Genomic DNA, 129,105 nt, shown 5'->3' with positions numbered 1-129,105 from the left:
ATCCTGTCCGCCAGGTCAGAGAAGGGATGTTCCCTTTGGTCAGATGCCATAGAACCAAACACAGACAAAAAGCCCAGCTGGGTCTAAGGCAGGGGATCCTCTTTCCCTTGCCACCCAGTCAATGCTGTGGATCTGAACGTTGGTCAGGGAGCTTGGGTTGGTTTGTCCCCATCAGGGGCCTGTGGACAGGTGCTTTGGGGGATCGTGAGCAGAAACCTTCATAGTTAGTTTTCACTCTGGCTAAGCTGAGTCTGACGTGTGTGTGTTCTGGAACATTCTTCCAGCTTCTGGTGGTCAGATGGTCCAGAGCCATGGATGTCACGAGGCAAAAATGTAGATGAGCCCCAGTGAGCAGGTTCTGCAGATACTTCTGAGCTCAGAGAGGCCACATGGGGGTCTTGCTCTGTCGGGCACACAGGGCCCAGAAACCCATATGTGGCTTCTGAGACCATCTGGGGGACTTGGGACAGGAAGTCAGCAGAGCCAGAAGTGTGTCTCTACCATGGAATTTTCTGCCATCCTCACAGGGCCAGGCGGATGCCCAAGGGCACCCTGACAGGCTCTTTGTTTATTTGTTGTCCACAGACACCTGCAAAGCCTCCCCTGGGGGATCCCACCCAGCAGGGTCCCCGGCTCTCACGTGATGGGGGGTTGGCCCTGAAAACTCTCTTTGTGTCTCTTCGTTATCTAGACTTGGCATCTGAGGGCAGAGTGGAGCCAAGTACATAGCAACCGGGTCATTCAAGTCAAGGGGAGAATATTCTGAGTTGATGGAGCAGGTGGGTGGTTTTAGAGAATTTCCAGCTTGACTTCTGCTACACTTCGCGCCTGGCGCCCTCTGGTGGTGGTAGTGGTTCGTTTCAGCTCATTCAGAGTACGGATTCGGAGTTTGGAGGCATCTGTTTGGGATTTCTGTTTGGGGTTTGAATCTCTTATGCCCTCGCTAGACATCGAGATTCAGAGGTTCTTGTTGTGACTGTGGAAGCCCCTGTTGAAGACTCTTGGACCATAAATAAATAAAGAGGCCATTCATCCTGGGAGTGTAGGCAGACACACATCTGGAAGGTGCTTTGCGTAAAGCTGGGGTGTCCCTGAGCCCATCAATCAATCGTCCAGTTTGCAGAAGAGGGTTATGTGGGGGCCAGCTGGGGCAGGGAGACGGTTTTCTCTCTGAAGGTCTTGAGATTTCCCTGCTAAGTCTGTGTCCTTGGGTTTTCTTCTTTTCTTTTCTTTTCTTTTCTTTTCTTTTCTTTTCTTTCTTTCTTTCTTTCTTTCTTTCTTTCTTTCTTTCTTTCTTTCTTTCTTTCTTTCTTTCTTCTTTCTTTCTTTTTTTTTTTGAGAAAAGAGGAAAAATCAGAAGACTTTTGATCTTTTCATGTAAAAAGGCCAGCTCAAAGTCTAAGGCAGTCCAGGTGGCAGGGGTCTTGGACCACTATGGAAGGGGGGACCTGGGAGTGAGTGGAGCATCCCACAGAGTGGAGCATCCCACAGAGTGGAACAGTAAGGTGGGAGTTTGGGAGGCAAGGGTAGGGTGACCCATCATGGGTGCGGCCTGGTCCCCTAAGTGACTTTGAATCCTCCTGTGCAGGGCAACTGCTCTCTTGGTGTTACAGCTGGTTTTCCACAAAGTGTTTTCATCCCTGTCTCCTCCCATCTTCTCAGTGAGGACAGCAGGGCCGGTCTCTGCCCCCATTTCCCAGATGGGAACACCAAGGCCCAGCATTTCGGGCACTCTTGGTCAAGCTTTCTCAGCTACCAAGGGGTCAGTCAGACCCACAAGTCAGATCCCCTGCCTCTCAGCCCAGAGCCCTCTGAAATCCCCTGCACACTATGGTTTACACCACCCAGGGCTGTCGTTAAAATTAAAACCCCCAGTCAAGCGGCCTGGGAGGGTTTCTTAGCAAAAGAACAATGTGTGGGAGGAAGGGAAGAGGGGAGAGGATGTCATTTGTTCTCAGCTAGCTGGTTGCCAGAGGAAACCATGTAGCTGCCCCCTTTTTGATGAACGCGATCGCTCTGGGGAACAGCGGGGTGTGCAAGCTGAGTCTAGCTGGCTGAAATGAGGGTGAACAGAAAAACCTGTAAATATATCAGAGTCGGGACACACTACAGAGAGAACCTGCAGTTTTCTCTTTGCCACCTGCCCGCGGCCTTTCTGCTGCCAGACATTTGTCCCAAGGGTGAATCGGAGATGTGGTGCTAGCTGACCCAACACCAAACCAACGCAATGGTGCTGCTTGTGGCGGGAGTTGGCTCCTGAGCCTGGAGTGAGGGAGGGTCTGGTCCCAAGCCCAGGACTCCCCCTGCGGGGGTAGGACCCAGGAAGCCCTTGGAAGTTCTCATGGAGGTGCTGGCAGACACTCTGGGCTCACCTTCCACCCACACTTAATGGAGGGGAGTATGTCCTTTATCCTAAGTAATGTTTGGCTTCTTTTTTGTGGCCTTTTTTTTGATAGCAGAGGTGACCCGACACGAGGGTGCTCCTGTGTACTGTATATGACCACTTTTGCATTATATCAGATTTTTAAAGGATTATTATTTTCCATGAAATGTACAATATCTGTTTAAGACCACCGCCGTTAGCATCTACTCAATGTCTAGTGCCTCCGTGTCCACCTGTTAGTGGGTCTTCCTTCTAGATGCAAATGAGACAAAGGAGAAAGGGGGAGCTGCTAACTCTTGCCAAACATCCTGCTGAATACAAGTCCCCGAAGCTGCCTTAATTCTCAGGCGGCGGCCCCGCCCATGGGGTCAGCGGCCTCTGGGGCCTCTGGGCGTAGGACCAGTGATGCGGCCCTGTGATGGAGACCGGGGCATTCTTACCAAAGAAGTCATTTCTTAGCAGAGAAGCCCGCTGAGCTCGTTTCATGTGTTTATTTCCTTTGAAAGCCGTGGGATGGAGAAGAACAGAGAGAGGTGTGGTGCAGTAGACCCAGCACAGCGTTCAGAGCTGCTCGGGTCTGGATCTGCAGCTGCCCAGCCGGGCTCCTGGGGAGGGGAGAGCTTTGTCTCTCGGGGCTTCAGGGCTCTTTGTCTGCACAAGCAAGGGTTGGATCAGATAATCAAAGGTCCCAACCGGCTAAAAAAATTTCTTGTCTCCATGACAATGTTCTTGTGCTAAATTTACAGGGAAGGAAGCACATCGTTTATTGTAGGACTTTCCAGAATGATCTGGTGACCAACAATCTGTTGAGTAGAGAAATGCCAGATTTCTGACCTCCAAAATTTAGATTTTTCTGGACATTTCAGTAGTTCTTCCTTCTCCGATATGTTTTCAACTGATGCCAGAAACACTTGGTATTAAAAAAAAAATCCAACCCTTTTGTTTTGAGGATTTTGAGGGTGACATGTCATGCCCTTGTGAGTCCCAGGATCCATAGCTGTGCGGGTGTCAGCATAGTTACCGCTGCAATGTCAGAAGCCACCAAGACACTGGTGAATGTGAAGTTGCTTTTAGGGTACCTGCCCTCATCCCTCTGTTTCTCCACTTCTGTGTAAATAAGGATTGTTCCAGGGGTGCCCTCTCTGTGTCACAGACTGTTCCAATGTCATGCAGGTTTCTATGTCTGGTGTGGATTTATTTTAAAAGCTGTTCTCTTCGTGGAAAAATAAGTGTACAGAATAATAAAAGATATTTCCTGTGCCATGTATCTGGTAGTGGGTTCTTTCTGTCATGGAGGTAAAATGCTATGAATTATGTAAGGCCAAGAGGTGTGTCTGTGATCGGCCTCCAGCTAGTAAAGAAGAGCTTCTGGTCATAGTGGTCCACCTCTCACCCAAATAACTCTTTGTATAACCCATGGAACAGGAGGCTGGAGGGGTTAAACCTATAATCCCAGCTCCCAGAGTCACATATATTTTTATTTTTATTTAACTATTTTTTGAAATGCAAGCTACTAAAATAGCTACATTGGTTTTATTTCCGAAGATGTGTTTTTATTTAAATAGAAAATGGATACCAAGTAACACCAAGTTAGGTATCCAGCTTTGCTTTTGCATTTCTAGGACTGAATTTCAAGGGGATCAGAACCTTCAATTGAATTACATTCAGTGCACAATCTTTTATATCACGTGTGCATTTTTCTAGGGAGAGAAGGATACATTAATGCATAGGTCCTTGTTGCTAAGTACTATTGTTACTTTTAATAATCATTGTTATTAGTTTCTATTTTTGATTATTATTATTGACAAAAAAGCAACCCAATCTAGGTCTCCAAATATGTAAAGGCTGTCAGGAAATGGGTGGTGAACCCCTGGGCTGAATTGAAACCCTTAATAGGAAGTCCAAGAAGAGAGCTTAGAAGATTAGACCAGAACAGAGAATGGGCTGGAAGTGGTAGGCTTCCCATCACTGGAGATTTGCAAGCAGATGGCAGACAGTGTGTCTTGGGTAGGTTAAGGAGAGGACTCGGTGTCCCACAGGGGTGGGGGAGAAGTTGCACAACCTCTAACGTCCCTTCCATGGAGCTGCTTTTTGGAGCGTCACGAGCCCAGCCTCGTGCAGCAGCACTGGGACAGGCAAACACACGCCCGCCCGCCGAGGAGCTTGGGTGGGGAGTGATTTGGCCTGTCCGGTTGCAGTTGGGGAGACATCCCGGGGAGGGTATTAGGATTCTGATCATTTTGTTTTAACTCCAGAATCAGGGTTAGCGTTTATTATAATGAATCAAACAAAAAGCAGCCACGTTTCTAGCCTTCCCTTTGTGCGTGCTGACATTTAGTGAGTAAGTGGCCCTGCGGGGGTAGTGGAGGGAGGTTGGGCCAGAAGCAGAAAGGGCAGCTCTGCTGGGGACGATGGGGCACCTGGCAACCCTGGCTGCCACCCTGTGCCCTAGGCTGACAAGTGTGGCAGGGGAAGCCTCACAGGTGAGCTTCGCTTTTGGCAACCAGTAGGCTTTTCAGTTTTTCCCCAATTTAATCACACCCCTGTCCTACTTCCAGAGAGACAGTTCCATTTCTGTCCCCTTCCAAAGGCACCGATGTGTGTGAGGCACTCCCTTTGGGCCTCAAGTTGTTCATCTGTACAATGGGTTGGGAGTTATTAAAACTATTTATGAATGGACTTCAAAAAATTTCGGAACCTTTTGGAATTAAATGCAAATTTTGTCTGATGGGTTTGTGTCTACTCCTCCGGGAGAGAGAATGCATACGTTCATCAGATTCTCAGATGGTTCCGACTCACGAAGATATTTATCTATTACCGTTGGGGGCCTCTCTCTCCCCTGGTGAGATGCAGTATCTTTCTCTGTCTCCAGCCCCAGCCAAACCAGGATGACAGCAGAGCTTATTTCTAAAGTCAGTCACCTCATTCATGTTGAGTTTTCATTTATTCATCCCACATCTAACATGTCCTTTGTCTTCCCAATAGTGACCCCGTGAGGTAGGTGGTGACAAGCACAATGTGCCCACTGAGCAGATGGGGAAATTAAGGGCTTGGGGCTGACAGGTGACCCACTCAGGGACACACAGCCACTGAAGGACAAGTGCTTGCTCTCCGCATTGTGGGATGTCCTCTGGAAATGAGGTGGGGAGATAAGTCCTGGCAGGTTCCCTGAGCTGTGGGAAAGGACAGTGGGGCCATGATGACTTGGATTTCAAGGGAGGATGTGTTGCAAGAGGAGACTGGGCAGTTGATTTTGTCACATAGCCTCCAGCGGAGTAGTTAAGGTGGTGTGGATGGGTCACTGTTGTTAGGAGTCAGGCTATGGAAAAGTTTCAGAGCCCCCTTGGGATCAGCTACTCTGATGTTATGACTGAGTCACATTAGCAAAGTCAACATGAAACGCTGGTTTCCCCATCAATAGAATGAAAGAGTTGGATTAGGGATATTCTAATTAGGTGAGAATATCGATTTTGATGCTATAGTCTCCAGGAGCTGTCACAGTGCTGATGGACTAATTCACACTAAGATGTGAATGACTACTTTTCTAGGCAGACACTAATAGACAGAGGTGTTTGTTGCTGCCTTTCATTCATCTTACAGATTCCATGCAGCGGTCAGCATTTTCTGTAAAGGCCTCTGACAACTATTCACCTCTGCTATTATAGCATGAAAGTAGCTTTATTTATGAAACAGGCCAGTGGCTGGATTTGGCCTGTGGTTTGTGGTTTGCTCCAATCTGGTGGGGCTTGGGGTCAGACTAGCCCTGGGTTTGAATCCCCCTCTTACCACCTCCTGCCATGGAATCCTGGACACAGTTAAATACCTAAGGCTTCCTAGTCTCTGAAGGCAGAATAAGCCTGCATGAGAGTCATCAAGAGGGTCAGATGAGACATTGTGCCCTTACAAGCAACCTCCCTGAAGCCGCGGTGGCTGCCTCCAAACCCTGGTTGCATCACTCTGTAGTGTGAAAACTTGAGCAAGTTTCTCTAGCTTCCCTCTGCTTCAGTTTATCATTTCTGCATGAGAGTGACAGTGGTGACACCCGATGGGGCCGTGGGGAGGGCTGAATGTTAATATTGTGTCCAGAATGGTGCCTCTCTGCAGTTCGTTGTTTTGTGTCTGGTGCACGTCAGCCCCGTGATGAAAGTCCACCTCCTCCTTGTCCCCATCTCTGCCCATTTCAAAGGCAGAGCAGCCATTGCTGTGTTTTTCTGCAGCCAAAACAGTGTCTCTGTTCCTCTGTCCCCTCCTTCAGATGGTGCCACTGAGGTTTGAATTGGGATCTGGGGCACCAAGTGCCCCTGGACCCCAGTGCCTGTGACCACCCGGGCAGAAAGTTCAAGCTTCAGGAAATACCAGGGCCCACAAGCCTTGCCAGGCAGCAGCCAACCTTCTGTAGGACCTGCCTGCCCTACAAGCCTCTGCTGTCAGCCCCCATTAGGCCGCTGGCATGGGAGGGGCTCCCCCAATTGGGCATCAACTCAGCCAGGCCTCGACCTCAGCTCCAACCCAGGAGAGGAACAGAGAAGCGTGGTGACCAGAGACTCCTGGAAGAGCTGGTGGCTAAGTGGCCTCTGTCCTGCTTATCAGCTCCCGGCTCTGCTGGCCTCAGGCCTGGGAGGGGCTGAGCTGGGCCAGACCAGCGGGGCACAAAGGTAAGGGTTTGGGCTGCAGGAAATCAAGGAAGACCATCTCCGTCCCCAGAGAAGACCCAAGCAAAGTCCATTGCCTGGACGTACCCAGAAGCCACAAAGGGATTGTTTCTGCAGCAGAGAATGTCTTCATATGAGGGACCACCCCCATCCCCCCCCCGCCGCCCGTAGCTTCAGGCTCCAGTCCAGAGGACTAACTAAGGAATGGAAGACTCAGAGTCAGAAGAGCAGGGGCCTGAAGCAAGCCCAGCCCCTGACCTCAGTAAGTCTGGTGCAGACTTGAAGGCCATGGTCAGCCCAACATCTACCTGCTGACCACCTGAGCATATTCCCAGGTCCCTGCTAAATTTCCGTTCTTGCATCACAGCCCCCCAGCCTCCCCCTGGTAAAGGCCATTGCACCCTGACCCCCATCTCCAGCCACACATGGTGATAATACCCTACGGATGGAGAAGAGTGAGGAGGTGGGGTTATTCCCGCCCGAGGCACTCCCACTTCACAGGTAAGGAGGGAGAAGGCAACTCTGACATTTCACATGAGCCACAGAGTCAGATCAGGGAGCATCAGAGCCAAGATCAGAATTGTTAGCAAGCCTGTTTCACGTATGGAGCCCCCACCAGAGGCTCGGAATTGGAAGGGAAACGTGGCACGAGGAGTCCCTGCCTTTGCTAAAGAGAGAATGGGGCCCTTCCAGGCTCCCAGCCAAGGATTCCCCAGGGGGACCGAGCTCTTAGGAGCAGACGTTTAATTGGCCGACGCATTGGCTTATCCGGTGCCAGTTACGGTTCCAAGTGCTTTGCAAATTTCATCTCCTCTCGTTCTCCTGATGAGACCATGAGGTGGTAAATATTATCCCCCATTTACAAATGGGAGAAACTGAGACACAAAGCGTTGAAATTACTCACCAGTTGGTGAGGCTGGGGTCGGAACCCAGGGAGTCTGTGTTCTTAGCCACTCTGATATGCCATCGTCCCTGGTCCCTGGCCATACGTAACACGGTCCAGCTGGTAGGGGTATGGGTGCCCAACTAGTTCCAGCAGGCTCTTCATTACAATCTGTAGTCTGTGCGCACATATATAACTTATATACACGTTACATCTGTATATATACACACAAACGTACTCAAATATGTATGCATTTAAATGTATGCAGATTTAAGTGCCTACAGTGTGCAGGGAGCAAATGGCTTGCACTAGGTCACTGCCACAAGAGTTTATCTTGAACAGAGGTTTCCCGTCTCCCAGAAAAGATACCTATGCTGGCTTTCTCCAAACACACCCCAACCCCACGCTGTCTGGTTCTTTATGCCAGATACAGGTTCCACTCGGGCTCCCTATCCACATCCTCTGTAGGTTAGGATGACAAGTGTAACAGGAATCTAATGATGGTCCCTTAACAGATGAGGTTTCCTCATTCTCTTGTCACAAGTAGGCAGTGGTCAGGGAGAGGGGTGTTCCTCCGCGAGAAGAGGAGAAGTGTCTTTGGTCTCAGGGAAGAACTTTAGTGAGGGTCTCTGCCTGGACATGCCCAGAAGCCTGGGATGGCTCTGGGGACACTTGAGAAAGTCATTAAGGATTTGGACTACTTCTCGCTTTCTGTCCTTCCATCCATAGCACGTGGTTCTCATGCTCATGGAGGAAAAAATCAAAAGGCCAATCCACATGCAGACCTCTTGCCCGCCTCTCAGGCAGGAAGGGGGACAGAGAAAGGCAGAGGCCAGCTGGGCCTGCGGCTCTTGACTCTGGGGAAGAGCAGGTCTCCTGGGCCCCTGCCCAGATGCCTGCCTCCGTGTCACCGGCCTGACCCACGTATCATGGCAACTTGTAGCGGACAGGGTGTCTGGAATTTGTAGCTGGGCACAGTGCTGCCCCGGACAAAATCGGGGTTCTCTCGGGAGGAGGACAAAGAGGATATGGGGAGAACACTGGTCACTGCCTCCTGCCCCGTGGCTTCTTCTGCCTGGATCCCATCGTCTGCTGAGAACGGCGGGGACCCTTGTGGGGGAGGCGCAGCCCGGCCTGAGCAGCCACAGATGAGGCTCCTCGTCCTGTGGGCCGAGATCACTCTTTGCAGGGGGTGGGGGGGCGGTACTCGAGGCTCAGGTCTTGCAGGGCGAGGACAGCCAGACCTGGAGCTGGCGTCCGGAGGCCCCTGGAAGCTGGCTGAGCGGCCGGTAACGTAGACTGTGGGCGCTGTGGGCGCTGTGGCCGCCAGGTGGCACAACGTGCACTCCTGCTGCAGCGCGGGGGAGGGGGAGCCGGGAGGACTGGGGTCTTTGTTTTCTGCACCCTCCTCAGAGCCTGTGTGAACCCTCCACACTTCCCTGAACTAGAGTGAAAAGTAATTCTGATCTGGATGAAAAGATCCATTTGGTTTGTTTTGTTATATCTTGGGTGGATTTATTTACTCTTTCATCCAGCCATCTGTCCATCCAGCCATTGATGAGAACCATACCTGGTCCTAGTATGTACCAGAAAGGATCTGGAGTGGACAAAGAAGGAACAGCCCTGTCACTGAGAAACTGGGTCTGATGGAGGACGCAGATGGTATGCTTATAAGGAAACATATATAGAGCACCTACTGCATGCTTATTTGGTGTTTCCCCCAGTGCCTTCAAGGCACATCCAGACTCTTCCCTCATTTCATCCCCACTCTCTGCTCCAGTCACCCTATACTAGCTGCAGATGTGTCCCCAAAGACACCCCATGCCCCTGGGCCTCATCCCTGGGCCTTTCCCCATCTCTCTGAAACTGGCTGACTCTTGGCTGTCCTTCCTGATGTCACCCCTAAAAAGTAGCCTTTCCTAACCTGTCCTCTCACTGAGCTTAACCACAGTTTGTTGAAATGATCTTTCAGGGGAGTGGCAACCTTAGGGACAGAAGGCAGCAACCATGTCTATCTATCTCTCCAGAGTCTAGATGAGTTTCTGGCACACGGTTGGCCCTCGGTAGATGGCTGGGTTTACAGACATGAGTGAGACGCGGTCATCTCAAAACATGGCAGAGAAATCATGCACAGATCCCCACCCTGGAAGATCAGGGAGGGGTGCCCACCACAGGTGATACTTGAGCTGAGTCAGGAGGAAAATTCTAGGTCACAAGAAGAGCAACAGTGGCAGCACAGATGCATGACGGACCACAGGGAGTACGAGGATCTGAAGGATCTGAAAAAATTCACAGTGGAAATTTCCAAGTGCAAGAGCTGTAAGGAAAAGCAAAATCCAGATGATGAGGGCCCTCCCAAGCTCGGGTAGGGACATGGAACTTTTTTCAGAGGACGATGAGGAGCCATTAAAAAGTTTTAGATCGGCAGAGTGATATGATCATACTTGGATGTCACATAGTGTATCTGGAAGTGATTGCTGTGTAACAAACTACCCCGAAACTCAAAACGACAGCCATGTACTTGGCTGAGGGGCCTGTAGACCACCGGGGAGTTCTGCAGCTGTGGCCGGTCCCAGCTGACCTTGACCGGGCTCACCCAGGTGCCTGCAGCTGCGGGTCAGCGGGAGGCCGGCTGGTCTCGGACAGCCCCTCCTGGGATGGATCCCCACCGTTTGGTGTCTCGTTCCCAGCAGCTGGCCTGGGCTTGTTCACGTGGCCGTCACGGGGGTTCAGGAGGGTACATGCACACGTGCAGGGCCTCCCGAGGCACAGCATCGCTTCTGCCATATTTTATTGCCAAAGCAAGCGAAGAGGCCAGCCCAGACTCTTAATGAGTGGAGCTGCAAGATCAGAGGGCCGCGGCTACGTCCGTAGCAAGGTGCCAACAAGGGTGGCCATCCAGATGGCTCCCTGGCCCCCTAGCATGGGGAGTAAGGGGAGGGAGACTAGTTCACCAGCCCAGGTGACAGGCAAAGGACAGGTCCTGCAGGGAAGTGCTACGTGGGTGAAGTCTCCTGAGTGCTCCTGAGGTGCCCGGAACTGGGGGAGTTCTGTGGAACTCGTGGGCCGAGGGATAGTCAATCTCAGTTTGAGGAAGGATTACGACTTGGGGAGCTGCTCCCCAAGCCGCCCTGCACGGTTAGGACTCCGAGGCTGCAGGAGACCCGGAATGCCGCCCCTGGAAGCGCCGCAGCGTCAGCTCAGGCATGGCCGCCACTCGGGGACATTCTGGGGACATTCTGGGCATCTGCCGGGGGACAGGGTCCTGAAGCAGGGGGATGATGCGGGAGTGATGCGGGCCCTGCAGGCAGAGGGCAGCCGGGGCATCAGTGGGGCAGCGAGCCCGCGCCAGAGGCCGGGACCAGCCCAGGACAGGATTTGCCAACTGTCGCCTTCAGGAGGGAAGGGTTTCTTGGCGGGCTCAGTTCCAGAGCCAGACTGCTAAGGTTTACACCCCAGCTCTGTCGCCAGAGCGGGCTTCACACGTGTGAGACCTGGAGCTCCCGGCTCACGGTCGCTTTAATGCTCTGCAGTCGCCGTCTGGAAATTCTTTAAAAAAAAAAAAAACTTTATTTATTTATTCATGAGAGGGAGGCAAAGACACAGGCAGAGGGAGAAGCAGGCTCCATGCAGGAAGCCCGGCGTGGGACTTGATCCCAGGTCTCCAGGATCACGCCCTGGGTTGAAGGCAGCGCTAAACCGCTGAGCCACCGGGGCTGCCCGCCATCTGGAAATTCTTAATAATGTTTTCAAATAAAGGTAATTTTTATTTTGCGCAGCGAATTATGTACATAGTCCTGTTGGCCACTTATGCATTGAGTTTTCTTGAGCCTCGTGTTCACTTTTCATGGGATTGATAGCAAGGATTCACCTCCCAGGGTTGCTGTGCAGATTATTTGGGTATGAAAAGTACTTTATGATGAAGACACATAATAAATATTCAATAACTTTTAGCTGCTGTTATTATAGGAATCAAAGGTATAATCTACGGATGACGGAAGGCCGATGCCCACTCTGACCTTGGGAAGTTCTATCTGACCACCATCTATCACTCTGCCCACCTAGTCTCCTCCCGTGGGAAGGCCTACATTTTTTGCAATCTCCAGGAGCCTAGCAACACTCCTTTACTCTCTTGCTTATGCATTCAAGCCTCCGTCCATGCACATATTCAGCACACACACTGTGTAGTGCCCAGGAGTCCCAGAGACCTCTAGAAAGGGTCCCCACCTTCAGGGACTCATGGAGCAGCTCAGTGGTTCTCAATGCTGGCTGCACATCAGCTAAACATAGGGAGCTTTAAAAAAAAAAAATCCTGATGCCCAGGCCCTTCCCTTGACCAAAGGAATGATAATCAGGACAGGGCCTGGGCAATAGCATTATCAAAAAGCTGCTCAGGGGATGCCTGGATGGCTCAGTGGTTGAGCGTCTGCCTTTGGCTCGGGTCGTGATCCCAGGGTCCTGGGATCGAGTCCCACATTGAGCTTCTCATGGGGAGCCTGCTTCTTCCTCTGCCTGTGTCTCTGCCTCTCTCTCTCTCTCTCTCTCTGTGTCTCTCATGAATAAATAAAATATTTAAAAAAATAAAAATAAAAAATACTGCTTAGGTAATTCTAATGGGCAGCCAGCCCAGATGGGCTAATGAGAAATCCTGAAGTGGTCTAGGCTACAGACGGGGCCCAGCCAAGTTGCTAGAAGAGACAGCCTTAGGGAGGGGTCCGGGAGGATGCTGCGTATGTTGAAGAAAAATTAAGGGCCCATGGGAGTGTCAGTAAGGGCCACTTAACAGTGCCAGAGGGTCACCATGGCACCTCCCCTCTTTGACACTGCAAGGGTGTACATAGACTGTGCCACCTCCATCTCTTCAGGTAGCTCCACATGGAGGAGAGGGACACTGCACTCTGGCCACCCCACGTTCTGTTGTTGGAAGATATTGAGGGCCCAGAGACATGGAGCAGCTGCAGAGCAACCCCTGGCAGGTCTCAGGGTGGAGCCAGACCCCATCAGAGGCACCCTCCAGACAATGGCACCCACCCTATTCATCCTTCTTTCTCTGAGCCCAAGACACACACTGACTTGATCCAAAAGAACATTTATTCCCCAAATTGAAGCCACAATTCCCTCTCCCAGACCTCTTCCCTCCTCCACCAGACCATCCCAACCTCCACAGTAAGATCCCTCTTTGGCTCATAGACACCCTCTGTAGAATAGCCCTGTCTGGCTCCCCAGGCCCCGAGGCCAGGCAGCCGCCCATTCACAGCTCGACGTGCTCTGTGGGACTCAGCTTTTCTGCTGCCCGCTTGGCCAGGAGCTCAGTCCAGAAAGCCATTTCCTTGCTTTTCAGCTTCTGGGCTGGCTGAGTGGGGATTCCAATCTGCAGGTACCCTTCCTTCTGGTCGTAGGCGGGCCAAGAGGGCAGCCCTTCCCCATTGGGGTTCCTGGGAACAGAATCAAGTGAGGATTACCCAAAGCTACTGTGGCGTCCCAACAACACACCGAGATTTGCAGGACCCCTTGGTTTCATTTCCACCAGGAGGCTCGTCCACCTCCAGAGGCCAGGAGCTCACCAAATCCTAGGCAGCCTGTCTGCTGTCAGAGAACTCTCATTGTCAGGTCACAGGGCCAACACGCCCAGCCCTCCCCACCCCTGTTCCATCTTTGCCACCAGGCTCACCCGCTCCGAGCGAAGTTGGCCCATAGTTTCATCATCATCTTGCTGAGTCTTATCTCCTCTTCTGAGGCACCCCCTGTCAGGAGGGAGAAAAAAGCCTTTGCAACTCAAAGCATAGTTTATGGTCAGCTGCACTGGACAGCTTGTTGGAAATTCAGACTCTGAGCCCTTACTACAGATGGACTGCATCAAAAACCCACATTTCAGGAAGATCTAGGTAAGCTGTGTGCACTTCAAGCCTGGGAGTTACTGAGGGAAGACTCAGGAGAGGGCCACAGTCAGTCCCTAAGCTGGCCACCTTTGTCATCTGTGCCTGCACATCCCACACTCCCTTCACCTACTGAGGTCCCAGCACCACCCCCAGTGTCCACCACAGCAACCCCACCTCAGGATTACCCCCTTCTGGGCCTTTCCTCAATCTCCTTAACCTACCCACATTTTCACAGAATCTGAAAACTGGCCAACGTGCAACGGCCCTACGGAGTCAGTCACCCGAGCGGTTAATGCCAAGGCACTGGTATGTCGCAAACAGCCCTGAGGCGGGTCACACACTAGTCATCTGTAACTGCTGCTAGTTAAGACACTGGAGACAGTTGTTAAAGGTCTTCTTTAAAAGTATTCTATTATTAAATATATTGAGTTTAGAAACATGAGTTTTAGGTTAGGTGGATGGCTGGATAGACAGACACACACATGCAATTCAGCCCTGATTCAAAGTCAACACCAATTCTAACCTTCCTCTTGCTCACATTCAGATACGCTCTTGTGAGTGGGGGCGGTGGCATTCCAGCCCTTGAACAGGGCACTGTGGGTGACCTGCCATGTGTCTTATCCATATCCGGGCCTGAATTCTTAGAGACAGGACGAATGGGGGCACATGGCTCTACCTTCTCTATCATGCATGTCTGAGCCAGAGAAAGATTGGAAATCTTTGTAGTTCAGCTCTACTCTGGTGTAGCTGGGTAAGATCTAGAGAGAAAGGGGAACTTGCCCGAGCCCACCAAACAGAGACCTGGACCTGGACCTTCTAACTCCAAGTGTGTAGTCACCAAATGGCCATCACCTTTTAAAAATGGGGCCCCGAAGACTGAGAAGAGCTCATCCCCGTGGTCCCCAACCACGGTCTGGGGTTTCATGTCCGATGAGAAGCTTGGATGATACTGGAACTCATACATGTAGGTGGGGGCTCCGGCATCTGGGAAGACAGTTCACACATAGTTCATTTCACAAGACGCACACCTGGATGGCACCAGGTCTGTCCTCTCAGCACCCGGGGACAGGAAGCCACACCCGGGTCCTGGGTATGCAACAACAGCAACATTAATAGTGGCTGCCCCCTGTCAGAGCCGACTGTGCACTGGTGTGACCCTGCAGGAAACCCCTGGCTACCAGCATAGCAGAGAAATAGAGCTCTGGGAAAGGTCCGTGATTGGCTCCAAGATGCACAATTGGTGAAGGTGAAAATGGCTTTGAGCCAGGTATTGAGTGAATTAATGAATGAAGGTAGAATGAATGAAATATTGAAATCAGTGGGGGTGAGGAGTGTAAATCCATTCAAAATGATTATCACTGGGGCACCTGGGTGGCCAGTGGCTTCGGATCAGGGTGTGATCCTGGGGTTCTGGGATCGAATCCCGCATCGGCCTCCCTGCGGGGAGCCTGCTTCTCCCTCTGCTGTGTCTCTGCCTCTCTCTTTGCGTCTCTCATGAATAAATAAATAAAATCTTTTTAAAAAATGGCTATCATTGTAGGGGCATTGGGTCAATACACACAGACACTGTTGCCTACCGATGTGTTCACACACAACAGCTATATACACACTGTTTACTCTGCTGCATTTCACTGGAAACAGGCTGGGTTTGATTCTGCAGCCCCAATGGGAACCTTCTGTTCTGCTCAGTTTGGACAGTTTCCGTGTTTTTCTCATCCAATTTCTAGGCAAGAGTGAAGTAAACCTGAGTTGCTGGTCTGACAGCTCTGATATTTAAATACAGACATAGGGAAAGGGGCACAATCGGGCTCTTGTATCTGGGGAAACCTCAGAAACCTTGTATCTGGTAAAACTCAGCATTTTCTATTTCTCCATTGCCTCGTGTCTTGCTTCCTGTTGGGCCCTGGGTGGTGGCAGCAGAAAGAAGGGTTCTCTGAGGGAGGATAAAGGTGGCTTTCTCTTGCTCCCCAGCCCCCGCTCTCAGAACCCCCTCTCCAAGCCCCCAAAAGGTGGCAGTTTTCCTACAGATGGCTTCATCCAGAGCTGTCCACCCGCTCCTTCGAGGCTAAGTTGGGGGCCACCAGCCCCGGGAGCTCAGCGCTTTACATGGACCCTAAAATCCACAGGGGAGTGAGTCTGATGGGGGAAAAGTCAGGCCCCCAGTCAGGCTGAAGGAGAAATTGTACTGCTTTCTACCCCCCTTGAGTACAGTAACAAACTTAGAGTGCAGAAAAAAAAGGGTGAACAAAAAGATCACTTAGGGACGTCAGGGTGGCTCAGCGGTTGAACGTCTGCCTTTGGCCCAGGGCGTGATCCTGGGGTCCTGGGATCGAGTCCCACATTGGGCCCCCTGAAGGGAGCCTGCTTCTCTGTCTGCCTATGTCTCTCTGCCTCTCTCTGTGTCTCTCATGAATAAATAAATAAAATCTTTAAAAAATCACTTATGATCCCACCACTCTAGGGCACCTCTGTTAATATATTAGCATATATCCCTTCTATGCATAGAACAATGGGATTATGTTATATATATATATGTCATTTTGAAATATACTACAGTCATTTCTCCATATCATTAAATATCTGTCCAAAAATGACTGAACAATATATGGCATCCCCTCATGAGGATGCAGAATAATTTATTGAATCACCTCCCTCACCCCTGTCAATGCGCCCTTGATTTAGTAAGAGATGTCTGGAAGAAGCAACATTTCTGTGGGTCTGCAAGCCACCTGTTAACAGCTGCCTCAAGGCCAAGCAGAACCCTCTGAGAGAAGGGGCTGTAACTTAGCCTCCATGACTCAGAAGTTTTAGGTAGGAGCTCCTCAATCGCAGAGGGAAAACTTTTCATGAAGGAGAGAACTTTGGGCAGCATGCCACACAAAAGATTTTCCTTTTTTTTACTGTTTACCTAAAACCATAGAGGTATATCAAATTCCTACAAGCACAACACAAGTTTCCAAAGGAACGTAGGGCACAGATTAGGATAACAGGAATATGGTAGAAGCAGAGAGGACAGAGTTAATAAACGAAGCATGCCATTGAAAACATGGGGATGGTCTTTTTTCTTTTTTTCAAGAAAAAGCTTATGAAATAAGTAGCATTATCTTCATTTTAAAATCTGAGCTTCCAAGTGAGAGAATTAAGAAATCCCACTCATACACTAGAAAGCAATTTCACAACATGTGTCAAGGATTTTGAAATGCTCTTACGGCTCCCCCTGGGAATTTCACCTCTAATAACGAATCCTAAGAAAATTTTTAGAGACCTGGTTAAAAATTTATGCACATAAGGCTGAGCATCATGTTTTTTCTCGCATTAAAATACGAGCAACGAGACTAAATATCCAATAGGACAGGAATACTAAATTTTGATGCATCATTCTGTGAAATAGTGGATGTTTTTTGAAGACTTTTCATTGATACAGGACAAAGGCTTACAAAATAGTGTTTTATGAACAAACACATGATTTAAAATTAATTTCTAAGTTATATATAAGACATGGAAAGATTATTCAAAGAAGTATGTCAAAAACTTATAGCAGATGTTTATAGGTGAAGAATTCAGAGTAGTATCTGATTTTTTCTTCACATGTTTCCATATAATATTCCAGGGTAGGATATTAATTTTATATTCAGAAAAATCCTTTCTTATCAAAAAGAGAGTGAGACAAATATAAAACGAAAGAATAACATTGATGAAATCTGTGTAGTCCTGGCAAAAGATTCGGATACCAGATGAAACAACACAAGTCCAGCATGGCTGGGACCAGCAAGTGACATAGAATAAGATACCATAAATCAGACAGGTATCCAGAGGCAAGAGACCAAGTTTATGAAAGAGCAGATTTGACCCCAGGTGGCTGGCCCCTGGCTGAAGTGTTTCATCAGGACCTTGGGAGGAGGAAGCAGCACCAGTACCTCACTCTACTGATGCTTGGGGACAGAGTAGGTCAGCTCTAGCTGCTTTTTGTCATGCATAGAAAGTCCTGAAAACCCTTCCAAGGGTTTTAGAGAGAGAGGGGTCTGTACCAAGAACCATTTCCTGGCTTGCAGACTAGGTGAAGGAAGGGTCCCATTAGGACCTCAAAAAGATACCCAGAAAAGGATGCATCCTTATCCTCTAGATGAGCTAATCCATCCCTGACCTCACTCCACATACACAGCCTTGGATCAATGTGGGACGGTCCTGTGGTAGACCCACCACATACCAGGATGCCAGAAGCCAGCTGTAGACATGGATACTCTTGAGAACACCTGCCACCACACCTCCCACTGCTCAAGTTTTTTGTCTTTTTGGTTTTGGACAAGCCTAATTCTATGCTTGGTTTCAGTCTACCCCCAGCTCCACTAGTTAACAAACAAGCTTGCCCCTGGCTCTGATCTTGGAAACCTTCCAAGACATGTCTTCTAAGACTTGCCCACTGGCCCCACAGACCACAGGAACCTCGGGGAGGAGCCCCAGTGGTGGATGCTCTGGGTCCTTCCCTCATCACATATCCAGCATCTGGGCACGCCAGCCTGACTTCTACCTCTGCTGTTCGTAGCTCCCTGCCTGAGGTCTTTGGCCACTAACTGGCCATTCTGCCCATGTGTGCAGCAAGTCAGAGCTTAACAGCCCTTGGGAACAGGCTTCAACCCATGACTCCTGGGAGTGGGAGGCTAAATACCCCAGTTCCCTTGCCCCTCACATGGAATAATCCCGAGACATGACTGGAGATGTGACAGCTGCAGGTGTCCACAGAGGATACCAGCTTCCTAGGCAGCTCTGGTTGGCTCCCTTCTCCTCTCTGTGCCACTTCTCCATTTCTCTACTGGTGTGTTCCGGGGTCATCTCCCAAACGAGCTGCTTGCATTCAAATGCTCTTCTCAGAGTTGGCTTCTGGTAGACCCAAAGTAAGACAGAGTGCCCACCCCAGACCATATGGATCTGGCCCTGGAGGCCTGACCTTTTGTGGTTTCCACATATGTGTCTATGCTGAGAAGTGGGCAGGACAGACAGGAGAAGCTGGTGAGGTCGGTGTCCCTCTCCTGTCCAACCTCTGAGACTCACCTCTGTGGTGACGGGCTACAGTCACGGATGGGACACCAAACACCACATCTCCTAACATGTCCAAGAACAGGGCTTTCTTTTTGACAGGGTCATCTGTTCCTCCTAAATACTTCTCACTAGCCAGTGGAGTCAGTTCCTCAGGGATGTTCTGAAATGGAGCAGAAGTAAAAGTGACCCTCGCCCCCTGCCCCCGTGAATGATGCTGCTTCTAAAGCCAAAGAATGGCTTGCACGAATGAGGGAATCTCTTCAGCCCTATGCCACCACCCACACCCTGGGTGGTGAGGTGGAAAAGACAGAAAAATTGGACCAGAGCCCTCCATCCTTGGGCTTCGCTCTGCCAATTAATTGCTCAGTTGTTTGGGGCAAGTCTCTGGCCTTCTTTGGGTCTCAGGTAGTTGCTGTGGTTCCCTAGACTCTTACAGCAATGGGGTAGGACTTCCACAAGAGTGACGAGGCCGTCTTCTGGTCCAGCTTGTCTTCAGAGAGTGGGTAACCCATCATCTGTTAGGACAACAGTGACACAATTGTCAATCATCAAGAAGTAGCAGAAAGAAGCAAACTTACCAACCAATCAGACCAATGCAGGCTAACAGTCACTTTGTTATGACTTTGACGGCATGAGTCCTCGACAAATTGGGTAAAATCAATGAAATAAATGGGATTATTACATCCAGAAACTCAAGCAGTGCAAAAAGAATAAAGTCAATGTGAAGAGAAGCTGTCCCAGGCCTTTGCACTGTGTGTGTGTGTGTGTGTGTGTGTGTGTGTGTGTGTGTGTCTATCTCTAGGCAAGAATCCCCACCCTGGACATGGAGACATACAGGAAAGGTTTAAGCCTGGCTAGTGTTGAAGCAGAGAGCTCTGGGGCAAAGAACACAGACCTTACAAATACCCCCACCTGACTGTCTTATATGACCAAGGAAGTCCCAGATCCCATATGGCTTTGGTCCATCAATGACCTCTGAAATACTGTGAAGTGAGAATGGCAAGACTCTGCACATAATGCTCCATCCAAACCTCCACATTACAGGACTTGACCAAACTCTAGCTTGGTTGCCAGCAGCTTAAGGTTTTGTCCCTAGGATGGATGGAGAAGATGTCCCAGAGTCCCTTAAAATGCTTGCCTGAGAAAGCTCCTGGCCACCAGGGGAATTTACTGCTGATTCTGGCCAAAACCTGGTAATAGGTTGATAGGTCCCCAGCCCCATCTTAGAGCAGTTACTTTAGAAAGCTTGCAATTACAAATCCTTCGCTGCCCTTTGAGATGTAAATCTACCAGCCAAAACTGTTTCCTCCAGGACTTGAGAGCCCCCTTTTGAAATGCAGTCATTCAGCCGGTAAGTCCCCTCTCTCTCCTAGTCTCTGTGGGCGTGGAGAGCCCTGACTGGTGGGCACCTTGCTGCAACCTGCACCACTGTCTCCTGTCTTAGAGACAAAAATTTGTTTCTAGATAAATGCCATTTAACAAACCGAAGTGGCCTAGCCACGTGGACAAGCTCCCCACCCCGTCACACCCCGTACTGCCTTCCCCTCAGCACTGTCCAGGCCTTTGACTAGGGCTCCAGTCTTTGTTGTAGGGATTTGAGTTCAGTTCACACTGGTGTCTTCTCCCTGATGCAGAAGTAGAAGTGAATAAGACCCTGAAAGCAGAGATGGGGGTGACGTGATAGGTGAGGGAGGAGAGCCTAAGGGGCCCCCACATTCTCACCATTGGAAGAAGCCAGCCAAACTCCTGCTTGTTGATTCCGATGATGTAGGGAACAGAGTTGAATTTCTTTTCAGCCAGAATCTCTTGGGGCATCTTTGGCAGCAGCACTCCATCAACCACCGTAGGCAGGAAAGGATAGCTCTGGGGAGGAGGGCGTCAGGTGTCTGTCTGCGCTTCCCCTCCCGAGGCCAAACCCACATCTCCCTCCCAACCTGTCTGAGCAGGAAGCCAGCAGCCCAGACTTACATGGCCATGGCTGGTGGCAATAGAACCCAGGCTCCTTAACAAAGGGCCCAAGTGCATGTGACCCAGAGGGCAGAACGTGGACTCCAGAACTGGCAGTGGTAAGATGATGGGGACAAAACTCATTCAAATTGAAATATACATACATAGGGGCTCCTGGGGGGCTCAGCGGGTTAAGCATCTGACTCTTAATTTCGGTTTAGGTCATGATCTCAGGGTCATGACATCAAGCCCCGAGTTGGGCTCCACACTAGGCACGGAATCTGCTTAAGATGCTCTCTCTCTCTCTCCCTCTGCCCCTCCCCACCAACCCCCTCTCGCTCATGCTCTTTCTCTCTCTCCAAAAAGAAAAACGAAATATATGTATACATATGTACATATTTTCACATATTTATATGCATATATACATTAAATTTATTAAATATAAATAGATTAAATTTACAGATATATAAAACATATATGTGTATATATTTTAGTATTGAAATTTATAAACATATACATTTTATGTAAGTTTAATAGAAATACATAAAATATATAAAATATGTGTATACCTATTTTTTTAAGATTTTATTTATTTATTCATAAGAGACACAGAGAGAGAGAGAGAGGCAGAGACACAGGCAGAGGGAGAAGCAGGTTCCCTGTGGAAAACCCAATGCAAGACTCAATCCTTGGGCTCCACACTCAGTATGGAGTCTGCTTGTCCTTCTTCCTCTGCTCCTCCCCCCACATCCCCGTGCTCTCTCCCTCTCTTTCTATCTCTAAAATAAATAAACAAATAAAATCTTTGAACCTAAGCTGCTACAGATAAACAGTGCTTCAAGGAGGTAGTGAGCTCCCCATCACTCAAGGTGCTTACGCAGAGACCTGACTTCCTATTAGAGACGAAAGGCAGGACTAAAAGCATCAAGGATGGGCTCACATTGCACTGAAAAACACCTTCATTTTAGGTGCTACCTTTGCTGAAAATTACTCACATGGGCCTGGATTCGATGGCACCAGACTCTCATGACAGCACTCAGGAAGCTGGTTATAGTTAGATTGCGTACTTGGCTACGATAGCTATTAAGAGCATCAGTTTGGGAGCTAGACTGTCTGGACTTGAATCCTGGCTCTGCCACCTACTAGCTGGTCATTCAGGACAATTTCACCTGTTTGAGCTTTAGCTTTGTCATCTGTAAGATGAGTTGTTATGGGGATTAAGTGCCAGGACTCACAGGACGCTCAGCACACCACCCGGCACCCAGAGGTAGCTCAGTACCCCTTAGATGTTACTCATTGGCAGTGCTATGCAGCCCTCCCATAGGCACCAGCTCCATGAGCCATGTTTCCAGTTCCACACACCATGTGCCTTATTCCCCGCCACCAGATAAGGACAGGTGGAATGGGACGAATCCCAGGCTTTGAGACCTGTGGCTCCGGACACTTGCTCTGCAAGGGCCACTGAATGACAGGCCATTCCTGGCAGCCACAGGAGAAGCTCTGCCAAGCGATTGTGACTCAGCAGAACAGGGGTGCAAAGCCACAGCCAGTGTGGGCCTGGCCTAGGAGGGTTAGGCGGTGCAGCACATGCTCTGCACAATGCCTGGCACATAGCACCACACCGATATGTTCTGGAGGAATAATCCTGTAGGAGGGAGGGCATTTGTTATGTAAGGAAGGTCAGTCTTTTAAGGAGGTGATATGCCCTGACCTGTGTTTCCAAGGGTCAGCCCGGCAGGGCAGCATCGTGGGGCAAGGGTGCAGAGGAAAAGTAGAGGTGGAAGACGGTTGGAGTCCAGGAGAGAGGCAGCGGGGGCCCCGATCCGATCAGGCTGACCGGCACCATCGCTGCCTTCCACGGTGCTTGCGAGGGGCTGCCCCGTGTGGACCTTGGGCGCCGCCAGGCTGAAGTCCAAACCCCAGGGGCATGCTCACCCCCCTTTGTCTCTTCTGCCCCACATTCTGTCCATTAGCAAATCCTGTCAGCCACAACTTTAAAATTATCTGGATTCTGGCCCCGTTTTTCCACCCCCTCTGCGATGGGCCTCCCAGCCCGGCTCCTGGTTCCGGCCCAGCCCGGGCTTCAGCTCCCGCGGCAACCACAAAGCCCTTTGGTAAACTCACAGTCAACGCACTCCCCTGCTCAAAACCCTCTCAAGACCCCATCTCCACCACCCCTAGTTCGTTTCCCAGAGTTAGGAGTCTCTCATGTTCTGGTAGAAAGGGAGGAGGGCGGGGGGTGGGGGTGCCTGGGTGACGGGCACCGAGGGGGGCACTTGACGGGATGAGCACTGGGGGTTATGCTCTATGTTGGCAAATTGAACACCAATAAAAAATAAATTTATATAAAAAAAAAGACTTCCCATCTCACTTGAAATCAAAATCCGAGTCCTTGAAAGGAAGCACCCTCAGCTCTCTTTCCTCTTTGGCTGTTCTCCCCCGGCTTCCTCCCCGCCCGCCACCCCGGCCTCCTGGCCCAGGACCCTGGGAGCTGCTGGGCCCTCTGCCGGGAACACTCTTCCTCCGGGGTTCCTGACAGTTGCCTCCCGCCCCACTGCCAGAACTCGGCCCCAGGGTCCCCTAGCTGGGGCCATCCCCTGCCCCCCGCGTGCCCACCCGAACCACCGCAGTTCCTCACCTTCCCATCCTCCGTAGGGGGACCGTCGCCCAACACGGCAAACCTTGTTACTGAGCCCTCCTTTCACTCCGAGGGGCAGGGGATTAGATTGGTTTTGCCTGTTTTACTGCTATTTCCCCAGCTCCTGGATCTGGGCCCCCCCACAGGGAATTCTAATAAAATCTCGCTGAATGAATCTCAGGGAATCCTGACAACACGTCCTAAGGGAGGTGCCCGTGGGCCCAGGAGAGCCGGGAGCTCAGGACTGGCAGCCGCGGCGAGATAACGGCTCAGAACCTGTGGAGGTGCTGGAAGGCAGGAGGGGAGGAAGAAGGTGGTGGGGAGGCTCCCGGAGTTCCGGGGGTGGCGGGGAAGGCGGTGTTCTCAGGTCTGAGGTTCTCGGTCCCTTCTGGAGGGCCCTGCCAACAGCGTGGCTGGCACAGCTAATCGGCTCTGCAGGCTCCTGGGAAAGACCTAGCTCCTCAAGGAAGACCCCTGAAGAAACTCGTCGCCCAGCTACCTCTACCACCCCAGAGTGGAAGTTTCTAGCCCAGTCCTTTCCCGAGGGGCATTTTTGGGAGTGGGAAATGTAAACAAGGAGTAGGGGGCAGGCTGGGCCCAGGGGACACAGAGTTGATAACTGGGAGCACTGGACCGGGAGTCAGGGGAATCTGCTCCAGTCCAGCATCTGGTCCACCTGCTGTGTTATCCAGGCAAGTCGCTGGCCCTCTCTGGGCCTTGGCAATGTAGACACAAGGAGTCACCATGAGCCACGGGGGAGGATTCTTTTCATTCATATTTAACTGGAGCATAAATCATACATCAAGACTTAAAACCTGTAATCAAGAAACCAAAAAGCCTTACCTCTCTGGGGTCTCCAAATAAATCAAGAGTGAAAAATTTCTGTGAAGACAAAGACAGAGGGTGTGCATGAGAAGGCTTCCAGGGACAAAAGCCGATCTTTGTGAACAGTGCGCCAAAGGTGTCATGTTCTCCCTCCCGGTGCCAGCCTGGCTGGGCAGAGAGGAAGTGGGCAGGATACTGGCTCCCCCGGGTAGAGGTACAGGTGTAGGTGTGGGTTGGGGGAGGGGACTGCTGGAGAGGCCATCTGTCTGCTGTTCCTGCCTGCCCTGCCCTCCACCCATTTCCCCCTCATGTTCCCCTGGCAACACTACCCCAGTCATCCTTTGGGGCGCCTCCCTCTTCGCCACTCTTGCCCCACAAATCCAGGCATCTATAAATGACCGGGGGTGCCCCATCTCCCTGATCACAGAAATTAGTTCAGGTATGGGCACGTACCCATGTCAGTCCAACAGACTTTACCCCAAAACTTTTGCTGGAATTATTGTGAATGGTGTCTAAACAGATACAGTATAAGTCTAGATGCTATCGCTGTCTTTAGCCTCCCCAGGGAACAAACTTGCCTGACAGTGAAGCCAATACTGAGAGAGAATAAAAAAAAAAGCTGAAGGATAGAGCAGATATATTCTTAATAATGTCATATGTGCATCTGGATCCAGCCATGCCTGAAGCCATGTACTCCTGAACTATAGTTTTCAGTTAGTTACCTGAAGATTTTGTTATAACACTATTCTTTTTCCACTCAAGGTACTTTGAGATGAATTTCCTCATCCTGCATCAGAAAGTCCTGACTTACACAAGCTTACTTATTGGTCACTCAGTGCTGTATGCTGGCAGACCTATTAGCTACAGGGTAACATTACAATCAGTGTAATCTCAGCAAATATGCAATGAAGAGAAGCACAGAGTGAGGTGAATTTCAGTGAGCTTGTCAGCTCACTATTCCCTCTTGGGGGAAGGGTGTGAATGTGACCTCGGGAATACCCCTCTCTCCTGGGGAGACTCCTGGACCCCTGGGCCAGGCCTCTGGCACTAGACTCTACTGTCTGATCTGATTCCAATGTAGCCTTGCAGCTTGCATCTTGGTTTCTCAGGCTCAAATAAGGTGATCAGTGCATCCAAAGAATGCCTTACCAGTCAGAGGTGTGTGTGTGTGTGTGTGTGTGTGTGTGTGTGTGTGTGTCTGTGTGCCTATGTGTTTGTGTGTGTTTTGGGAGAGTGGATAATCATGGAAACACTCTACAGGATCTCAGAAAAATCTCACAAGGATATCATGGGCTCTTATGTTCTCTGGGGTTTTTTTTCTAACTTGCCAACTCTCCCTTATAAGCTGGGTCCTCTGAAGCCAATGGAGAATTGCTAAAATAAGCCTGCTTCTTCCCAGGAATCAGAGACGGTTGTGTTTTTATTCTTTGAATAAAGAATATTCCCCCACAGTGGGAATAGTTCCTATTGTGCCTTCCTTTAAAAAAAGATTTATTTATTTATTCATGAGAGACACAGAGAGAGAGAGGCAGAGACACAGGCAGAGGGAGAAACAGGTTCCTCACAGGGAGCCCAATGTAAGACTCAATCCCGGGACCCCAGGATCATGACCTGAGCCAAAGGCAGATGCTCAATTGCTGAGCCACCCAGGTGTCCCATCTTATTGTGCCTTCCTGCTGTATTCTCTGCATGTCCTCATGATGACACACTGTCATAGCCATCCATCCAGTCCTCAAATGTCACCTCCTCTGTGAAGCATCCTTGCTGACTATTATGAGCATTTCCTCCCTCTATACTTCCATCACCCTTAACCCATGAAGTATATGAATGTCTTTCTCCTTGGATAGCTCCTTGTCAGCAGAGACTATATCTGATTAATGTCTGCATCACCCACCCAGTTATCACCATTCACCTAAAATGGATGGATGGAGGGATGGACAGATGGATAGATAGGCAGATGGATGGAGGAATGGCTAGATGATGGATGGAGCTAGTCAATAAACAGAATGTAAATGAACTGGATGGATTGGTAGATAAATGAATAATAACTAGCAGACTAGGTGATGGATGGGTCATTGATTCTGGATGGTTGAATGATGGAGTGAAGCTGTATGGTGGTTGGATGAGACATAGATGATTGAAATGAATGAAAGTTATGGATGGATTGATATTAAATGGATGAAAGAATATTGATGAATTGGATAGACTGGTAGATGAATAGATGGATATTAAGATGATGAATAGATTGATGGATGAATGGTGGTTGGATGGAAGGATAGATGGATGGGTGGGTGGATGTATGGTTATCCATACACAAAAGCACAATTGAGGCAGAGTCTCAAAAAAGTTAGAAAACTGAGCCTCCCCTGGGTTATAATTGAGGTAGTTTCTAAATTAAGCAAGATACATTGTGACAACCTTTCTTAAACTCTTTGTTCTTAATATCCCATCCTCAAAATTCAGAACAGTAGTTACCTCTGGGAATATGTGATACTTAATTTCTTAAAAATACATTTAGAAACAAGAATGGAAAAATAGTAAGTTTTGATTGAGGTGAGAGATTATTTTACCATTTGTTCATTATATTGTTTTTCGACTTTGCAAGTGTTTGAGATACTTCGTAATAACAAAGAAAAAAAGAAATTCCCATTCAGATCCAGAAGCTGATACTGTTCCCTGGTGGCCAGACACTGTCCCAGGTAGTTTTTGCAGGGCAGAGGCAAGGGGAAAGTTGAAATACTGAAGACAATCTGGGTGGGGGGCTTGTGTGTCATTCGAATGAATACACCTACCAACTTCAGTGAAACCTCCAAGAGCTCATCTTCCGTCTTCTGGCGCAGGCAATGAACAAGGACAGCCGACGTGGTGCTTTTACACCCAGCAAAGACAGCAATTTGCTGCAGAGATCACAAGCAACGGCAGATCTCAAGAGCCATGTCCCTTCCCTCAATCAATAAAAAGGTGTTCTTCCCCAACCTTCATTTCCAAAGGCTGCGGGGGAGGGGGGGAGCGGAAAATACTCTAGACCAGCAGGTGACAGTTCTGAGTCCCACTCATGCCAATTAAACAAGCTCTGTCTCTGTTACCTTATGTCTGTTAAAATGGGCAGAAGGATCTCAGAACGGAGCGTCTAAAGGGAGGAACACAGAGTGGGGCTTAAGGGCGTGGAATCCAGAATCACACTGCCCGGATTCAAATTTCTTTTCAGGAAGCCGTTCATGATAACCTCACCCTGCACGGTAGATGAGGGGCTCCTTTTGGATTGCATTATGACACCAGATACCTCTGCTTACTGCTCTTGTCAGTTGAAATTTTATCATCTGTGTGATTACACAATCACTAATCTGTCTTCTCTGATAGAATGCGAACTTCATGAGGCTGCCTGATGTCTGACTGTATCAAAATTATGTGATGAATAAATGAATGAGTTCCCCAGGAACCCACCCCAACCCCGAGGCACTTAAGGAAGAGCCACTCCAGGCTCACGTGCTGCAAATGGGTTCATCAGAACTCAGATCCTGAGAGAGACAAGACCCAGTGGCGGTCCACTGCCTACTGTGCGGCCTGGCACCCGCCCTGGCACACTTTGGGAAGAGTGCTCAGCGGACAGCGTGCTGCGCTGGCAGCCCAGAGTCCTGTGTTTGAGTTCCCAGCTCTGCCCTGATCACTCAGTGACCTTGGCAAGCTGCTTCCACTGTCTGCCCAGGTTGCTCAGTGGTAAAACTGGGAGGCTGGCTGAGGTGTCTCCTTGCCCTTCCACACAACTGTTCTGACGTCTGTGATTCCTAGAGGATGCCAGGCAGATCCCTTGGCCAGAAAGGCATCTGAAGATTCCAGGAGAGCAGGGCAAAGGGTGTGGAGGTGGTCCAGCATGAGACCTACCTGAGCTGTGTCCTTCATGTCTTTCTTAACCAAGGCAGCAGTGAGGGCCACACCACTCTCAGAGATGGCCCGATGGAAGAGGTTCTTGGCCAGAGGAGATAGCACCTGGCAGGAGAGTGGATCGGAAGAGAGTTTATGCTCATGAGGAGGGGATCTTCAAGAGCTACTTCATCCTTAGCTCTGCGCCACCCGTTCCCCTGAAGACTCTGGCATTCAGCGAACACGACAGGTCTTCGCCTGGCCTGGCCTGTTCCCAGGCTGACACTGGGGCTCAGCTTCTCCCAGAGAATCTGAGCTGGGAGCCAGCAGGACAGTGAGGGAAGGACAGGAATTGTGCAGCATGCGCTGATTCTAACATCAGAAGCATTGAAAGACAGTGTGGTAACTCCTAGCAACACTCTGAAGACACAGCTCTGATTCCCCATTTCCATTATTTGGGATTTATTCTAAGAAGAGAGATCATGGAGGCACACAATGATTTCCAAGAATGCTCATAACGTTTATAAGATAATTGGAAATAACTCAAGGTTCCAATATTATGAGATTGAGAGAATAAACGATTTTTCATTTTTACTGTGGAAGGCTATTCAAATCTATACCATGGAATCCCATGGAACATCTAACAAAATGATATTAATGGAACAGTACTTAATGTTTAGGGAAATGTTTCTGTTATAGAATATGCATGTGAAGGAAGGTTTTTGTTTAAAAATCTTAAGAGGGGGACACCTGGGTGGCGCAGTGGTTGAGCAACTGCCTTTAGCTCAGGGTGTGATCCCAGGTCCGGGGATCAAGTCCTGCATCGGCCTCCCCACAAGGAGCCTGCTTCTCCCTCTGCCTGTGTCTCTGCCTCTCTTTCTGTGTCTCTCATGAATAAATAAATTCTTTTTTTAAAAAAAATCTTAAGATAGGTAGGCAGATGATAGATCAGTAGATGGCTAGATATGTGAAAAAGAACTAGAAAGATAAGTCCCAAGATGTCTGTGGTGAGCTTCCCTGGGTAATGCTTTTTTTTTTTTTTTTTTCTTCTTTGGACTCATCTATACTTTTCCTTTTCCTCCACTTAATAAAATATAAAAACATTTCCCTCTGAATATTCAATAAGGAAACTGATACATATGTCAAAAAATACAGTCATAGCTGACCCTCTGCTCAACAGTGAGGGAGCTGGAGGGTATTTAGGGCTCCTAACACTTTCTCATCTGGTTCCCATCCCTACTTCCCTCAGTAGCCCCCCCACATCCCCACTCCCCCAACACCAGGACCCCAGGAGCTCCAGGTGCCTACACCGCTGTGCCATCCTCCCTGATCCCCCCAGCTTGGCTCCACCTCTCAGTCCCAGAGGTGGCTGTCCTCGTGGGAGGCCCCGACCTGTTGTTGGTGCTCCCACCCCCTGACATGCAGACCTGGCTTCTGGCTGAACAGTGGCACTTTGTCTAACTCTTGCTCAGAATCTATACCCACCTCTACTTGCCAGGAGAAGTGAAGTGAGTCCCAATGTTAACATGAGTAGGAAGGTGAGAGAGAGAGAGAGGGAGAGACTGCTCTACCACGTAAGAGGAGGAGTATCATTGCTGTAGCTGTGGCCAGAGATTCTTAAGGCCCAGGATGCTAGCCTGGGCTCTGAGCCTCCTGGGGGCCAAGGAGAGTTTCACCATGAGCCCTCCACCAACTGATCCTGTGCAGAGTAAGGGTAGCCCTGAATCCAGGCCTTGTATGTAAAGGTGCTAATTGATCAAAAGGCTCCCAGGGGTCCCAGGAGCAGCTATATCAGGGCTGGGAACACTTACAAGAACGGACACGCTTTCACCTCCCGCCGACTCTCCGAAGATGGTCACAGAACCTGGATTCCCTCCAAAGTTGGCAATGTTCTCCTGAACCCAGCGAAGTGCAGCCAACTGGTCCAAGTGACCCCAGTTTCCGCGGCCATGTTCATCCCCTGTGCTGTAAGAATGGGGGCAGTGGTGCGAACACAGATTTCATGGCATAGGTGAAGCTGAGGGCTCTCAGTGAGCCTTCTAGAAAAAGGCCAGCCTTCCACAAGAGTCTTCTTCTGTCTTCCATTCCTGTAGCACTGTTCTGTTGTAGGGTTCTAGATTTACTCACCTATTTACTGAACATCTGTTTTGTGCAAAACACTGTTCTAAGGACTAGGGGTACATCTGAGAACAAAATAGGCAAAATCTCTGACTATACAAAGCCCACACTACAGATCACAAACAAACAGATAAATAACATCAGGTAGTGAAAGTACTTCCAGGAAAAATAAAATGGGGTAAGGGAAAAGACAGAGGTGGAGCAGTGGGGTCCTATTTCAGATCACATGACCAAGAAAGGTCTCTTTGAGGGAAGCGTGGCACTTGAAAAGAATGAATGAATGAATGAATGAATGAATGAATGAATGAATTCATTGAATGAATGGGCACATGAGCCTTACAAAATATCCAAAGAAGGAAATTCCAGGCTGAAGGAACAGGCAGTACAATGCCCTGGGGTCTGGTGGATAGAAGTGTAGGACATGCAGCTAAAAGACTCTGTGGGCCTTGGTAAGAGCTTTGATGGCATCGTCAATAATGTGGGAAGCCATTTCAGGGCAATGACAAAATTCCATTTATGTCTTAAATGATCACTCTGGCTATTGTGTGGATCAGACATAGCATCAAAGTAGCAGGTTATAAAAGTAGGTGGTTATTACAACCCTCTAGGAGAGAGACACAGAGGGCTTTGATTAGGGGGCATAAGGGAGGAGGTGAGAGTGGTTGGATTCTGAATATATTTTAAAGGTCGAACCAAGAGGATCCGCTGATCCTGACTGGATGTGAGGAGTGAGAAAAAAAGAAGTCAAGGCTGACCACGAGCTTTCTATCTCACGCAGGTAGAAGTGGGGTGTGGTGTTGCCAGCAGCCAAGAGGAGGTGCTGTAGGCAAAGTAGGAAAGTGTCAGGGAAGGAACAGTGGGAGTCAAGGGTCAAGTTGTCCCCGTGGAGTGAGGTACCCTTCTGAGGTGGCAACAGATGCAAGGTGGTAGTTAGCGAGGTACATCTGGGTTTCAAAGGAGACACAGGGGCTGATAAGGGAGCTCCTAGTGTGGCTCTTGAAGTCACCCAGGGAACCAGTGGAGACGGGCAGAGAGATGTACACAGAGGCTGGAGGACCATGTGTGAGGAATCACATGTGGATGTCCCCAAGGTTGGCCCAAACGCTGTTGGGTCACCAGTGACCTCGGCCAGAATACAGCAGGATGTTTGGAGCTGAACCCTGACCAGGGTGGGCAGGGGGTAGATGGGGAGGAGGAGTGGCAGGAAGAGCTAACGTAGCAGTGTTATTGTAATGGGGAGCAGAGACAGCCCACAAGTGGGAGAGAAGAGGGGTCTCAATGAAGGTGATATACCCTGGGGATATGACTCACCTGAGATAATCCTCCCCTGGGTAAGAAGCCCACCCCTCCCCCAGCCCACCCAGCACCCAATCTCAGGGTCGGAGGTGCAGTGGCCAGTGAATTCAGGAGAGGCTCACGGTACCTGTGTCCGGTGGGAACACTGGTTCCTGCCCCAAGGACACTCGCTGGGGAAGCCTCTTTGCCTTCACCCATGGGTGTGCCAAATTCCCAAAAGGAAATGGGATGAGTGGGCCTGACATGCCTCCCAGGAGGGTTGTCTGCTGGGGTCAGGTGCTCTGCCAATCTTCAGCTCCAGGCACCTGTTCCTTTACCCACAAGGATGCACTGAGCTTGTGCCTCAAGGATGCTCCTTCCTTCCTTTCCTGCCAGGTAAGACACGTAAGCCTCTAAGGGCTGTACTGCAGCTAACTGCTTCTACAGAGGTGTGTGATGTGCTGGGACAGCCCAAGGGGGAAAAAAGAGGAGTATCTCAGAGGGGTGACATCTGGGTGGGGCCTTGCAGAATGAATAGAAGCTTGTCATCTAAAACAGGCATTCCAGTTGGAGGGAACAGCACCTATGAAAAACTCAGAAGTAAGTGGCCCAGTGTGGCTAGGGGACGAGAAGGTAAGTAGAGCCCAATTGCAAAGGGACTTGGGACCAATATATCCCAATTTACTAGGGACCCTGGCAAAGATCTCTCTGAGGGCTGACATGGCTAGAGCTGAACACCTAGTACCCTTGCTTTGGGGGCCAGTGTGCAGTGAGGGCTGTCCAGAATCTTACCTGAAGAATCCCCAGATGCCCAGGCGGTACTGAATTGTCACCACCACCACGTTTTCGTGGGCAGAGAGGGCCAGCCCATCATAGGTTGATGCCCCGCCCACCACCAGACCCCCTCCGTGGATCCACACCATCACCTGGACAAGAAGGAAGCAACCGAGCCCGTTAGAGGAAGCAGCACCAGGCAGGACCTCAGGAGGTTGTCTGGTTTCGTTGCCCACCTCTTGACAGTGAATCAAGGAGGTCATTACCGGAAGTGCACCAGTCCCCAGCAAAGTTGGAGCAGGCAACTGTTCTCCCCAGTACCCCCAAGTGGGGCGCAGGCCACTACCCCACCCAGTACATCCTGGCTACCCCTGTGTCCCCAGCCCTGGTGCCACCAGGCTCTTCACACCGCAGAGCATCGTCATGGGAACAGTCATGGTGTGTCATCTTGTTCCCAACACTGTCATAGCTCTCATGCCCGGACCCCTCCCTTGGGCTTACTCTGCCCGCCAGAGCCCTGTACTTCAGCTTCATCTTAGTTATGTCTTGTGTGGTGAATTAAACTGCTCTCAGGCCCCCAACGGGATCTGTTTTGAGTATGCCTTCCATCTGCCTCCTCTGCATCCCCAAATCCCACCCATCCAAAGCCCAGCCTAAAATCCACCTCCTCCAGTAAGTCTTCAATCATTTGACTAATGTGATCTGAGGACCTACTCTATGTCGGGGACAGTGGTAAGAATTGAGGGTGAGGGTAGATAGAGCTATTCATCATGCTTGGCTCTGGCATTGTAAGAGCTCAAAGAGCCAGGAAAGAGTTTGTAACACAAACTATGTGCCAAGTACATTCCATGAGGGAGGGACTAATACTGTACCCTTAACAGATAAGAAAACTGAGGCACTTAACCTGCCTGAGGTCACATAGCTAATAAATAGCAGAAGCAGACTTGGACCCACATGGTCTGGCCCTGGAGCCCACCTGTTGAGCCACCCAGCACGCTGCAGCCGTTGGCCATGGTGCAGTGGGCCTGCTGCTAGGATAGGAGTAAGATCCTCCCTTTGACTCTAACTAATGCTTCAGGAGTGCTTGCCCTGCGCACTTGCCAGCAGAGACAAAGCCTGATATGCATCACTGAATACTCCTAGGTGATTAGCCTGTTCTAAGGAAGCAGGGCCAGGTCCCATCTCATTGAGCCAAGCATGTGCAGTGCTAACTTCTGCTCACAAGTTCACAGGTGCCCTTCCCCACAGGTGTGCTTCTGGAAGCTGGCTGGGTGCTAACAACCCCACACCTCTCCACCCCAAGGATCACCTCCTTTTCCAGATCTCCTCCAAGCCCCAGCCTGGGTCTGGAGTTGCCCCCATCTCTGGGCCTCCTTTATTCTAGAAATGCTGACTCACTGTGTCATCAGCCGTGCCAAAGGCCATTAAGGAAGGAATACAATAAAATCCCAGATATTTGGCCAGAGGCAAAAGGATGCATTGCCTGGATCGCCCGGGTTCTTCGCCCAACACCTCTCAGGGACCCTGGAACTTTCTTAGAGAAGTGTCTTAATGTGCTGAGGAAAGGGCTCCCACAGGCTCACTTCCTAGTCTGTGTCCAAGAGCACTGGTGTGAATTCAGAAGGCCTATGCTCTGGTCCTGCCCATCCCACCGTTTGATCTCAACACCCCCGTCCCTGCCTTTCTGGGCCTCAGGCCTTCTACCTGTACAGGAAAGATTGGCTTATCTCTGAGAGTAATCATTCTGGTCCTTCTATCAGCAAAAAAAAAAAAAAAACAATTTGGAAAAGCTACAGTACGCATGGCAGAAGTATAGCTACTTCCCTCCAGAGCCCCTACGTCTGCCACTAGGGGAAACTGAGGTACGGAAAGCTTGCATTTCTTGTGGTCACGAGGTCTGGCTGTGGTGGGTTAGGAAGCCCTGGGGTCCCCAGAACAGCTCCCACCCAAGCTGCCTTCCCCCTCTTACAGTCGACACCAGAAGACTGGAACCTTCTGCTTACCGGCAGCCTGCTGTTCTTTGTCAAGTCAGCGGGAGTGTAAATATTGAGGTAAAGGCAGTCTTCAGAAAACTTGAGAGGAATGTTGTCCTTTCTGTTGGTAAAGAGTTCTGAGAGCACCTGACTTCCCACTGCGTCCTGGGAGCACCTGGGCAGGGGAGGGCAAGGAAGTTCTGAGCTGCACTCAGAGCTGAGCAAGATGTCTCCTGGCAGGTTGAGGCTACTAAATAGAGTTTTTCCTACCAGGCTGGAGACGCTGGGATGGTGAGGAGGCTTCCCGGGTGGGGGGTGGGGGTGGAGGCCCCTGAGGCTCACTCAAGTATCCTGGGACTGTGTGTAGTAAGAAGGCTTAGTACCTGGCCCCTTCCTAGAGTCTTTGAGATAACCTGGGTCAAGGACAGGAGGCTGTCCCCACACCGACCACCTGGGAGTGGACCATTTCCTATACACCCAGATGCATCCCAGCTGGGTTCCAGGTAAACAGGTCTTCCACCAGGTAAGCATGTTCTAGTCCATGGCAGCCTTTTGTAATCCCTGAGAAGTCACTCAAATGGCAGACCTTTAGGACCCACAGCAGGTCAGGGATGAAATACATATGGGGCAATCTCAGGAGAACTGTGTTCTAGTCCTGCCTCACTTGCAAATCGTCTGGCTGACCTTGGGCGAATTTGTTGCCTGCTTTGGCTTCAGCCTGCCAGGTCTATGTGAGGGAAGTGATTTCCAGAAGGATCTTGAAGTCCTGAGTACTGACATGCTAAAAATCTATCCATCCCAGGCAAGCACTATTCGTTTCCTTGATAAGGGATCTTAAAGATCCAGCACAGATTAAAACTGGTAAGATTTATGACCCTCCCAGCATGTCAGGTGCTGTAAGTGCTGTAAGTGCTCTTTATATACTAACTCACTTAATCCTCCCATGGCAAGCCCCCTAACACAGAGTCTATTATTTTCCCCATTTTACAGTTGAGGACACTGAGGCACAGAGAGTTTAGAGGACATACCCAAGGTCACACAGTCAGAAAGATCTGTACTATGTAGTACATGATATTTCTAAGGACATTCTAAAGAACATTTCCAGATCTCAAGGTACCAGAATGTGGATATCACTGGCCCCATTGTGTTCAATGAGGCCACTGAATCACTCTGCTGCCAAGTGGCAAAATCAGAGCCCCCAAAAATGACTTCTTAATTTTCATCCTAAGGGACCTTTCCCCTGATCACCAGAGCAAGGAGCCAAACATTCATAAAAAAAGAAAATCAAATGTCAAAAAAGGGAAAAAGAGTTCAAGGTCACTAGTGTTCAAATAAATGCAGAACAAATAGGAAAGTTATATATAATTATAATGAAAATAATAATTACTATTGTTTTGCCTATCCAATAGCCAAAAGGCATTTTTTTTCAAATAACCCCAAGCATTGCCAAAGGTCTGGCAAGTGGAGGTTTTCATATATCAATGGAAGGAGTGTTGCTGGAACGTTTCTGGAAGGAAATGTAAACAGAAGGTGCATACTCTTTTACTCAGAAATGTCATTTCTTCAAACTTATCCGAAAATATTCATGAGTGTGCATGAAGATTTAGCTGCGGGATATTCATTAGAGTGCTACTTATACTATCAAAAACATCAAGAACAATTTAATGATCCCAAACAAGAGACCAAGATTATGATCCAAGACCCACTGTAATTCAGCTATTACAAGTTCAGCTACAGTATTTAATGACATAGAAGGATGTTCCTAATATATTTGTAAATGAGCAAAATAGGCATCCAAACTATCTGTATCATGTGATGCAATATTGTGATTTACAATAAATGTATATCTTGCTTCCAACCCATTTTGGGCACAGGCTCCCTAAAACCCTTAGTGTTTCCTTTGTGAAGGAAACAATAAAGATATCTTTATTATGTTAATAAGGGGACTTCTGATCACTGTTAAGACTAGGGGCTGGTTGCCAGATGAACTACCCAGTGATTAGAGGGTTGGACTTGGCAGTTCTTTCTCCCTGACCTCTGGGGAGCAGGGGTGGGGCTGGAGGTTGAATGGTGGCCAATGGCCACTGGTTTCATCAGTCATGGCTACATAACAAAGCCTCCTTAAAAAAACACACAGGACAGAGTTCAAAGAGCTTCCAAGTTGGTGAACCAAATAAAGCTTCCACAGCCACTACACTGGACCCCCAACTCTAGAAGGACAGTAGCTTCTTTATTCAGGACCTCCCTGCCATGGATCTCTTCATCTGGCTATTGATTCATATCCCCTGATAACCTTTGTAATGAACTGGTAATGTAGTGAATTAACCAGTTTCCTGAATTCTGTGACCACTCTTGCCAACTGATGGAACCCAAGGAGGGAGTCATAGGAGCTTATGATTTATAGCCAAGGTCACAAGATGGCAACTTGGACTCGTGATTGATATCAAAAGCAGAGAACAGTCTTGTGGGTGAGTCCTTGACCTGTGGGATCTGACACTATCTCCAGGCAGAACAGTGTAAGAATTAGTTGAATTATAGGAGAAGCAGCTGGTGTTGAATAATTATTTCTTGGTGTGTGGGGAAAAACCCACACATTGGAATTGAGTGCAGAATCTTACGGATTCTATTTTTAAGGGAGAAAATATGCCACAGATAAAAGACTGGAAGAACAGAACCTAAAATATGATTAGCGGTTCTCTCTCTGGGTGGAGGAATTGTATGTGATTTTCATTTTCTTACTTTTACTGACCTGTACTTCCTTTTCTGTAATAGGTAGGTATTACAATGGCAATCAGGAAATAAAAAGAGCAAATATTATTTTTTAAAACAAAAGAAAGGAAGGGAGGGAGGGAGGAAGAAGAGAAGAAAGGAAGGCAGCAAAGAGCAGGACCTGGGAAATTTCCAGAATGCCCTTGCTGAGGTGAATAAGGTCGGAATGGATACATGGAGGCATCTGAGGTGCCAGGGGAGGCATCTGTGGGCATCTTTGCCTAGTCTGGTCATGGTAATTGGGACACACCAACCTTTGCTCTGCTCCATGATTAGGTACTTAGACACACTTGGGAGTTGAGAACTTTACGGATCAACTCCCCAAAGCATTCTCCACCCACACACGCCTACTCCACCCCTGTTCCCCAGCTTTGGCAAAGTTCTAGGCAGGAGAATAAACAGAATCATTAATCTGATCTTCCTCACTTGCTTGATTTCTTTTTTGTCCCCAAGGCACATATTGCATAATTTATTCATTGATTTGTGGGTTTTTTTGTTGGTCATCTATCCTCCCCCACCCCCGCTGGAATGCAAGCTCCATGAAGGTAGGGATACTTTTCTGCTCAATCATGGATCCTAGGAAACCTAGAATGTGCTCAATAAGGAGGACATTTTGTTGAATAACAAGCTCTAGACTGCTGTGAGTTCTGGAAGGTTTTTCAAGATTTACAACAGCTTGGGGATTTCAGAACAAAGCCACTCAGCACTTTGCCTTGGCTCCTTCCTGCCTCACGTTGAGGCCCACTGAAAGATGCCAACTTACATAGGAGGGTATGAGGTGGTATTCTTCACGAAGTTCCATGGCTCTGCAGCCTGTGGTGGAGCAAACCTCAGTGGTCCAAGAGGAGGCTTGGCAAAAGGGACTCCCAGGAAGACGGCCACAGGCTGTGCAAATCCTTCTAAGCTGACATACTTGCCCAGGACTTTGCCTTGCACAGTGTCCACCACAGGTGGCAAGGACGGGTACCCTGTGGGACATCCAGAGTTAAGAGGACACATCAGCCGCAAGAGGTCTGACCTGGTCTCCAAGTGGTTCTTCTTGCTTTAAGCTTGTGACCTTGAATTAGTCACCTAAACCCTTGAGGCCTCAGTTTATTCCATGTAAAGAGATGAGGTTAACTGTCATTCCTTACTTGGCATGATCTAGGGGAGCAAATTGGAATTGGAGGTAGAACTGCATCAGGTAAAAAAGAAATGCAAGAAGAAGAGCTGCTGAGAGGAATAAACCATTTGGTTGCCACTCCTAGGAGCCTCTGGAAACAATTATCCATTGGGACCTGGGCACTGAGGTGCATGTTGGCTGAAAGCATGAACAGAAGGCAGTCTCTTCTCTCAGGATCTCTGACCCTTGTATGGAGTATGATTCACAAACATACACGACCCTACATGGGGGAAGGAAAGGGCCAGCAACCTGAGAGAGGTACCAGGAAAGTCCCACAGGGATCAGAAGAGGCAGGGATGCCTTCAAATTGGTGGCATCTCCCACTGGCAGTGGGAGAGGTTGTACCAAACAGCAGGAGATAGAAGAGGGGATGATAAACAAATAATCCAATCAAGAAATGGGCAGAAGACATGAATAGGCATTTCTCCAAAGAAGACTTACAAATGACCAACAGACACAAGAAAAAATGCTCCACATCACTTGCCATCAGGGAAATACAAATCAAAACCACAGTGAGATACCACTTTACACCGGTGAGAATGGCTAAAATTAACAAGACAGGAAACATCAAATGTTGGCAAGGATGTGGAGAAAGGGGAACCCTCATACACTGTTGGTGGGAATGGGAAAACAGTGTGGAAGTTCCTCAAGAAGTTAAAAATAGAGCTACCCTATAACCCAGCAATTGCACTACTGGGTATTTACCCCAAAGATATATATGTATGAAACAACAGGACACCTGCACCCCAATGTTCATAGCAGCAATGTCCACAAAAGCCAAACTGTGGAAGGAGCCTCGATGTCCATCAACAGATGATGGATGAAGAAGATGTGGTCTATGTATACAATGGAACATTCCTCAGCCATCAGAAAGGACAAATACCTACCATTTACATCGATGTGGATGGAACTGGAGGGCATTATACTGAGTGAAATAAGTCAGTCAGAGAAGGACAATCATCATATGGTTTCACTCATATGTGGAATATGAGAAATAGTACAGAGAACCATAACGGAAGGAGGGAATCTGAATAGGAAGAAATTAGAGAGGAAGACAAACCATGAGAGATTCTTAACTCTGGGAAACATGCTGAGGTCTGCTGGAGGGGAGGTGGGGGGATGGGGTAACTGGGTGATGGGCATCAAGGAGGGCATGTGATGTGATGAGCACTGGGGGTTATAGGCAACTGATGAATTATTGAACAGTACATCTGAAACTAATGAAGCACTATATGTTGGCTAATTGAATTTAAATTAACAAAAGAAAAAGTAAAAAAAAAAAAAAGAGAGAGAGAGAGAGAGAGGGATAAAGGTGCAAAGCAGAGCAGAGGCTAGGCTCTGAGGGCAAAATGCAAGGCTGGCCCAAGGAAGAACACAGGGCCCATTCAAGCCAGAGGGAGTCCATGGGGATGTGAGAAAGGATCAGGCCTGGGAGGCCTCAGTACCAGGCTAAGGTTTGGGGCTTTAGTGGGTAAATGAGCAGCAATGAACAGTTCTGGAATATGAGAGAGTGACACCCATCATCTGGCAGGGGATTCTCCTGGTGGCTATGAGCAGGGTTGTCCAAAGGGGAGAGAGACCTGGGGTCAGATTCCTACCTCTTCCATCCTTGTGGGGCAGGCAACTCTTCCCCACTGAGCTGCCCCTGTCTCCCTGCCACTCCCACCCCAGTCCTGGTTCCACCTGTTGTGATCTGCCTCAACTTGCATGTGCAAGTGGCCACTCAGACTCTTGATCTTGGCCCCTCAACAGCCTCCATGTGTAAGTTCCCTCATCTGGAATGATTTATAGCATGGTATCCTTCTAGTCACTCCCTTTTAGACACAGACTAAAGGTCACCCTCTCCCTCAAAGAGTGTGGGCAGAGCATGAAAGGGTAATCCAGATTAGGTTTTACAGAAGAATATCCATTGGTAACCTGCAAGAGAGACAAAGTGGACAGAAGCCCAACGGGCAACGCTGAGGAAGTGGGTGGATGGAAGTAAGAGGTATAACAGTTATGGCAAGAGGAGCAGTTAGCAAACATGTTGTGTTACATAAGTACACATTAAGATTTACAGTATATTGCATAAGTATACTTGTAAGATTTATAGGCTGAGCACCTTCTAAGTGCCAGATGTACATTCTGGTTCAATTAAATTCACCTTCACAACATGCCCATTTGATAAGAAGGCAGGAAATGGAGATATAACCCATATGGGCTTTCTAAAGCTGGAAATGGGATGGCCTTGCCGGGAGGTAAGCAGCAGTAAGGAAACAAGCCACTCCTAATTCGGTTCTTGCTCTGTCCTTGAGTTCAGTACCAGGTTTCTGATAGTGTTACTATTAGAATGTAGGTCAAGTGCAGATGGGGCTTGGGTCCCCACGGTTCTGATGCTCATAGCCCTGGCTCTCCATTCATGTGCCACAGACAGATTCCAGAGCATGATTTTCCAGCAGACCTTAGGCAAAGACATTTCCCTCTCTGAGTCTGTTCCCCTGCCTATAAACTGGCATAGAAGCATTCTGAGGTCCTTACACTCTTGTAGTAATTATGTGTCTTAGTTTGTGGATGCTGATGCTTGACATCTAGAGCCTTGCTGACAGCCCCTCTCAGAGTTAGCCAACCCTAGTGAAAGAAATCAACCTCCTTTCCAGCAAGCAGAGCCGGTACCCCAATCACCTTCTTTAAAAATCTTCCTCGGATACCCCAAGCCACTACCATCCTGCCCTCATCGCTCCAAGGCCAGGTACCTGGCAACGATGGGCAGCCTCTGTGCCTGAGAACTCACTGAAATTGGTTAGTTTGCCAATTCTAAACCTGACCTGCTTATCCTGTCTCACCTCTTCCTTCCCCTGGCAACCATGATAAGGGCTCTTCAACAAAATTCCTCCTCCCTTCTCCTCTTCCCTCTGACCCACCCTGATCTTGCACGTCAGGGTGCAAGATGGTGGTGGGCATGCCTCCTCCTCCTGGCAAGTTATGGCAGCTGGCTCCTGATCTGTTGGGCTTGTCATACTTCAAGTTTTCTACTACTGCACTACACTTTAAAACAACTCCTTGGGCAGCCTGGGTGGTTCAATGGTTTAGCGCCGCCTTCAGCCCAGGGCATGATCCTGGAGACCTGGGATTCAGTCCTACGTCGGGTTCCCAGCATGGAGCCTCCTTCTTCCTCTGCCTGTGTCTCTGCCTCTCTCCTCCCTCTCTTTCTCTCTCTCTCTCTCTCATGAATAAACAAATAAAACCTTAAAAAACACAACTCCTTTATTTATGAATCTTTTGTTTGTACTCTCCATACCAGGCACTCTTTAGAAACAACCTTTTTATCCTCACAGCAGCCCAATGACATAGCTACTGCCATCATTCCCGTGTTGGGGGTTGGGGGGCCAAGACACAGAAAAGTAACACTTGGTGCCTGAGGACAGCCAGCTAGTAAGTGCTGAGCTGCGATTCAAACCTACACACTCTAGATCCACTCAGTCCACACAGGTCCTCTGCCTGCCGTCTGCAGGTTGAGCATTCCTATGAAACATTTCCTAAGCTGAAATGGCACAAAGCAAAGACTATCTATCCTAGTCTTTCTGCATGTTGCATGAAGCCACTTCACTTTTAGGAAAGACTTACATTAGTACTTGTTATCGTAGCCCAAAGAAATCCAAGGAAGATTTTCGTTTTTCCATTAGTATGCTAATGTAGGTCTTCCCTAAAGGTAGAGTGACCTGATGCAACTTGCAGAAAGCCTGGGATACTACTATTAATATTCTCCTAGGCCACTGTCCATGATCTAGCCATACACAGATGAATAATTAAGAAGAAAATACACCGAGCCCTCTGGAACCCCTCATCCGGGAGGCATGAGATTAGCTCTTTGCCCTCCTGCATGGGATGGGTGAAGTCCAAAGGGCACGGGCTGCTGCAGAACCAGACCTGCCATTACCCTTCCCCTCCCAGCCTTTCCCCCACCTTGTGCCCCAACAAGTATTTACAAATGTGCCCTGCTATTTATTTATTTCAGGAAGACTTACCCCAAGCCATGGAAGTGGCGAGGGAGGTCAGGACCAGATCGAAGAGCCACATCGTGGTGAGATTGCAGCTCCAAGGCGTCAAGCAGCCCACATCACTTAAAGAGTCAGTGCAGGTCCCACCCCTCTGCCCTGCTGCTCTGGACCGCTGCAGGGCCTCTAGGACACGCCCACGCAGAGTTTACCCTCTTTCATCCAAACAGGCCTGAGTCTCTGATTACAGATAGCCACAGACCTGTCCAGCAGCCTGTTACATAAGGGTTTCTCCCTTGCAGGACTCTAACCTTAGGGCACTGTGAATTTCCCAAGGCAGGCAGGAGCAGACAGGTGCTTTTAGAGAGGGAGAGGCTTTGGTCCAAGGTTCTCAGAACAAGCTTGAAAACTTCTAGAGCAATTGCCAGTCCCGTAGCTGCTCAGCAGGGGAACTCAGGACAAACGTATCTTTGCTGCTTGGGCTACTTTTCCATAATATCTCAAGTTTGGAAGCACCTTGAATTCATCAGTTCTCCCCCCTCCTTTTTAAAAAAACAGATTTATTTATTTATTTGGAAGGGGAGAGTGTGGGGGATGGGAGGCAGAGGGAGAGAATCTTCAAGCAGACTCTCTGCCCAGGGCAGAGCCTCACGTGGGGCTTGATCCCATGACCCATGAGATCACGAACTGAGCCAAAATCAAGAGTTGGACGCTTAGCCGAGACGCCCAGGTGCCCCATCTGGTTTCCCTTTTGATGTCTAAATTAACTTTACAATATTTATGCCAAGTGACTCAACCTCCTGTCACATACCTCCAGGTTCAGGGAATGCATTATTCCTCCAGGCAGGGATCTTTGGATAGAATGTTTTTACAGTGAATGAACCCTATGTCTCCACAGTCCCTGATTCTAATCATCCATCCATCCTTCCATTTATTTATTATTCCATTCATTCTCCATTTACCAAATGTGGGACACTAGGCTAGGTGGTATGGGTACAGAGATGAATGCAAGTGATATTCCTTCTCCTCAAGGGGAGCTCACCATGAAGTGGGTAAGACATATGGTGTGTGTTTGGTAGGCTGCTGCACAGGGTGAAAGAACCAAAACAGGGATGCAAAGTGCCCTAGGTATATCTGGGAGAGTGTCGTGTATCTGCTGAGGGCACAAGGCAGATGTTCAAAGCCTGTTTCATAGAATCATTAAATGTCCAACAAAAGGGAATTCTTCAAATGAAGTTTGGTACAGCTGGCTAAGGAAATACTGTGCACTCAGACTAGTGATTCACGCCCCATTTACTGACAAGGATGGACAGTCATGATTTCTTATGAAGGGGGAAAAACAGGTTATAAAATACTTGAGGTTGCTTTAGGATACAATTTTGTGGTTCCTCAAAATTGAAACATAGAATTACTATATTCCCAGTAATTCCACTCTAGGTATATCTACCCAAGATAACTGAGAACACATCCATTCAAAAACAAGACCCAAAGAGCAGCATTATTCCTAATACCCCCAAAGGGGGAACAATCCAAATGACCATCCACTGGTGAATGGATAAATAAAACGTGATCTCTCCACACAATGAAATATTATTCAACCATAGAAAGAAACGAAGTATGGATCTTTGCTACAACATGAGTGAACTTGAAAAACCATATACTAATGAGAGAAGCCACAAACAAGAAGGGCCATGGATTATATGATTCTATTTATATGAAAAGTTCAGCATAAGCAAATGCATGGAGACAAAAAGATTAAAGGTTGCTCAGGGCAGAGGACAGGGCATGCGAAATGACTAATAACAAGTAGGAGGCTGCTTTGTGGATTGATGAGATGTTCTGGGTTTAGACTGCAGTGATGATTACACAACTATGTGAATATACTTTAAAAAAAAACACTGAATCGTAGACCTTAAAAAAGGTAAATTTTATGGCATGTGCATTATCTTTTTTTTTTTTTTAAGATTTTATTCTTTTTTTATTTTAGAGGGAGGGAGAAGAAACAAGGGGAAGGGAGAGGGAAAGCAGACTCTGCCCTGAGCTCAGAGCCTGACACCAGGCTCCTTCCCAGGACTATGAGATCATGACCTGAGCTAAAACCAAGAGTTGGATGCTAAACCCACTGAGCCACCCCAACGTCCCATGAATTATCTTTCAATAAAATAAAGAAATACTTAACAACCCAGTCATGTACAATATCCCATTTTAGTAAAAGCATACCTTTGTGTAGAAAAAGTCCTGTAAGGTTATACATCTAATTTGTATTACAGCAGCCATTTCCTGGCTCTTGTGTTGTGTTTTTACTTATTTATATTGGCCACTTCTAGTCATCCAGGCATTTGTGTGACAAATAGTCATTGAGGGCTCACTGTGTGGCAAACAAGATGCTGAGCGCTTTGCATGCAGTACCTCACTTGGTTCTCAAAGGGACCCTGTGAATTGATACTATTAATTTCTTGGCACTCGGCCAGGCAAGAGACATCAAGTATTGGGAGAACTGGAGATTGAGCAAAAACTGTGTAATGTTCTTAGACACTCTGCTGTGCTGTCAAAACCTTGTTGACAGAATGACTTTGTTGGTTTCTTAAGCACATGTTTGATTCACCTGTGGGTGAGTTCCTGTGGTTTCTCTCTCCTGGTAACTTCTCTACCTCCACCCTTCAAAGCTCCCACGCTTCCCTGCTGACCCCTGCTGGACCCTCAGGTTGCCTGGAAGGATGGGTGGAAACAGGAGTGCTAGGGTTCTTGAGCCAGGTAGGGATTGGGCAGCAGAGGTGCTTGCTGCTAGCTCAGTCTTCATGGTACCCCTCTCCCAGGGAAGATGGACTTTCTGCTGAGAAGTCATTGTTCAGCCTGGAATCACACACCCCAATCCTCCTGCATTTAGCTGAAGACATGAGATGTGTTCTTGTCAATGGAGAGGAAGCAAATGTGGAACAGGGTTACAGGCTGGTGCAGTCAAGAGGTGGCTGTGCCTTCTCTATGTTTGCACTACTTTCCCGGTGTCACTTGGCAAGCCTGCTCTTGTCCAGGCCAGATCAATATTGACATCTGAAAGAACTGGACAACCAGCAGCCAAAAAGTACATGACACCATTCAAAAAACTTCATGGGTTCTTGGCCAAGGCCATAGGTTATAGCTAAAATGAAACATCTGGCCACCCAAATTCAAAAAATTATGTTAATTTGCACTCATTCTAGCCATTGCGGCAGGCCAGTGAGGGGAGCACTGTGACAGAGGTGAGGACTTTGTGACAGCATTAGAGTCAGTCCCCAGGGGTGACTATTTCCATGATGATTGACCTAGGCTGGGGTTCCTCCTTTTCATCCAGAAAAGAAACATGAATCATAAAGACCACCCTAAGAAAGAGGACCCCTATCTCTATCCACATGAGACAACTGGCTTGTCTTCCTAAGCAGACAACAAGACTGTTTCAAATCCCTTAGCACAACACACACATACACACACGCACACGCACACACACACACACATTTAGGCATAACCATTATACCTTTTTCCCTGACCAGCTCATCTTTGCAGCCTGGGAATATAGCCTTGGTTCTCAGCCTTAAAAAATAAAACAAAACAAAACTGTAGGGTGTCTTGGTAAAATATAAAGGTAGGGATTGATTATTCTCTCAATCCCACTGTTTAATCACATGTCTGCTTGTGACATTAGCCAGTTCGGCAAACAGAGGCAGCCACTCCCAGACCTTGCCATGTCTGGCTGCAGCCTGGAAGCCCATTCCTGACTCATGATGATTCTGCAGAGTAATGGGTGGAGCTTACAAAGCCTCACACCAGACCTCAGTTTTGCTTAATGTGTATGATCTCCTTGCATCTTATTAGCTCTGTAAATAATATAGCTCTTCTTCTTCAGTGGGAATTATTGCTTTTTCCCCTGGGAAACTCTCTAAGGTTTCTCATGTGGAGATAGATGTTCTGAGGAGTAAAATCCTAGAAACTGGCCTTAACTCTCAAGCCAGATCTTAGGGGAGAAGACACCTCTGAAGCCTCCAAATTATCCCCCAAACCTCTCCAACAAATTATGCAACAGACGCATGGAGAGTACCTACTAAAATAAGCACACAAAGAAATATGAGCCCATGTCCTAGGATTGACAGAGGCAGAGGACCTGTGGGAAATTTTGACCTGTGGGTGGCTTCTGGAAGGGAGTGCTTCACTAGCCATGGGTCATTCCAAAAGGCACAAACAACTGGAGATGTTTCGTCTCCAACTGTTAACACTCATGCCATCTCCATCAAGCAATCACACGGGATTGCCTAATTAGCTTCTGCAGAGTAAGAGTATATGGTGAGAGTAGGGTAAACTATGGTTGCAAATAGTCCCAGAATTTCAGTGGCTTATTTTGGCTTTTGTAGAGGAATATGGTTCTGTTCAGTGAACAAGGTAGCTGTCCTTCAGTGATCTGACCAAGGTGTCAGGAAAAGTTTTCTGTAAAGGACCAAATAGTAAATACTTTAGGCTTTGTGAGTCATATGGTCTGTGTGGAAACCGCTCAATCTGATGTTGTAGCAAAAGCAGCCATAGATAACACCTAGGCAAATGGACATGGCTGTGTTTCAATAAAATTTTATTTGAAAGACAAGTGGCAGGCAAAATTTGGCCCAAGGGCCAGTTTGCCAACTCCTGATCATGGCAGCTTTACCACTTTTAACTCATAATTTCTAATGTTGTCATGGGTGCCAATTCTTATCAGTTGGAATTAAGAGAAGCACAGAGGAATGAACAGGGGGGTTGGGCCAGGCCTGGATGTGGCACTCCTCATCTCTACTCACATTCCATTGGAAAGAATGTAGCCGCATGGCTAATCTAATTGCAAGGAAGACCAGGAAATCTGGTCTGGTTGTGTGCATAGGAAGCTTGGACAGATTTTAATGGCAATTCCTGCCACAGATAATAATATCCACTAAATCACAAACTTGATACTAGAGATATTTTTCCAACATATAGCAAAATAAATACATAACCATTATGTAATGCTTTAAAGTTTATTTGTGCACCATCTAAAGTCATCTTACGTAAACTGCAGGAATAAGTTACTATACTTTGGTAAACAATGAGTGTCTGTAGTTCTTTTATTTAAATTGTAATAGCCTGATTGTAAACCTAGTCCCTGCTTGCTCAAGCTACTCTATAAAAGTCTCCTTCAGCCTCTTAAGAATAAAGAAGGAAAAAGGGTGAATCAGAAAGACACATAAAAATGGAGGCCCTGGAAAGTTAAGATTGAATTATATTCTGGGAAGGGTCCAGCAAACTCAAATTGTTTTTATAGATTGTGTTATAGACATCTGGGTGCTACAGTGACCTTGAATGAGAAAAGTGTTTTGTGTGTTTTCTTACTCAGAGCACTGTTAAGAGTTTATGTCTATGAATCCCCAAACCACCCATGACTTCTGATTATGCAGGGCATTAAGAGATGAACAGGATTTGCAGCAACAAAGAGGAGAGAATGTTAGCACTGGTACAAGATAGTTCTGGAGACTTCTTGAGGAGGTCATTTGGTCCAGAAAGGCAAATGGAGGACAGAAGGCTTAAGTGGCAAGCTAAGGAGAGCTGGCTTTCATGCTGGACAATTCAAAGTCTTTAATCCTGGGAGTGACAAGAGGAAAAGGGTGTTTCTGAAAGTAGAATCTGGCAGAAGCAGGCAAGCCACTGGAGAGGTCAAGAGGGTGCCTCTTAAATATTCACTGGGAGGTGGGAGGTGAGTTCTCCTCTCCAGAGAAGGCTAAATTCTCTGCATGAGAAAGCTTGCCCACTGGGTTCCCATAGGCCTCAGCCAAGAATAACGATAGCAGCATCTCCAAAATGCTGGACTGCACAGTGGTTTGCCCAAATCCCAGGATCTACCAAGGCTGGCCCTCGGTTCTCACTTTAGAAGGTCCTGGGGGTCATGAAATCTTCAGAATGCCTAGTGAGTTCGTTGGCAGCTGGGGGTAGGGAGATGTAACCCCAACCCCAAGTCACTGTCTGCCCTGTGCCTCCTTGTATTTCTATGGAAGCAAGTCAGACATCGGGGGTGGAGGTGTGTGGTGGAGGAAAGGGCCCAGGGACCCAGGTCCCAAGGGCCTTTCAGGCTACACACATGTAAAGTGTCATTTCAACATGTTCCGGTAAATGCAAACATCGAGACATGTAAATTAAAATCACACACTCAGATGGCCACCATCAAAGTGGCAGGGACTTCTGCCACTGTTAAGCTTAATGGTTGTGCCAAATATTGACAAGAGTATGGAAAAACAAGAATGATTGCCATGAGTGAGAAACTTGGTTCAAGCTTTCTTGGGGACAATTTGGCAGAAACCATCCAAACACTCCAAAGGGGCGACTCCACTGTCCAAACTAGTCTCTAACCAGGAATAATTCTGAATGAGCCCAAAGATGTATACCTCAGATGGTCCACCTCCGTGATGCTGACAGTAGTAAAAACTATGAAACAATCTGAGGTCACCAGCTATAGTGACCGGCTGGATAAGTTATCAAGTATCCCTACTATGGAATGCTACGTAGCTGTGGACAAACATATATTGATGACATCATCATTTTAGAAGCAAGAATGTGGACAGAGGAGTGACAACTGCTTTTAGAACAGAGAAAGGGAAAATCTATGCATGAGGGGGGAACCCTCCCACCCCAAGCCAGACTAATACATTCAAAGTTGAGGCAGTAGAAAACCCTCTGGATCTAGAGCTACTGGGTATCTATGAAAGCAGGGGTACAGATAGCCCCTAATTATGCAAATTATGGGAGTCCAGCTCTCCCCTCTTCCTATCCCCAGACCAAAGTTCTCATATGTGCTCTGCCTCTGCTAGTTCCAGAATTGATGGCATCTGGGGAATCCAATCACTTGATTACAACAGAAGATCATAAGAGCCTTGGCAACATCAACATAGTGTGGCTTCTGTCCAGAGACTTCAGTGTCAAAAGGAAGATGTTCCCTGAGGATCAAAAAACCTTTGATGAAGCCAATGCCTGGTCACCTAACTAGTGGCCTGGATGGTGGTCAGAGTTGTCCCTGCACTTCTATTACTAACTGACCATCAATGGTCCATAGGAATGCAATTTTGTAAATCAATTGTTGCATTATAGCAAAGCTAAGAAAGGGAATATACAGTAATGAATAAGGATAAATGTGGAAGAACCTTTTAGAAAAATACCAAGTATGACAACAATATGGAACAGCTGGAAATTTCTTACTCTGTTGGTAGGAGGGCAAGTCTGCACGACCACTTTGGAAAACTTTTTGGAGTGCCTACTAAAGCTGACATACAAAACCCTGGTGACCCAGCAAAGTCACTCCTAGGTAAATATCCAAGAGAAGTGCACGTATGTAGTCATTAAAAGACATGTTCTAAAATATTCACGGCAACTTTTTCCATAATAACTGGACACTGAAAACTCTCCAAATGCCCAATACCAGTAGAATGGATAGACTCTGGCATATAGTCACACAAATAATGACTATACAGCAGCAATAAAAACCTACAACCACAGGGACGCCTGGGTGGCTCAGTGGTTGAGCATCTGCCTTTAGCTCAGGGTGTCATCTCGGGTCCAGGGATTGAATCCCTCTTTGGGCTTTCCATGGGGAGCCTGCTTCCATGTCTCTGCCTCTCTCTGTATCTCTCATGAATAAATATTTTTTAAAAAACAAAACAAAACCTGTAACCACATACTATGTGAATAAATGTCATACACGATGTGAGAATACATCCCCTCCCATCTCTGCCCATCTGTTACCTGCAGCCAGGACCACGGAGCAGGGAGTTGGGCTTTGGGGTTGGCCAGAAAGGTCTGGAGTCTAAAGGGCCCTTGAAGGAAGAGGAACAGGGAGGCACCAGGGAGGGACCCCACCACTTTTCCGCCCATTTCGGGTGGGCTCCTCAGATCTTGATGAGAAAGTACAAAAGTTAGGAAAGAAAAAACCTGCTAGTTCCAACCTCTGCTCTGTCTGTTGAGTGTATTCATTGAAGTCAGACTTTTCAGGTTATAATTTAGAATTTTCCCTTTTCCAAGTGCCACAGAAAAAAAGGAATAATGATAAATAGAATTGTTTATAATGTAACTATTTTGTTTGGTCTTCTTTACCTTCCAAGTTGTGCAGTATCACATCACCAGCACCTCAGGAGCCTCGGAGGGGAGGAAAGCAATTTTTCCCCTTTTATAATGCTGCCCTCTGCTGCACGTTAGGGAGTTCACAGGCAAAGATTTGGTTTGTCTCCAGAGTTGTGTTCGATTTGATTTGACTTAGTGATTCAGGTCCAAGATTGTACGTGGGGGTGGGGGGTGGGAGATTTTCTATAAAAAAATAAGTTGTTTAATTTACAATAAGAAAGTAATTAACTATTTTCTGTTTCTATAGTGGTGGGCTGTGTAGCTGATGAGAAGGAAGTGAAGAGACTCTTTGGGGAAGTGAATTTGTAGAACATAAGAGCAATTTAGGGGCACCTGGGTGGCTCAGTCAATGAAGCACCTGCCTTCGGCTCAGGTCATGATCTCAGGGTCCTGGGATTGATCCCCACGTCGGGCTCTCTGCTCAGTAGGGAGTCTGCTTCTCCCTCTCCTTCTCTGCTCTTTCTCTCATCTGCTTACTCTCTTTCTCTCTCAAATAAATAAACAAAATCTTTTAAAAAACAAAAAGAAGAGAAATTTTAAAAGGGCATGGCCTGTGATGGGTCCATCTTCTGCAGATCCCAATGCCAGGAATAATTTTTAAAAGTAAAAGTACTCCATTCTCAAAGCTGCTTATCAAATTATATCCATAAATGTTCCAGGAGCAGGCCACTGGCTAGAAATGGTGATATCCACATCAGACAGATATGAAAGCTGATTCTTTGATGATCCTCTAGCGACTTGAAACACATACTACCCACCACACTGTGACTACTCAGCAGTTCTTAATCAAGGGTGTGCATCTAATGCCAAAAAAGTGAAAATATATGTTTCCAGGTTCCATCTAAGAAGTTTCAGGTTTGGCTGGACTGGGGAGTGGCTTGGGCATTGGAATTTTGGAAAAACCTTCCGGGTGATTCTTCTAACTTACACTTCTGATAGGAAACCCTGAATTAAATGGGAAAAAAAACCCAGGATGCCAAGTGGCATTTACATTTCAACTTTAACTCAGTACAACATCTGGTGGCATGTGGACAGGAATAAAGAGGAAAGAGGGCCCTGTATCTGGATGAGTTAGAAATATGCTCCCTCTTGCAAGACACCTACCAAAATTAGAACCATATTTGAAGATGCCGAGACTGTGTACAGTATATAAATAAGTGTAATGTCATTTAATATGATAGTATTTTAAAAAATGAGTTGAGTGGTGTTTTCTAGCTGTGAGTAGAGCCAAATATCAATGTAGAAATTAGCCTTCTGCAGCTGCAGAGGCAACTGAATTTCCAGCTTGCTTGTGTCTGGCTTGGTTCCTCTTCCTAGAACTAGAAAATGCCCCAAGTATTATTGATTCAACCCCTTCCACAACCACCTAAGCCAGAGACAATCCAACAGATTTGGACCATATGCTGAGGGAGGCAGGCAGCATGGCAGAAAGAGTCCTGCTCTGGAAAGACAAGAGACCCGAGGCCTGGCTTTGACTTACTGCTAATCACTGAGTGATCTTGGGTGAATTCCTTCACCTCTCCGTAGATTTCTATAAAATGAGAGGCTGGGGTCCAAACCTGAACATCTTCAGGGGTTGGGTAATATCAATAAGTGAAATGGACCAAGCACAAGACAAAGGGGAATAGTGAGGACTGTGAAAAGTTGAGAGCTTATGTCTTTGCAAAGGGTGGCCACAACTCAGTTCCTGCAGGTGGTTCCATCGGGGTCACTGAGAACAGTTGTGTAGGTTGTGCACTGCACAAGGGCACTAGTTTAGAGATGTACTGTTCATATCATAGATGTAGATACTTATCAATGATGATGATGATTTCCTGGAAGATGGCTGGGTTTTGAAGAAAGGATACCTTCTAATTTGCACAAAGGTGTGTATGGACTGTCAGAAGCCCTGGATACCATATGGAAATGAAGCACCAATGTTGCCAGGTTTCTTCTCCCCCTCACCCTTTCTCCTCTTTTCCTTTTCCTTCTTCTCTGGAGGGGCTGGAAATATGGCTTTTAAAGTGAAATTCCCCTAATTTCATATTAACTGAAAATTAATTTCAAAATGTTGACATCGTAGGCTAAACAAAACATTTCTGGGGGCCAAACTGAGCCCAGGAATCCGAGATCTCTGACCCAGAGAAACTCTACACTACTGACATTTCAGAAACTCTCCTATTCTATGCACCTCACATGTAATCCTGAGGCAATCACAAAGAAAAATTAATTACCCTAGTAAATTACATGGATAGAATAGGGATTATGTAGTTATACTATGAATTAAATTAAATATTAAATTATATTAACTATATTAACATATTAAATATAAATTATAAATTAATATGTAAATATATTGAATATTAAATTAAACATTAAATTATAATATGATACAAAAAGTAAAAGTGCATCTTTTGAATATTGGTATGTCCAGCATTCTCCCTATCATCTGGTTGACTTTAATTTGTCCTTTCTTCAGAGAGAACTTTCTAAGACTCACACCTAAATTAGGTCCCCCTTTTACACTTTCATGAAACACTTCGCTCTCCCTTAGTGAGCTTATCAAATTTGTGTGAATATTCCCTTGTGTGAATGTTTGCTTGCTGTCTCTGCCTACCACTGGTGGACAGCGTGTCTTGTTCACCTCTGTAGCCCCAGTGGGGATATGCCTGATAAACACCAGGCACCCAGTGTGGTTTACTGAAGGATGGATTGGTCTCCACCCCATCAGGCAAACCTTTTCTCCTTGATGTTCTCCTGACCTGACTTTGCCACCAGGGGTCTTGACCTTGGGGGATCTCTGGTTTCCACTGCTGAGGAGGAGGCTCTCTGGCCTCCTCACCCCTCCTCCCATACATACGTCTTGAGCTGGAGAAAAGACCCAGTTCAAACCATTGATGTTCAGGACATCCATGCTTCACTGTGGCTGAAACCTGCCTGGATTGGGAGTTGGAGCACTCATATTTCCGGTAACACACACCGGCAGTGATAGGAAGTCCACCTCGTCTTGGATGCTGGGGGCTAGGGGAGAGTTTTGAGCACAGAATTAAACTCTGCTCCCCTGTACATATTTTACATTCTGATTTTGTTTCCTCTTAGTAACAAGATCATTATGATGCCAACCTATAGGCCAGCTCTCCTGCAGGTTTATTGAAGCAATCTGGTGGCATTCCAAGGCAAGCAGCATTATTTGATATTGAAAAGAAGTCCCCTAAGGATCATCCCCACGTCCATAAAACATCAGTAAAAGCCACAAAGTAGCTAAACATAAAAATGGAGCTAATGATTGCAGGGGAAACTGCAGAAGGAAAACCAAATCACCGAGAATTTCTCAAGGAGCAGAGGAGAATAAGAAAGGCAGGAGCACAGAAAGGGAGAGTAAGGGGACAGGAGGACCAGGGGGTGCTGTGGACATGGACATTATCAGGGGGAGAGTATCTGACCAAAACTCCACCTCCTGCTCCTTCAGTTTCTGTCCCACGCTTATGTTCAAATCCAGCTTCAGGTACTGCTCGCTCTGACTGTAGGCCGGCCACAGTGGCAGGCCTTCCCCATTAGGGTCCCTGGAAGTGAGGGCAGAGGGTGGGGTGAGATTTCCATCCTCAGACACCTGACTGTGGGGGAGGAGGCCGGCTGGGGGCGGGTCGGGGTGGGGGTGGGGGCTCACTTACCCAGTCCGAGCAAAGTTGGCCCAGTACCTCATCATCTTCCTGCTCAGCAATTTCTCCTCCTCTGTGGCTCCTTCTGAAGGAGACAATGGCAAACTCTGGCTCTCACACGGATTCACCAGAAGGCCAAGGTGACTGAGATCTGCTGAATCACCTTCACATCTCCCCACTGGATCCTCTCACCAGCCCACCAATCAATGCATTCGTTTTGCATCTGCACATACTGAGGCCCAGAGCAGCCACGGCTCACCCAAGGAATGGTGGCTTCCAATGGCGCAGGAGGCTGTGCTCTTCCAGCTTGAAGCTGTGAAGCTGCAAGTTCCCTGGGGACAGAGACCACCTCCCCTTCCCTTTCCACTACTTCTCCATCAAATAATCAATTATTATATTTCTCTCTTTGAGAAAGTAATATTTGCTCAAAGTACAAAATCCAAAATACAGGAAGGATAATCTAATGACAATGAGTTTCTCTCCCATCTCTTTCCCCCGACACCCAGTTACCAGCCTCAGAGGCAACCATGGCTACCAGCTTCTTGAGTGTCCTCCAAAGGCCAGCTAGACATGTACAAGGGTTTAAGTGGACACCTTTTTTATACATTCAGTATCATATGAACACATGTTCTGCATCTTTTTCTTTCTACTGAAATCATATCCAGGGGATAGTTCCACCCTGTCGCCTATTAACCTTCCATTATTGCCATTTATTGTTATATATGAATATATAATTCTTGCATCCAGTACGCTGTTGCTGGATCTTTACATCATTTTCAACCTTTTCCTGGTAAAAGCAATGCTTCGGTGTGTGCCTATACTTTTGCCTGGGTGTAAGTATAATTGCAGAAAAAGATTCTAGAAGTTGGTTGGATTGCTCGAGAAAACACTATCTGCACTTTAAATATGGTAGAGTCCAAAGATACAGAAGCAATGAAATGCCGGGACACCTGCACCCCGATGTTTCTAGCAGCAATGTCCACAATAGCCAAACTGTGGAAGGAGCCTCGGTGTCCATCGAAAGATGAATGGATAAAGAAGATGTGGTTTATGTATACAATGGAATATTACTCAGCCATTAGAAATGACAAATACCCACCATTTGCTTCAACGTGGATGGCACTGGAGGGTATTATGCTCAGTGAAGTAAGCCAGTCAGAAAAGGACAAACATTATATGGTCTCATTCATTTGGGGAATATAAAAAATAGTGAAAGGGAATAAAGGGGAAAGGAGAAAAAATGAGTGGGAAATATCAGAAAGGGAAACAGAACAGGAGAGACTCCTAACTCTGGGAAATGAACTAGGGGTGGTGGAAGGGGAGGTGGGGGGGGTGGGGATGACTGGGTGACGGGCACTGAGGGGGGCACTTGACGGGATGAGCACTGGGTGTTATTCTATATGTTGGCAAATTGAACACCAATAAAAAATAAATTTATAAAAAAATAAAATAAAATAAATATGGTAGAGTTTTACATTAATATATCAGGTTGTCTGTCTCCCCACACCTACACAAATGCATTATGTAAAATGTATTGCTCTTCCCAACATTGATAGATGAAAAAGGCTCACTCAAAGTTACTGTGCAATCTTCTTGTTATGGGTGAGGTTAAGTGGACTTTCATGCTTAAAAATCACTCATGTCTCCTTTTCCAGAAACTGCCTATTTGTATCTGTTAGTCAGTTTTCGACGGGATTGTTCTTTTCCCACTGATTTCAGGAGCTCTTTGGATGTTAAGGAATTTAACATTTGACACACACGTAGTTCACTTTCTCCCGTTTGGAGAGTCCTGTGCCCGTCCCACAGTATGAGCTCAGTGATGGCTGCTGCGTAACAGTAACAGTGACATTATTAAGCACTTATTGTGTGCCTTAGGAGAATTGTTTCACTTACTCATTGTGATAACCTAAGAGGTAGTCGTTGTGTTATTATCTGCATTATAAGGATGGGAATTATAATTAATTATAATAATTATAAGTGACATAACAAATAAACCTCAGCACACAAACGTACTTATGCAAAGGCTCTGTCCTTGCCGAGGCGCCAGCATGAAGTGGTCAAGAGCCGGTATTGTGCAATTCTTTAATAATTTTAGTGCTATCTATAGCGTGTAGTTCCTATAATTTTTTTTCCCTATGGATAACCTCATCTGATTGGCTTCTTATTTTAGGCTCTGAATAGGTTGTAAATTCAAGAATCAATGAGCTAACCTCGCCAGTAGCAGTTCACAAGCATCTACATTAGATCACCTGGGTCTAGAGCCCTTTGGGCTGGAATTATGAAAAACGTGTTTTGTTTTGTTTTGTTTTTCTTTTCAAAGTCCTGGGTGGTAGCCTCATCGACAGTTCTGGAAAGGGCAGGGAGGGTGAGACCAGTGATGAGAGAGAAGCAAGAAAGTGGTTCTAATTTAATTTAAAAAATTAGATTGCCTGAGTGTCCCCCAAATGTCCACCCCTTTAGGCTTTAGTACAAAGAGAAACACTCATCAAGCAGATGCTGGCAACTCCTTTTCACCTTGGTTTCTAAAAATAAGAGTGGGGGCATTTTCCAAGGAAAGGTTGTGTCTGTAAACCATAGATTAAATTCTAACCACCTCTGGGCTCTTGCATATTGTGGGATGGGAGAGGGACTTCGTGCTGACAACAGGCGAGTCCCGTCTTCTCCCCAGCTCATCCCAAGCTCGAGTCCCTGCACCAGCAGAAGTCCCCGTAGCCCATTCCTTACCGAACATGACAATGTTGCCTTTCAGGAAGGCACCTCCAAAGACAAAGCGGATTTCATCAGAGTGATCGGCTTTGACAAAAGCTGGCCTCGTGTCCTTTAAGCACTCAGGTGGGTGTTGAAACTCGTAGAAGTAGACAGGTGCACCAGCATCTGCACAGAGGTAGGAGAGGGCCTGTGGCCAGTGCGAAATTCAAGGGAGTGGGGTGGGGTGGGGGGGCTGGCCCCACATCCCTACCCAGCTGGCCCTCCATACCCTGGGTGGGACGGCGCAGAGATAATAGTGACTTGGAATGTGCCAACTTCCCTTTTCCTTATCAGAGGCTAGAACTTCCTGGCACAGCAGCCCTTGCACCCCGGGTGACAAGAGTTTACTACCCCTCAGGGTAGTCTAAGGTGGCACTAGTTCTTTCCTTCTCTAAAAGCCTTTCTTGCTGAACAAAGATCTACCTCCCTGTGCCTTCCTCTTACTGATTCTGGTTCAATTGTCCAGAGGCAAACCACATGAAGTTATTCCCTGCTTCCAACATCCCTTCACCTGTCTTCTGCTAAAGGTCTTTGCTTTGTAATCCCCCCTCCCCCACTGCCCACCTTCCCTACATCATCAATTTTTCTCTACTGGACCACCGCTGTCAGTAGCCAACATGCTTACAAAGTCTCCCGTTAATGCACGCGAGCGCGCGCGCGCGCGCACACACACACACACACACACACACACACACAGGCACACACAGGCACACATACTGTTGGTCTCAGCTTCCCCTCTGCTTACTGGCTTATCTCTCTAAATCCCTTCTAACAAGACCCTACAATACTCATTATCTCTGCTCCCTCTCCTCATTCTCTCCCTCTTTCCCTCTTTTTTAAAGATTTTCTTTATTTATTTGAGAGAGAGAGAGAGGGAGATAACAAGCAGGGAGAGCAGGGAGGCAGAGGTAGAGGGAGAACCAAGTTCCCTATTGAGCAGGGAACCCGACACGGGGCTCCATCCCAGGACTCTGGGATCATGACCTGAGCAGAAGGCAGATGCTTAACTGACTAAGCCACCCAGGCATCTCCCTCTCGCTTTCTCTCTTAATTGAAGTATCATTTATGAACAATAAAAAAGTATAGATTTTAATTATACGGTTTGGTGAGTTTTTACAAAGGTATACACATTCCTGTAACCACCATGCCAAGGTGTACAGAGCATTTCTATCACCCTGGGTGTGTCTTTGTAGTCACTCTACCAGGAGACATGAGTGTTTTTATTGATTGTCATCACAGATTAATTTTGCCTGTCCTTGACCTCCCCATAAATGAAACACAATATATATTTTTTTTGTGTGTCTGGCTTCTTTTTCCTCTGTGTAATGTTTTTGAGATTCATCCATGTTATTTCGTGTATTAGTTGCTGATTTCTTTTTATCACCAAGTAGTATGCTATTGTATGAATACACCACAATTTATTTACCCACTAACCTGGTGATAGACTTTTGGGTTCTTTTTAGTTTGGTGCTATTATGATTAAAGCCACTGTGGATATCCATAAATAAGTCATTTGTAAGGACATATGCTTTCACTTCTCTTCAGTAAATACCTAAAAGTAGAATGGTCGAGTAACAGGGGAGGTGTGCATTTAATTTTATAAGAAACCAGGAGTTTCCCAGAATGGTTGCACCAGTTTACATACCCTCCAGTAGTACATGATTCTGAATATTCCACATCCTTGGCAGTACTTCTGGTTTGTGTTTTCAATATTAGCCATCCCAGTAGGTGTAAATGGTTTCCTCATTTGGGGTTTATTTTGCATTTCCCTGATGACTAACAATGTTGAGTACCTTTTCATGTGCCAAAAGGCTTTCATATATCCTGTTTTGTGAAGTGTCCTTTCAAGCCTTTTATCCGTTTGCAATTGGATTGTATTTTCATTATTGAATTGTAAGAGTTCTCACATGCTGGATATGTATTTTTTGTCAGATACTTATGTTGTGAATATTTGCTTCCAGTCCGTGGCCTGCCTTCTCATTTTCATAGCAGCGTTGGTTTTATTTGTTTGTTTTAGGTAAAATACACATAACACAAAATTCACCACTTTAACCATTTGTAAGTACGTAAATCAGTCGCTTTTAGTACATTCAGAATGTTGTACAACCATCTATCTAGACCCAGAACATTTTCAGCACCCCAAACAGAAACTGTGTGGGGAATGACTTATGCAGTCATTCTCCATTTACCCTTCCTTCCTGCCCTTTGGAGACTGCTTTCTGACTGTAGATTTGCCTCTTCTGGACAATTCATATAAATGGAATTACACATGTAGCCTTTTGTATCTGGCTTCTCTCACTCAGCATAACGTTTTCATGGTCCAATCGTGTTGTAGCACACATCAGTATTTTATTTCTTCCTATGGTCAGATGATAACTCATTGTATGGATTCACCACATTTTGTTTATCCATTCATCAGCTGATGGGCTTTTGAATTGTTCCCACTTTTTGGCCTCCCTAAATAAGGCTGCTATAACCATTCATGTATAATTTTTGCTTGAGCATCTGGTTTTCAATTATCTTGGGTATATTCTTAGGAGTGGAATTGCTGGGTTACATGGCAATTTTTAATTTTTTGAGGAATAGCCAAACCATTTCCCACATTAAATGTACCACTTAGCATTCCCATCTGTAGTATATGAGATTTCCAGTTTCTCCACATTTTCAATAACATTGTTATTTTCTGTTGTTTGTTCTTTTATTATAGCCATTTTAGTGGGTATGAAGTGGTATGTAACCGTAGTTTTGATTTGCATTTTCCTGATGGCTAGTAATGTTAATCACCTTTTCCTGTGCTTAATAGTCATTTGTATATCCACTCAATCCTTTGCCCATTTTTGAATTGAGTTGTTTGGCTTTTTGTTGAGTTAGAAGGTCCTTTACATATTCCAAATAATAGACTCTTATCATATATATGATTTGCAAATATTTTCTCCTATTCTGTGGGTTGTCTTTCACTTTCTTGATATTGCCCTTTGATGCACAATAATTTTTCATTGTAATGAAGTCCAATTTATCTGTTTTTTTTTTCGTGTATCTAAGAATTTGTTGTCACTTCCAACCTATTTGTATCTTTAGTTCTAAAGTGAGTCTCTTATAGACAGCATACAGTTGGACTGTTTTTACAATCCATTCATTCTGTAATTGCTGCCTTTTGAGAGAATCCATTTATGTTTAGTGTAATTATTGATTATGCAGCACTTATTTCTGTCATTTTAGTATTTGTTCCCCATATGTCTTATATCTTTTTTATTCTTCAATTCTTCCATTATTGTCTTCTTTTGTGTTAGATAATATTTTCTAGTGTACCATTTTGATTCCCTTCTTGTTTCTTTTACTATATATATTTTTAGTTACTTTCCAAGTGGTTGCCCTGGGGATTACAATTAACATCCTAATTTAAAATAATCTATTTCAAATTAATACCAACTTTGTTTCAATAGTACGCAAAAACTTTCCTCCTTTATAGTTTGTGCCTTTATGTTGTTATTGTCACAAATTGCATCTTGATGCACTGTATGTGAAAACATGGATTTATAATTATTATTTTGTTGTCTTTTAAGTCATATAGAAAAACAAAGAGACATTAGAGAACCAAAAATAAATTAATATTAACTTCTATAAGTAAACATAAGTAATATGAGTACCTGTAGTGGAGTTTTTTCTTCTTGTGGATTTGAGATACTGTCTAGTGTCCTTTTGCTTCAGCCTTAAGGACTGAAGCATCTCTGGTCAGATAGGTTTACTAGTGACAAACTCTCTCAACTTTTGTTTATTTGGGAATGTTGTGATTAATCCTTCATTTTTAAATATATGGAAATCTGGTTGGCAGGCTTTCCTCCTTATTCCCCCCCGCCCCCCGCCACGCTTTGAATATGTCATTCTATTGTCTCTGGCCTCTGTGGTTTCTGTTGAGAAGTTGGCTGTTAATCTTATTGAAGCTACTTTGTACATGATTAGTTGATTCACTTTTACTGCTTTTAGGAATTTCTCTGTTTTTGGTGTTTGACTGATTATATGTCTCTGTGTGAATCTCTTTGAATGTCTCCTACTTGGGATTCACTGAAATTCATGGACATGAATATTTACATCTTTCATCAAATTTGAGACATTTTGATCATTATTTATTTAAATATTATTTTTACCTCTTTTTTTCTCTTCTCTCTTTCTAGAAGTCCTAGCATGCATATCTTGGGATGTTGATGGTGTTCCACAGGTCTCTTGGGTTCTGTTTATTTTTCTACATTCCTTTTTCTTTCTGATCCTCACACTGAGTAATCTCCATGAATTTAAGTTCAAGTTCTCTGTTTCTTTCTTCTCTATGCTCAAATCTGCCATTGAGTCCCTCTAGTGAATTTTCCATTCCAGATGTTGTATTTTGCAATGTCAGAATGTTTATTTGGTCCTTTTTATAATTTTATAAATTCTCTATTGCTTCTCTATGTGGTGAAACATCATTCTTATGGTTTCCTTTAATTTTTTATATGTGGTTTCCTTTAGCTATTTGAGTATATTTAATAGTCGGTTTAAAGTCATTAGTAAATCCAATGTCTGAGGTTCTTCAGAGACAGTTTCTATTAATTTCTTCTTTTCCTGTCTGTGGGCCATGCTTTCCCATCTCTTGGCATGCCTTGTTGAAAACTGGAGATTGTGAATATTATAATGTGGCAACTCTGAACAACAGATTCTATCCCTTTTCTGTGGTTTATTGTTACTGCTTGCTCTGGTAGCTGTCATCTATTTGTTTAGAAATGTTTTTGTACTAATTTTGACTATTTTTGGTCATGTGTGGCCACTGAAGTCTTTCTCCTATTATCTTAGTGGTCAACCAATAATTTTATGGGTCAGCTGAGATTTTCATAAATGTCTAAAACAAACAAACAAACAAAATCCCCCAATCTTTGAAGATGGGCATTATGGTTGGAGCATGCCCTCAACACTCAGTCAGACAGTTTACAACTCTTACTTAGTTTCCACCTTCTGTTTGAACAGAGCCTTCAGGTCAGCCAGATTTAAGAGCTTAGGGCATCTCAGGCCTTTTCTGAGCATGCTCCCCACTCTGGACATACACAATGCCTTCTAAATTCCCAGTAATATGAGGGAGATATTCAAATCTTTATTCCCAGAGCATTATATAGCCCAGCTTTTCCTCCCAAGTATTGTCTTTTGTTTATTTCAACTGTTATTCCTTTCCTCTGGTGGCAGCAGCAAATGCATTTACTTTTTCTTAAATTTCTTTAGAGAGAGAGCATACATGTGTGCACATGTGAGCAGGGGTAGGGAGGGATAGAGGAGACAGACATAAAGAATCTTAAACAGGCTCCATGCTCAGTGAAGAACCCGATACAGGGGTTAATCTCATCACCCTGCAATCATGACCTGACCTGAAATCAAGAATTGGACTCTTAACCAACTGAGCCACCCAGGTGCCCCAGCAGATGCACTTCCCTTTAAATGTTTATGAAAAATGCCCTCCAGGCAGTGCCTAATCCTTGAGATACTTCTGGGTTAGGTGAAATAAAAGCAAATCCTTTGAGCCTAGTTGTTTAGGGAACCTCTAGATAGATCAAAGCAAATAACCATAATTCTTTGAGTATAAAGTCCTTTTTTCTCCCTCCAGTACTAGGAGTCTATACTATAAATGTGGGTTGCTGTCTTTAAGGCCATTGCCTAGCTGGTAGCAGGAAATGGTGCAGAGCAACTTAAAATGCCACACTTTCTCACTGAGACTCGAGGATCTATATCTTGATTAAATGTTTACTTGTTTGCTGTAAACCCTTGATTTATTTCCAGAATTCTGGAAACTGATTCTAACAGTACTTACCAGCTTCTTCACTGCTTTTGTGGTGGAACAGATTTTTGGAGTTCCTTCCTCCACCATTTTTGCTAACATTGTTAACAATGTTTTTTTGATGAGCTATATATATATATATATAATATATATATGATATATATATATATTAATTTTGCCTAAGTACAATTTTAGCTTTTACATTTGGATCTACAACTCATTTCACATTGATTTTTTTAGTATAGTGTGAGTTAGGGGTTGAGGTTCACTTTTTCTACATAAATATCAAGTTATCCCCGCTCTGTTTGTTGAACAGAATTTCCTTTCTCCACTGAATTATTTCAGCATCTCTGTCAAAAACTGGCTATTCTCTGGACTCTCCACTCTGTTCTATTTGTCTGTCTTTCAGCCAATACCAGACTTTCTTAATTACTGTATCTCAAAAATAAGACTCGAAATCAGATGACCTGTAAGTCCCCTAGCTTTGTTATTCTTCTTCAAAATTGTTTTGGCTATCCTCGCATTTCCATGTAAATTTTTAAAACCAATTCGCTCATTTCTCCAAAACCACTGCTGAGATTTTAAGATTGGGATTGTATTCTCAGATCGGTTTGTGCATTTTCTCTTGAATCCATTTTAGCCAGGCTTTTACTTACATCACTCTTACCACAATTGTTCCTGTCAAGGTCACCAGTGACATTTGTGTTCCCAAATTCAAGAGTCACTTCTTGGTCCTCATTCCCTTGTCACCTTTGTAGACCTTATGATATAGAGTCCCACAGCACCCTACAACTGCTATCCGTTGCTCTGTTTTATTTCACGTATATTACCATCTAATACATATAGATTCTATCTTTACTTAATTTGGGATTGATCTCCCCAACTAGATTGTGAGTTTCATGATGGCAGGGTCTTTGTTTTGTTCACTGCTGTATCTCTAGAGCTCTAGAGCCCAGAAGACTGTCAGACACATAGTGGGCTCTCTTGATAAAAAATTGTGGAAATAGGAGGAAAGGGGAATGGAAGAGACAGAAAGAGATAGAGAGGAGAGGGAGGAGGAAGGAAGACAAGGTTTGTGTCCCCACAAGTAATACTCTCTTCTGATTGCCCCACTATTCCTTATAGCTAAAATGCTTGGGAAGACACTTCTAAAGAGAAAGGAATCTGGGAAACTAGGCCCCCCCTTCCCCAAATTATGGGGAGGCGGGAATTTTCTGCCTGGCCCTGGAGAAGAAACAGAAACATCAGAACGAATCAAAATCCCTGAACTCTGAAAGGCACAGGAATTGCAAAGGTCAGCATGCAGGGTTGTATCCCATGCATCCTCGGGAACTCCCTCTCACTGAAGGAAAGTAGGGTGGAGCAGGTGGCCAGTGGTCAGGCAATAAGACTTGCTGCAGCCACTGGCCTTGCTGGACTGTGACCCTGCTGTGGGGTGGGGGATTGGGGTGCTAAGAGACTCACCTCTGTGATATCGAGCTGTGACCACCCCAGGGACCACAAAGAACACATCTCCAAGCAAGTCCAGAAAACTATCTCGAATCTCAACTGGGGAGTGCTTGTTGTAGAAGTATTGATCAGCCACAAGATATAAGTACTGGTTGGGGATGTGCTGTAAAAAAAATCATGGTCATAGGAGATTGAGGTCAACAATAGCCAACACATTGAACATTTGCTTGGGTGGGCATGATTCTGGGGTCTTTACATGCATTGTCTCATGTAACCCACACAGTGACCCTACGGCACAGGTACCAAAATTAACCCCATTTCACAGATGAGGGAACTGAGACTTTGAGAGGGTAAGTGGTTGTCCAAACTGGTGCAACCATGATTCTTGTGCAAGTCTACCTGCACCTGAATCACAGTGTGCATGTCTCTCTGAGATGTTTCAAAACAGTCATCCCTGGGCAGCACTGGCTACATGGTTTGTGGGGTGCAGAGCAAAGTCAACACGTGAGGCCTCGTGTCCAAAAATTATACCAATTTCAAGATGGTGACAACATAACATTCAACCAGGTGTGGGACTTTTCTCAGCATGGACCTTTGTGACTATACAGGTCGCATACCCATAAGGCCAGCCCTGCTTCTGGAAGCAGGACTGCCTTGAGTTCTCTGCTGTTTGATTTGAGCTCGTTGGTCTCTTGCTGGAGTTCCCTCATCTATAATAAGCGGGCGGTTCAGAGGATTACATGAGATATGAAGAAAGAAACATGCTGTCTGGCATAGAGTCCAGTCCTGTCAGTCCCCCTGAGGCCTGAGGCCCACTGCCAGATCCCTAAACAGGGCATTCCCTGCTTTCCTAATCCGGCTCTGGGCTGCCTCCCGGGCTTCAATCCCTCTACTTGCCCAAGCACAAATGCTGGATGGTGCAAAGTAAACTTCATGAAGATTCAGAATCTGCCACATTGGGGATGTTCTTGGGGATCTGGGAAATGCTGGGATCAGTTATGGCACCTCTACCATCACCCCCTCAACCCCAGCAACATGAAAACAGGCTCAGCCCTGCAGAAGTTTCTTTGGAATTTGGAGACAGTATAGAGCACACCAGGGAATGCTGCTCAGACTCATTCATCGGGTCCCTCTGAAGGCTAAGTGTTTTTAATCAGACCTAGAGAAACTCCAGGCTCTGGGGCAAGTGCTCCTGACTTGGATCGTATGACCAGCAGACCCCTAGGTACTCGAGGTGTCCAAGGCTCTGTGGAGCCTCTGAAGAGCCCCATGGGACACTCACAAGGCAGACTCCTGGGATTCGAGAGCAAGGCTATGCCTTCTGCATCAGAGAACAACTCTGCCACCTAGGAGAAACTATATGCCTTTCCAGTCCTCCTGCATCTTCCTGCAAATCCTACTTTCCATTCCTGGGACCTGCCTTAAGACAACTTCTCCTCTTGAAATGCCCTCTGTTCAGATGTTTCCCTTTCTTAAGGCCCAGATCAATCACCTCCTTCTCCATGAGGCCATCTCCAATCCAGCCTGAGAGGTTCCACTGTCTGACTTATACTGCAAATATCTCCCAAACCTTAGTCTCAATTCTCATCACTAGACAGCAGAGACCCATCAAACATCCCCTATAGGCCTGAGGGATCCCCTGCCTGCAGTCTGGCTCACTTTGTGTCCAGAAGGCTCTTTCCAAAATGGGAATCGAATCATGTCACTCTTCTGTTCCCAGCCCCTGAGATGAACTTCATATTCCTTTCAGGGCATGTAATAGCTGTGAGCATCCTCCTATGCTGCAGCCAACCCCTGCAGTTGACCTCACCACACTCCTAACTGGTCATCCTCAGTCCTCAGGCTCCCCTGGTCCCTGTTCCTCCATGAGTCAGACAAACCTAACTCATTCTTCAAGACCCTCCTCCCTGAAGGAGCCATCTGCTCCCTCCCATGGGTACCACAGGGCCGTGGACATTCTTCTGCTCTGGTTTGTTTGACAGTATACTGAACTGCTCTCTCCTTCCACCCCACGATCTTCAGGTTCTGTAAGCATATAGGGAGTGCCTGCTTCTCATTGTAGCTCAATGCCTAGGGAAGTACTGGGACGTGTGGGCTCTCAACAAACATCCATTCAATGAATAAGTGAATGAAAGGAACATGGCACAGAGTTCACACTGGATAAATGTTTATGGCAAGAAGGAGGGAAGAAGCAAAAGGAATCCATCCCTACATCTAGTGTATGGCTTAAGACCTAATACTGATATATCTGTATAGTGAGTGAATGAATAAATGATTGAGTAATGGTCCTTGGTCTTGCTAGAACCTAATACAGTGCCTGGCTGGCATATAGTGAATATGGGTCTCTAGTCCCTAGTGTGTTTCAGAATTTAGAACTTCTTAGACTGTAGATAGATAATTCAGTACTGAGGCTGCATAGGTCACATGCTCTGGGGGTGGCCACACCAGACCCTACTTTACCATGTTCGCAGAGAAGTACATGAGTAGTGGGATGAATGAAGTGATTGGGAACAGTAAGGACCAATGACCACATATGGGCTAGGGCAGATGTGGCTGCCCTGTGGGCTGATTTTCAGAACTTCTTGGATTTTGATATTGTGAATAAGGGATTGCAGAACTCTACTTAGCAAAGATTCACTGAATGAGTGAACGGGGAATATCTACAGCCCCAGTCCCTACTCCAGAGTGTGACCCAAGGAGGTTTGTTAGACAGATGACTCTCTGAAAAAAATCACAGTTGCCCATGCTCACTTACCAGGACTCGGTGGATCAAGTGCAGGGCGAGAGACTTGTTGGAGCCTCCAAGGATCTCCGGAAACTCTTTCTGTGGAGAGATATAGGGCATCCCCTGTGAGCACCTTAGTTCACCAGAAGGGAAAGCAGTCTCTATGAGGGCCCAAGCGCCTGCCTTTGAGAAGAGAGTTGGGGGCAATAGGAGTAGCTTCAGTGGGTTGGTGAAGCAATGATGTTTCTTCTTCCCACACTTGCTAAAATGCAACCACTCCCTGCCATACCTGTGGTTTTGTGGGGTCCGAGGGGCTGCTCTGTGGAAAGGCCATGTTATGAGCTCACATGCCTCCATCACATTCCCGAATTGAAGGTAGGTTTTTGTCAAGAAGTGATTAAATGAAAAAGAGGACATTAGCTGGGCCCTCATCCAATCTGACTGGTGGCCTTCTATGAAGAGGAAATTCTGACACACAGAGGAACACCGGGGATGCACGCACAGAGAAAAGACAACGTGGGGACACAGAGAGAAGGTGGCCACGTGCAAGCCTTCAAAGAGAGGCCAGAACACCTTGAAACTAGTGATTTACTCTCTCTTTCTAGAGATCTTTGCAACCAGGGCCTCTGAGATGCCAGCAGTTTGCCAACAGCCAGCGAGGTGGCAAGGCTGGGGTTAAGAAACACTGCTCTGCTTGGTACAGGGTGTCTCTTAGTAAGAGCTACGGGTAACTATTTGCTAACTGACCCCTCCCTGGCCAGTACTACAGCTTAAAAATATGAGAGGGTAGAAATTCTCTTCACTTGTCAAATGAATTTCCCCTTGACATTTTCTGCTGAGAATCTTGGGATAATAAATTGCTAGGGTAAATATTTAAACATCTCTGTCTCTTGGAATCTGAGGGAAACTCCAGAGTCATTCAATTTGCTCACAAGTATATTTCAACTACCAAGAACCTCCCTATATGTTCAGGAGCTGAGATTTGTTTTTGGAGGATTACCCTTGGTCTCCAACGACCAGCAGTGGATGTCATTGCAAGGTCACATGAAATAACAGCACTGATCCAAGCACTTGAGCTAAGCATACCCGGGCAAAAAATCCCATTGTGCCACTTGAATGATTCCAACATCTAACATTTACTGAGCACTAACTATATGCCAAGCTATTTGTTGTTTTTTTTTTTATGCCAACCTATTTGATGTGTATTTGTGAAGCAGGTAGTAAGATCAGCCCTATTTCACAGATTAAGGAATAAAAGGTTCAGAGAGGTTGGGCAGTTCACTTAAGGTCACGCAGCAGGCTAACAGAGAATGCAACATTTGATGAGAGAGTCTAAATGCATGAAAAAAAATTCTACACCACGGTTTCCTCCCCCAGCTGGGAGGCTTTGGAAAGGAACTTTAGCTTTTCTGAGGCTAAATTCCTTTAACTGAAAGGATTAATAATGCCCGTTTGCAAGCTGTTGCATCAATGGCATACACTTGACACCCAGAAGCACCGAAGGGCCTTACTCTTAAGTAAGTCACAATCTGTGACTCAGTTGCCTCATTTACAACATGAGGAGAAAGATCCCTGCTCCCACTTCCCCCAAAAACATTGCTCTGTAGGTCAAATTCAGCATGCCAGAATGTGCCTTTGACAGCCCGGGGACCTCAGCATTATGGTTCCAAACAGCACAAACTAGTCTTGATCCCTGACAAACCTCTGTATTTCATTACCTCATCTCCCTCAGCTTAAAAAGAGGAGGTTGGTCTCTATAATTGAGCCATGGTGATATTATGAATTTGAGCAACCCACCCTTCTGAGAACAGATGAAAAGTTTATTTCAAATCAGGAGGGTCTTCTGAAATGGTAGAGTCAAGGAATCCTGGCTCCTTCTCAGCATTTGGCCTGAGCACAAACAATCCCTCCTCAGAGGACCTTTCCAGAGGAGCCTTCTCCTCCCTGAAGGCTGTCTCTTACCAGTTTATGTCCTTCTTAGTACTTGCCCCTTCCTGAAACCATCTATTCAACCTCGCACTTAGTCTGCTCTCCCCAGTAGTATGTGAGCGGGCACAAAGCTGGAGCCCTGTGTCTTGTTTACTCATGAACGGTGTTTGCAAGAGTGTAGAGTATGTGGTAAACATTCCGTTCATGCTTGTTGAGTGAATAAAGCGATTCAGTAAGTTTGCAACTTGGACAAGCCTAGGGAGCCCTCTTGGAAGTCAAAATGCCAGAAGTGAGGCTGGACATGAAAATGTAAAGGCCTGAAATTTTCCAAACCTGCATGAATTTCATCTTCAAAGTCGTAACTGTACTAATTTGAGACAATCATTCATAATGTTTTGAACAAAGCTCAAAAGGACCCCATCCTCTCTTACCTTTTTATAGGGTTGTTTCTTTCCCCATAAACCTTATATGAGGAGCAGGGTGGACACTGGCTATGGCTGCCCCAATCCTCAGTTACCCCCCTTCAGTAAGAAGAAAGGGCATCCCTGTGTCCTTGGATGCTGGGCTCCCTCACAGCGCTTGGCGGCCTGGATGGGAGAACTCAGCTTGGAAGCACGCAGCTGCCTTGGTGCTGACAGAGGGGCAGGAAGGACAGCTGGGATTCTTACCATGGGCAGCAGGAAGCCACACTCGTGGTTATTGACTCCGATGACAGAAGGAATTGAATTAAATGTTTTCTCAGTCAATAGGTCTAGAGGCTCATCAGGAAAGAAAAAACCATCAACCACTCGAGTGAAAGACTTGGTTTTCTGAAATAAGGAAGAGAAAAATCAGTATCTGTTTCTGTTCACAAAATCTGCTGGCCCTGAACCCCTAGCCCAGCAGAGCCAACACGCTCCAGCAGTGGTCAAACTGCATTACGAAAGGAAAAATAAGCCACATCTGGCCTCTCCCAAGGCACGAATACTGCCTGGCCAGCCCTGCCACTTACTTGGGGTAAAGGGACTCAGCTTCCTGCCTTAGATTCCTTATCTGCTAAATGAGGATAATAATAATTGGTATCTAACTAAGAAGAGCAGTAGCTTACAACAGTGATTCTTGAGGTATGGGTCCTGGACCAGCAGGATCAGCATATCACCTGGGAATTGTTAGAAATAAATTCTCAGGCCCCAGCCCAGGCCTACTGAATTTGAAACTCTGGGGGTGCAGCCCAGCCAACTTGTTTTGACAAGCCCTCCAGGTGATTCTGAAGCAAGCTCAATTTTGAGAACCACTGGCCAAATGCTATGGGCATTGTGGTGAACTGAGTGGTGGGGGAATAGGGGTGGCCAGAGTAGTGGGGGCTGGTGTGAGCATCTTCCTGAGACGTCCTCCTTAGCATTGTGCCTTCGATCTGGCTGGATATTTCTTGCGTCTCAGGAAGCAACACCTGGCTCTGTCCATGGTTTTTTTCGGGTCTCTTTTTAGGAGCAGGGGTGGAAGGGAACACACAGAAGACCTCTGACACTACATTGGGTCAAAGACTTTGTAACCAGCTCCCAGACTTCAGCACAGCTCACAGCAAACCCTTCATCCATGTCAAATAACTCTTTAACAAATGTTGGAATCTGACCGATAACGACCTCGTGCTTCCAAGGACCATTGGAAGCTCTCAAGATTGGAAGGGATGTAAAAGCTCATTTGGTCCAATGAATCATCTAGTGACTGAAATTTGTCAGCAGTCGTCTTGACTCTGCTTGTATACTTACAGAGGTGGGTGTCTCACTACCTTCTAATGAGCTGGCCCTTTTGCAGACAACTGAATTTTTAGAAAATCCTTGGTTATACCAAACCAAAATGGCTTCCTAACAGAATTCCCACTCTTTTAACATTGAATTTAGCTTCTGGCAGCATGTGGAACAGGCCCTTCTTCCCAGTGACTTAGAGATGATCTTTGTATTTTCCTGGACCTTCACTAGGCTAAGCAGCACCCCTGGCCCATCAAGTCCCTTAAATTACCTATCAGGGTTCTATAGGTTCGACCCTGTGTTTTTACAGCCATGACAATGAATCCCAACCTCCATCTTTCCAAGTCCCAGATCAAAGTAAGTGAAGAGAGTGGTGGGATTTGTCTACCACTCATTCAAAGCACCACCCTGCCCCAAACCCTCCTGCCCCTCTTCACCTTGTTGATGTCCAACAACTCCTCGGAGGATTTTGCCCTCAGGCACTGCAGCAGAGCTACGGAGTCTGATACATTGCAACCACATATACGTGCAATCACCTGCAACTATTTCCAGAGAAGGACTGAGTCAGAGCACAGCACTGAAAGCCGCCAAAAAAAAAAAGAAAAAAAAAAAAAAAAGAAAGAAAGAAAAAGAAAATTTGAAAGAATCCTTGATCCAGCCATAGGCTGGTTCTTTACATATGAAGGCTGCTGCCCCTTCCCGCTCCCACATATGTGTAACAGGAGGTACATATTAAGGATAGGCTGGCACTGGACCTCTTTGCTCTCCTGCCTGACCCTCCTTGCCATCTGTAGCAACTGCCAGAACTGAAGTAGTAGGTCAGCCTGTGGCTCTGGAATAAAGTCAAGCTTCCTGGTCATGGAGACACCAGTCCTAGGTTGTTGGCTCCATTAACACTGGGCCCCACTGAGCCCAGAAGCCCAACTCAGGAGCCCCAAGAGTGAGGAGCACCTTTGTAAGCATGACTTAACTGTCAGGTAAGGCATGGCTCTAGCTCAGTCTTAGCTTGTCAGCTCTGGTAAGCCCCAGCTTCACTGCAGGCTAGAATACTCCAAACATCTTTGCCTGTCTCCCACCAATTCCACTCATCCCCACCTCCTCTGAGATGTCCTTTCATGAACTCCTTCCTCTGATTTCCAGGCACCTCAAGGATTCCCACCTTCTTTTCCTAGCCTTTCCCTAAACACTGTCTTGCCTGGCCATTGAACTTTCCTTGGGAGCTTATCCCTTGAAGCTCTGGTCCTTAAGTGTCCGGGAGTCATGAATGCTCTGGGAATCCAATAAAAGCTACAAAGCATCTCCCTGTAAGAACTCACAAACCCACAGAATCCGCATACAACCGTAGGAACCCGAGGACCACGTCCCAGACTTTTCATGGACTCCAGGTTAAAAAGCCTTGTCATCAAAAGATGATGGTCTTCTCAAGTCAGTGTGGCCTGTCTCCATTTATAAACCCACAGGTCCTAACATAGCTGGGAAGACAAGGGATACTCAATATATGTGTACTAAATGAATTAGTATGTGTGCAAACCAGAAGATGATATATGGTATTCTCCAAATCAATATTCTCGTTGCATTGCAGGTATCTTCACAATATTATAGCTCTATGTCTCTGCTCTTGGTGTACACTGTTATTATCTATAAGGTGTTTAGGCACTTAAATGTCCCACTTAAATGTACAGTCCCCAGGAGATGGCTCCACAGCCCTGTGCTAATATTCATTGACTGAATCAGCTCATTTGTTAACTCATTCATTCAGCAAACATTGGCAGTCACCTACTAGACACTAGGCACTATGCTAGGACATGAAAGATCTAAAGACCTTGGTCTCCAGGTCCTCACTGTCTGGTAGAGCACTAAAACAAGATGACAGATGACAAAAGTCTGGGGTACATGTCTCACCGCCCCCTCACAGTCTCATGCCAGGTAACATGAATCGGTTACAGTGTTCTTTCCTATTGAACTGGAAACAGCCTCAGACTCTTTCTTAACATAGTGTTCTAGGTGGAATGGAGTATGTACAGGAGATGAGCTGCATATGACACAGGGGACTGAGTTATATATCTCAGGTGAAGGATAGTGAATAAGAGGTAAGAACTATCACACACTCATGTACACACACACACATATTCACGCTCACCAGCATATTTCATTTAACACCTACTTCTTATTGAACCAGGCCTTCCACAGAGCACTAAGATCCACCTTGGCCAGCACCGGATTCTTTGGCCTCAGGCAATGCAGCAGGGCCAGAGTCTGACACATTGCAATGGCTAAGCACATGGTCTATCGACACCTGACCACATTCTCCCCTGGCCAAGTAGAGGAAGCTAGCAAGGTGTTAACAATGTACCTACATCTTCATTCCTCTCATCATCGGGGGCCCGCAGGAAAGGGATGATGGCCACCCCACTCTCCATGATGGCTTTGTGGAATAAGCCACTGGCCATGGGGGACAGTACCTGGAAAGAGAACATAGGAGGCCAGGAAAAGTTATGCAGCGGACCCCACCCATCCACCACACACACCACCCATCCTTCCTTAAAGAAACCTTCCCAGGAAGTCTCCTTAAAAGCTCTCTGCTTATTTAAAAAAAAAAAAAAAAAAAAAAAAAAAAAAAGCCCTGGTTTGGGGATTCAAGGACTAGCCATGAAGTTTTGGGCAAGTTATTTAATTTCTTGAGCCCTAGGCTCCTCAGGAACTTTGAGGTCAAACATTCTAGTGTGTGAATACTAGCTCCTTTACTTCCTAGCTGGAGAACCTCAGGAAGGTTGCGCTCTATTTCTAAGCATCAATTTACTCCCTGTAAAACTGGAAAGTAAAAAGGAGCCCATGTCACAGAATTGTTGTGTAGAGCAGAAGTAACAAATATAGAAGGCTTTGTACAATGTCTGGTCAAATAGCACACACTCAGGCATTGGTGGCTGTTATCATACATGTAAAACTTGAGTTACTATAATTCATCTTATTGAGTTATTTTGAAGATATTAAAATATCTTATATATTGTCAAGTGCTATACAGCAGAAGCTCTCTTAACCCACTTCTGTGATTAATGGATTAGCTGAGGCCCAGGAGATGCCAACCATTCAGAGCCAGTGGGCTATTCTCTAGCCCACTACGTGTTTCTATTCCCACCAGTTTCTGGCCATGAGTCAGGTGCACTTGCTTTCAAACTTGTTTTGTCAGTTACACTTGCTATTGTGATGAGCTACTCAATGAAATATCATGGGAACCAATGAAGTATGCGTGTAAAAAGAAAAACAAAATTATGCTTGGGGAAAGAAACTTTTGATAAAAGCAAGTAGCTGAAAAATACGGTTGTATTAGGACACCTGGGTGGCTCAGTGGTTGAGCGTCTGCCTTTGGCTCAGGCTCCCAGGGTCCTAGGATCGAGTCTTGCATCAGGCTCTCCACAGAGCCTGCTTCTCCCTCTGCCTGTGTCTCTGCCTCTCTCTATGTCTCTCATGAATAAATAAATAAAATCGTTAAAAAGACAGCTGTATTAATTAATTTGGTGTGAACGAGGTAAGAATAAAATATGGGGGGGGGTGCAGCAGAGCATTCCATGAGTGCACCACATTCACAGACTACAATGCAGGCACCTTCAGTTCATGCTTGCTGTAAAGAAGCTAAAGCTGCTATTAGAGGACAATGAGTCGGGTGGGTGGTGTATGCCAGAGAGCCCACATTGGACCTCCAGGCCAACCCTCAAACCACTGAGGGAGAAATGTACACTTTATGTTGGAAGCTGAAATAAAATGTTAGATGTTTTAGCTGAATTTTTCTATTAAATAAGTAATTATCAGTCCTGATAATTAGATAACAGGGCTTCTACCCTAAAAATATAAGAGAGTTTTTCTGTTTTTCTTCAAATTATTACTTACTATGTGATCTTGGGCAGTTTATTTAAACTCTTCCCGATGATGGCTTTCGTCCCCGAAATGAGACTGAGCCCCTAACTCACAATGTGAGGCTTGCGGGAGATGTGTATACAAGTGTTTGTTCAACATGAAAACGCCAATCAGCTGCAAGTGATTCATGGTCCTCGTTTTTGTGAGCTCCCCCACTGAGGTTGGTTCAAGCCCCCAAAGAGAAGAACTCACAAGGCCGGAAACACTTATGGCTCCTGCTGACTCGCCAAAGATGGTCACAGAGTGTGGGTCCCCCCCGAAGAACTCGATATTCTCCTGGACCCAGGTTAAGGCAGCCAACTGGTCCAGGAAGGCCCAGTTCCCCGGAGCGTGCTGGTCCCCTGTGCTGGGGCAAGAGGCAGGATGAGAATACTCAATGGCCTTCTATCTGTTTCCCGAAGCTCGAGGAACTCGAGGGGGAGGACGTGCGTGGGTGTCAGGGCATCACCACTCCTGCTGGCGGTGAAGGGTGGAAGGTCGGAGGCACAGGGCATTGAGGAGAACTGGGCTTGTTTCTCATCCTCCTGGGATTTGTTTTTGTTTTTGTATGTGACAGTCTGATGAAAGTTACGTATCCCAGAAAAAGGCACAGTCTTGCACGTGCAATTTGAGGGTATTCAGAGGCTGCCCTGAATCCATGGATTCCAGAGAGTCAGTCTGCACCAAGGAGCAAGGCCTCCTGGGTCCAGAGGTTCCAGTGAATGACTCCGTGAGTAACAATGCTAATAACAGTGCAGTGCCAGCATCGTGCGTGACACTGTCCTAAAGACTTTAAGGTCAATGCTCCTGTGATCTTTCCAGCCTGTGAGGTAGGTGGTGCTGATTTTTCTCCTTTACTCCTCTGGGTCCTCTCTGCACCCTTTTCTGCCCTCTCCCAAAAGGCTGACACCTTTGAAGTGCATCACCCAGGCTTCCAGCCGTGGGCAGTCAGTGGGAGCCACTGGCCCAGGGCTTGGAGGGTGGGCTACTGAGAGACCAGGAAGTTTATTCCACTGCCCCAGGCACCCTCCCTGCTGGGAAGTGCCTTGGCAATGGCTTTGTTTCCCCTCCAAGAAATCTATGAGCATGCCCTAAGGATACTGCCCAACACACGGTCCTGTCACAGACAGGAAACTGAGGCACAGAGAAGTTAAACCTCTTGCCCAAGAGCTAAAAAGTTTCAGGGCTGGAAGTCAAACCCAACCAGTCTGGCCCCAGAGTCCAAGCCCCTAACCATGCCTGCAAGTAGTGGCCCCTGCAGAATAGCATCTTTCCCAGGTAGGCAGACATTAATGGGGAAAGTAAGACAAAATAAGTAAGAATCAAAGAAATATCCCATGTGGTGCACAGCATATGTGAGTAGCCCTGGGACCACATTCTACTCTGCTCCATCCACCCGCCCCACATGGCTCCTCAGGCTGCTTCCCTGCACCTGTCCACGATGCCTGCTTCTCTCCCAACTGCCTCATGTCTGCCCAGGAGCCACGGCCTGCCGATTCCACCTCCATCCCATTGTGGCTTTCACCTTGTTTCCTATTCCTCCATTTCTATTTATCCAGATTCACAATCTGATCACTTACGGTCTGGGTGACCTTGGGCAAGTCACTTAACCGGCTTCCCATCAATGTCTCATGTCTAAAACACGGCTGGTGCCTGCTTCGCATGTGGTTGTGAAGACTGACCGTGCAGGCACACCGTAAGGCTGTGTAGGTGTTAGGGATCGCTCTGGTTATTCAACTACCACCCTGCTTTATCCCCGTGGCCGGCATCAAGACTGTGCAGTAGCCTCCTGACCAGACTTCTCCGCTGCAGCCCGGGCAGCCCCAGTCCAGCCTCCAGCTGCTCTGGAGTGACCTTCCTGATACACTGCCCTGAGAAGGGCACCGCTTGGTCCCTCAGCCTCCATTCATGACCTGGCACTCAGGGCCTTTCCACACCCATCTCTTGCCATATCCTCACCTCCCTGCCTACTAGAACCTGTATTTTATGAACAGTTTTTGGAAACCTTTCTAGCAGACAAATCTTATGCAGAGTGCCAATGAACCGAGCAGCTGAAAGTGTAATCTCTCTATCTCCTCTCCACCCTCCCTACCTCCACTGAGGCCCCAGAGCCCCAGTCCAGTGCCACAGGCCCAAAGCACAGCTTGCAAGTGTTGTCCCAGGCCTGCCCACATGTAGATTCATTTCCTTCCAATGTCCTAGCTTTTGCTCTGGTGGCGCCTTTGCTAAGTATACTCTTCTCCAACCTCTCCTCTCAACCCCAACCTCGTTTTGGAGGTGCAATTAGAATGCCGCCATTCTCATGAAGCCTCCCTGATTGCTTACAGCTCCCTTCTCTGTGTGTACAGCCCCACTGCCTTGCACCCTCAGAGCATTAATCACATCCTGCCCAGTAGCATGGACACTTGTGTGCCTGTATTATCTCCCCCATAACACTGCTCCTCTTGGCTCACACTGCCCTGGGCCAGGGCTCAGGGTCTGCTATGTTCTAAGTAGGACAATAGAAGTTGTCAAGCTCTGCTCTGAGAGCTCTGGGAAGTTGCCTCCCCCACCCCACCCTCCCACCCCCGCTGTGTTTCCACTTTTCAACTGCAAGATGGGAATAACAACAATACGTTTCTTATAGGATTACTCTGGGGGCGGGTTGAAAATAACATATGGCAAGTGCACAGCACCATGCCTGGCTCCTAGTGAGTGCCTGTTCCATGTTGGATATTACCACAGAGAGGGAAGCCAGCACAATGGAGTGATTACTCTCAGGTGAGCATCCAAGAAGCCTTGACATGGGGCCCTATAACTGCTCACCCATCCTGCTCCCTCAGATTCCAGAGCACACCTCAGGGCTACATTTCTCCACCTCCCTGATGGTTGGGTGTGGCCATGTGACTGAGCTCTGCCAATGACATATGAATAAGAATGTTGAACACCACCTTCAGGCTGACCCAGAAAGACCTCCTTTTCATGATCTCTGTAGTTTGTCCATCTGCTGGCCAAATGCAGAGGGTTAGGTCCCTTAAGAGGGGCAGAGCCACAAGATGGAAAGAGCCCGGGTCCCTGATTGACCATGGAGAAAGATCTCTGTAAGTCAGGATCACTCAACTGGACCTTATTTGAGTGAGAAAGGGATTTTTGTTTTAAGCCACCAAGACTTAGGTATTTATCTGTTACAGCTGCAAAAATTACCTAACTCATTTGGGTCATATTTGTTCAATGTCACTGAAGGCTCATTCCTGCTTAGGCAGCTAGGCACTGAATCCCCTATGGCTGTTGCACAGCTGTGCCTTGAGGACTCAGAGTGTCAATCACTTGGGGACACTCACTTGAAGAAACCAAATATTCCTAGCCGGTACTGGGTTGTCACAATCAGCACATCCTCATAGGCAGCCAGGGCGGACCCATCGAAGATGGAGGCTGAGCCAGTCTCAAAGGCACCTCCAGGGAACCACACCATGACCTGCAGAGGGGAAAGGAACTTTCCAGTCAATGTGCCAGCCACTCACATCCCCTCCCCATGCATTCTGAGACCTTCTTTCTTGAGGGAAATATAAGTGTCTCACTTTCTTTACTAAGTAGTATCAGAGGTTTTGTCTTTTGAAGAAAGCCCAGGAATAGGCATATGGGGTCTGGCATCTGAGTGTCTGGGTTTGATTCCCAGCTCTGCCACTGGTGAGCTGTGTTGGGTAGATTACTTAACCTCTCTGAGGCTCGTTTTTCTCATCTGTAAGATGTGAAGAATGAAGGTATCATACTTATGGGTTAGCATGAGATTTAAAGAAGATCCCACATCTAAAGTTCTTAGAACAATTTCGAGTGCTCAGAAAGTATTAACTAAATATCACTGAACTTGTGACCCACAGGAAGTTGGAAATCATTGTAAGCCATGCAGGAGAGCGCTTTGGCTGTTTTAACTTAACTCTATCCCCTACCTACAGAGAGAAGAGAAGTGAGGAGAGATAAAAGGGAAGAGAAGTATGAAAACTTTACTATATTGATTAAAGAAATTGGGACTGGGGAACATAAAATACTCACATGGTACTATCAGGATTGATATACTTATTTAAAAATTCTTTCCATTCTCTCTTTTTTGAAAGATTTGTTTATTTTAGTGAGACAGAGTGTGTGTGGGTGGGGAGGGGCAGAGTGAGAGAGAGTCCTAAGTCTGAGCATGGAGCCCAATTTCACAGCCCTGAGATCATGACCTGAGCAGAAACCAGGAGTCTGATGCTTAACCCACTGTGCCACCCAAGGGTCCCTCTCTTCTCTTTTTTTAAGGCCATATTAGGGACTACAACACTTGGGGCAGGAAAAGAGGATAAAGCCACTGAGAAAAAAGAAGGACCAGACAAAGCACTGGACCTGCCACTTACTGTTGTGTACAATGTGAATGAGTCATGTAATCCCTGTGCCTCATCTTCTTAATCTGTACTTTGGGTCCAATAATCCTTACCCACCTGTGCCTGGCACATAGTCAGTGCTCAATATATATTGCTACGATCCAACAGTTTCCCATTGCAGTGGCACATGGGAAAGAGGATAACGGGAGGGTGTAGTTAAAAATTAGCACCTTTCCCATTTTCTTATACAGAGATATTTTACATTCTTTTTTTTTTTAATTTTTATTTATTTATGATAGTCACACAGAGAGAGAGAGAGGCAGAGACATAGGCAGAGGGAGAAGCTTGCTCCATGCACTGGGAGCCTGACGTGGGATTTGATCCCGGGTCTCCAGGATCGCGCCCTGGGCCAAAGGCAGGCGCCAAACCGCTGCGCCACCCAGGGATCCCCGATATTTTACATTCTTAAATGAAATACTGAATATTATTACCTGTCCTCATTGCCAACAGAAAAAAATGGAGGATGAAATTATCCTCTCTAGAAAAGGATTTCCCCAACAAACAAGCAAACAGAAAATCAGGGTCCTTTTAAGCAGTGTCTTTCTACAGGTTTACAGACCATTAAATAGTCAACAGAAGGGAAAAACAAAACAAAATAAAAATCAAAGGTCAAGTCACTGCCAACAAAAAAGCAATCAGGAAGGAAGATAAAGTGAATCTGTCATTAGCTAACTTTTTTGAAGAGTTATTGATGCGTCCCTTTTACCCAACAGGGTGTAGGTTTGATTCTAGACACGCAGCTACTCTGCCTGGGTCCCAGGGCAACAACCTGCAAGCTGGAGTCCCTGGCCTGGCAGGCAGCCTTACGGGGAGCTTGGAGCCGGTGTTCGCGTGGGCTGGTGCGTAGATGTTAAGGTACAGGCAGTCTTCGGACACTTCTAAATTGGGGTAATGCACCTTGAGAAAGTGTTGATCTGAGAGCAGCCACACTGAGTTCTGGAGGCACCTTGGAGGAAGGAAAATGAGATCTTCAGAGTTGCTGTCAGCAAAGTTGCCTGGGAGGGGCTGGGTCTTGTGATTGCAGGGAGGTCTGGTGGTCTCCTGTGTCTGAGCAGAGGAGGCATACGGGAGCTATTGGTACAAAGTCTAATCATCTCCCCAGCCCCTGCCATATGGCACGAAGAAACAAACTATAATCCTTTTGGATCTGGTTTTTGGGTAGGAAAGTACGTTGTGCAGAATAATTACACCATTAACTTCCAGCACCCGCTCATGCCTACAGCCACTACCCCAATCCAGACATACACATAAAGATTCAAAATGGCTCAGCAATTCCCCAAACTAGGGCACTCAAGACTCTGGGCTGCATATCAAGAGCTTTGTTCTAGCAGCTCTCTTTTCTGCCCCCCACAAGGACATTCCTGGGCCTTTCCACGAGGAGCCAGTGGAGGTAGATGTGCAGGGAGATTCCTGTATCCAAGGCTTTGCTCAAGCTCGTCCCTATGCCCAGACTGCTGTCTCCTCATATCTGTTTGCTCATGTTCTTCCCTTTCTTTCAGATCTACTCCAGGTCCCACCTCCTCCAAGAAGCCTCCTGAGATTTCTCCAGTTAGACTGCAGCTCTTTAGAAACACCTACATATTTTGTGTTCTTTCCTAGAAGTTCTCCTAGGCTTGTACATGAGTTACCATCTTCCCCAACTCAAATGTGAGCAACTAAAAGCTGTTTTAGTCACCTCGGTACCTCAGAGCCCTAGCACTGAGCCTGTGACACAATAAGATTGAGACTAACATATGTGATTCCTAACATACTAAGTGCTCAATTACTGTTATTTTTTTTAATAGAAGAGTTTACAGCTTACACAGTGGGAAACCATCAGTGCAAATCTACCCCCTGACAAGTGCTTATACCTTTTTGCCCCTATGTATGTAGTTTGTATGTAGTTATGCAAGCCTTCACTGCTTTCAGCAAAGCCCCCAAGGTTAGACTAGGTGGTTCCTTCTCAATAAGGTTGCCCTTGTCACTCTGTATCTTAATTTTTGTTATTATGTATGCCCCTGCAACCCCCACCAGCCTATAGGTTCCTTCAGGGCAGCTGTGACCAGCCCATTATGTGTCCCCCAGGGCCTCACAGAGAGGCAGTGACTGAGTTGGTTCTCCATGGAAACTAGTTGAATGAATGCATGAAGGAAGGAACAGAGGAGTTTCAGCCTAGTGTTCTTGCTCCCTGGGCCACAGGGGGTCTGCTTCTCTGGCTTAGGGAGCTTCCTGGCACCAGGGTACTCCTTCTGCCTGGGACCCCAAAGCTAAGAACCAAGAACCAGTGTGGCCCAACCTGAGGACTTCACAGAATCTGAGCATCAGAAGATTCTTGGGGATTTTCAAGTCTCACCTCCCAACCTACGTTCAAGTCCTCAACATGATTCATCCACCTCAGCTTGGAAATTTGCAGTGACTGGGAGCCCCTGACCCAGGACACATGGGAGGGTGGGGGTGACAAGGAAACACCTAGACAAAGATGCAGTCAGTCCATCTAACAGTTGTTCCCAAATCTGATGGGCCCTCAAATCCCTAGTCACCTTTCAGTGAACCCAGTTTCCTGGGCCCAGTTCTGGAGATTCTGACTCAGGAAGTCCAAGAAGGGAGCCCAAGGAATGTGCATGCTCTGAACACCACCACGGGGATCCCGCCTGTCAGCCAGCTGGGGAGCCATGCTATTACAGAAGCCTCGTCTACTTCCGCAGTCCTCTTCTTCCTCCTCCTTGGGGCCCCCACCTTGCCCAGGGAGCTGCATGACTTTGATTCCCCCTCAGTGCTCTGCCCCCACGCCCAGATCACATTGCACCATGGGACCGAACCTGCTCTTACAATTTAGGATAGGACGTGGCATCTCGTGAGTCATTCCAGAGCAATGCAGGCTTGGGTCTCTTAAATCGCAGGGGTCCTAGAGGGGGCGCAGCAAAGGGGATCCCGAGGAACACGTTCACAGGCATGGTGCTTCCCAGCACAGTGGCTTGCTTGCCCCGGACCCATCCCAGCCTGGTGCTCCTCACCGGTGCATCAGCAGCTGGCCCTGAGGGAACACACAGGGAGGAATCAGGGGCTGGCTAGGTAGAGAATTAGAATGAGCCCAACTAGGGGCTCCCCTCAGTGAGGGCACTCTTTCTTGGCCCAGAGGCTGGGCAATAGGAAGTATCTAGACTACCTGTCAAGGAATCCTTGCCCACTGCTTCCTTTAAGGTTGCCTTAGAAGCCACCCGCATCAGAGCACCGACTTAGTTTCTCCTAGGAGCATAGCATCAAGGCATAAAATCTTCCGTGGTCATCCTGGGGAACAATTAACTCCCCCCCACACACACACTCTGCAGCATGGATTTCCTTTACTCTAGAACTGATCGATGCCAGGCTCTGCAGATCCTAGGATCCCAGAGTCATCTGGCCTGGAGTCATTTTCACACCTACCAGCACATTTGCTGGCATGTCTGTGCATACCCTATACGACTATTAGCTTTTTAATTTTTCTTACAATAAAATTTAAATAAACTTTAAAAATCTTATCTAGAGGAATCCTTAGCAATAACATCTATGGAATTGTGCTTTTGAAGAGTTAGGTATATCTTTTTGAATACACATGAAAATATACATCAATGAAAATAAAAAGTTCTCATGTAGATCCCACCCGACATCAGCTCATCCACCTCTAGGGCTATGAGAATGACATTTTGGGAAACCGAGAGTGCAAGCTTCTCATTTTCAACATAGAATATGGAGTGTCGAGAAGGTCACTGCCCAGCTATTTACTTAGTAGGACTCAGCTGTCTTGGTGCTACCTGCTGTAATATCATTTTACTAGTGTAAGTCCTGTGCAGGAAGGCAGTAGTACAAAGCATGGGCTCCGTCCTATGCCCCTCCCCAGGGCTTGGGACAGAGGGCTCTCCAGGCTCTGACAAGGTGTGAGCAACCCACAGACAGAAGCGGGGTCTTGTGCTCTACCCACACCCACAAAGGAGACTCTGGAGGGTTGGCTTTCCGTAACACCAGGATATTGGTCAGGTGCCCTGAGGTTACTACGTGGCCTTTCACGAGCCTTCAGACCCCTGAGAAATATGTTTGCACTAATGGAAAATCCTTCAAGGTAAGGAAATCCCCCTACCCCATCTTCTGAGGGCCCTCCTCTCCCACTGGGTGTCTCACCCTCGGTGGCAGCTGCAAGGACCCAAACAGCCCAGATCAGAGTCTGGCCCAGATGCCCCCACTCCCCGCTCATCCGACTGGCCTGCCTGAACTCCCTGAACATCCACGGCCGCAGCTGGCCTCAGAGAGCTTCGGTCAGGAGCAAGAAAGGGCTTCCTGTTAGCAGACAAATGGTGAGCAGGCAGGCACAGGACACAGGGCTGGTGAAGAAAGGCATCGGACCAAGATTTTTGGAGGAATTGGCCAAGCAAGACTTTCCTGTTCTGATTTACATAAGGAGAAGCTGATGATTAACTTGTGGGCTGGGGAAGGATAATGTGGTAGGCTCTGGGCGTGCGGGCTGGAACAAATAGAAGGGACATTTGGGATCAGGTAAGTCAAAGACCTAAACTCCAATGCCTGGAGGGGCCAGGAAGGCAGCAAAGAAGCAGTGGATGAAGCTGGTTGGGAGAGCTCAACAGGCTGTGGTGGGGACTGTGGAACACAGGACAGCACACGCCCTGTTTTAAAGGGGCAATGACTTCTCAACTCCAGTACACATTTGCCTTATGACAATGTAGATACACCAAACAAGAAGTCAGTGATCTCTCTCCATTTTTATATGTGGCTTCAATTTTTAAAAATCATGATATGAGCCCAATGCACTATTTCCACTGGCTTGAGTTGTTTGCAGTTCTGATCTAGACCTAGCCCCCTCGTGTAAATATTAAGAGACAAGTCCAAAGAGGTGAAGTAACTATACACAGTTCTGTTGGAGCCTGTCCTTAGCACTCTGGTGGATCATAGAAGATCCACCACAGGACCCAGGAGCATCACCATCCTGCTTCCAGCAGGGTCCGCATCGCCCTGGGGGTAAGGGGTGAGGCTTTCCAAGTGCTTGGGGCCAGGTGGGTAGAATCAGAATTATCTGGGATACCTGAAATTGTCTCCTTCAGGTCTGTCTCCCTGGAGACATGGGGGCAGGACTTGAGCAACATCAATGGTGGGCTTGCAAAGCATCAATCTAATGCACAGGTTTCCCAAAGTAGTCACCACCTGAGAGAGGCAGGGTTGTCACGAGTAGGTATTATGTGCCTGCTGGATACAGAAGTCTGCACAACAGGTAGGGAAAGGCTTCCTAAAGGTCAGAGCAAGGGGATGCTGGATGTATTTTGCTAAAAGCAGGTGCTCTGTAAATCTCTGGATTAGAAGTCTTCCAGTAAATATCCTTCTCCCCAACTCCAGGGCCCTTTCTGATGTGTACCAACAATGCCAGGAATAATGGAAATAGGACTTGGGTGGAGTCCTTCCTGCAGGTTTGATTCTTAATTCAGCAAAAATCACTTCTGGTTCAAATGGAGCCTTGAAAACACCTTGAACTGCCCCCTGAAACCTAGTGAGCAGCTGTGGACAGCAGTCCCTAGGTATGACGATGAGGAGTAAGGGAGAAAGTGATTGCCTGTATCAGAAGTCTAGATGTTCAGACTGCCCACCTTTGAGGTGACCACGAATCCCAGGAGATGAATGGGGGATGGGGTGGGAATTTCTAAAATGTTTGCAGCATGCCCTGCAGACTTTCCTGGTATAGGTTAAATAATGAGCATACCAAAATCCCAATGCATGTGAATAGACATGTTGGGTTGCTGCTAGGTTCAAGTAGTTACTGCTTTTTCAACATCAAAGCCCTTAGCTTGGGTCTGGGTCATAGAGTAGGTGGTCAGTGGTGTTTGCTAGATTGGAATCTGACCCTTGCTTATTAAGACTCACCCATGGTTCTTTAAAAGGCCATCAAAACAAAGGCAACTTGTTTTCCTGCCTTTCCCAGCAGGCCATTCCTGGCATGGCTGCCCTAAGCAGCTGCATGCTCTTGCCCATGGCCTTGAGACCATGGATCTATCGAGATAGATCCAGGTTCTATCTCGATTCTTCCTCAGAATCAAGGGTGTCCCTGAACAAATCCTTTCTTTCCTCTGGGCCTCTGTTCCCATCTTCTGATGATACCTGTGCAGACATTTTAAGATTATAAATTCCAGAGACCCAAGCATGAATGAAGTTTCCAGAACTGCCGATGGGGCCAGAAGAACTCAGAGCAGGGTGGAGAATCAGACAAGTTTCCGAGAAGAGAGAGAAGGTTGCTGGCAGGGCAAGTAAGTGGCCCTGAAGGCACAAGCTTTGCCAGCTCAAAATGGCATCATCATGGGCCCTGCCAACCAATGTCTGCAATCTCTATTTTGTCTACAACCTTGAGACCTAGACTGTCTCTCCACTCTGGCCCTCCTTAGTTGCCACCAGAAAGTTTCTCCCTGCCCTATAACTCTATCAGAAACAATACGAATTCTGTACACCATTAACTCATTCAACGTTGTTTAACATGCCTTCACATGTACTCTTCTTGTTTATTCCCCTCCCCCATACGTGCCAATGTTTTCTTCAGCTTCTTTTAAGGCCCAATTCAACAGCCACCTCTTCCAACAACCTTACCGAGATTCTCCTGAACTCCTTAGAACTTGGCTTTTCTGGTCCCCCCTTGCTTCCTAATTAGCTGTGAATATGATTGCCTTCCTCCTCGACACTAAAGGTCTTTTCCATGTATGTATCTACCACAGTTTCTTCTGTGGGTCCTGCTGTTTCCCTAAACCCAGCCATTGACCTTGTAGCTTCACTGTTTGGTGGTGAAGCTACATTCCCACTACTACTCTGATTGTCAACTTACTCGAAATTTTTCTTTAAATTGACCTTTAAAAAACACTGTCTATGATCAAGAAATTTTTATATATCAAATGCAATGGAGGTAGTGTTTTGAAAAGAGTAAACCTCTTGTCTATACTGCAAAAATCCTCCCCCCACCTCTAGCAACCATTAGAGTAAAGCTGTAGGGTATGGTATAGAGGACCCCAAAATAGGACAGAGTGGAGAATCTGCCCTCTCCTGCACCATGGATCTTGGAAAGGAAAAGGGAACAGCAGTAGAGAATCGGGGAGTGATACAAAGTGAACTGAATCCCCCTCTTAGACTGAAGTCCCAAAGTAGGAGGTATGCTAGACAGAGGAGCTGAAGGCAGCCGTGGTTCTCCAGGAGGAGACTGCCACAGGGGTCCCCCAAATCCCTAAACCAGCCTGTGGCAGTCACAACCATGTGGAAGGGGGTTGGGCAAGAGAGATCTCAGGTGATGCTCCTGTTTAACCTGAATCAGCTATTCCTTAGGAAGGCCACAAACATGGCCTTGAAGGGAATTCAGAAGTAATTGGGACTATGGTTGGGAGCTGAATAGGAAGGAGGTCAGGGGACCCACAGAGGTGCTTCCTGGGCTTGAGGACAAAGTGGAACCACAACTTGACTTGGGTGAAGCATGGTGCTGACTGCTGGACAGAGCCAAAGTGGGGGCACTGAGTCCCCAAGGAAAGATCCATGGGCTTTGACCAAGGCAACAGGATAGACCATGAGCTCATCATGTTAGAATTGATCATCCTCCCAGGAACCCAGTGCACAGGGAAGTTGCTGCAGACAGCCCAACAATGCTAGGAACTTTGCAAGTGAGTCTAGGTTCCCGCTACCCTTCTACTGATAAGGTCATATACGCTTCCTCCAATTCATGCACCCAGACATCATCTTGGAGAGGACGGGAAGTAAATCTGAGAGGCTGTGCATTTATTTGAAAAAGCTTATGTTACTTAAAGAGACTTTAAATTATTGAATAGGGCTGAGTTTACCAGAGGAGCTCCATGTAAATATCATCCATTAACCATGGCAGTGGAGTAGGGTGGGGGAAGTGTTCTCTCCTGGTTAAAAAGAAAAATTAGTGTTATAGATACATATAAGAAACACACTATGGCCAGACTGGGTCTACCTTTTCTACAAACTGAGCCCTGAAAGAGAACTGTGGAGGGTGTGACTTCTAAGTGCTTATCTGGTATTTGCTCTTCAAGGTGCCACTTCTGCTTATCTCAGGTGTCCCCTAATGGACAGACTCCCAACTCTGGGAAACTGACATGGCAGGAAATAATGATACTAGCTTTCATTCACTGACTGCTTTGTAGGTATCACAGCCTGGACTAAACGTTTTGCAGCCATTACCTTATTTAATGCCATTATTTTTATTTTGCAGAGGAGGACACTCTGCAAGGTAGGATGAATCGTCAGATACCACAGAGCTGAGGAGCCAGCACATCTGGGACTTGAGCCCAGACTTCTGCCTCCAAGCTGCAGTCTTTGCCATTTTGGGAGAAGGAGCGGGAATGAGGAGCAACAGGAAGGTCAGGGAGCATGGGCTGACTTCTGCAGTTTTTGGGCCATTAAAGATCATCTAATCTTCTAGGAAGCTGAGGAACCACCTGACATCACCTCCTTGGACCTTGCTGTTCCCATCAGTAGTGCAGACCAGTGGCCTGGAGGGCCCCCAAGATACAGATGAGGTCTCTGTGATGAGCTCTCTCTGTTCTCTGAGACTGCTCTGCTGAAACCCTGAGGGAGAAATCAGAATGAGAGAGGACCTCAATCTGAGGCTTGGCTTTGGCTTAGAACATAGGCTTATCTACCCTGCTGCCATTGGCCTCAGGGTGGAGACTGGCCTGCAGGTGGACAGAACAAAGGGAGGATGCTCTGGGGAAGGGTTCAGGTAACCAGGAAATGCCCCTCTACCCCAACAGGGGTCCAGAGCTGGGCACCCTAGAGCTTCCTTCCAATGACCTTTCTTCAAACCCACCTCACTCTGCTGTTCAACTCAAACACTTCAACAGGATGTTTAGATCTTTTCCCATCCTGCTCCATCCTGCCTTGCCAGATGGATGCCTCACTGAACTCCGTTGGTGCACCCACATCACTGCACCCCCATCACTGTGCTCCCATCACTGAAACCCCATCCTTCTAGCCCCATTGCCGCACACCTATAACTGAGCTCCCATCACTGCACCCCATCCCTAAAGCCCCTTACTGAACTCCCGTCATTATATCCCATCCCTCTAGCCACATCACTACACCCTCATCACTGTGTTCCCATCACTGCACTCCATCACTGCACCCCAACTACATCCAGTCTTTGTTAATTACATTTTCCTTTCCTGGAATGTTTTGCCTTGACTTCTTCACCTGGTAAAACTCTACTGGTCTTTCAAGATTGCACAGAAATACCATCTCCTTCATGCAGACCTACTTATTCTCAGGTGCTAGAATCATTTTCTCCTTTTCTCCTATGCACTTTGTTGATGTTTCTTTTTTTTTAAGATTTTATTTATTTATTCTTGAGAGAGAGAAGGAGAGACAGAGCCAGAGACACAGGCAGAGGGAGAAGCAGGCTCCATGCACTGGGAGCCCGACGTGGGATTCGATCCCAGGCCTCCAGGACCGCGCCCTGGGCCAAAGGCAGGCGCCAAACCGCTGCGCCACCCAGGGATCCCGTTGATGTTTCTATTATACTATTTACAATGTTCCATCCCAGTTCGATGGCTGGTTTAGTCACAAATGATGGTGATGGTAATGACCATGTTGACGTTGCTTGTCTCCTGGTCACAGAATCTCAGCCCATTTCTGCTTTACATCACAGTGGCAGTGGACAGTTCTGTGCAGGCTCAGCCTCACCTTGCACTGACTGCACACCACCTGAAGCATGGGTAGGCCACATGACTTTCTGTTGTCTGACCCAGGGCCTTCTCCCCAACACAAATATCCCCTGAGACTTTGTTTAAGCAAGATTGAATTAGAGTAACACAGGAGTAATCCTCAAGAAAGGGAGCATGAGACCTGGGAGATACACGCTCCAGCTTCTGGAGGCATTCTATGTGCTGCTCAGGAGGCAGAAGATTCTAAAAAAATTGTTGCTTACAGTAGCAGTCTCAGTAATACCACCTATCTTGTCTTTTCTCCCTCCTCTCCCTGCCCCAAGCCCTGCTCTCAGGGAAACAATCTAAATGAGTGAGCACCAGAAGGAGACCTAGAAAGTAGACTGCCAGCAGAATTCCATAACTGGATCACTCACTATTCAGACAGGATCACATGGCAAAGATTCTCAGGGGTGGGCTGGGATGTGGTCCAGCTGGAGGGGCACCAGTGAAATATGCCTTAACCCCAGCCTCTCTAAGGTATAGATGGTAACTATAAGGGCTATGGTGTTGGCTGGAGTTCATTAACTGCCTTGGAAACCTTGAAAAAAAAAATGACAATCAGCTATCAACACAGAGTGAAAATTAGAAGGCTTCCTGGCAGCTTTTAAAGATAACTTTATCTCCTTGAACCACAGTGAGATGAGACCCAAGATTTAACAATGAGTCAGAGAGCTCCAGAGGAGGTTGAATGTGTAGCCGTGGAAGAGTTCTTTATGCTAAAGTCAGCCCCTAGGTAAGATGATTAGGACCCAGAGACATGGGATGGAGACATTTGGATGGATGCATTTGAGAACCATGGAAACTCAGATTCTCCTAAACTCTCCAAACTAGTAGGGGCTGCCCTCTTCTACTTACTAGAGGAGAGCAGACTTGATTTGGGATGTGTATCTCTCACGAAAATGGTTTTCCTCATCGAGGTCACCCTATTTCATACAATACCCCTGGTCAGTCATGAGAGCCAGGTTTCAGCATAGCTGGAGCAAGGAAATATAGTTCCTTCTCCAGGAGGAAATGGCTTTCTCACTGAATTAATTGAATAACATGGCCAATATGTCCTGGCAGCAACTGAGAAAAACGTGTGGGAGTGAATCCTGAGGGCAGTGGACCTGAGGGGTGGGGCAGAAGATAAGATTGGGTAGGAGAGAATTTATTAACACAAGAGTACATTCCCATGATTCAGGATTTATTGTCCTGAAAGAATGCCTTGAGCTGTCCTAATATGCTGCAGGGATGGTTCCTTGAAGCTTGAACACAATGACAACTTACAGTAAATGAGATGGAGATATTAGAATTGCCATGGCCGAGTACTGATAAAGGGATCAGAAGTTTCAGGAAGTGGGTCTATTAGAGTGACTTTGTTTCCTAGAATGAGGGAACTCAAAACCTAGTGATGTTTACTAGGAGCACCCATGGGCTCTCTTTACTAGAGCAGTGAGGAATGCACCAGTGTAGAGGATACCTGCATCTTTGAGAAGCCCAATGGTGACAATTCTTGGTAAGTTGGGGTTGACAGTAGGCAATGCTACCATGAAAATGGGCTTTGTTCAGATTCAGCCAATGTGAATGAATCTGGACTAGCAGAAGCCAGGTAGTGTTCCTTAAGAACCAGAGATAAGGTGGGAATAACTCCCTCCTTGGGCAGCAAAGACAGAGTGGCAATCAGGGCACCTTGTCCCACTGAAATCTAGGACAGTGACTAACAGACCATGCTATTCCTAGAAGTAAGATAGGTAGGCAGCCAACTTGAGTATTGCTTCACTTGTAAAACCAGAAAAAGTCAAGAGCTGGTGAGCAGAAGTTTCATGTCAGCCAAAACAATGAAAAATCACAATGACTTACCAGATGTTTCCAGATCTAAACCACTTCTCAAACTTATTGAGGCCACTGATTAGAGGATACTGGGTCCTCTTAAAGAAGAACTATGCAATGCCACTACAAATATATGTATATTTGCATATATGTGTGTGTGTGTGTATTCCCTCAATCCTTCCCTAAAGGACTTTGTAGCTAGGACCTGTCTAATCATGGGAAATTCCAGATGCATGCTCATTTGGTGCCCATTGTTTAGCATTTCTTCTCAACAAGGACCCACTAACACTCTAGGAGATGCTTCTCAAAGGGCATGTAATTCTCCATTTTCTGCTGCAGTTAGCAAGGACTTACTCCAGAATTCCAGGGACCTATATCATGATTCTCCCACTGGAGTTTGCCATAAACTCCACACTGCATCTTTTCCCATCTCTGACATTTCCAATATCATAGGGCCTGCCAGATCCTATCACTCAGACAGCAGGGATGAGTGCTCCACAGTGCCACTTCCTCTCCAGACCCCACTCAGACCTGGCAGCCTTTCATGTCACCTGGTACTTGGGCCAGCTGAATATCATGTACAAATATCCTTATCAACTAGACAGTGATTGAGGGGTCACATTTAAAAAGTCACGATATATAAACACTCGGGAAAAGAATATGACATTGAATGGAGGTTTAATCCCTTCTATAGCCTGCAAGTAGCAGGGTTGATAGAATGAAAGAATGGAAATTTAAAGCAGTAAATGAAATTACTAACAGGTAAACCACATTTGTCAGATGGACTAATGTGGCTTTAATACATTTAAATAATCAACCAGTAGGTCCTGTTGCCCCATATACCAGACTGGGGACTCATGCTCAGATGCCCAACAGTGACAGGGAATAGCCATTGCCCTGGCTTTCACCAAGAATCAATGTGCTATGCTGCTGAGAACATCAAGCCCCTTCATGCCTGAGAAAGGTGTCATCTACTAGAACTTACAATGGGACATCCCACTAGGATGGGCTAGTTACTTCAAACTCCTGGGTGAGGGGCAACTACTCCATCTCCACTGGGATCCTATTCTCCTGATGCAAACCAGACCTGTTGAAAGCCTGTAGCAGAACACACACTACTGAGAGGGGAGGGAGTCCTGATCTGGCCTATTCTGCCCCGAGTCCATCTCCTCATGCCTGACAGTGCTGCCCCCACTAGCCAACATGTATGGTACGGGCATCCAGGTAAAGTGAGCAAGTTCTGTTTTCCACTGGTATGATCATTTGGCCACCATCTTTGTTTTCTCCATTGGTCTAAAAGACATTATAACATACATAAATGTCCCTACTAAATTCATCCAACAAATCCTAAATGATAGCCAGCCAAACATTTCCTTACCCAACACTGAAATGTCTCTCATAAGAAAAATTGCCTTGCGGTATCTGGATGGATCAGTCAGTTGAGCACCTGACTCTTGATTTCGGCTCAGGTTGTGACCTTAGGGTCAAGAGATCAAGCCCTGCCTCAGGCTCTGTGCTCAGTGGGGAATCTGCTTGAGTTTCTCTCTCCCTCTCCCTCTGCCCCTTGCCCAACTCATGTGCACACATTCTTTCTAAAAATATATAAATAAATAAATCTTTAAAAAAAGAAAAATAAAAGCTATTCTGTAAGATAGGATGGCCTTGGATATTATTACTGCCTCCCAAGGAGACACCTGTGCTATTATCCAAATAAAATGTTATCCGTTCATACCTGATGAGTCTGCTAATGTATCATCTTTATTAAATTATGTGAGGACACAAGTGAATGCCCTGAGCGATCAACCTCCAGTCTAGAGGACTTAATAAATCAGTGGTTTGGCTGGATCATGGGCTGTTAGAGGAAAAAATTGATATTTATGTTGGAAATTATCTTGATCTGTGTTTTCTCTTGCATGTACTTCTATTGCTGCTGTAGTATCTGCCTCCAGTGCAGCCAGAGAGCCACCAAACGAATAGCTTCCATGCTAGTGAAACCCCTTGATGACCGCCTAGGGCACACCGAGGAAGAGGTTTGTGTGTAAGAGTGTGAGAGCCTGTCACAAGGGGTGGAACATTAGTGGAGGTCATTGAGAAGATGTGACCACCAGATGACCCAGGAACTGGACCTGGACAAACAAGAGGCTCCTCGCTTTCTCCCCCGACTTTGAAATGTACATTCTCCCCACCAGTCCCACAGTGGGAGCCATTTTAAAGGATGGAGCCCAGAGGGAATGAGGTGTTGTGGAGACCATCCGGATGGCATATACATATAAATTTGCAAGATTCTGGTGAAGGGTTGCTGAGACCTACTCATTTTGTGGCTGCCCAACACAAGCCTTACAAGTAAGTAAGTTCCCTTGTTTACTAAACCTGCCACCCACCAATATGGAGTAGCCTGCCTCTTTCTTCCGTCTTCCCTTGCCTTCTGAGTACAGGAGGCAGCTTGTAACCCAACACCAACTAGACCTAACAGACATGTGCAGCATGCTGCGTCCAATAACAGCAAAAGATACATTCTTCTCCAGTGCACAAGGGATATTCTCCAAGGCATACCATATGTTGGACCACAAAACAAGTCTCAATAGATTTTTAAAAGCTTGAAATCATATAAAGCATCTCTCCTATCCCAGGGGAATGAAAGCAGAAATCAATGGCAATAGAAAATTCAGAAAATCCACAAATATGTGAAATTTAAACAAGACGCTTAGACAACCAACAAGTCAAAGAAGAAATCATGAAGGAATTAAAAAATACTTTGAGATGTTCTATGAAAGTATACACTCTTGACTTGAAAAAAATTACTCTGAGATGAATGAAATCAAGATACAACATAGCACAACTGATTTGGTGCTATGAGAACAGTGCTATAAATGCATTAAAAAAGAAGAAAGATCTCAAATAAATAATCTAAACTTCCACTTTAAGGGACTCAATAAAGAAGAGCAGACTCATTCTAAAGTAAGTGGAAGCAAGGAAGCAAGAAATGTCAGAATGTAGATAAAGCAGAGAATAGAAAAACAAGAGAATCAATGAAAACAAAAGCTGGTTCTTGAAAAGATTAACAAAAAAGAAAACAAAACTAAACTTTTTTCCAGATTGAACAAAACAAAAAGAGAAAAGGTTCAAAATACTAAGGTCAGTAATTAAAGTGGAAACATTACTTTCAACCTTATGGTATGTTTTTCAGGCTAAAATGACATGATAAATCAAATATAATTCAAATGTACCATAGGGCTCTAAGATACACGGAAGTAAAATCTATGACATGGGAGGAGCAGGTAAAGGGGATTCTATCATATTTAGTTCCCTATACTACGAAGCCAAAAAATGCAATAGCAGAGACCAAAAAAGAGAATCATGGGAAATTTTCAATTAATCTAAAAGAAAATAAGAAAGAAGAGACCATAAAGAGTACAAAAGAGGAGCGCCTAAGTGCCTCAGTTGGCTGAGTGTCCAACTTTTGATTTTGGCCTGGGTCTTGATATCAGGGTTGTGAGATTGAGCCCTGTGTCATGCCCCATGTTGGACCCTGCGCTGGGCATGGAGCCCACTTCAGATTCTCTCCTTCTACCTCTGGCTCTCCCCCCTCGCCTTCTCTAAAAACAAAATAAAACAAACTACAAAAGAACTGTCGGAAAGAAATACAAAACTAATAGCCAGATGATAAACTTCAGCCTACCTGTTTTAGTAAACACATTTAATAAAAATAGATTGAATGCTACAAGTTAAGACAGAGATTGTCAATGAGTTCAGTATAGTAGATTTCAAGATAAGAAATATTATCAGAGACAAACAGGAGCATTTTTTAGTAACAAAAAGAAAATACAGTGATCAGAAAGATAAAATAGTACTAATTGTGATATGTCTAACAACGATCCTCAAGACACATAAAAAAATATCGAACTATAAGAAGAAATGGAAAACGTTACAATCATGGTTAGACATTTTAATACATCTTTGTTCTTTTCCCAGAGTTAAAAGTCTCTCATGGTTTGTCTCCCTCTCTAATTTTTCCCACTCAGTCCCCCTCCTTTCCCTTATGATCCCTTTCACTAACAAAGGGTTGCAGAAGGGGAGGTGGGTGGGGGGATGTGGTAACTGGGTGAAGGGCACTGAGGAGGGCACTTGATGGAATGAGCACTGGGTGTTATACTATATGTTGGCAAATCAAACTTCAATAAAAACAAATATATAAAAAAAGAAGTTTTAATACAGGTATCTCCATTTAGCTAATTGAATAAGCAGAAAAAAATCAATAAAGATAGAAACTTAAACAATATTAATAATCAATTTGATCCTATTGATATATGCTAGACTAACAACTGAAAATTACACATTCTTTTCAGATGCACATAGAATATTTACTAACAGAGACCATATTTTGGGCCCTAAAGCAAGTTTTAATAAATTTTAAAGTATTAAAATAATTAAAATAAGTATATTCCCTGATAATGCACAATGCAGAAGTTGATAATTAGAAAAATTCCAAACACTTGGAAATCAAGCAGCACTCTTTCACATAATAAGGTAAATTAGACAGTGGAGTTCAGAGACTGGTGGACTTTTAGATATCATAAGTGGATTGACATCATCTGTGGAAGCATGCTCACTCAGGTGAGACTGCTATTGACCAGTCGCCCCTCAGAAGTGTGTTTATTGAACTCAATTTGTCCCTGGTGGCTGATTTTCAAAAGCGAGCAGATAATGATGATTTGTAGTTTGGAAAAGCATGTTCACTGAAGCAAGTTGTCATTGATCAATTGAATAAGTTTAAAGCTAGTTCTAGTGGCTACTTGTTACCATAGCTACAGAACAATCAGTCTATCAAGTCTGTGAGAACATATTTCTTTTCAATATGAAAAATCAATCTTTTCTACTATCAGAAAATTAGAAAATAAAATTATAATAGCATAAAAATATTACATACTAAGTGATATACTTAACAGGAGATCTAAAAGACCTCTGACTTAAAACTACAAAACACTGCTAAGAGGAATACATAAATAAATGAGGAGATAAACCATGCTCATGGATCCAAGGACAGTCAGTATTATCAAGACATCATTTCAACCCGAATTGATCTATAGAGTAAATTCAACCCAAACAAAAACTCCAGTAGGCCTTTTTTTTTAAAATAAATTGAAAAAGCTGATTCTAAAATGTAAAACCTTGAAAAAATTCTGGAGGACTACCAGACATCAAGACTTACTATAAAAGTAACTTGACCCCTACCTCATCATACACAGAAATTAATTTAGGACATATCAAAACCTAGATGTGAAAACATAAAACATTTTTATAATATTAGAATAGGCAAAGATTTCTGAGAGGATACAAAAGGCACTAATCAGAAAAGAAAAAAATAAATTGGACTTCATTAAAATTTAAAATGTCTACTTGTTGAGAGTCACCATTAAGAACACAAAAAGACAAGACACAGACTGAATGAAAACATTCACAATACATACATCTGACAAAGGAATCATATCTGGAATAAGTAAGAATTCCCATACCTCAACAATAAAAAGAAAAATAACTTAATTAAGAATTGGCAAAAAAGAGTTGGGGGGTGGACAAAATGGATGAAGCAGGTCAAAAGGCACAAATTTCCAGTTATAAAATAAATAAGTCCCAGGGATGTAATGTACAGCACGGTGCCGTAGTTAACCATACATATTGCATATCTGAAAGATACCAATAGGGTAAATCTTAAAAATTCTCATCACAAGAAAAAAATTTTGTAACTATGGGTGGTGATGGATGGTATCTCAACTTACCATGGTGATCACTTCACAGTGTGTACAAACTGAATCATTATGTTGTGCACCTGAAACTATGTTAATAGTTAATAGTAATAGATATGTTAATCATGCTTCAATTATTTAAAAACGAGCAAAAGATTTGAGCAGGCATTTTATAAAAGAACCAAGTAGTAAAGAAGCACATGAAAGGGTGTTCCATATCATTAGCCATCAGGGTAATGTGGGTAACAACACAGTGAGTACCATGATACACCCACCAAAAGGGCTAAAAGATGATTAATTTGAAGCAACCCGGCAGATAGCCACTTATTTCATTTTTCACCCTTGCATTCCTGGCTGTTGATCAATGGCTTCAGGTCTCTTCATCAGGGAGCTCTCTGCTCCTAGCCCCGTCCTTCCCACGGCCCTCGGGGCAGTTCATACCCTATCCTCTCTCCTTGAACTTAAAACTGTAATATCTAATCCAGGGCTATATCAAGGAAAAAAAGAGTATTTCAACCCCTATCAGGAGGGGGAAAGGAGCCAGAATGAGTTCTGGAAAATTGTTTCAGGAAAGGCTCAAATTTGTCCAAACCTAACTACATCTATATCCTTGGTATTGACTCTTCTACACTGACGCTGACCTTGGTCATGTGACTTGCTTTGGGCAATGAAACAACAGCAAATGCATGCAAAGAATTGTAATGTCCTTGTACAACGGGCTTGGCTTCTCTTGGTGCCCTTTGAAGCCTGCGATTACCATGTGTGAACCAGTCTGGCTAGCCTGCTGTATGATGGGAATCAGGGAGTCAGACCCAGTGCCCCCACTGCTCCAGCTGACAGCCATCCAACCCATACAGGCAGGGTTTCCTAGCTGAATGGCAGCAGACCACAGATGTATAAGTGATTCTAGCTAAAGCCAACAGAACTGCCTGAGTAAGCCCAGCCCAAATTGCTGACCCACAGAAACTTGAGCTGAATAGATGGTTATTTTTTAAGCCACTATGTACTGGGATGGTTTGTTGCACAGCAATGTATAACTGAGACATAAGTTGGTATGTAGATGTTAGATGCTGCCTAAAAAAAAAAAAAAAAACCTAAAATTCTTAAGACAGAACGTTGTATCTTTAGTGTGCTCTTAGCTGCTGCTGATAAGATAGAAAGCATGTAGCAAGGCAGAAAAAGAATAGACGCCTGGCAAACATTTCAGTTCCACACTATTGTTTCTCGAAGGCCATGTTCCAGGGGAGGCAGAGAAGAGTGGAGGAGAGCGGAGAGGAGCAACCCATGAGTCCAGAACAGAGGGGATCTGCATCATGCTCCTGGCTGGAGAGGGGGTGAGTCCTGCATCCCAAGTCAGAATGGTAACATGTACCTAAGCACAAGACCGTATAAACCATCATACAGATGGCCAAGTCCTCCTCCCTAATTGTAACCCACAAAGGGCATGGATCTTCTGAGCCTGTACTACCACTGGATGATAGATGTGGGACCCTATATGGACCAATTATTGAGAAATTGGTGGCCCTCCAAATCTCTTGCCCCTAGCCCATGCCACGGCACTGACATCCAGGGATTACGACCCAATCTCCAGAACTGGGGAGGGCATTAGGGAACCCAGAAAAAAGTTAAGTTAAGCTTTCCCACCACATGGAGTGAGAGGTCTGCATCCTAACTTAGCATTATTAACAATCAAGAATATTATACTTTTATTCTAAGTTTGGGGAAGTTACATTATCACATACCCCTTTGCTCCCTATGATTGTCTTGGGAGTCAAGCTTTAAAAGTTCAACTCCCGTGGATGGAACTGGAGGGTATTATGCTGAGTGAAGTAAGTCAGTCGGAGAAGGACAAACATTATATGTTCTCATTCATTTGGGGAATATAAATAATAGTGAAAGGGACTATAAGGGAAGGGAGAAGAAATGTGTGGGAAATATCAGAAAGGGAGACAGAACGTAAAGACTGCCAACTCTGGGAAACAAACTAGGGGTGGTAGAAGGGGAGGAGGGCGGGGGGTGGGAGTGAATGGGTGACGGGCACTGGGCGTTATTCTGTATGTTGGTAAATTGAACACCAATAAAAAATAAATTTAAATAAATAAATAAATATTCAAGTAAAAAAATAAAATAAAAGTTCAACTCCTTCCTTGCAATTGGAGGAAATACTTAAGTTAATTATGGGTAATATTGATATGACACAATTATTATGTAATATTTACTGTTCCATTATTATTATCATGACTTCCACTGTGCTAAGTGCTTTACATACGTTACTTTGTTTATTCTTCCTATGGCTGTATAAAGGGGTATTATTACTATTCCATTTTATAGATGAGAGAATTAAAGATTAGGGGAACTAAGTATTTAATTCATTCCCCAACTTCTAAGTCTGTTTTATCTACTCCCCTACACTGAAAATTTGTCTTTGGAAGCAGCAATCATGGCTGCACAGATGCCAAGAGAATTACAAGTAGGAGGGGTCCAGAGATGACCAAAGCCAGCCTGCTCATCAAAGCGATGGGGATGCCAAGAGTTAGAGGGGGCCGGGCTCACACCAGGACCACGGATCCTGACTCCTGACCACTCTTTTCTGCATGGAAGGTAGAGGATTCTCACTTTCCTGCCCCAGGGTGCTGACCTGACAATGTGCAAACACTGTGTACCAAAAGGGTGACATGCACTGTCTCATTTCATCCTCATGACAACTCTGGGAGATAGGGTTTATCCTCATTTTAAATGCAACAAAACTGCAGTTTCAAAAAGTTATTATCTTATCCAAGGTCCTGGATGCCTGAATGGCAGAGTCAGCATTTGAAAGTAAAACTATTAGAGAAGTCTGTTTTTTAACTCCTGATCTGCCTGCCTGGGGACCGGTGATCATCCCAGGAAATGAATTTACAAGGGGAGATTTCGTTAGTTGGGATCATTCCCACATGCCTACACTAGCCTCCACCTCTCCGGGCCTCACCTGCTCATGTGTGTGCCAAGAGCCCTCATTCTGCTCTTCTCAGGACTGCTAAGTGTTCCACCAGTCTAGGCCCATGCCAAGAGTATCTAACCGCTGGGGGCCATTCCCTGCTGTCCTCAATGGGAAACAAACTACTTTGTCTGGAGGTATGGGAGGGAAGAGCCAAGAAGCAGTGGGGAGGAGGGGGTTAGAGGTCATGATCTATTCATTGGTCTGACCAAAAGGCTAAAACACCTCCAGGGCTGGGAGCGGAGGGAGAGGGGTTTTCTGGAAGGGGAAGAAATGATCCTGGGACCCTCTAAGTGACCCAGGTTAGAAGGGGGCCAAGATGAAGGTTTGCTTTGTTTTACTCAGGAGATGTGGGTCAATACCCAAATGGAAGGGATGGGTCCTGGAGTGAGCCTGCTGTGATGGTTAATTTTATGTGTCAATTTGAAGGGATGAGAGGATGCCCAGATAGCTAGTAAGACATTATTTCTGAGTGTGTCTGTGAGGGTGTTTCTGAAAGAGATTAGCATTTTAATTAGTAGACTGTGTAAAAAGATTGCCCTCACCAGCGTGGGTGGGCATCATCCAATCTGTTGAGGGCCTGAATAGAACAAAAAAGTGGAGGCAGGGCAAATTTGCTTTTTGCTGGAGCTGAGGCATGTATCTTCTCCTGCCCTCCCAGCCTTTGGACTCAGATTGGGACTGAAACCACCGGCTGCCCTAGTTCTGAGGCCTGTGGACCTATATTGAATTACACCACAGACTTTCCTAGTTTTCCAGCTTGCAGACAGCAGATCATGGCCTTCTAGGCCTCCATAACCTATAATCATCCTCCTCTTATATATATATATCTCTATATATATATACACTATTGGTTCTGTTCTTCTGGAGAATCCTAACTAGTACATCTACCTTCAAGTAGAGAAGGATCAAGGATGTGTCTGGATGTGAAGATGCATTCCCCAAACCCCCTCACGTTCCTGTTGGAAGAAGCTTGACAGAGCATCTCTTCCAAGCCTCTAAATGTATAATAGGGAAACCAAGATCCTACATGGGGCAGATATTTCCATGTTTCCTTTTTGCTTAAGAGGTACTTATAGATAGATGCCAAGTTGTCTTTACCATCAGGGTTTAGAAAACTAATTTACCATGCATAGGAGCATTCGTTATTAATAGTCAAAAACTGGGACCAACTCAAATGCTCAGCATTCATAAAATAAATGTATTAGTAGGATAAATAAATGTTATACAGCAATGAAAAAGAATGAAGCACTATAGGCCCTAAAATGAATGACTCTCCCAATGTCAAACTAAAAAAGCCAGACACAGGGGTGTCTGGGTAGCTCAGTTGGTTAAATGTCAGACTCTTGATTTTGGCTCAGGTCATGATCTCAGGGTTGTGGAATCGAGCCTCATGTAGGGCTCTGTGCTCAGAGCAGGTCTGCTTGAGATTCTCTCTCTCCCTCTCCCTTTGTTCCTCTCCCACTTGTGCACACATGCTCTCTCTAAATAAATAAATAAAATATTTTTTAAAAGCCAGGCACAAAAGGATATATTAACTGCATAAGTCCCATAATAAAGTTCAAAAATAGTCAGTATAATGTATGACGACAAAGTCAGAATACTGGTGTGATGGGTGATCTCTACAAGTGGTGTTCTGGGGTTCTGGGAAATGCTCTGTATTTTGATCTGTGTGGTGTGTCTGCATGAGCAAAGATTTGTAAAGATTTGATTCGTACACTAAGGATTTGTGCACTTTTCTATATGCATGTTACACATTATACTTAAATAAAAAGGTAAAAGCAGTGAATATTCCTTGAGTGCATGCATGTGAAATCATGTGTAGGTGCATCCAGAAACTCTGAAAGGCAGGCCACAAGATGTCAAGAGTGGGAAGATCTCTGAGACAAAAGTTTGAGTCATTTTTACTGTTCTCATACTTTTCTGTATTGTTTGAAACTATATTTATTATGAGCATGTACTATTTTTATAATCAGAAAAAAATGGTGATTTTTATTTGGGGAAAGACATAAAGTAAAATAAAAGCAAATAACCCTTAAGAGTAAAGAAGGGAGGCTCCAAATAAAAGTATCATGCCACCTCATAAACCCTCAGTAAATACCTGCAGAAGGGATGGATGTATGACCCTGCAAGGTTGTGTCACTAAACCAGGCAATTGAAGTCTAATGAGCAGAAGTGCTTTGAAGATTTATTTCCTGTTATGGAAGAAAGGGTTTGTCCTCATAAAAGGTATATCCCTGGGGATGCACTTAGAACCCAGGAATATCTGCCCCAGTCTGGCCAGTTCTCTGTCACCATGAGAGAGGCTGGGGGCTTCTTGGGATGACAGCCTGACCAGGGAGACTGATGCCAGCATCAAAATCTTCACAGGAATCACACACTCACGATTGTTTCCCGAAGCGATGTGTGCCTGGCACTGTGTAGGTATTTAAATAGGTAATCTAAATTTATTCTTCTCAATCATCATGTAAAAGAAGTCTTGATGGCTGCATTTTGCAGATGAGGAAGCAGAGGTTCATCCAAGGTCCCCCAGCTGGTGTGATAGAACGAAGTAGAGGCTGAGATGAAGGTCCTGTTGTAAGGGCTTTAGAGGCACGGCATATGACTCAGCATGGATCCAAATACACCATAGATTTGTTTCCTGCCAAGCCCCAAGCCTGAGCAAGCACATCAAGTGCCTGGCCTGCCTTTCTGGACTTCCTCATGCTCAAGTACCTGCCCTAGGTCCTAATGCCAACATCTCAAAGAGTCTCCATCCCTGAGTCTGCAGAAGGGAAGGGCAACTCTGTTTGGTGGAAGAGAATAGATAGGTCCTTTCCAGAACACATAACAAGAGTCAAGAGCATGTTCTCTCATTGTTGTTATGATGGAAGGCTTCCTGGAGAAGGTGTTCAAATGAAGATTCTTAAGAAAAGCAACTTGTACTGTTACACATCCTTCCAAAATGGAAGCTGAGTGCACCAAGGATGCTGCTGGCTATTCCTTCAGAGCCCAATCCTCTGCCTTTCCAATGAAAAATCTGACCTAGAAAGAGGATCCTGGATTCATCTGGGAGTTTTGAGCTGAGAGATACTCTGGACTCTAACAGTTTTTAAACTTTGTCTCCTAAAACAGTGGTGTGTCAGAAGAGCCTCTGGAGCTACAGAGAATGTATCTGGGTAACACTCCTTCTCACTTGCCTTCAAAGGAGACTCTCACCTCTTAATTATTTTGTTAGATTAAAACATTGGGTCTCAATCAGGAGCAATTTTGCCCCCTTCCAGGAAACATTTGGAAATGTCTAAAGACATTTTTGATTGTCAAAACCTGAGGAGTGCTACTGGCATCCAGTGAGCAAGGGCCAAGAATGCTACTGACCACTCTATTCAAGACAACCTCCCATAATTATCCACCCCCAAGGTCAAGAGTGCCAAGGTTAAGAAATGCTGGGATAGGAGTGCCTGGGTGGCTTAGTCAGTTAAGCATTCAACTCTTGATTTTGGTTCAGGTCATCGCAGGGTTGTGAAGTCAAGCACTGCATCAAGCTCCATGCTAGGTGTGGAGCCTGCTTAAGATTCTCTCACTCTACACCTCTTCCTCCTCTTAAAAAAAAAAAAATAGTAAACTCTGGGATAAGCCATATGATACACTTGACATTTTTGACCTACAAAAGCAGTGGTTTTACATGATTCATATTGAGTTTCTATAGCTTTCAATTCAAAAGAGGTTTCTAAAGTAGTCTTAAACATTATAAACCATATCAAATCCAAATCTCCTGTTGTTGAAGATAGTCTGAATGTGGCTCAGAGGGGATAAGGGGATTTCTCAAGGTCACACCTAGTAATGAACATGGATCCAGATCTGACCATGGGCTCCCTTAGCCTCTGTTAACCCTACCTGTCAGCACAGGAAACTGACCCCCCCACTGCAGGACAACCGCAGAAAATGGCTTCTTCCCTATGTGCTGCTCTAATGCTCTGCCCCAGGAGAAATTGTTTCTGAGAGGGCTGCTTCCCACCAAAAACTTGGAAAGACATTCATCCAGAACTCAAAAGAAAATCTGTTTGCCTAAGAAGAAAGAAAAGGGGAACAAAAAGAACCTTATCCCCAAACAGCCAAGCAAAGTGAGGCCAGCTGCAGGGAATTAAGTGAGATTAATACCCGCTCACGTTGATGAAGAGAGAAAAGGCGGACGAGAAGCACATTGAGAATGACAAGGCTTTTCCTCTCAAGGAATAATAAGCTTTGCTTCAGATGGACAGGGAGTCTTTCACTTGGAAAGAATGAGCCCAGTGCCATCCCATAATAAAGCCTTTGCAGAGGCCTATAGGAGTGCAAGAGAACGTGTCCTCCAGGAAAAATGCGATTGTGATGCCACAGTAGCCTCCAGCAGAGCTCTGCTTGTCAGAGCTGGAAAGAATCTTGGAGATGGTCCGAGGGAAGCAGATTTGGGGTGAGGAGTAAGAGTGAAACAGCCAAAAGCCAGGGGAGTTGTATGGCAGCTTCCATGCCAACTTGAATTTAACCTGCACATGCTTGTTGTGATACTAGGACACTTAAGCCCCCATCCACCCAATGCCTTGCCCAAGTTTTGTTGACTTTTCTAAAAAGTGCATCTAGGGAGCACTCATCTCATCTCATGTCCTCATGGTATGATGGGGAAACTGAGGCACAGAGAGGTGAGGGGTTTGCCTGAGTTAGGGGAAGAGCAGCTTGCATCACCCCTACCCAAGCTAGGGTTCTTTCTCAGACAGAAGAGAAATAAAGTCAGCAAGTAAATACTGGTAGGCATCCTGTTCAACATTTTTGGTTTGCTATAAAAAAAAAAAAACAGCTACAATATAAAGTCAAAATAAAACCCTACAAACACAAAATATACCCTAAACTACCCACCATAAAGTTTGGGACACAGATTCCCTATCCTCAGTGACGAAGGAGGAAGACTTCCCCTTACGAAATGCATTGACCCTCAGGTATAGCCTCTCCAGATTTCCTATTTATCAAGGCCTCAATTATTTCCCCCTGGTGCACTGGGCATCTGAAACAAGGACCGAAACCACCTACTAAGACTTGGGTTGCCTCATCTTCCCTCTGAAGGTTTCCATGGCAAACACTTCCACCTTCCATTTTATACCTAGGATGTAAGCCAACCCAAGGGCTCTTGAAAATGTTTTTTCTGACCCTGCTAGTGCTGACCCTTTTTCCCTCTTATAAATCAGTGGATTTTATTTTAATTTTAAGGTTTACAGTTAAATAGCAGCTGTTCCAGGATTTTCTGTCAGCACGTGGCTTCAGCAGCCGGCCGCAGCCGAAACTCCTCATCCTTGTTCCTTTCAACAGGGAATGATAGAAGCCTTGGCAAGGACTGTAATGAGGAACAGAAGAGTTCACTCTCAAATGAGGCCCTTCCCCTTTGATCTTGGCCTTTTTGATTGTGCCTTTGGCTGCTAAACACTGCTTTGATCCTTTGCCTGCCAAAAGCCACCAAAGATTTTCCACATCCTCTGCTCCCTTTAGAATGAAACAGAAACTATGCCACCTGGCAAGTCAGGACAGCCAGTGGTAGGGAATGAGAAACATGAACATCCACTTTCTAACAGTGACTGGACATTTGGGGAGGCTATGATCTATGAGTCATGAAATGGTTGGTAGAAATTTTCTTACATGCTGCTTTCTATCCGGTTTGGCCAAGCCCCCAGGAGGGCTGTCCTCCACCCTCAGGCATAAAGAGATGGTATAACTTCTTCACTGACCATTAGGATGGACCTCTTAAGGACCTGCCCATAGAAGACATGAAGCAAATGAAAGAAGAGATCACTATGGTTTCTTCTGACCAACATCCTGTGAAATCATTGTCTATTTGAACCTTCCCAATAAGATATTCACAATGATGTAGGGTTGTCAGAGACAGCATCCACAGCTGTCAGAGTCCTTGGTCCAGCTCAGTTCAAAAGGGACTCAGAGAATGCAAAAGTGTGGTCCCTGCCAGTTACGACCCTATGCCCCTGGGTTTATATAAAAACATGAAGACTATCATCCAAATTCCCATCTCCATCTGTTACCTGAATTGTCTGTCACTATTAGTGATCTCTTCTTTACAACACAAATACCTTGGAGGAGCATAAGGGGTGGTGAAGCTCAAGGCTCTCAGATGAGGGGGTTGAGTTTTTCATTTTTGGACAAGAAGAGTCTGGGTCAATAAAGAAGTAGTGAAGGGAGAGGGGAAATGAAAGAGGAAAGATGGAAGAAGGAGGAAGCTATAAAAACTAACTCTGCTTCTTTCACAATTCTGACAAAAGGTCAGTCTGGGAGAAGCCCATTTTACTCGTTCTAGTCATCAGTCTTAAACAAGACCCCTTTGAATATAGATCACTAGGCTGGACCTATTTTAAAGATATGCAGAGAGAGAGAGAGAGATAATAAAGTTATGCAGACCTGCTCTACTCCCAGACCTGAAACAAGCAGCAAGTTCAAATCCTGAAGACTAAGAGGGATAAGGAACTCTTCATGCAAGGTAGGAGGCCACAGCCAGGCTCCCAATCCTGTATCTGAGCTAGGGAAAGCTGTTCTTCCTGCCTAGGACTGTGGCCCATTGTAAGCTAGTTGTCTGAAATGAGTCTGGACAGGCACAGAAACCCTGGCAACATGGACTTCTCTAAGTTATTTACTGGTTCAGTCACTTAAGTTTTTAATATTCATATAGAAAAAGACCTCACACACACACACACACACACACACACACACCAACATAAAGCCTGAATCTGAAGATCAAGAGAACTGAATGGAAGCAATACACACACACACACACACACACGATCAGAGGGTGATAAGCACAGAGAGAAAAAAGAAAACAAAAGCTCTCATGAAAAATGTGAACTCACAAAACAGTATCATGAAAAGGTAGCCAAGAAACAAGAGAATTTATATTGACAGAGGAAGGAAAAAGGAGAAACAAGAAAATACTAACAAACAAAAGGCAGTAAAAGGAGAAAAAAAAAGCAGGTAAGGTAGGAAATAACAAGATTATTAAAATAAAACCAAATATACTGGTAATTACAATAGACATAAATGGCTTAAACTCACTTATTAAAAGTTGGAAGTCATTAAAAAATGCTAACTCTGGGAAACGAACTAGGGGTGGTAGAAGGGGAGGAGGGCGGGGGGTGGGAGTGAATGGGTGACGGGCACTGGGTGTTATTCTGTATGTTAGTAAATTGAACACCAATAAAAAAAAAATTAAAAAAAAAAATGTTAGTGACATATATGTCTACATATACATTACAATGGAATATTATTCAGCCATGAGAGAGGAGGATATCTTGTCTATTTGCAACAACATGGATAGACCTTGAGACATTATATAGATGAGTTAAATCAGAGAAAGACAAATATTGTATGAAATCACTTATTTTTGGAATCTAAAAAAGTTGAACTTATAAAAAATAGAGCAAGGGGTGCCTAGGTGGCTCAGTTGGTTAAGAAGCTGTCTTCAGCTCAGGTCATGATCCCAGGGTCCTGGGATTGAGCCCCATTTTGGGCTCCCTGCTCAGTGAGGTGTATGCCTCTCCCTCTCCCTCTACCCCTTGCTCATTCTCTCTCTCATTCTCTTTCTAGCTCTATCTCCCAATAGATAAATAAAATATTTTTTTAAAAAAACATAAAACAAAATGGTGGTTGTTAGCAGCTGGAAGGGTTGGAAGATAAGACTGATGTTGTTTAATGGCACAAACTTGCAGTGAATAATAAATAAGCTATAGAGATCTAATTCATAGTACAATGAATGGAGACAAAAATATTGTACAATTATCAAACTTTCTAAGAGACTAAAACTTAATTATCCCAACCACTAAAAAGGAAAGATAATTATGTAACATGACAGAGATCATACATATTGCTACAATACAATCATATAACAATATATAAATGTATCAAATTAACACATTGTACCTCTTAAATTTACCCATTATATGTAAAATACATTCAGTTTTTAAAAGTTGGAGGTCACCAGGTTGAACTTAAATCTACTATACATAGTTTACAAAGAAACATTCCTGAAATAAAATAAGAAGAGGGTTGAAGATGAAAATATAGAAAAATATATTTCGCCCCTCTCTTCCTCGGCACCGCCTGCGGAGGTGGCAGCTATCGATTGCTGTGCATCATGGCTGCCCTCAGACTTCTGGTGAGGCCCAAGATCGTTAAAAAAAGGACCAAGAAGTTCATCTGGCACCAGTCAGACCGATATGTCAAAATTAAGTGCAACTGGCGGAAACCCAGAGGCATTGACAATAGGGTACGCAGAAGATTCAAGGGCCAGATCTTGATGCCCAACATTGGTTACGGAAGCAACAAGAAAACAAAGCACATGCTGCCCAGTGGCTTCTGGAAGTTCCTAGTCCACAACGTCAAGGAGCTTGAAGTGCTGCTGATGTGCAACAAATCTTATTGTGCAAAGATTGCTCGCAATGTATCCTCCAAGAACCGCAAAGCCATTGTGGAAAGAGCAGCCCAGCTGGCCATCAGAGTCACCATTCCCAATGCCAGGCTGCGTAGTGAAGAAAATGAATAGACAGCTTATGTGCATGTCATATTTGTGTTAATAAAACCATAAAACTACCATATATATATATATACATATATTTCATAATACTAAAATCAGACAAAATGGAATTTAAGTTGAAAAATATGAGTAAGGATAAGGATGGACACTATGACTAAAAAAATCCACTAAGAATTTACAATCAAGAATTTGTAGGCATCCACTAACAAGCTTCAAAATGTATACAGCATAACCTGACAGAAAAATAAGGGAGAAAACAACTTGTTGACTGACAGAAAAAATATAATGAAGTTGAGAAAGTCTATACTCATAGTGAGATAATTTGAACAACATAGCACTGCTAAATAAGGAGTCCAGACTAATACTTGGTCACCCCAGAGAGCAACTTATAATGGCTGAAACTGAGGTAAATAAAACACTGAGGAACAGAAGCCTTCTGGACTTTAGTTTCTCTGTGGAGATGAAAGACTTGATGAAAATCCAGTCCAACTCACTGTGGCTTCATTGGAATTTGGGGCCAAAGCCCAGGTGAACAATCAAATCTGTGTTTGTTCTCTGTGACTCTCTCTCTCACTAGACATGCCAGGGAAGCACTGGGATGACGGAAGGTCTAAACTGAATTGAGGTAGAGCCAGCCAGTTCTTGATGGCAGAGGGGGAAGAGAATTTATGAGCTTCATAAAAAATATCAGAAGGCCAAGAGAAAACGGGTAACACACCAACCTCACATTCACTTTGAGATTCTAGTCCTCCATTCCTCAGCTTCTCAGGGTAAAATCACTACCACCATCACCAGCAGCAGCTATGGGTGATTACATAGGCACTGTGTTAAGTGTGTTATATGCATGGCCATTATTGATCTTCACAAAAAAACATTTCAAGTAGGAGTTGTTTTTTTCTTTTTATCACTATCCTCATTATACAGAAAAGAAGCTGAGGCTCAGAAAAATTCAGTGACTTGTCTATAGTAACAGCTAATAAATGACAGACTTGGGACTGAACCCAGGTTGGTATGACTGCTCTTAACCATTACTTGATCTGTTTTTTTGGCTAGTGAACTGAAAACATTCACGTGGCACATAATAATTGCAATAGATCCCTCTTCCTTCAAATCTGAGGTCAGGTGTCCCCTTGCCTGCAGGTAGAAGTCGGCACTCATGTTTCTAGTTCCTACTTTCCCACAGACCACTCTAGAGTCAAGTTGTCTTTCCTGGATCCCCAAATCTTACCATTATGTTTGACCAAGGAGACCATCAGGATATTTTATTAGATTGAGTTGAACAGATTGGCAAAAAGAAGCTGAGTTTTACCACACTCGAGCACCAACCATGTAAACAGCCACTTGGCCACTTGAATGTTAAGTTTTAGAAACTTTTTTTGGCAAACAGGTGGCTAGATGAGCCAGTGGCCCAGGACAAGTCCTTCTTCCTGCAGCATGGTGCTCCCAGGCCCTTCCAGGCCTCCATGGCACAGGCAACTTCCTCTGCAGACAAATCATGGATGGTTCCGAAGGTGGTGGTGTCACGTGAGGAAAGTTTCATGGTTAGGTCTTCTAATGCCCTGTTTTCCTTTTCTCCAGAATACCTTAGCACCTTACAAAAGATCTATACATTTTATTTTATTTTATTATTTTTATTTTATTTATTTTTTTAAAGATTTATTTATTTATGATAGACATAGAGAGAGAGAGAGGCAGAGACACAGGAGGAGGGAGAGGCAGGCTCCATGCCGGTAGCCCGATGCGGGACTCGATCCCGGGACTCCAGGATCGTGCCCTGGGCCAAAGGCAGGCGCTAAACCGCTGAGCCACCCAGGGATCCCTATACATTTTATTTTAAACATGATTCTTCCTCCCATGCCCAGATCAAGCCCCTATGGCTCCAGGAAAGCTTCTCTAAGCTGGTTATTCTGTGTTCTGCGAGGTTTGAAATGTAGATAGGTTTGGAACTTCACATCTAGCTGCTGTTGCAAAACCCTTGTGATTACAAAACCATACCTCCAATAAAGAACAAAGAATACAATGATTAATTAAGAAGTGGGAGGAAAGGAAAGTTTTTATTTATTAATCGCCTGGGAAATCTTCTGATGTTTTAACTGCACTATCTCATTCAATCATTGCAACACATTTCCAAGAAGTATTATTGACTCCATGTTACCTATGAGAACACTGAAACTCAGAGAAGCTAAGCCCCTCATGAAGTTCACAGGGAGAGACAGTGACTGGCAGGATTTGAATTCAGGTCTGTCTGCCTCTACAGGCCTGTAATCTCAAATGATACAGGCAGTATGTTCTACAGACTCAGTTAGAGATGGTCAGTACTTGGCGACCCTCTGAGTACCACACCCTCCCTCGGCACCAGAAAAATGCTTCAGCTTAAACAAGAAAGCATCTTACTGAGATCCCCTGTTTCCTGGTGAGAGCATTTGAGGAGAGGGATGTTGATTGATGCGGGTTGTAATAATGCTTATTTGTCTGCAATTACTCCTTGAATCCCAGCCAACATGGGCCATACTGAGCTGCAGCTGTACAAGATGTGTCTGGATTCTCCCACACAGCATAGAGTCAGGAACAGGGTGGTCAGGAAAGGAGCTGAGTGGGGGCAGAAAGACATCTCTATTCAATGAATATTTATTGCAGCCCTGTTCCACACCAGACCTGGACAGGGAAGGGAGAAGGAAGGCATGAACTTGAACAAAAATACAGTTCCTTTATATGTCAATGAAACGTTTACTTACAAAATGCAAATGTGTGTGTATATATATATATATATATATACATATATATATATCCTGTTTTCCTTTTCTCCAGAATACCTTAGCCCGTTACAAAAGATCTATACATTTTATTTTAAACATGATTCTTCCTCCCATGCCCAGATCAAGCCCTGTGTGTGTGTGTGTGTGTGTGTATACATACATATGGGTGGTTTCTTCCTCTGAGGGAAATAACAAGAACATGAACAAAAAACAGCAGCATGATGTGATCGACACTATAATCAGGGTGTGCTGGGGGAGCTTAGAGAAAGGAGACTGGGGAAGATTTTCCAGAAGGGGTGACTTTTAAGCTAAGGTCTTGCAAGCTAGGTTTTGTGTGGCTGTCCATCAAATGGATGAGAAGCCGAGAAGTGGAAAGGCAGTCCAGGCATGAGGGAAAGGCTGGGGACATAAGTGTGCATGGTATGCAAGAAGATGCAGTGCTCAGGCACCTGGGTGGCTCAGTCAGTTAAGCATCTGCCTTTGGCTCAGGTCATGATCCCCAGGTCCTGGGATTAGGCCAGTCATCAAGCTCCCTGCTTAGTGAGGAGCCTGCTTCTCCATCTCCCTCTGCCCCCCCCCCAACTTCATGCTCTCTCTTTCAAATAAAAATAATTTTTTTTAATCTAAAAAAAAAAATGTTCCAGCGTCTGGTATACCCATTGTCCTGCCACATGCTGGCTTAGAGACCTTGGGCCAGTTCCTTTCTCTGTGCCTTTGTTGCCTCTTTTGTGGTTTGTGAGATGGAGACACTAGTTCCTGCCCATTGGGTTGTCATAAAGATTAAATGTTGCTATATGTTTAATGCTTAAAAGAGTTCCTTGCACATACAGATACTCAATAAAATCTAGTTAACTTTAGTTTTGTTATTAACGTGATGATGGTGATGACGATGATGATGGGACAGTAATGAGAAATGAGGCCAGAGTCAAGTTACTGAGAGCTGCAAATGCTTTAGGAAGGAATGGAGAGTTTCATTCTCTTGTTCCAGAATGAAAGTGCAGCAGACAGAAGACCTTTAGACTTTCAGCACCAAGTGATTACACACCTGTTACTCTCAGAGAACCCCACCCCCACCCCGCTGCAGCCCCCATAGCTTTGACAAAGATACTCCTCTGGGATATGGCAAGGTCAGCTCAATCATCCCAGGGATTCTTAGAGCAGGGAGGAAAGATGAGCCCAACCTGGCAGGACAAGGCCCTCTTGCCATCCAGCCCCTGTCACTGCCCCTCATGTACATGCTGTGTGGGACTTGTGAGGACATCTCCAGGCCTGCTGGGATTTGAGACACATCACAATCCACAAGGAACTGTCCATCTTCCTTCCTACTGCCCCACTCACTGGGTCCCTCCATCTCCACTCACCCCAGAAAGCTCCTGAGACATGGATATGAATATTCCCATCACATGAAGTCTTCCTAGGCCATCACAGGTCTGGTGCTGACCAAATGACCTCCTGTCTGGCCTTGGCATTGGATAACCATCCTTCCCCTGCCCTGCCTGGTTCTTTGCTAATTTGCTCCCTCCCTCAGCAGCCCCCCATGCACCCCTGGAATTAGCTTAACTCTCCTGCTCTGGTCCCTACTCCTTTGCAGCACGAAGCCTCTGCTTTCTTCACTCCTCCCCCTGAGCACTTGAGCTTCTCATCCTGTTTTTTGGCTCATCCTGTCAAATGGGTCAGCATCCCACTAACATTTCTTGTTCATAACACCCTCTTTAATTCCTATAGTCCACACTGAGCTTTCTTTACTTGGTTCTAGGATATTCAGATGGGCCCCAACCTCTCCCCCACCCAGTTTAGTCCATCTTACGTCTCGTATTTGTCATAAGTACCTTGAACTGTAGGTCTGATTCTCCAGAGACAGGGTGCCCCCACGGAGTCCTCTCTACTTCCCCGCCTGCACTGGGCACAGGGAATTAGCCCTAGCTACAGAGGGACCCCCTCCACATTCCCCTCTGTGCTGAAGGCTATACCCATTCTTCCTTTCTCTCCATTCCACACGTATTTCCCAAAGAGAACAAAGAAAGCTGCTAGTATTTTCTCAAAGAAAACAAAACACAAAGGGAATCTAGGATAGGGGCAAAAATGTTCCATATTTACAGACAGGAGTTATGGAGAGTGGTGGGATTTTGGACAAGCTGGCAAGGGTGATTTTCAGTTACCTGGGTTTGGGTCAAAGCTTTACAGCTCAGTCGCCTCTCAGGGACACTGCCCTCCGCCCTTCCTCCCAGTCTTGGGGATGACTGGGGCCCAAGGAGTCCCAATCTTTCCTATTTGTCTTCAATCCATGGGAGTAGGTGTGGAGGGCTGGGGAAATAATATAGAGAATGAAGGTGATGTAGATGTAATGATTTTAACCCACTCCTCACAGTCATCACCAAAACCAACCCATGCCTAGAGGTTAAAATAAAACCAAAAGTAAAGCAGGAATGACTGCAGTTAGATACCAGGAGGAACTGGCAGACCGGTGTGGTAGAGGTGGCAGAGAAGAGCTGTGGGTATCCAAAGGACAGGGAAAGGCAACCTCAAGCCAGCAGCTGTGGACTGAGGATGCACATGTGCCTGGAGCCAGAGGAACCGATGTGATAATCTCTTGAGTTCTGTTCTAGTTCTGAGCGTCCATGAATAAATAAAAGGGACCTAAAGGTGGAGCAAATGGCCTCAGGTGGCTGGTAGCAGATGTGAGGCCTGCAGCCCAGCCTATTTCTATGTCAGCTGCAGCTGCCTGCCAGAGAGTGAAGAAATCTGGATTCAGGTTCCTCTGATGACCTTGGGAGTTCATTAACTTCCCTGGATTCAGTGTCATCATCCTTAAAATGAGGAGGCTAGACCAGATGACCTCCAAGGTACCCCCAGCTCTGCCTTCTGAGACTGAGTGTTCACACGATGTTGAGACTGTTGGACACACTGCCAACATGAGTGCCAGCCCAGGCTGGTCATCCAGCCCCAGTGCACCACAGGACACTCACCCCTGCTTCCTCGTTGCTAGGCCTCAGGGAACCAACATGCCACTTGGACATTAGTGACACCAAGGGTGCCATGAGGGGCACCAGCGTCCCCACCTTAGGACACAGGGAACAAGGGCAATGTGCCCTTGGCTGGACTCGCTCCACCAAGCCACTTCCAGCTAAGAGGCATCCTGCAGCCCACTGCTGAAATGCACAATGCAGCTAAATCCAGCACCAACTGGCCTGAGACCACCGTTCGAGACGTGAGCCAGGTGCCTGCTTGCCGCGCACCTCACAGGGGAGCTGCCCATGGCTCAGCCAGGATGGCCTCTACCCCATCTCTCCCAGTCCTCTCCGGCAGATAAAGCTCAGCTTCAGTTCACCTCTGCCAAGAAGACCTCTCCGACCATGCTGATCCACACTCATCTGCCCTTCTCTGAGGGCCTACGTCATTTACTCTCCAAGCCCCAGCAGTGCCATGTGATGCATGCTCTGTTGAGACACTTCTGCTCCTTCGCATTAACCTTGTTTCCCAACCATGACGTAACCTCCACGAATGTCGCATGGAGTCTAGGAGCTTGGAGAGATTACATAAAACCGAAACTTCCTAATATGCATAGCATTTGGAAATTGGATTGGTTAGGGTAAAAGTTGAGCTGCAAAAAAAAAATAAAAAAAAAAAAATCCTCAATATATGGCCTGGAGAACACAGAAGTTTATTTCATTGTGCAGAACCATGGCTGCTGCTGCTGCCGTGTGCACATCCGCTCAGATCTCGTCACCATGCGCGTGCCCACCAGCCTGGCTTCTACAGCCAGCACTTGCACCTCTGGCAGAGGCCTGCCCCTGGGCTGCCGACATTTCACTCAGCCCACGAGCACATGGAAGACTGGACGTGCCTGGGAATCCATGGTCCCCAGGGACCCATGGGTGTGGGGTATGCACCGCCCAGTTCTCTCCCCTCGGCTAGCTCTGAAGGTCATGCTCTGTTCTATTCTACAGTTTCCCCCATGGAATTAAGCACCCCCCCCACCCCAACCACTGTGGCGGCTGGCCTTTATTGACCGCTTTCCCTTCCTTTGGTCACTTCCCCACTCACCTGCCAGCACTCTTGTCCTCCCCCCAGCAAGCCATATGTACTCAGTCCTCTTCTTAGAACGGGGACCCAGGTTCCTTTCATTTTGGTGCTCTGCCCTGCTCCTCTACCCCCAAGCAGATCATCCTGCTCTGCAGGGTCAAAGTGGTGTTATGAGCCTATCCATGCCCTGGCTTCCAGAAAGGAAAGGAGACAGGACATCTTCTAAGGGAGCAGAGGCAGAAATTGAAGCCATCCTTTGCTTTCACATGTCCTTGTGGAGAACTTAGCTGCAAGGGAGGCTGGAAGTGTGCCCAGCATGCATGAAGTATTAACACAGATGAGGGGAAATTATTGCAGCAGATGCTTTACAGGCTCTGCTGCAAAATGGAATCTCCCTACCCATTTGCTGGGCTCCAGACTGAAGGTGCCCCGTGGCACAGTGTCCATGAATGCCCACAATGCAGAATGAGACTGTTACTGCTCTAGTTCACAGATTGAGACGAGACTGAGAAGTCTGGCATCTTAGCTAAGTCACACGTGAGCTGGAAGGGGCAAAGTCGGGTTCTGAACCCACATCTGGCTCGTAGGTTTTTCTACTCTGTGGTTGTTCTGCTTTTTAATCCCTGTACGTGAATTGTAATCTGGTTCAGTATCCTTACTTTGAAGGTAACAAAACTGGCCAGAGAAGGGCAGGGACTCATTCCAAATTCCCCAGAGAGCAAAAACCTGGGGCTTCTGGCCACCAGTTGGCTACTTCATCCATGGATCCTACTCTGGGCTGACAACCTCCAAACAGTTCCTGTTCTGACTCAGACTAGTGCCTACAGGGCTGCTGGGAAGAGGGATATGTGTCCCCTGGACTCACTGAGACCAGAGCCCAGCTCTACATCACAATAGCATCTAAGTTTCTAAATAGAAAATCTACCAATTCAAGGTGGCAGTGATGGCCCGATGTCTCTTGTTACCCATACAGCATCCCCTGTGCTCAGCCCATAGGCCTTGAAATAGCTCCCTGGCCTCTCCCAGAAGGCAAGGAGTGGTTATTCCCTTGGGCCTGGCTGTTCGCACACAGGAATTAGACAGTGGAGATGGATGTGGCCACCAGGGTCCCCAGATCCTCCATGAAGTCATCCCCTTGCTGTCGTCAGTGTCAGTTGCCTAGCAACAGCCTTTGGCAGATGGTGGCACTGAGAGCATGCCAATCTCTCCCACAGCTAAAAATACATTCCGACGACAACGGGTCTATTTTAAAAGATACAATGCGCTCCCAATGTCTTCCTTGAATGTGAGGAACTGTGCTGTGCTGGGTCTCTCTGAGCTTCTGATTTCGTCTGACAGGGTAGAAGGGAGCATTCGAGGAAAAGAACCCAGGGCCAGGCACCACGGGGTGCTTAGAAAATTGTCATGGAGGAGGAGGAAGGAGAGGAAGAAGAGAAGAGCTAAGAAATAATGAGCTGGGAATTAAATATAGTCGGCAGCACATCCTCTTATTTGGCCATATTTTTTTTTATCTACACAAGAGGGTGGGGTTAGGAAGCAAAAATCATAGAATCACAGAAGCCTAGAGCTGGAAGGGACCCAATCTCATTTCCCGGTTGGGAAAGCAAAGACCCTGAGAGCTTGAGATGAGAAGAGCTGGCTCTTTGTCCTCGCTCAGGGTACGAGGGCGGGGGTTCCAGGTGAGGGCATGAGGCCTTGGACCCTCTACCTCCTCCTGTGTTTCTTTTTGTTTTTTAAGATTGTATTCCTTCATTTTAGAGAGAGAGAGAGAGAGAGAACAGGGAGAGGGGCAGAGGGAGAGGCACTCCACATTGAGCACAGAGCCCGATTGTGGGGCTTGATCCCACGACCCCGATATCATGACCTGAGCCAAAACCATGAGACGAATGCTTGACCTACTGAGCATCCCAGGTGCCCTTCTTTCATTTCTATGAGCAAGTTGACCACAAGACACCTCACCAGTTTAGTTTCCTGTCACTCACCATTACCTGCAGCTTTCTCTAGTACAGAGCAGAGATTCTAGTCGTGCATGCATTTAGCCACTCATGTAGCTGACAAATATTTATTAACCACCTACAGCCACACTGTGGCAAGCCTTGGAGATACAGCAAGAGACAAAAACAGATGGTCCCCACATTCTATTGCTCGTGGTCCAACAGGTGAGGTGGGCACTAAGCAGGTAAGCATTGGGTGCCACATAGTACACACACCGAAGCCAGATCCAGGTCACAGGCCTGCTAACCAGCTCTGTAACCAAAGAATATCCCTTAGCAGGGCTGCAAAATAAAATCCAGGAGGCCTACTTACATTTGAATTTCAGATGAACTACAATGCCTTTTTTAAAATAGAAGTATAACCCCAGTATTGCATTATCTGAGGTTCAAATGTAACTGGGCCTCCTATATTTTTATTTGCTACATCTGGTAGCCTTACACTTAACATCACCATTGTTTGGTTTCCTCATCTATAAAATGAGAAAAATAGTATCTACTTGTAGGGGTTATTTTGTGGATTAAATGGGGAAAAAAAGTGTATATCTGAGACTGGCAGGTAAGTCTTCTCCTCTCCCATAAGACTTGCCTGGGGCTTTGCCCTGGCTGGTATGTTAGCCCTCCTCCCCCTTGGGTCTGGGTGGGGGTAGCCCTGCTCTGTCCTAAGGCTGAGTCCGGGGAGGAGGGAAATCTGCAGGTTGACACCTGGGTTGCCCAAGGAACTAGGAACCAACCCCACTTTGCTTGGAGTGGTGGTCACGATCAGCAACTCTCCATTAGTTTGGGGTGCTTGTTCAAAAATATAGATGCCAGTGTTCCCCACAAGATTTAACGAATCATAAAGTCTAGGGAGGAACCCGCCTTCTATTTTTTTTATTTTTAAAATTTTATTTATTTGAGAGAGAGAGACAGAGAGCTCTAGAGAGAGCAAGCATGAGTTGGGGGTAAGGACAGAGGGAGAAGCAGGCTCCCCACTGAGCAGGTAGCCTGACTTGGGGCTTGATCTCAGGATTCCAGGATTGTGACCTGAGCCAAAGGCTTTAACCAAATGCTTTAACTCACTGAGCTACCCAGGCACCACAAGAAGATGCCTTTTAAGCAAAATCTCTGGTAACTCCCTGGACTCGGTAGTTTGAGAACCACTGGCTGGCACATGGTAAGGGACTGCTGTTCCTGCCTGCATTGCCCTGTGGGATCCTGCACTGGATCTTGGAACTGAAAAAGTACATTAGTGGGAAACTGAGTGAAACCTGAAGAAACATCAGTAGTGCATTAATGGTATCATCATAGCCACATTAATTTCTTCGTCTTGATCATTGTACCATGGTTACATAAGGTGGTAACATTAGAGAGAATGCAGTGAAGGATATATGGGAACTCTTTGTACTATCATCACAACTCTTTTGTAAATCTCGAATTATTTCCAAGATAAAAAAAAAAAAAAAAAAGCTTATTTTGGCTCAAAGCCTGCCCTGTGCCTTTCCCCAGCAAGATGGTACAACAGAGGGTCCAGCCCAGGGACTGCCTGGACTCTGGTTAAGAAGCAAGTGCAGGATTGGATTGTTTGTTTCTGTGGTGTTGAGTTTAATAAGTTCTTTATAGATCTTGGAAACTAGCCCTTTATCTGATACGTCATTTGCAAATATCTTCTCCCATTCTGTAGGTTGTCTTTTAGTTTTGTTGACTGTATCCTTTGCTGTACAAAAGCTTCCTATCTTGATGAAGTCCCAATAGTTCATTTTTGCTTTTGTTTCTTTTGCCTTCATGGATGCATCTTGCAAGAAGTTACTGTGGCCGAGTTCAAAAAGGGTGTTGCCTGTGTTCTCCTCTAGGATTTTGATATGGGCAAAAGACATGAAGAGAAATCTCACAGACAAAGACATAGACATGGCCAACACACACATGAGAAAATGCTGTGCATCACTTGCCATCAGGGAAATACAAATCAAAACCACAATGAGATACCACCTCACACCAGTGAGAATGGGGAAAATCAACAAGGCAGCAAACCACAAATGTTGGAGAGGATGTGGAGAAAAGGGAACCCTCTTACACTCTTGGTGGGAGTGTGAACTGGTGCAGCCACTCTGGAAAACTGTGTGGAGGTTCCTCAAAGAGTTAAAAATAGACCTGCCCTACGATCCAGCAATTGCACTGCTGGGGATTTACCCCAAAGATACAGATGCAATGAAACGCCGGGACACCTGCACCCCGATGTTTATTAGCAGCGATGTCCACTGTAGCCAAACTGTGGAAGGAGCCTCGGTGTCCATCGAAAGATGAATGGATAAAGACGATGTGGTTTATGTATACAATGGAATATTACTCAGCCATTAGAAACGACAAATACCCACCATTTGCTTTGACATGGATGGACCTGGAGGGTATTATGCTGAGTGAAATAAGTCAATCGGAGAAGGACAAACATTATATGGTCTCATTCATTTGGGGAATATAAATAATAGTGAAAGGGGATAGAAGGGAAGGGAGAAGAAATGGGTAGGAAATATCAGAAAGGGAGACAGAACATGAAGACTCCTAACTCTAGGAAATGAACTAGGGGTGGTGGAAGGGGAGGAGGGCGGGGGGTGGGGGTGACTGGGTGACGGGCACTGATGGGGGCACTTGATGGGATGAGCACTGGGTGTTATTCTGTATGTTGGCAAATTGAACACCAATAAAAAATAAATTTATTATTAAAAAAAAAAAAGAAGCAAGTGCAGGTAGCTGAGAGCCTCCCCATCCCCCACCCAAAACACAAGGTTCTGGGGAAGCACTGCTTCTCTTTCCTGCCACTCACACTGGGGCTTAAATGTCAACCTCAATGAATTACATTTTAATCTATGTTATCAACCTGGCCAAGGCCCTAATTGGATGCCAGGCACACCCGCTGAAGGGCATGCATAATTCATCAGCTGGGAGGCCACGAAACCTTTCATCATGGGCCAGGGAAGGAGGAGGGAGAGGAGAGAGAACAGGGCAGGGGTATGAGCCAGAAAAAGAGGGCAAGCAGGTAGGTTGGAGGAGAGGCAAGAGAAGGGACCTGGAATAATCTTCACAATCTTTAAGTGTAACGACTTAAAGAGCAGTCTCTAAGCCTCTGCTCCAGGACCCCTTCTTCCAGGAAGTCTTCGTTTGCTGCTCCACTTCCCCTCCCTTCCCCCCTACCGCATGGCAAGCTCCAGGCCCTCCTTCCCTAACTCTCCTGTAGCACAGGACAGACCTCCTGGGGCAATGTCAAACTGGATGACATTTCACTCCTGCCTGGCAGCTTCTGCACACAGTGAGGGTCTGTCAAGTGACTTTTCTACTTCAGGCCATACAAAAAAAACGCTCTTAACGAATGAATGCTTGTACCTGAGCTCCCCGGCTCTGCCACCAAACTTGCTGTTGTTCCTCAAAGCCACCCCCTCCCCGCCCCCGTTCTGCCCAACCTCTGTTATCTTCTTCTGCCCACCATCTCCCAAAGCCAAGACCCCACAGGGAAGCAAGCACAGTTATAGTGGAACTGGAAGGGGAGTCCCTATCTCCTTGGTCATGTCTCATGCTACATGGCCAGGCACAAAATGTCCCTCACCTTCCTCAGGCCCCTCCTCATGGGCTCCCACACCACTCAAAATGCCTTGTCCAGGCAACCAACCAAATTCATGTGGGCTTTGACCACTTCTCTGTCTTTACTTTGACTGACCTGCAGCAACACTGAACTCCGCCTGCTTCTTGGCACATGACGTTGTCTTGACTCTCGACACCACACCCTTCTGCTTTTCCTCCTCCCACCTTAGCCACTTGGCATCTGCTTGTTTTGCTGAATCTCTCAGCTTTGCGAGACTGTTAAATGGTAAGGAGCCCCAAGGCTCACTCCTCAGACCTCTGCTCTTCTCTGATTATTGTTTCTATTTAATGTTATTCAATTCCATGGCTTTAAGTGCCATCAAACACTATTGATTCCCAACAAACACATCCATGCTTAACCTCTCCTTCAAGCTTCAAGCATAAATATCCACTTTGGATGTCTATAGTTATCTATGACTATATAACAAGCCACCCTCATATGTGGCAGTTTAAAACAATAAACATGTATTATCTCATGGTTTCTGTGAGTCAAGAATCTGGATGCCATTTATCTGGGTGCCTCTGGCTAAGGTTCTCAAGCTGCCAGCTGAGGCTGTATTCTTATCAGAAGGTGTGATGAGGGAGGGTCTGCTTCCAAGCTCACTCGCATGGCTGTTCCATGGGAGTGTCTCCATAATATGGCAACTACCTTGTCTCAGAGAAACTGCAGGAGGACAAGGAAGAGTACTCACTGCAGAAGCAATGGTCTTTTTGTAACCTGATCTCAGAAGTGACATTCCTCCACCTTTGCCCAATTCTGTTTTCTAGAAGTGAGTCACTAAATCCAGCCTACCTTAAGGGGAGATCACACAGGGCATAAAAGCAGGATGCACGGATCACTGAGGGCCATCTTAAACAGGCATCTCCATTTAATCATGTCCATGAAAGAACTCCTAATATTACCCACCTCAACTTGCTACTCTCCACATTTTCTCCATCTTAGTAGTGAGTCTAAAAGCATCAGAAAGGAGTGTACTATCAACTTGGATAAGTGGAATTACATCTCCCAGAATCTCCCTATTGCATGATTCTGGGATAGAGTTGGCCAAAGTGGGATTGGCACAGGATTTGGAAGAAGGAAGTGAAGCATCAGCCATTATTCTTGAAAGATCATGCAGTCATTTATGCTTCTGGGCAGACACAGAGGTACCTGGGACCTTGCAGCTTACCCTGACTCTCCTCTGCTCTGTGTCTAGCTTACCTTCCCAACTGCTGACCAACAGCTACCCCAGGCCCACCTCCAGCTGTGTGGCTGCAGACCCAGAAAGGTGGTAGGTACACAGAGGCAACAACACCCCAGAGCCCACTCCATGAGCTCCCCTCATGGCCTCACCTTGTTGGCTGGATGTGCTTGATTTCTTAAATGGCTCTACTGCTCCAACCTCCCTGCCTATGCAGGGGCTTCAGGACTGTTACTGGCTCTTTCTCTAACCCTCCAATTCACCCTTCCCATTGTAAACTACCCCAGCTTCTCCCATCATAAGAAATGAATTTCCGTAATGAAAACTTTCTCCATACTGCTGCCTCCTTTTTTACCACAATTGAAGTATCACCTGCTCAGAGAGGGCTTTCCTGAATTCACCACCCTGTCCATGTTCTAATCCCCCAGACCATTAGATTCTGAATGAGATAATTCTTAATCAACTTTACCTCCTTACCCCCTCCCATCTACTGCACAATACTCTGTAATTGTGCTACCCTGGATAATTTTAACATCGGTCCTGCACAATGGGCATATTCATGCTTACTTTTTTGATGAAGAAATGAATGCACAAAGAAGTGAAGTGATTTTTCATTAATTCACAGAGCAAGCAGTGAAACAGTTGGTAAGAGGGGGCATCAGAACCCTGCACTGTTTGACTTCTGGTCCATTCTCTTCATTACCTACAGTGTCTCCCCAACCCTGAGGCTGGCTTTGGGAGAGTTTCTCAACATCTCATTCTCAATGTCTTCATCACAAAGATTGATTGTGAGCATTGAGATTACCTAGCAAATTCTAAATACTATGACTTGCCCACCCTGACAGATCTCAAAAACCATCTCCCCTGGGGTGGATCACCAGAATGGAATTGAGGACACTCAAGATTCTTTTAAGTAGAGGATCCATGGGTTCTCTCCAAGACTGTGACAGATTTCATCCTTGATCCTGGGCAGTACCCTGAGGAGGCATCTTTCTACCCCACTCCTCTCTCAGCTCATGGTCTCATGTGGGCTGTGGTGGCCCATCTCTCAACCCCACACAAAATCAGTAACAGAAGGGCCTAGGCTGCCAACCAAGTCTGCAGCTAGGCAGTGTTTATCAAAGAGGCCTGCTGCCTGGGAGGCATGGCCTCTTCATGGCCTTTGCTATTTTCCACAACTAGATCCTGTGTTCCCCTGCAGTAGGGCTGGGCTGTGTCAGGCCCTCAAGGAGCTTCACTTGGAGCTTTCTGAGGATTGCAACTAGGAAGTCATGAAATTAGAGAAACAGACTTGTAATCCAGCAGGTCAAAGGGCTGCAGAGAAGCCACTGTCACTATGATTAGCTCCATTCCTATTGCCTGCTGGGTGAAGCCCAACATCCTTGCCTACTGCCCAGGACTCTCTGGGGGTCTCTCTCCAGCCAGGACTCTCTGTGCAATTGCTCCCTCTCCCTGGAAGATGCAGGCCCTTTTGCTGCTTTGACTTTTAGCTCAGAGCACTGCCTCTTCCAGGTGACCTCTCCTTACCTCTTTAGCTGGCTAATATCCTTGCCCAATGGTCAAGGTCAAAACCAACCAACTATTAACCACATACAGATTAAACAACACTTGTGATTTTTATTTTTTAGGATTTAGAAAAATATTACTTTTTCATCAATTTATACATTCCAAAAATGTTTTACCATCTGTTGTTCATCTATCAAAAGTTATTAAGTGGGTTGAACATAAATCAGCTCCACTGTAGAGTTGTGGAAATAACCATACCTGACACATTTTGAGCTCTTCTTCGTTGCCTAGTGGTGTGCCCAGCACTTTCTGTGAGTTAAATACACTGACTTCTTTCAAAAGCCTTGAGCTATTATCCTATTCTCCAGAAGAGAAAACTGAGGCTCAGAGATATTCAAAACATACCTGCTTGTTGCCCCTCAACATATAAGTAGCAAAGCCAGGATTTGAATTCTGGTCCCCATCTCCAGTCAATTGCTAAACTGTGCCCAGTCACAAAGGAGAGCCCAGGGAAATGGAGAAGCTTGTCCTGCTTCTCCATACAAATGCTTCCCAAATTTTAATATGCATGCAAATGAATCACCTGGGGTTCTAGTTAAAAAAATATTAAAATCAAGATTTTGATTCTGCAGGTTTGGGGAGGCGCCCAAGATTCTGCATCTCTAACAAGCCCCTAATTGATGCTAACACTGCTGATCCAACAATCATACTTTGAGTGGTGAGGCTTTATACCAAACTGTACCTGGGAAGCGCCTGTCACCCTCTCTGTCATATGGGATCCCCCTGGGTAGGTAAGTTCTTGCATTAAGCATAGACCACTCTTGCCATTGCAAGGAACAGAAAACCCAATTCAAACACTGGTTTAAGACAAAAGAGGAATATATTGATTCATGTAGCTGAGAGGTCCTGGTTTCAGGCAAGGCTATATCTAGACGCTCTGCTGATGTATCAGGACCTGGTTTCTCATAACTGCTCAGTCTTGCACTTCATGTTGGCTTCATTCCCAGGCTCTGCATAGTGATACAAAGGCTTCCAGAGGAATGAAGACACAGTGCAATGGCCTTGACAAGCTGAAGCTGTTTCCCATATGGGAGGCTCCAAGTGTCTCATCACCCCACACCTGACCTCGGTGTCTTTAAAGTCTGAACTGGCTACTGATGCCAAGGGCCACTAGGTAGATTTGCTAAGGAGCATGTAGAGGTGGACTGGCCATACCCTGATATGTAGGACCTTCTCATAATCCCTGGGTTATTCTAGTCTTCCTCGACTGTGGCAGGGTGAATTATGGGTCCCAATTCTTCACTCTCCTGTAGCTGTGTTATATATCCACATCTTTGTCATAGCTTCCAGTGGGTGAGATGATTTGGGGATTGTGATTTGGGGATTAGCCACATGACTGTTTTGGCCAATGGACATTTGAAAATGTAAAGTGAAAAGCAAGAGGTTGCTTGCCCAGTTTCACTTATTGTCTTGTGCCATGGTGATCATGGAGCAGAATACATATCCTGAGCATGTACCTAGTGGTTAGTGGCCCATGGAAGATAAGAGGCATATGGAATGAGACTGTCCTCAATCTGCAGCCTAGAGCCTGGGACCCATTCTAGCCCAGCTGAGCAGCAGCTGACCTGCAAGACTGTGAGCAAGAGAATAAATAACTGCTGCATTAATGCACTGAGACTGAATTTGGGTTGGTTTGTTACACAGCATCACCAGGGGAGTAGCTAATACACCAGCTTAATAATTCACTCTCAGGAATGGGACAATAAATTCTTCTCCTTTTGAGCTCCCCATGCAGTACTTAATATACACTCAGGTATATGAACCAACGGGACTCCTCCAGCCTAATTTCTCAGTATGACAGATAGGGAAACTGAGGCTCAGAGAAATGAGGAATTTGTTTAAGATTACACTGAGGAGGTAGCCCAGCAGGCAGAGCACTGCCTTCTGACTTCTGAGCCAGTGCTTTTCCCCTATCCCCTCTTATTTACTTTTCATAGCCTAAAACAACATTCTCCTGACCTGCACCATCTTGACAAGCATGGCCTTGAGACTCAGAGGTCCCACTTGACTCTGACCTTACATCATGGGATGACCTTTGAAGGTCCATGCACTCAAGGCTCTATATGGATGCCCAAGGTCTGCTTCCCAGCCACAGCCTACAGGACCACAGAGGGAGATTGTGTTCATGGTCTGGGCACAATCTGAGACATCAGTGATACAAGCAGATGCACACATCCATGAGGTCTCAGGGTCTATGGCTGGTGGGTTCACACAGACCACATGAAAAAAGTCACAGCTGGGACCAGGGCTCACATGTGCTGTAATTGAGGACAAGAATGTATCAGAGTAGGACTGGAATGAAGCAGATAGGGGTCCATCAGTTCCTGGGGACAACCTGGGATCAACCCCAAGGCAAGGCCAAGTCCAACCATAAGGTACTTCCTACTTTCTGAGAAAATGGTTCCCCAGCAGCCTTGCTGAGGGAAGTGGGCGCTTGGCTCACAAGCCTGGTTGGCAGGCATACAGCGCAGATGGGTTGCTGACAGCATCCCCCTCTTGCCCCCTCCTCAGAATATTCTGAAGGGGGAGTGAGCAGCAGGCCTGCCCGCACATCTCCTCCCGCCCTTCACACAATCTGGCAGCATCTCTCATGTGTGCCCCGCTTCCACTGATCTCTCCCATTTGTGCTGGCCCCACAGACCTCCACCCCTATCTAGCTGAGTTATCACCTCAAAACCAGGGCCATGATGAGGGGGAGGTGAGGCACAAAATTTACGAAGGCACCAAAATTACTCAGCAATCAAGATAAATAATATTTCTGTGCAATATTTTTAAAAATCAAAATTAATGCAAAAAAATCCATGATCAGCAAATATCAAAAATTTATGCAAAGACAGCCTTGGAGAGGGTGAGATTTGGGTTGAGGCAAATAAGGCCATGTCCTACAAGCACAGGGTTACATGTCTTCATTTAAAAATTCTAGCATGGGGCACCTCGGTGGCTCAGTTGGTTAAGTGTCTGACTCTTGATGTTGGTCAGATCATGATCTCAGGGTCCTGAAATCAAGCCTCAAGTTGGGGTCTGCACTCAGTGGGGAATCTGCTTGAGATTCTCTCTCTTCCTCTGCCCTCCCCCTATTCGTGCACACACACTCTCTCTCTCTCAAATAAACAAAAAATAAATCTTTAAAAAATATTTGGTATTTCATTCATAGAGGATTTTTTGCATTACTTAAAAAATTTTAAATATTGCATTAAAATATTATTTATTCTTTTTAAATATATATATATATTAGAGAGAGACAGAGCCAGTGAGTAGGGGGAGGGAGGGACAGACTGAGCCATGCAGATGCCCCTTATTTATTTTAATTAATGATTTTTGGCCCCCACTAAATTCATCATCCAAGGTAAGCACCTTAGTTTCCTCATCCAGATCCTAGTCCTACAAATTGTGGTCCTGTCACCCACCCTCTTCAGTCCTAGCAATGGCTCCCCAATATTGCCAATATACAGGGAAAACTCTATATGTGCCTTCTAAGTCCTCGTGGTTGGATCTCTGCCCACTTCTCCATCCTAACCACTGGTAGTCAGCTAGAACACACCCATATGGCCATAAGGGTTGTGAAAATATTGGAATACTTCCTAATACCAAACACCAACACCCCACTCCAAGGGTCTCCTGTCATCCTAGCTACTCTCTCAGGATGTCAGAACTCCCCACAATCCAGGAACCAAAGGACCAATGACCAACCAACTTGGTATCCCTAGATCCTGCCCAAGCAATATTCTCAGTAGCCACCTGTCTGGTCTCTTCCTATGTCATGCTTAATGAACTTAGGGGAGACAATTATTCAAATTAGAGTTCCCTCCTCACACTATCCGCACATAAATTCCAGCCAAAAAAAAGATATAATATAATACACATTTAAATATACACTTAAACAGGGGCAGCCCCGATGGTGCAGAGGTTTAGCGCCACCTGCAGCCCGGGGCGTGATCCTGGAGACCCTGGATCAAGTCCCACGTCCGGCTCCCTGCATGGAGCCTGCTTCTCCCTCTGCCTGTGTCTCTGCCTCTCTCTCTGTCTCTATGAATAAATAAATAAAAATCTTTAAAAAAATATATACACTTAAACAAAAACCAAATAAACCAAGACCCTAAAGACTTTTGCAAGTAGATTTAGGAAATTTTCAAAATCATGGACTAGGAAAAGGCTTCCTGAGCAAAATACAATGCCAGATTGGAAAACTAGGAGAAAATATTTGCAAGAAATAACAGACAATACCCATAAAATGTAAAGACCTCCCGTCGATCAATAAAATTACAAAGAACCCAAAAGAAAAATTGACAAAGCATATGAATGAACAATACACAGAAGAGGAAATAAGAACAGTCAATAAACATATGCAAAGTTGTTTAATTTTGCTAGAACTCAAGGAATATGATTAAAATAATAATGAGGCCATTGTAATTCAGTCCCCCAAAATATAAGAGATTATGAATATTTAGCATTGGTAAAGATGTAGTGAAAGAGGTACTCTGTTGTTGGGAGTAAAAGTGATTTAAAAAAATTTTTGAAGGGATAATTTCTCAATATTTAAGGGTTTTAGAGGAGGATGGAGCACTGGCTGTGTTCTTATTCTGTCTGTAAATGCCATTAGCCCAGGAGATGAAGCAAGGCCATGGTCACTAATGTGGATACCCCATAAAGAAAAGATCAGAGAGCCATGGAGAAGAGAAACCTGTGAAGCCAATAGGTAGTAAATGCAAAGCCTTTAAATCAGAGGTTCTCCAACTCACCATGATGCCCAAAATGAGTTAGTTCAAGCCTACAAGACACTTGAGGTCAGTCAATGGCTGCCTGCTGCTTCTAGGTCAAGTCCCAGCTCCTTAGCATGACATACCAGGCCTTTTATGAACCAGTTTCTGTTCCCCCTTTCCCTTCATTTCCTACTACTCCAACTCATATTCCACATTATAGCCATTTTCAGAGTAAGCACACCATATTCCACCTTGGTGATCCTTCATGCATGCCACCTCCACTCCCTAAAATGGCTTTTCCTTATTCTTCGTCAGACTGGTAGCCCCTAGTCCTTCGGAGCCTATCTCAGGCATTCCTTCTTCCAGGAAGCCCTTCCAGATTCCCCTCAGATTGAGTTAGAAGCCTGTTCTTTGCAACCCTGTCACACACTGTATCCCACCCTCTCACTCACAGCTCTTAGTGGCTTGCTTCCCTACTCAGCCATGAGATTCTGGAGGACAGAGACCTGGACCTGGGCACCTCTGATCTCTGATGATGAATCATAAGATGGTGATGGAGCATCTACCACTTGTCAAACATGTATCAGACCCAGGTGGTACAGTGGTGAATATGGGTCCCTGTTCTTGTATAGCTTACTTCAAGTGGGAGAGACAGAGTAGATGTGTTAATTAACTCATTAAAGGATGGATTGTTATTAGTGTTTGAAATAAACAGAGAATAACAGGGAGAACATGTGGGTGGTTGTAGGTAGAGTCATCAGGGAGGCCTCTCTGAGGACGTGACACATATGGTGAGACCTGAAGGGTGAGGAGCCATCTGTGAGATGAGCCAGGTAGAAGAAATGATGAGGACAAAGGCCCTGCTATGGGAATCACATTTTGACTGGAAGACAAGTGCTACCATAATGGGATAGCATTGAAGAGCTTGACTTTTTTAAAAGATTTATTTATTTATTTGAAAGATACACCACACATGTGAGCAGGGCAGTGGTGAGGGAAGTAGAGGGAGAGGGAGAGAGATCTTTAGCAGGCTTCACACTCAGCATGGAGCCTGACACAGGGCTCAGTCTCAGGACCTTGAGATCATGACCTGAGCTGAAATCAAGAGTCAGATGCTTAACTGACTGAACCACCCAGGCATCCCAAAGAGCTCTGATTTTTTTTTTAAGATCTCATTTATTTATTCATGAGAGACACACAGAGAGAGGCAGAGACACAGGCAGAAGGAGAAGCAGGCTCCATGTGAGGATCCTGATGCAGGACTCAATCCCAGGACCCCGGGATCACGCCCTGAGCCAAAGGCAGAAGCTCAACCACTGAGCCACCCAGGTGCCCCAAGAGCTCTGACTTTTAATCCCTCCAGCTTCTATGTGAGAAATGGTCTTAGGGGTTGCAAAAGTAGAAGCAGTGACATTAATTAGTTGGCAATTCCACTAAGTACAGTAAGTACAGTACAGTACATGATGCATACAGTACAGTGATGTACAGTACAGTAATGATGATGGATGCTCAGGTAGAAGTAGAGAAGTAAAATTGTATTAGGAAAAGACCCGAAGTATCAGGGGTTAATTAACACTCAACATGTGTATAGTTTATTTCTTGCCCACATAAAAGTCCAGTGTGGATTGGGCAGCCCTTGTCTTGGAGTGCTGCCATCTGGAACACATGGCCTCCACGGTACCATGTCGAGGAAAGAGAAGGTTCAAAGAAGGCACACTGGTTCTTTACTGCCTTGGCCAGGGAGCCCCCTACGTCACCTCTGTTCACAATTCATTGGACAGAACCAGTCATATGACTCCATCAACAAAATGGGAAATATAGGGGAGGGGAGGGCATGAGATACCAAATGAGCACTTTGTGGACCACAGAAATGGATTTACTTTTGGAGACAGAAGTGGTCTGACTTGATAGATCAGGTG

At 45.9% G+C, this 129,105-nt stretch overlaps 2 protein-coding genes and 1 pseudogene across 2 annotated transcripts; 1 reads left to right on the top strand and 2 right to left on the bottom strand.

The window, feature by feature from the left end:
* Positions 1 to 12,991: 12,991 nt before the first annotated feature.
* On the bottom strand, positions 12,992 to 42,236 carry CES1 (carboxylesterase 1). Its single transcript, NM_001003085.1, is given in 14 exon segments — positions 12,992 to 13,353; positions 13,590 to 13,662; positions 14,650 to 14,781; positions 18,847 to 18,994; positions 19,269 to 19,349; positions 20,557 to 20,697; positions 24,263 to 24,301; positions 27,037 to 27,141; positions 28,127 to 28,231; positions 29,917 to 30,070; positions 32,291 to 32,424; positions 34,276 to 34,420; positions 37,778 to 37,982; positions 42,181 to 42,236. Coding segments are annotated over 14 exon segments (1,698 nt in total). The 5' UTR covers positions 42,233 to 42,236; the 3' UTR covers positions 12,992 to 13,169.
* Positions 42,237 to 53,596: 11,360 nt separating this feature from the next.
* On the bottom strand, positions 53,597 to 82,785 carry CES5A (carboxylesterase 5A). The gene is given in 13 exon segments (NM_001003969.1): positions 53,597 to 53,828; positions 53,937 to 54,009; positions 56,649 to 56,798; positions 63,928 to 64,075; positions 66,668 to 66,736; positions 69,235 to 69,375; positions 70,731 to 70,835; positions 72,651 to 72,755; positions 74,398 to 74,551; positions 77,505 to 77,638; positions 79,386 to 79,524; positions 81,387 to 81,591; positions 82,713 to 82,785. Coding segments are annotated over 13 exon segments (1,728 nt in total).
* Positions 82,786 to 106,958: 24,173 nt separating this feature from the next.
* On the top strand, positions 106,959 to 107,366 carry LOC478124 (annotated as a pseudogene).
* Positions 107,367 to 129,105: the final 21,739 nt, after the last annotated feature.

This window comes from Canis lupus, chromosome 2, assembly GCF_011100685.1.
Source record: "Canis lupus familiaris isolate Mischka breed German Shepherd chromosome 2, alternate assembly UU_Cfam_GSD_1.0, whole genome shotgun sequence".
Taxonomy (NCBI): Eukaryota; Metazoa; Chordata; class Mammalia; order Carnivora; family Canidae; genus Canis; species Canis lupus.
This window is presented reverse-complemented; position numbering and strand designations above follow the sequence as displayed.